This window comes from Oncorhynchus mykiss, chromosome 11, assembly GCF_057628025.1.
Source record: "Oncorhynchus mykiss isolate SJ-2025 chromosome 11, ASM5762802v1, whole genome shotgun sequence".
NCBI lineage: Eukaryota > Metazoa > Chordata > Actinopteri > Salmoniformes > Salmonidae > Oncorhynchus > Oncorhynchus mykiss.
The window spans coordinates 58,451,038-58,595,216 of record NC_143032.1 but is presented as its reverse complement, the minus strand read 5'-3'; the positions used below and the strand labels follow the sequence as shown (position 1 = coordinate 58,595,216).

The 144,179-nt window shown below is 43.6% G+C and overlaps 3 protein-coding genes across 33 annotated transcripts; all 3 read left to right on the top strand.

Annotated features, from left to right (window-relative positions):
* Positions 1-35,889: 35,889 nt before the first annotated feature.
* LOC110536022 (AP2-associated protein kinase 1) lies at positions 35,890-87,541 on the top strand. Of its 31 annotated transcripts, none has more exons than XM_021621509.3 (20): positions 35,890-38,685; positions 57,332-57,450; positions 59,136-59,244; positions 59,372-59,514; positions 60,283-60,404; positions 60,572-60,653; positions 60,800-60,932; positions 62,603-62,706; positions 63,273-63,352; positions 63,449-63,603; positions 64,001-64,170; positions 65,348-65,541; positions 65,833-66,020; positions 66,137-66,232; positions 66,666-66,761; positions 74,629-74,733; positions 74,934-74,999; positions 77,361-77,537; positions 78,046-78,156; positions 84,656-87,541. In XM_021621509.3, the coding sequence occupies exons 1-20, from the start codon at positions 38,523-38,525 to the stop codon at positions 85,483-85,485; spliced, it is 3,243 nt and encodes a 1,080-aa protein (XP_021477184.3). In that variant the 5' UTR covers positions 35,890-38,522; the 3' UTR covers positions 85,486-87,541. The 31 variants fall into 31 exon arrangements, 29 of the variants coding, with proteins under 29 accessions (XP_021477184.3, XP_021477183.3, XP_036791757.2 ...); XM_021621508.3 differs by having other exon boundaries at positions 74,931-74,999; XM_036935862.2 differs by lacking the exon at positions 84,656-87,541 and adding an exon at positions 78,919-81,011 and having other exon boundaries at positions 74,931-74,999.
* A 2,486-nt stretch (positions 87,542-90,027) lies between these two features.
* Positions 90,028-97,345, top strand: nfu1 (NFU1 iron-sulfur cluster scaffold homolog (S. cerevisiae)). Its single transcript, NM_001160685.1, is given in 8 exon segments — positions 90,028-90,092; positions 90,698-90,795; positions 90,907-91,042; positions 91,184-91,250; positions 91,349-91,466; positions 96,182-96,245; positions 96,369-96,543; positions 96,647-97,345. Coding segments are annotated over 8 exon segments (753 nt in total). The 5' UTR covers positions 90,028-90,033; the 3' UTR covers positions 96,683-97,345.
* Positions 97,346-103,377: 6,032 nt separating this feature from the next.
* Positions 103,378-125,563, top strand: LOC110536024 (glutamine--fructose-6-phosphate aminotransferase [isomerizing] 1). The gene is made up of 19 exons (XM_021621522.3): positions 103,378-103,554; positions 107,244-107,351; positions 107,688-107,795; positions 108,001-108,126; positions 108,725-108,783; positions 108,906-109,040; positions 109,140-109,201; positions 109,316-109,395; positions 109,486-109,600; positions 109,797-109,960; positions 111,142-111,237; positions 111,388-111,485; positions 111,702-111,822; positions 112,167-112,324; positions 116,970-117,084; positions 121,750-121,877; positions 122,406-122,573; positions 122,892-123,053; positions 123,172-125,563. Exons 1-19 carry the CDS (start codon positions 103,548-103,550, stop codon positions 123,214-123,216), a joined length of 2,055 nt encoding a protein of 684 aa, XP_021477197.1. The 5' UTR covers positions 103,378-103,547; the 3' UTR covers positions 123,217-125,563.
* Positions 125,564-144,179: the final 18,616 nt, after the last annotated feature.

Here is a 144,179-nt window from a genome sequence, read left to right as displayed (position 1 = left end):
CTGTTATTTACACACACACACACACACACAAAACACACACATGCATATTGACACCACACACACACTCACACATAAGATGGTGTCGGAGACAAAGGCAGACATTTTACGTGCCCCCAACCGATTGTGTTTTTCTTTTCATTTATTTGCGTTGTTTGTAACTTATTTTTTTACTTGTTTTGTACATAATGTTGCCGCTACCGTCTCTTATGACCGAAAATACCTTCTGGATATCAGGACTGCGATTACTTACCACGGACTGGCAAAATCCTTTGTTTCCTTTAACGAGTCTGATGAGGCCGACGCAAACGATATACCGCTTTCTCGGGAATAGGCCCAGATCCCTGTGATTTGTGTGAAGAGGAATTTGTAGGCTATCGAATAAACCCCCACTTCCTTCCAATCTGCTAGCAAAGGTGCAATCTTTGGACAATAAAATAGATGACTAACGCGGAAGATTAAACTACCAACGGGACATTCAAAACTGTAATATCTTATGATTCACGGAGACGTGGCTGAATGACGACACTATCAACATACAGCTGGCTGGTTATATGCTTGCAGGATAGAACAGAGGACTCTGGTAAGACAAGGGGTGGCATACTATGCATTTTTGTAAATAACAGCTGGTGCACGATATCGAAGGAAGGCTCGAGCTATTGCTCGCCTGAAGTAGAGTACCTCATGATAAACTGTAGACCACACTACCCACTGAGAGTTTTCATTTGTATTTTTCTGTTACGGGGTCGGATTCTTCTGTTACGGTGAGTGAATGAGGACCCAAAAGCGAACTAACTTAAACAGAGCTTCTTTAATAACCAAACTGTGGTAGGCTCAGATAGACCGGCAGATTCCGACAGGACAGGACAAGGTTACAGCAAACATGACGATAGTCTGGCTCAGGCATGAAACACAACAAACAAGAATCCGACAAGGACAGGAACAAAAACAGAGAGAGATATAGGGACCTAATCAGAGGGAAAAAGGGAACAGGTGGGAAACGGGGTGAATGGGTAGTTAGGAGGAGACAAGGAACAGCTGGGGGAAAGCGGGGGAGCGGGGGTAACCTAATAACGACCAGCAGAGGGAGACAGGGTGAAGGGAAAGGACAGAGACAAGACACAACATGACAGTACATGACAGTACCCCCCCACTCACCGAGCGCCTCCTGGCGCACTCGAGGAGGAAACCTGGCGGCAACGGAGGAAATCCTCGATCAGCGCACGGTCCAGCACGTCCCGAGAGGGAACCCAACTCCTCTCCTCAGGACCGTACCCCTCCCAATCTACGAGGTACTGGTGACCACGGCCCCGAGGACGCATGTCCAAAATTCTACGGACCCTGTAGATGGGTGCGCCCTCGACAAGGATGGGGGGGGGGGGGGAAGACGAGCGGGGGCGCGAAGGACGGGCTTGATGCAGGAGACATGGAAGACCGGGTGGACGCGACGAAGGTATCGCGGAAGAAGAAGTCGAACTGCGACAGGATTAATGACCCGAGAAATACGGAACGGACCAATGAACCGCGGGGTCAACTTGCGAGAAGCCGTCTTAAGGGGAAGGTTCTGAGTGGAGAGCCAAACTCTCTGACCGCGACAATATCTAGGACTCTTAGTTCTACGCTTATTAGCAGCCCTCACAGTCTGCGTCCTATAACGGCAAAGTGCAGACCTGACCCTCTTCCAGGTGCGCTCGCAACGTTGGACAAAAGCCTGAGTGGAGGGGACGCTGGACTCGGCGAACTGAGATGAGAACAGCGGAGGCTGGTACCCGAGGCTACTCTGAAAAGGAGATAGCCCGGTCGCAGACGAAGGAAGCGAGTTGTGGGCGTATTCTGCCCAGGGGAGCTGTTCTGACCAAGACGCAGGGTTACGAAAAGAAAGACTGCGTAAGATGCGACCAATAGTCTGATTGGCCCGTTCTGCTTGACCGTTAGACTGGGGGTGAAAGCCGGAAGAGAGACTGACGGAAGCCCGAATCAAACGGCAAAACTCCCTCCAAAATTGAGACGTGAATTGCGGACCTCTGTCCGAAACGACGTCCGACGGAAGGCCATGAATTCTGAAAACATTCTCGATGATGATTTGTGCCGTCTCCTTAGCAGAAGGAAGCTTAGCAAGGGGAATGAAATGAGCCGCCTTAGAGAACCTATCGACAACCGTAAGAATAACAGTCTTCCCCGCTGACGAAGGCAGTCCGGTGACAAAATCTAAGGCGATGTGAGACCACGGTCGAGAGGGAATAGGAAGCGGCCTGAGACGGCCGGCAGGAGGAGAGTTACCGGACTTAGTCTGCGCGCAGACCGAACAAGCAGCCACGAAACGACGCGTGTCATGCTCCCGGGTGGGCCACCAAAAACGCTGGCGAATGGAAGCAAGCGTACCCCGAACGCCAGGGTGGCCGGCTAACTTGGCAGAGTGAGCCCACTGAAGAACGGCCAGACGAGTAGGAACGGGAACGAAAAGAAGGTTCCTAGGACAAGCGCGCGGCGACGGAGTGTGAGTGAGCGCTTGTTTTACCTGCCTCTCAATTCCCCAGACAGTCAACCCGACAACACGCCCCTCAGGGAGAATCCCCTCGGGGTCAGTGGAGGCTACTGAAGAACTGAAGAGACGAGATAAAGCATCAGGCTTGGTGTTCTTAGAGCCCGGACGATAAGAAATCACGAACTCGAAACGAGCGAAAAACAGCGCCCAACGCGCCTGACGCGCATTAAGTCGTTTGGCAGAACGGATGTACTCAAGGTTCCTATGGTCAGTCCAAACGACAAAAGGAACGGTCGCCCCCTCCAACCACTGTCGCCATTCGCCTAGGGCTAACCGGATGGCGAGCAGTTCGCGGTTACCCACATCATAGTTACGTTCCGACGGCGACAGGCGATGAGAAAAATACGCGCATGGGTGGACCTTGTCGTCAGAGAGGGAGCGCTGAGAAAGAATGGCTCCCACGCCCACCTCTGACGCGTCAACCTCGACAACGAACTGTCTAGAGACGTCAGGTGTAACAAGGATAGGAGCGGATGTAAAACGATTCTTGAGGAGATCAAAAGCTCCCTGGGCGGAAACGGACCACTTAAAGCACGTCTTGACAGAAGTAAGGGCTGTGAGAGGAGCTGCCACCTGACCGAAATTACGGATGAAACGACGATAGAAGTTCGCGAAGCCGAGAAAGCGCTGCAGCTCGACGCGTGACTTAGGGACGGGCCAATCAATGACAGCTTGGACCTTAGCGGGATCCATCTTAATGCCTTCAGCGGAAATAACAGAACCGAGAAATGTGACGGAGGAGGCATGAAAAGTGCACTTCTCAGCCTTCACAAAAAGACAATTCTCTAAAAGGCGCTGGAGGACACGTCGAACGTGCTGAACATGAATCTGGAGTGACGGTGAAAAAATCAGGATATCGTCAAGGTAAACGAAAACAAAGATGTTCAGCATGTCTCTCAGGACATCATTGACTAATGCCTGAAAGACAGCTGGAGCGTTAGCGAGGCCGAAAGGAAGAACCCGGTATTCAAAGTGCCCTAACGGAGTGTTAAACGCCGTCTTCCACTCGTCCCCCTCCCTGATGCGCACGAGATGGTAAGCGTTACGAAGGTCCAACTTAGTGAAAAACCTGGCTCCCTGCAGGATCTCGAAGGCTGAAGACATAAGAGGAAGCGGATAACGATTCTTCACTGTTATGTCATTCAGCCCTCGATAATCTATGCAGGGGCGCAGAGACCCGTCCTTCTTCTTGACAAAAAAAAACCCCGCTCCGGCGGGAGAGGAGGAGGGGACTATGGTACCGGCGTCAAGAGCTACAGACAAATAATCTTCGAGAGCCTTACGTTCGGGAGCCGACAGAGAGTATAGTCTACCCCGGGGGGGGGGTGGTTCCCGGAAGGAGATCAATACTACAATCATACGACCGGTGTGGAGGAAGAGAGGTGGCCCTGGACCGACTGAACACCGTGCGCAGATCGTGATATTCCTCCGGCACCCCTGTCAAATCACCAGGCTCCTCCTGTGAAGAAGAGACAGAGGAAACAGGAGGGATAGCAGACATTAAACATTTCACATGACAAGAGACGTTCCAGGAGAGGATAGAATTACTAGACCAATTAATGGAAGGATTATGACAAACTAGCCAGGGATGGCCCAAAACAACAGGTGTAAAAGGTGAACGAAAAATTTAAAAAGAAATGGTTTCACTATGATTACCAGAAACAGTGAGGGTTAAAGGTAGCGTCTCACGCTGAATCCTGGGGAGAGGACTACCATCCAGGGCGAACAAGGCCGTGGGCTCCTTTAACTGTCTGAGAGGAATGTCATGTTCCCGAGCCCAGGTCTCGTCCATAAAACAGCCCTCCGCCCCAGAGTCTATTAAGGCACTGCAGGAAGCTGACGAACCGGTCCAGCGTAGATGGACCGACAAGGTAGTGCAGGATCTTGAAGGAGAGACAGGAGTAGTAGCGCTCACCAGTAGCCCTCCGCTTACTGACGAGCTCTGGCCTTTTACTGGACATGAAGTGACAAAATGACCAGCGGAACCGCAATAGAGACAGAGGCGGTTGGTGATTCTCCGTTCCCTCTCCTTAGTCGAGATGCGGATACCTCCCAGCTGCATGGGCTCAGCACCCGAGCCGGCAGAGGAAGATGGTAGTGATGCGGAGAGGGGGGCGACGGAGAGCGCGAGCTCCTTTCCACGAGCTCGGTGACGAAGATCAACCCGTCGCTCAATGCGAATAGCGAGTTCAATCAAGGAATCCACGCTGGAAGGAACCTCCCGGGAGAGAATCTCATCCTTTACCTCTGCGCGGAAACCCTCCAGAAGACGAGCGAGCAAGGCCGGCTCGTTCCAGCCACTGGAGACAGCAAGAGTGCGAAACTCAATAGAGTAGTCTGTTATGGATCGATTGCCTTGACATAGGGAAGACAGGGCCCTGGAAGCCTCCTCCCCAAAAACAGATCGATCAAAAACCCGTATCATCTCCTCCTTAAAGTCCTGATACTGGTTAGTACACTCAGCCCTTGCCTCCCAGATTGCCGTGCCCCACTCACGAGCCCGTCCAATAAGGAGAGATATGACGTAGGCGACACGAGCAGTGCTCCTGGAGTAAGTGTTGGGCTGGAGAGAAAACACAATATCACACTGGGTGAGGAACGAGCGGCATTCAGTGGGCTCCCCAGAGTAACACGGCGGGTTATTGATTCTGGGCTCCGGAGATTCGAAAGCCCTGGAAGTGGCCGGTGGATCGAGGCGGAGATGGTGAACCTGTTCTGTGAGGTTGGAGACTTGGGTGGCCAGGGTCTCAACGGCATGTCGAGCAGCAGACACTTCCTGCTCGTGTCTGCCTAGCATCGCTCCCTGGATCCCGACGGCTGAGTGGAGAGGATCCGAAGTCGCTGGGTCCATTCTTGGTCGGATTCTTCTGTTACGGGGTCGGATTCTTCTGTTACGGTGAGTGAATGAGGACCCAAAAGCGAACTAACTTAAACAGAGCTTCTTTAATAACCAAACTGTGGTAGGCTCAGATAGACCGGCAGATTCCGACAGGACAGGACAAGGTTACAGCAAACATGACGATAGTCTGGCTCAGGCATGAAACACAACAAACAAGAATCCGACAAGGACAGGAACAAAAACAGAGAGAGATATAGGGACCTAATCAGAGGGAAAAAGGGAACAGGTGGGAAACGGGGTGAATGGGTAGTTAGGAGGAGACAAGGAACAGCTGGGGGAAAGCGGGGGAGAAAAGGTAACCTAATAACGACCAGCAGAGGGAGACAGGGTGAAGGGAAAGGACAGAGACAAGACACAACATGACAGTACATGACATTTTCATAGATGTTTACATACCACCACCGTCAAGAGGCTGGCACAAAGACAACATTGAATGAGCTGTATTCCGCCATAAGCAAATAAGAAAATGTTTAGCCAGAGGCGGCGCTCCATGTAGCCGGGGACTTTAATGCAGGGAAATTTCTATCAGCATGTTAAATGTGTAACCAGAGGCTTTACTCCACACACAGAGACGCTTACAAAGCTCTCCTTCACCCTCTATTTGGCAAATCTGACCATAATTATATCCTCCTGATTCCTGCTTACAAGAAAAATTAAAGCAGGAAGCACCAGTGATTAGATCAATAAAAAAGTGGTCAGATGAAGCAGATGCTAAGCTACAGGACTGTTTTGCTAGCAAAGACTGGAATATGTCCCGGGATTCCTCCGATGGCATTGACGAGTACACCACATCAGTCATTGGCTTCATCAATAAGTGCATCGATGATGTTGTCCACACAGGGCCAGTACGTATATACCCCAACAAGAAGCCATGGATTACAGGCAACATCCGCACTGAGCTAAAGGCTAGAGCTGCCGCTTTCAAGGAGCGGGACTCTAACCCGGAAGCTTATAAGAAATCCCGATATGCCCTCCGACGAACCATCAAACAGGCAATCGTCAATACAGGACTAAGATCAAATCGTACTACACTGGCTCTGACGCTCGGCAGATGTGGCAGGGCTTGCAAACTCTTACAAACTACAAAGGGAAGCACAGCCGAGAGCTGCCCAGTGACGCAAGCCTACCAGATGAGTTAAACTACTTCTATGCTCACTTCGAGGCAAATAACACTGAAACATGCATTAGAGAACTGGCTGTTCTGGAAGACTGTAATCACGTTCTCCGCGGCCGATGTGAGGAAGACCTTTAAACAGGTCAACATTCACAAGGCTGCAGGGCCAGACGGATTACCAGGACGTATACTGTGAGCATGTGCTGACTAACTGATCAAGTGTCTTCACTGAAATGTTCAACCTCTCCCTGTCTGAGTCTGTAATATCAACATGTTATAAGCAGACCACCATAGTCCCAGTGCCCAAGAACACTAAGGTAACTTGCCTAAACGACTATCGACCCGTAGCACCCACGTCTGTAGCCATGAAGTGCTTCGAAAGGCTGGTCATGGCTCACATCAACACCCTTATTCCATAATCCCTAGACCCACTCCAATTTGCATACCGCCCCAACAGATCCACAGATGATGCAATCTCTATTGCACTCCACACTACCCTTTCCCACCTGGACAAAAAGAACACCTATGTGAGAATGCTATTCATTGAATACAGCTCAGTGTTAAACACCATCGTGCCCTCGAAGTTCATCAATAAGCTAAGGACCCTGGGACTAAACACCTCCCTCTGCAACTGGATCCTGGACTTCCTGACGGGTCACCCCCAGGTGGTAAGGGTAGGTAACAACATATCCGCCACACTGATCCTCAACACAGGAGCCCCTCAGGGGTGCGTGCTCAGTCCCCTCCCGTGCTCCCTGTTCACTCATGACTGCACAGCCTGGCACGGCCTGGCACGACTCCAAAACCATCATTCAGTTTGCAGATGACACAACAGTGGTAGGCCTAATCACTGACAACAACGAGACAGCCTATAGGGAGGAGGTCAGAGACCTGACCGTGTGGTGCATTGACAACAACCTCTCCCTCAATGTGATCAAGACAAAGGATATTATTGTGGACAACAGGAAAAATAGGACCAAGCATGTCAAAGACTCCAGCCACCCTAGTCATAGACTGTTCTCTCTGCTACCGAACGGCAAGCGGTACCAGAGCGCCAAGTCTAGGTCCAAGAGGCTTCTAAACAGCTTCTAGCCCCAACCCATAAGACTCCTGAACATCTAATCAAATGGCTACCCAGACTATTTGCCTTGCCCAGCCCCCGTTTTACACCGCTTCTACTCTCTGTTGTTATCATCTATGCATAGTCACTTTAATAACTCTACCTACATGTACTTATTTCCCCAATTACACTACCGTTCAAATGTTTGGGATCACTTAGAAATGTCCTTATTTTTGAAAGAAAAGAAAAATAACATCAAATCGATCAGAAATACAGAGTAAACATTGTTAATGTTGTAAATGACTATTGTAGCTGGAAACGGCAGATGTTTTTGTGAAATATCTACATAGGCGTAATGAGGCCCATTATCAGCAACCATAACTTCTGTGTTCCAATGGAATGTTGTGTTACCTAATCCAAGTTTATCACTTTAAAAGGCTAATTGATTATTAGAAAACCCTTTTGCAAGTATGTTAGCACAGCTGAAAACTGTTGTTCTGATTAAATAAGAAATAAAACTGTCCTTCTTTAGACTAGTTGAGTATCTGGAGCATCAGCATTTGTGGGTTCGATTACAGGCTCAAAATGGCCAGAAACAAATAACTTTCTTCTGAAACTTATCAGTCTATTCTTGTTCTGAGAAATGAAGGCTATTCCATGTGAGAAATTGGCAAGAAACTGAAGATCTCGTACAACGATGCTGTGTACTACTCCCTTCACAAAACAGTGTAAACTGTCTCTAACCAGAATAGAAAGAGGAGTGGGAGGCCCCTGTGCACAACTGAGCAAGAGGACAAGTACATTAGAGTGTCTAGTTTGAGAAACAGAACCCTCACAAGTCCTCAACTGGCAGCTTCATTAAATAGTCACAATTGAAGAGTCGACTCCGGGATGCTGGCCTTCTAGGCAGAGTTCCTCTGTCCAGTGTCTGTGCTCTTTGCCCATCTTAGTCTTTTCTTTTTATTGGCCAGTCTGAGATATAGCTTTTTCTTTGCAAGCGTTGTACGAGATCTTTAAAAATCTTCCATTTCCAGCTACAATAATCATTTACACCATTAACAATGTCTACACTGTATTTCTGATCAATTTTATGTTTATTTTAATGGACAAAAAAAATGTGCTTTTCTTTCAAAAACAAGGACATTTCTAAGTGTCCCCAAACTTTTGAACGGTAGTGTTCCTCAACTACCTCGTACTCCTGCACATTGAAACTGTACTAGTACGTGGTACTGAGTCAAAGTCGCTCACACAGGACCAATAAAGGCCCAGTGTGTAACGGCTGTTGGTGGAAGAAGGTGAGGACCAAGGTGCAGCGTGGTACGTGTTCATCATTATTTAATAGAACAGAACACTGAATGACAAAACAACAACGAGAACAACCAAAACAGTTCTCTCTGGTGCAGACACAAAAACAGAAAGCAACTACCCACAAATCATAGTGGGAACACAGGCTACCTAAGTATGGTTCTCAATCAGAGACAACGATTGACAGCTGCCTCTGATTGGGAACCATACCAGGCCAAAAGCAGAAATACAAAACATAGAACAAAAACATTGAATGCCCACCCCAACTCACGCCCTGACCAAATTAAAACAGAGACATAAAAAAGGAACTAAGGTCAGGACGTGACACAGTGCACTACTTTTGTGAAAGAAAATTCTGATTTATCAGGGAGTGCTGCAGCACCCTCAACACCCCTTTTCCCGCGGCTATGAGTACGGGGTCAGACTCGGACCTCCCTTTGCCTCCAGAATAGCCATAATTTTCCGGCCATGGATTCTACAAGTCGGAAACTATCCACAGGGATGTTGGTCCATGCCGACGAGATGGCATCGCGCAGTTGCTGCAGATTGGATGCCGGTACGCTACCGCCCCTAGTCTGTACCGTTGACAACAGTCAAGACTCATGTTTCTTCTGCCAAATCCTGACTCTGCCATCAGCATGACACAACAGGAACTATGATTGGTCGGACCAGGTAATTTTTTTCCACTCCTCAGATGGAAGCCGCTTCTTCTTATTTTTAGCTCATAGGAGTGGAATCCGGTGTGGTCGTCTGCTGCAGTAGCCCATCAATGACAAGGACCGATGAGTTGTGTGTTTCGAGATGCCGTTCTGCACACCACTGTTGTACTGCGTCGTTATTTGTATGTTTGTGGCCCTCCTGTTAGCATGAACGATTCTTGCCATCCTCTTTCGACCTCTCGCGTCAACGAGCTGTTTTCACCCACAGAACTGCCACTGACCGACACCTAGACACTGTCATGCGTGAAAAGCCCAGGAAGGGCCTGTTTCTGAGATGGTGGATTTGGCATGCCAGGGACCAATGATCATCCCACGCTCAAAGTCGCTTAGGTAACTCATTTGAACCATTCTAACGTTCAATCGAACAGTAAGTGAATGCCTCGATGCCTGTCTGCCTGCTTTATATATAAAACCACAGCCATGTGACCATTTTCGTGAACGTGGTGGTGTACCTAATAAGTGCCTTGTAATTGTTATTGTTTAACTAAGCATTTCACTGTAAATTACACGCATGTTGTATTTGGCGCATGTGACAAATACAATTTGGTTTTATTTGATCAGATAATCTTTTAATGAACTATGGCCAGTTTAAGGCACAGAGGCTTATGTTTGACTACATTATGACTCTCTGTCTCCCAATGAGATTAGAGACTGGAGGATGGAGTGAGGCAGAGAGAGATGTTCCACTGGAGTCTCCTTGGTGTCTTGACCACTGCAGGGCTGTTAAAGGGAGCCGGAGGCTATAGTCTTGGGCCCACTGCCCAATCTCAAACCTCATTAATCCTTTCCCAGCCTGACGCTGCCTGGACCCATGATGTATTGGGAGGGTCATTTGAAATAGTCACCACTTCACCCACTCATCCGAGCGGGATTGTGATTAATACGACCCAAGAACCAAGGAAAAACACTGGGAAATTGATTCTGTGCGGTTAAGTTTGGAGAACCTTATTGACATATTAAGGCGCAACTCACAACCTCATCCACCCACAATGTGTTCATAGTTAGATTCAGTGTTACAATTACTTTCCCACCTGTAGGAATTTCAGAAAGCACATGTATCAGATTATCAGACGCAATGCTTGTATTCCATATCTCTTCTGAATAATCCCCATCTCCCCTGAAAAGGGAGAAGGGATCATTGGCAAACATCTTCACCTAAACTTGGAGCCTCAGGTTAGCTATAGCTGACAAAACCATATATCACTCCTATGAATAAGTGTCACATAGGAGCCAGTAGCGTGGAAATAGATAATAGCTTCTCCAGCGCTAACCACAATGACATAAGTAATTGTCATTATGAGGACACAATCATTTGTTTCCTTTCTCTTTAGTAACCAATCCGTCAGTAGTCCCCTGAACCCTGCAGAAAAGTAACTTCCTTTCTGAAACGTCTGTGAAATGTCTGATTAATGTAACTATCTACGCCGACTCTGCCGAGTCAGACTTTGACACCATGACAAGGCACTATTATCTCCCCAGGTGTGAGTCTACAGAAGCAGCTATGGACTATTCTCCTAAAAAGCACATGGCCTGAGATTAAATTGAAGATTAAATTTGTACTAGTTGAGACTAGTTGAGATTAAATTTGTACTAGTCAGGGCACAGAGCTCTATCACAGACTTTTCAAGACATGCCTCCCACTTCCTTACAATTTGATCAGCTTTTTATGTGGAAGGAAACAAACAAGACAGTCTGGGTGAAATAATCCATCTCCAATGCAGCATGAAGATTACCCTTTCCTGACTGGGGCGCGTGCACACCAGGTTTAGCCTATGAATGAGGTCAACCAGTAGGCTTTCAGAGGCTGGCTCTGCAGAGTGGGACTCGCTGCCAGTGAGTGAATCTAAGGCTCATTACTCATCTCTGGGCAGCTCAGAGGAATCCTCTGGTCTAGAGGTCAGATCCAGGGTCAGTAGACCAGACTCCTATCTGAAGGACACAACTGGTAGGTGACTGACTGTTCCTAAAATACTATGATTGCAAGACAATAATTATAATGTAATATATCAGAAATCAGCTCCCCTGGTCCAGGTATGCCTAACAGGATTGGTACTGGGATTGATGGTCAACGTCTTGCCTTGCTCTTGAAGTACACTGCAAATACTGACACAGAGTGCACACATGCTGAAGAGGGAAGTATTCAGAATGTCATAAACACTCACAGCCTGACGTTGGTATTGCACTCGTCCTCAGTTTAAGGAAAACAAAGAAAAATTATGAAAAAGACAGAAGAAATGCATAAAAAATAAGCAACAGAAGACATTTCCTTGTCAAATTGTATTTCAGTCAGAACAAGCAATATGTATGAGAGAGAGAAGAAATGGCAATCACACCACATCACTGTTAATGCAGGACAAATAAAAATAGAATATTCAAATCTGAATGAGTGTTATGCACAATATTAAGTGTAAAGAATGGTGGTAAAAAGGTTTTTAATTAGTAGGCTATTAATGCACATAACGTGAACGTGAAGAAGCATTTCTATTATAGCCTTCAATGAGTTTCATTGTTTATAAGGTGCGTGGGACTGACATTATGGGACAGATGGGAAGAACAGGCAAACATGTTGTCAATTAAATTTATTTTTACCTTTACAGGAAAACAGGTAAGTAAATACAGGAAGATTTTAGCACTTCGTCCTTTTTGGGGTCACACTGGTTGAGATTGATAGATACTGTCATTTTTTTTCTTGACTACATTTGTTTACTCCATGTGTAACTCTGTGTTGTTGTTTGCGTCGCAGTGCTTTGCTTTATCTTGGCCAGGTCGCGGTTGTAAATGAGAACTTGACTGGCCTACCTGGTTAAATAAAGGTGAAAGAAAAAAGAAAAGCCTCAAACTTGAAATGTGTGGTGCACAATGTGAAGTGGAAAGTTATAGCAATTCTATGTAATGACTAATGATCTAGGGAAAGAAGGGAAAGTCTCTGAAGTGGAATCGGAGTGAGAAAGCATATCCTCCAACAGCTTGTTATTTCAAGTTGGAGCTCTGTTTTGTCTGCCAGTATCTTTTGTGTTATTTTTGTGAGCACAATGATTAATATTCTAACGTGCCAGGATTGTAGTAGCATCTGCGTCATGAGTTCACAATCCTCGGCTCATTTTACAGTAGTTGGCCATTTGTCTCGTGTTTGTCAACATATGGTCCTCAGATAGGCACACAGTGTGTTCCTGCATGCAGCAAGCCTCCCCTGTGATCCCCTTCCCTGTCTGCATGTACACCTCCAAAGTGCCTCGTGCAGTTGAACGTCTCCCATGACGCTCTTGGCCTCGTCTCTTGTAATGAAAGAATTTCTGTCTGTGACCTCTAGAGGTGGGGTCTCTCATGAAAGACCTGCTGCCCACACTGTTAACAGCCTGTTAGAGCATTAAGTTACTTTCTGTGCATCTACATTGTATTATAGCTGGGGATTACAGGTGTGTTTAATTATTTAATTCTCGGGAAGGATGTTTATGTTACCCACAAGAGGCTCGTTAACAGAATATGTTGCCCCTCCGAGCATTGCTTAGACACCCATAGGATTAGGATACAATCACATTATAACTGTTGATAAAACTACACAGATGAGTATCAACAATGCTGGTTTCCACTGTGTTTTATTATGGTTGATTGCTTGGGACAAGCTGCTATCCAGCCCTGAGGGAGCCACTACTCAGATCCATCCGGGGTCTTCCCCTCCCCACTCAATACTGTGGTATTAGGGTCCACTGAGGTCGGTGTATATTTGGTAAATGCAGTGTGACATGCCAAAGGATGGGATGAAAGTAGCAGGGATATCTGTATCAGTCACACATGGGAACAGGGAGCTTTATTCTGGTCTATGAGATTTCTAAGTAGAGTGGGAACTTTCCGCTTAAAATGAATTCCATTTGATCACTAAGATCCCATGGTTCTACTAGGCCTACCTCCTGACTACTTCTGTGCCTTGTGACCTTGACATGACCTTATGGTGTCATTTTCATTGTATTCAGATTTCCTGTTCTCAGACGTCTACACAAGTTTCAAGTAGTACACTAAAAAGGATACTGTATTATGATTAGGGCTGTTGTGGTGACTGTATGACCTCTAATCACTCTTACATCAATGCAAATGTGTTCAAAATTGAAGCAAACACTTCATGAGAGCCCATGAGCTCATGTTGTGTAACATTTCAATAGCCTATGCAATTGCGCAAGAAAACAGAGTGATGGCCTCTACTAACAATAGGATCAGCTTTCTATAGACTAGGCCTACTATATTTATTTCTCAACTTTCCAAATATTAAGCACATTGCTTATATTTACAAGAGGAGTATAGCATACCTGGTTGGAATTAACATAAACCACAATGAAAAATGTCCTCCATTCGCTATTTAAGTGCATAGATAACATGTTTTTTCCGCCGACCCTGTTTCAGTACAGGTGCATGATAATGGTCCATTCTAAATTTCACAAATATATTATTTAGTATATGTAAAGACAAGATTAAATCAAGAATAGTCTGATGGGTGACAATATTAGCCTATCACTTGTGAATGATATACAGTTGAAGTTGGAAATGTACATACACCTTAGCCAAATACATTTAAACTCAGTTTTTCACAATTCATTACCTTTAATCCTAGTAAAAATGTCCTGTCTTAGGTCAGTTAGGATCACCACTTTATTTTAAGAATGTGAAATGTCAGAATAATAGTGAGAGAGAATTATTTATTTCAGCTTTGATTTCTTTCATCACGTTCCCAGTGGGTCAGAAGTTTACATACACTCAATTAGTATTTGGTAGCATTGCCTTTAAATTGTTTAACTTGGGTCAAACGTTTCGGGAAGCTTTCCACAAGCTTCTCACACTAAGTTGGGTGAATTTTGGCCCACTCCTCCTGACCGAGCTGGTGTAACTGAGTCAGGTTTGTAGGATCCTTGCTCGCACACACATTTTCAGTTCTGCCCACAAATTTTCTATATGATTGAGGTCAGGGCTTTGTGATGGCCACTCCAATACCTTGACTTTGTTGTCCTTAAGCCATTTTGCCACAACTTTGGAAGTATGCTTGGGGTCATTGTCCATTTGGAAGACCTATTTGCAACCAAGCTTTAACTTCCTGTCTGATGTCTTAAGATTTTGCTTCAATATATCCACATAATTTTCCATCATCATGATGCCATCTATTTTGTGAAGTTCACCAGCCCTCCTGCAGCAAAGCACCCCCACAACATGATGCTGCCACCCCCGTGCTTCACGGTTGGGATGGTGTTCTTCGGGCTTGTGAGCGCCCCCCTTTTTCCTTCCAATATCTTCAATCTACACTTCGGAATTGGATAAGGACGCACACAGTTGCGTCCCGGATGTCTGTCTTCATGTAGCCTGTGAGAAAGGCTCGATCACGTGATGGAGCATGCAGTACTCAGGGGGAAGCACACAACCGCCACTGGCTGCAAGAGGCATGGATTCTTTTAGGGTGCGTTATGGCCACACTAAGGGGATGCCGCTGTGAAATTCAAGGCATTATCAATTGCTGGTGTAGTGTGTACAGCCTGCCCAAGAACCTTACCTTTCAAGCAACTTTTTTCAAAGTATAATTTGAGTCGCATCATGCAGCCTTACAATTATTAAAAATCAAAACATATAGCCCAACGTTTGTAAAACAACTAAAGTTACATGAATTACTCTAAATTAATCATTTAGGGAGATAAATGTCTTTGTTAACATGTGTGGAAGCCAGGAGATGCTACATGTGTTTATGTAAATTAATGGTCAATTAATCATGAGACCGACAGTTATTTGCTTGACATACACAGGCTGACGAAATGTTGTGACAGCCACAGCCCTAATTTATAATTATTAATTTGGGGAATCATAAAATGGAAAACAAAGTGTCATTATGAATATATATGGATGCATTGTCAGAGGAAACAATTGACTCCCATGAGCAAAGCTAATCCACCATTAATGACCACTGAGTAGTGACATGGAGGACTCTTGTTAGTTTTCTTGCATCACAGCATACCATCTGTTTTCACTTGATTTAATACAAATAGATGTTACTCTGTCCTTTAGAACATAAACATATGGCAAAATGTCCAATGAGGAGCACATTCTAGATGTCACCCCCACACTTTTCCTGAAGCAGGGGGCACAACCTTAAGTTAATCACATTACAGTTTAATTATTGTGGAAGGACCACAAGAGGGCAGGCTGGGCTCACGGATAGTAGCCTAACAAGGCATGGGAGACAAGGTAACCAGAGGCAATTAAGCACAGCTGACGGTACTAATGACATATTCTCCTTCCCCTATAAGAGAGAGTATGGAACCAGCAGAGAAGGGGGAAAAACTATCTCTGGAAGATGGCCACCGAGACAGAGGAGCTATCCATGAAGAACCACTAAGATGGTGACATTCCCGTGACTTTTGTTGTAGTTTAAAGATAATCGTATGGTGTTCCTGTTTGATCTGGAGAAGAAGATGTATGTTTTTTTCATTGGGAGATTTTCATTGATTATGTTGGAGTGTTTGTATTGACCAAATGCCCTCAATAGAGAACTGTGTTCAATCAAGAAAACCTACTCCTGACTCGTTTATTCCACCTTTCCGCTTTAGAGAGACGCCCAATTACTCGGTCCGCTCACATTGGTGGAGGATGCGGGCATTAGGTGGACGAGTGAAACAAGGATAAGTGAGTAAATCAAGATTATTCTAGTGGACCCGGAGGAACCATTCAAGAACGATGGATAACGCCCTGCTACAACAATTGATCACGGCACAGCAGACAACCATAGAACTCCTGCAACAACAGCTGAGCCGGCGAGAAGAACCTAGAGTTAAGCCAAGAGCGGCTGCTCACGCCATCTTACCTTGTCTCTCCAAGGAGGATGATATTGAGGCCTTCCTCATGACCTTCGAAAGGACGGCCACCTTGGAAGAGTGGCCGCCCACAGAATGGACGAGCGCATTAGCCCCTCTTTTGACCGGGGTGGCTCAGGAAGCCTATTTTGACCTGGGTTCCCGTGAAGCTGCGGACTATGGGCGACTAAAAACCGAGATCCTGTCCCGGTACCAGCTGACTGCCAGAGATAGGGCCATGAAGTTCCATCAATGGACCTATACAGCTGACCAACCCGTCCGTGCACAGATCTTCGCATTAATACGACTGATGAAACAGTGGCTAGAACCTGGAAAGGGAGTAGGACATGTGATAGAGACCCTCGTAGTGGACAAGATATTGAGGGAATTACCCAGTGACTTAAAAAGGGTCGTGGGGCAAGCCAACCCGTTGTCAGCCGACGACATAGCCCAGGCGGTGGAAACATATCGGTCTACAGGGGAGTTGTTAAAAAGTGACAAGGAGGAACTGAAGGATTCTTCCAATCCCATACCACGATTCACCCCGGCGTGTCCGCCACCGAAACGTCCAAACCCCCTCCAGAGGTGGGAGAAGTCAGCCCCCACACAGCAGGGTCGGTGTTATAAATGTCAGTCTCCCGACCATTATGCCCCACAATGTCCTAGCAAGGACGAGCCCATGGTCACGGAGTCATCACTGCCCACCCCCACACATCCCGGTTTGAGGGGGCAGGATTAGCACTGTTGGTTAGCAGAAATAACCCCAGCCCCAGAGATTCTGGTTCGAGTCGAAGGACAAGATATGGTAGCCATTCTCGACTCGGGAAGTATGGTTTTTCCAGGAAACCACCGATGAAAACACCTGCGACGGGTTATACACAACGCAGGAAGGAAAGAGCAACCAGGCGCTAAGGGATATATTTGGAGCTCTATCCGAGGAGGGAACCTGGAAGGGATTCTCCTCGGTCACCCCTGATGGGGATGGGGAAAAACCTCCACATCCCTCTACCGAGGTCGACCTGCCCCAGGAATTAAAGGGACAGTTCGGCACCTCGCAGCATAGAGACCCAGACCTAAGGGAGGCCATGAGGAAGGTGAAGGTGATCGACGGGAGGAACGTCGACGGATCAGGTGAGCCCCCTCTTCCTTACTATGCAATCAGGCGGGGTCTCTTATACTGGGTCGTACGACAAAGGGGGAAAACCAGGAATTACTAATGGTGCCTAGACCATACAGGGATACAGTTCTACAGTTAGCCCATTACCACGTCCTAGGAGGACACCTGGCACGAGACAAGACTATTGACAGAATCATGCAGAGATTCTATTGGCCCCGGGTCACCCAGGATGTGGCCAGGTATTGTAGGACGTGTGATCAATGTCAACGTACAGCTCCACGGCCACACCTACGTAACCCTTTGATTCCTCTCCCCATCATAGAGACTCCCTTTGAACGCATAGCTATGGACCTCGTAGGACCCCTCCCAAAATCCACCAGAGGACACGAGTACATCCTAGTGGTCATAGATTATGCTACAAAGTTCCCAGAGGCCATACCCCTGCGTAACATGTCGTCAAAGGGAATTGCCAAGGAGTTATTCATGATGTTCTCTCGGGTGGGCCTCCCCTAGGCGATCTTAACCGATCAGGGAACCCCGTTCATGTCCTGGTTGATGAAGGACTTGTGTCGGTTATATCAGGTTCAACGTACAAGTATATTCCACCTTCAAACAGACGGGTTGTGTGAACGCTTGAACAAAATGATTAAAAGCATGTTGAGAAGAGTGGTGGCCCGAGACGGGAAAAACTGGGACATGCTTCTCCCACACTTAATGTTTGCCCTGAGAGAAGTACCCCAGGCATCCACTGGATTCTCTCCGTTTGAATTGCTCTATGGCAGACCCTGTCGAGGGATCCTCGACTTAGCTAAGGAGACCTGGGAGACCCAACCATGCCCCTTTCGATCTACAATAGAACATATTACCGTGATGAGAGACCGCCTGTCAGCAGTGTGGCCCATAGTCAAGGAGCATATGGAGAAGGCACAAAGGACCCAAGGCCGGGCCTATGATAAGTACGTGATCCCCTGTGAGTTCCCCGTGGGAGAGAAAGTGATGGTGCTCGTGCCCACGGCCGAACACCGCTTGCTGGCGCAGTGGAGGGGTCCCTACGAGGTAATAAAAAGGGTCTCACCGGTCAATTACCTCATCAAGCAACCTGACAGGAGGAAGAAGGTCCAACTCTATCACATAAACCTGTTGAAGAAGTACCATGGAAGAGAGGAGGAGGTGGCTTTGATGGCCCTGGAGGGCAAAGGAAAAGAGGAGGCTCTACCACAGGTGTGCCGTGGCCAAACTCTCCTGCCGGAGCAGTCAAGACAGCTAGACAAGCTGATTATGATCTTCGGTCGAATATTCTCTCCATTCCCAGGACAAACAGATGTCCTGTTCCACCATATCCACACTGAATCTTGTAAGGTTCCGTCCTTACAGTATTCCTGAGGCTCGCCAAGTCATCGCTAAGAACGAGGTAAGGGAGATGTTGAGGATGGGTGTGATCGAGCCATCGACGAGTGAGTGGTCCAGTCCCATAGTCCTGGTCCCCAAATCCTATGGTAGTATGAGACTCTGCAACGACTTTAGGGGTGTGAATGCCATCTCTACATTCGATGCGTATCCCATGCCCCGCGTGGATGAACTCTTGGAGCGCTTAGGAAAGGTCAAGTTCATCACCACCTTGGATTTGATGAAGGGATATTGGCAAGTGCCGGTGGCTCCGGAGGATCACCTAAAGACTGCCTTCGCCACACCAGAGGGGCTTTTCCAGTATGTGAGGATGCCCTTCGGACTGCATGGTGCCGCTGCAACTGCCATTCTACGGCCCCATCAAGATTATGCAGCATCGTACATAGACGATGTGGTCATCCACAGCGAGGACTTGGATAGTCACCTCCTGTGATTACGGGCGGTGCTCGTGAGTTTGGAAGCCACAGGGTTGACAGCCAATCCAAATAAATGCTGCCTGGGCCTGTCCGAAGCGGAATATCTGGGGTACATCGTTGGGAATGGGAAAATGCTCCCACAGGCAGAGAAGACCAGGGCAATTCGGGACTGGCCTCGACCCCGGACCAAGCGGGACGTTCGGGCCTTCTTAGGGATAACGGGATATTTTCGCCGTTTTATCCCGGGATATGCAACCATTGCCAACCTCCTCACAAACCTCATCAAGAAAAACTTGCCAAACCAAGTGGAGTGGAAAGACGAGACAGAAGAGGCCTTTCAATTGCTAAAAGATGGCCTGTGTTCTGATCCCGTTCTACAGGCTCCGGACTTCTCACAAGAGTTCATTGTGCAGGTCGACACCTCGGATACAGGGCTCGGGGCCGTACTAGCTCAGGGTAAAGGTAAAGCAGAGAAGCCGATGCTCTTCATAAGTAGGAAGCTCAGCGATCGGGAACAGAGATATGCTACCGTATAGAAAGAGGCCTTAGCCATTAAGTGGGCCCTCGATTATCTCCGGTACTACCTACTGGGGCGGAGGTTTTCATTAGTTACTGACCATGCGCCCCTCATGTGGATGGCTGGTAAGAGAAACAATAACAACAGAATAGCCAGATGGTTTTTGTCTTTACAACCGTTCTCTTTCCATGTCATCCACAGGGCCGGATCGAGGAACGGGAATGCAGACGCGCTGTCCCGACGCGACCAAGACGGTGTGTCTGGCGCCCGACCCTCCGGTTCGGCCCTGAGGGGGAAGGTATGTTGAAGGACCACCAGAGGGCAGGCTGGGCTCACGGATAGTAGCCCAACAAGGCATGGGAGACAAGGTAACCAGAGGCAATTAAGCACAGCTGACGGTACTAATGACATATTCTCCTTCCCCTATAAGAGAGAGTATGGAACCAGCAGAGAAGGGGGAAAAACTATCTCTGGAAGATGGCCACCGAGACAGAGGAGCTATCCATGAAGAACCACTAAGACGGTGACAATCCCGTGACTTTTGTTGTAGTTTAAAGACAATCGTATGGTGTTCCTGTTTGATCTGGAGAAGAAGATGTATGTTTTTTTCCTTGGAAGATTTTCATTGATTATGTTGTAGTTTTTGTGTTGACCAAATTCCCTCAATAGAGAACTGTGTTCAATCAAGAAAACCTACACCTGACTCGTTTATTCCACCTTTCCACTTTAGAGAGACGCCCAATTACTTGGTCCGCTCACATTTTACTCCTCAAAACATCAATGATATAGTTTAGTTCTGAGAATTTTATATCTTTAATACGTTTTATCCGTTTTTACATTATTTCACTACTTTGTCAATTCAAGCTTGTGTGGTTAGCTATAATGGAGGAATTCAAGATTGTGATAAACATTCCCACAGAGTCCATTGATCTCTCTGTATTGTTTTCACTACAAGAACCTTAGCAACTCAGAAACCTGCATGGCTCTACCTGTCTACCCCCTTTTCTGTGCTATCAAGCCCTTTATAGGACCTTGCAGTCAGGTGCTTGTGAAGTTAAATTCTATCTTAAACCACCTCTCAAATCCTTGCCTTCAATTATGTAGGGTTTTCACCAAACATAGACATTTTCTAAAGAGACTGCTCTCGAAGATCTGACCCTCACGATGCTGGCTCAGAATAAAAAGCCTCCATTATCTGTGATTGCAACCTAACAAGGACTAAAAGGGCTTTGTTTTGTGAGCCAGGGCTGATATTGATCTGCAGCTAGGTAGGCAGCTGTGATTGTGGAGTGGAGCTGGACTGACCTGAGCAAATCAGGAATCAAGGTAAGACCCAAGTGCAGACTGTGTGAAGTAACGATGTTTATTGTAACAGGGGCAGGCAAACTACAGGTCAAGGCATGCAGAGGTCGATATTCCAGAGTAGAGGCCAAGGTACAGGACGGCAGGCAGGTTCAGGGTCAGGTCAGGCAGAGGTCGGTAATCCAGAGGTGGAGCAAAGGTAGCAGGCAGGCTCAGGTACAGGGTCAGGACAGGCAAAGGTCAAAAACCAGGAGGATGAGAAAAAGAGACAAAAGAAACATGAGCAGAGACAAATGCTGGTTGACTTGAACAAACAAGACAAACTGGCACAGACAGACAGACAGAAAACACAGGTGTAAATACCGAAAGGATAAGTGGGGAAGATGGGCAACACCTGGAGGGGGTGGAGACAAGCACAAGGACAAGTGAAACAGATCAGGGCTTGACAGAGCAAAGCAAAGAGTGCTCAGTATACGGCCAGGGGTAGCCTTAGTTATAATCACTAACAGGACCTGTGGCTGCAGATGGAGAACTAGGGCACCTGCTCTTTCTGTGCATGGCCAATGATAATCGAAGACAGATGGTCTTGGCATTAGCTGATTTAAAAGCTCCTCACTCACTGTCTTGAAGAAGGATGTATGTTGGTGTCTATTTCCAACCTGATTGAAGGCTGTATGCTGGTGTCTATATCCAAAGTGGCTGAAGTCTGTATGCTGGTGTCTATATCCAAAGTGTCTGAAGTCTGTATGCTGGTGTCTATATCCAAAGTGGCTGAAGTCTATGCTGGTGTCTATATCCAAAGTGTCTGAAGTCTGTATGCTGGTGTCTATATCCAAAGTGGCTGAAGTCTATGCTGGTGTCTATATCCAAAGTGTCTGAAGTCTGTATGCTGGTGTCTATATCCAAAGTGGCTGAAGTCTATGCTGGTGTCTATATACAAACTGTCTGAAGGCTGTATGCTGGTGTCTATATCCAAACTGTCTGAAGTCTGTATGCTGGTGTCTATATCCAAAGTGTCTGAAGGCTATATGCTGGTGTCTATATCCAAAGTGTCTGAATGCTGTATGCTGGTGTCTATATCCAAACTGTCTGAAGGCTGTATGCTGGTGTCTATATCCAACGTGTCTGAAGGCTGTATGCTGGTGTCTATATCCAAAGTGTCTGAAGGCTGTATGCTGGTGTCTATATCCAAAGTGTCGGAATGCTCAGGTGGAGACATGAGGATATAGTATGAGCTAAATAGTCCTGCGGAGAAGAGGGCCTTATTTGACACACACTTGCCTCTCCTTCTCTGGGCAGTCTGTTAGGAGTGCCACACCCTGTGCTATAGGAAAGAGGCACATTCCACAGGAAGTTTACTCTTCCCCTCTTCCCTCTCTCTTCCTGTCCACTCTCTGATTTGTGCTGATTGTTGTGAACTGGGTGGGCTGATAAGAGAATGAGTTGGGGAGACCCCTGGCCTGCATACATACAGTAATGGTGTGGACCAACTTAATATTGTTCTGAAGAAAGCCTCAATGACTCAATGCGCCAAGATAATCAGTGTCTGTATTATAAAGCAAATGAGAGGTTATTGCATCAGTGGTGATAATGAAATTGAATAAAGTTTTATCAGCGATATCCAATCAATTCTATCAGAAAGGAGCAACTAAATCAAAATCGATGTGATAGCAGCACCTGCCAGGCTGCTATAAGTGCTTACAATAGATATAATCGTTGTTCCTGTTACCTGTGCTGGCTTTGTCACGGAGTCCATCAACACCTTCACCTTCCTAGTTAATGCAGCTGCCACTGCTATCAGCAGCAGCAGTCCACCAGCTGAGGCTGCATTGTGTGGGGCTAACAGCTTGCCTCCAGCTTTTATTGGACCTCTGTGACAGAGAGCACGTCCCTGAGCTAGATCAATAAACATGCTCTGACATATTTCATTCACATACAAAATTCTTGGTGTACAAAACAGTATTAGTGTACAAAACATGTACAAAACATGCTCTTTCCATGACATAGACTGACCAGGTGAATACGGGTGAAAGCTATGATCCTTTATTCACTTGTTAAATCCACTTCAATCAGTGTAGATGAAGGGGAGGAGACAGGTTAAAGAATATATTTTTAAGCCTCGAGACAATTGAGACACCACCCAAAGGATATTTAGCCAACTTGACACAACTGTGCAAAGCATTGGTGTCAACATGAGCCAGCATCCCTGTGGAACGCTTTCGACACTTTGTCCATGCCCGGATGAATTAAGGCTGTACACAACTCAAAGCTTATAAATGTTTGTGCAAGCGCAGAGCTGTACGTTTATTTTTGGATGCCAAGTATTCCCTTATGCAGCTTGCTGTTTTTTTGTATTAGGCCAGAAAACGGAAGACATAGGCCTACTCGGCTGCAAAGGAAAACAGCTGGAATAATGTGTCAATTCCCTAATGTGCTCATTTGTCATTTCTGTGGGATTAGCACTCAGATGGTTAGACAGAGGAATGACCTTGTGTTGGCTAGTGAGGATTCTTTATAGTAGGCAGAACAGAACACTTAAACATCATGGTCTTTCTTGGATAGTAGCCTATGCAGCAGAGAAATCTACATTAGATTTTCTGCCTTGTTGATTTCTCTGTTTGCTTTTTTTGAGGTGTGTGTTCACAGTTTTGGAAGAGAAGAGACTGAAATTTGTTGAAGACAGCTGTAATAGCATGAGGTTTTTCGAAGCGCACTTGTAAGAGGAATATTGTATGATCTTATCAACTGGGGGAATGTAATCGCACCATTAAAGCTTGTCAAATGTTCTTCTTTAACCTCAAACACAATGTAACCATTCACCATACCATTTAAAAGGCACCTTTATTACAAAGTATCTGTCACAATGTCAGGAACCAGCTGCGATTAGCCATGCCGTTTACCCTCTTCCCTAGATTTCAGAATTTCGAGATTCTAGAGGAATGTCAGATTTTTGGCTGTGTCTGTGGAAGTCATTAGCTTCTGACAAATGGCTTCAGTAATTATAGCTTGAACCTCTTGTAGGAGAAGCCCAACAAGTCAAGTGGGGCTGCTCAAGTACGTGCTGATTGACCCTGTCTTAGAGTGGGATGAGATCCAGATGTGGCAGAGTGACTGCTATTGGAGGGAAGGACACTCCATCCTCTTGATTTGGTACACCATGTCTACTCCTTCTCCCAAAAGTCGAACCATCATGTAAAATAGAGCGGCACCAACTAGTGATGGACTCTGAAAGTAAGGTGTCAGTTAAGGTACGATCGCTGCGGTTAGAGGCACAAAGATGAATCGCACAGAGACTCGAGTTTAACAATTTATGGTGGATAAATTAATAGGATTTCATCTTCAACGCATTCATACACACCAGTGATGGTTCAGAGTTTATAATCCAGTTATTGGAAAGAAGGTCCAGTTCTTTGTTGGTAATCCCTTCTCTGGAAAGTGAGAATGACTTCTGACGTCAGCCTGGGTGAGATCACCTCTTATGTACTGGGCCTGGCCTAACCTTGTAATTGGCCAAGGTTTGGCATGGTTAGGGGTGATTATTGGCTTGTCAAAGGTCCCATGAGAGGTCAGAGTTGTGACCTGTAACCGGATACTTGGCACACTCTGAGGAGGAGGATGAGGTGCTCTCCCACTACAGCAGATTTGCCTTAAACAAGATCTAGCTGAGAGGGGATAGGGTTTTCCTCAAACCAGCTGCACTAAAATAATGCCTGGGGAAGCTAAAGCAAACCTCAAGATGAGAGCTGGAAGTCTGGGGCTGCTTAACGATGGTGGGAGATTTGCTTTTCAAAAACGAAACCCCTTTTTATCAGGGATAGGAAGGGCTGCTGCAGGCTGTTTGATTTCTATTTAAAGCTCACTTACATTGTCTGTGCAACACGATTGTCTATAATTGACAAGCTACAACTTGTTGCCGTGTTTAAGTCTTTGATTGTTCAAGTATTGAGTACAAAAACCTGTTCTACAGGGGCAAATTGATATCAGTGCTCTGTGAATGACAACAAACAGAAAAACCTTAGGAACACCTACTCTTTCCATGGCATACACTGACCAGGTGATTCCAGGTGAAAGCTAAAGTCCCTTTATTGATGTCACTTGTTAAATCCACTTCAATCAGTGTAGATGAGGCAGAGGAGACCGGTTAAAGAATGATTTTTAAGCCTTGAGACAATTGAGACATGGATTGTGTATGTGTGCCATTCTGAGGGTGAATGGACAAGACAAAATATTTAAGTGCCTTTGAACAGGGTATGGTAGTGGGTGCCAGGCGCACCGGTTTGAGTGTGACAACAACTGCAACGCTGCTTGGTATTTCATGCTCAACAGTTCCCTGTGTGTATCAAAATGGTCCACCACCCAAAGGACATCCAGCAAACTTGACACAACTGTGGGAAGCACAGGAGTCAACATGGGCCAGCATCCCTGTGGAATGCTTTCGACACCTTGTAGAGTCCATTCCCTGACGAATTGAGGCTGTTCTGAGGGCAAAGGGGGGTGCAACTCAATGTTAGGGAGGTGTTCCTAATGTTTTGTACACTCAGTGTACAGTATATGTCAGCAGCATCTTCATTCTTTGTGGCACGGACAGGGCTGTGGAGCCCTGTGAATCTCTGAGGAATTATACTTTAAATTACCTTGCATCCTGCCTTTCTCAACGTGTAAACACTATTGCACTGAAGCATTTCTTTTGTTGTATACTTATATAACTACAGCTGTAGTAGAAAGCATTATGATTTCCTGACAGGGAATAGGTCCCTAAATTATACTGAACAAAAATATAAACGTAACATTTAAAGTGTTGATCCCATGTTCATGAGCTGAAATAAAAGATCCCAGAACTGTTCCATGTGCACAAAAAGCTTATTTCTCTCAAATTTTGGGCACAAATTGGTTTACATCACTGTTAGTGAGCATTTGTCCTTTGCCTAGATAATCCAGCAACCTGACAGATGTGGCATATCTAGAAGCTGATTAAACAGCATGTGTACCTTGTGCTGGGGACAATAAAAGGCCACTCTAAAATGTTCCATCTTGGTCACATAACACAATGCCTCAGATGTCTCAGGTTTTGAGGAAGCTTGCAATTGGCATGCTGACTGCAGGTATGAACACCAGAGCTGTTGTCAGATAATTTAATGTTAATCCAAACTGCAACGGTGCTGATGTCAACGTTGTGAACAGAGATCCCCATGGTGGTGGTGGAGTTATGGTATGGGCAGGCATAAGCTACGGACAACGAACACAATTGTATTTTATCAATGACAATTTGAATGCACAGAGATACCGTGGCAAGATCCTGAGGCCCATTGTCGTGCCATTCATCTGCCGCCGTCACCTCATGTTTCAGCATGACAATGCAATACAATTCCTGTCCCAGTTCTTCCATGGTCTGCATACTCACCAGATATATTACCCATTGAGCATGTTTGGGATGCTCTGGATCGACTTGTACGACATCGTGTTCCAGTTCCCGTCAATATCCAGAAACTTTGAACAGCCATTGAAGAGGAGTGGAACAACATTCCACAGGCTACAATCAACAGCCTGATAAACTCTATGTGAAGGAGATGTGTTGCGCATAAGGCAAATGGTGGTCACACCAGATACTGACTGTTTTTCTGATCCACGCCCCTACCTTTTTTTCAGGTATCTGTGACCAACAGATGCATATATGTATTCCCAGTCATGTGAAATCCATTGATTAGGGCCTAAAATTTTTATTTTTATTGACTGATTTCCTTATAAGAACTGTAACTCTGTAAAATCTTTGAAATTGTTGCATGTTGCGTTTATATTTTTGTTCAGTGTTTAATAACCTTTCTCCATGTTATAGCCTACCTGATTAATAAGAATCCCTTTATCAAACATTGATAATAATGCACACAGTAGTTCCATCCAAAGTGAAAAAGATCTTCTTGATAAACTGTAACTTCCAGAGCAGGAACCAGCTTTAACAGCATCAAGCTACTAAATCCTTGGTGGTTTATGGATATTGTTTTATAAGGAAGCCTTTGGCTCTCAGAAACTTGGACATTGTCGGATATCTTTTAATTAATTGAATCATGAGGCTTTTTCGGGGAATTAGGATATTGAAGTGAACTTGAGGTGAATCACTTATTAATAAAGCTTCAAATAATGAATTTGGTTTCAGTTTAGTTCTTTGGGAGTTACAAGATAAGTGTTTACACTGAAATGGCAATACCAGTTCACTATATTTTCCCTACCTTCCTGTTTCCCAGGCTAGTAGTGGAGTGCCATGGGTTTTACTGTACCACAAATCCATTGGGCCTCAGTCTGCTGTTTCACGAGGAGGAAATGAAATGTCAGTGCAGTGTCAAGACCTGCCACAGTCTCACAGAGGGACTATAGCTCTCCCGTGTGCTCATGTTGGGATTAACAGCTATTAGAATTCATGCTGTGAGAGCAGTGAGCAGAGGGACTATAGCTCTCCCGTGTGCTCATGTTGGGATTAACAGCTCATTCATGCTGTGAGAGCAGTGAGCAGAGGGACTATAGCTCTCCCGTGTGCTCATGTTGGGATTAACAGCTCATTCATGCTGTGAGAGCAGTGAGCAGAGGGTAAGTAAAGAAAATGACTTTGTTTCCCTTCCTATGACTTTGTTTTTGTCTTCACATTGAATGATCATTTTGTTACCATTACACGATAGGCTATATTAATAAAGTATGTGGACCATTTACTTTCAACATCATCATATATCAAAGGGCTTGATGTTAATTCAACACACAATCACATACAGTACACTATACACAAACACAGAGAACAGAACTCTATCACTTTTTCATATTTCACCAAAACACCACCAACCATCATCATCAACTGTTTAATGCAGCATTAATTACATTTTGTTTATCCACACATTCTTAAGCATTAGTCATGGCAGAGTAAATGTACTATATATACACACCGACTATATATACATCTAGGTGAGGAGAAAATAATGAGAACATTATTTTTACCAAAGAATGTCTGTTACCTGTAAGGTCATTTCTATGGTATAAGTAATTATTTAAACCATTTCCTCTGAATCAAGATATGTGTTCTGGTCATGTTTGCATTCCTAGAAGTGACCACATGTACAGTTGAAGTTGGAAGTTCACATACACCTTACTCAAATACATTTAAACTCAGTTTTTTTACCATTCCTGACATTTAATCCTAGTAAAGATTCCCTGTCTTAGGTCAGTTAGGATCACCACTTTATTTTAAGAATGTGAAATGTCAGAATAATAGTAGAGAGGATTTCACGACTTCCACCGAAGTCGGTTCCTCTCCTTGTTCGGGCAGCGTTCGGCGGTCGACGTCACTGGTCTTCTAGCCATCGCCGATCCACCTTTCATTTTGTCTTGTTTTCCCACACACCTGGTTTACATTCACTCATTACTTGTCATGTATTTAACCCTCTGTTCCCCCCCATGTCTGTGTGTGAAATTGTTTGTTGTAAAGTGTTTGTGCACTCTGACTGGTTCGCGACGGGTTATTTTGTACCCATATTTTGTTGTTCTGGGTGCCGTTGGTTTTGCTTATTAAACTGCTCCGGTTATGGCCCAGTTCTGCTCTCCTGCGCCTGACTTCTCTGCAGCCAGTCACGCACGTCTTACAGAGGAAGATTTATTTCAGCTTTTATTTTGTTCACATTCCCAGTGGGTCAGAAGTTTACGTACACTCAAATAGTATTTGGTAGCGTTGCTTTTAAATTGTTTAGCTTGGGTCAAACGTTTTGGGTAGCCTTCAACAAGCTTCCCACAATAATTTGGGTGAATTGTGACCCATTCCTCCTGACAGAGCTGGTGTAACTGAGTCAGGTTTGTAGTCCTCTTTGCTCGCACACGCTTTTTCAGTTCTGCCCACAAATGTCTATAGGATTGAGGTCAGGGCTTTCTGACGGCCACTCCAGTACCTTGACTTTGTTGTCCGTAAGCCATTTTGCCATAACTTTGGAAGTATGGTTGGGGTCACTGTCCATTTGGAAGACCCATTTGCAACCAAGCTTTAACTTCCTGACTGATGTCTTGAGATGTTGCTTCAATACATTCACATCATTTTCCTGCCTCATGATGCCATCTATTTTGTGAAGTGCACCAGTCCCTCCTGCAGCAAAGCACCCCCACAACATGATGCTGCCACCCCCGTGCTTCACGGTTGGGATGGTGTTCTTCGGCTAGCAAGCCTCCCCCTTTTGCAAGCCTCCCCCTTTTTCCTCCAAACATAACGATGGTCATTATGGCCAAACAGTTTTATTTTTGTTTCATCAGACCAGAGGACATTTCTCCAAAAAGTACGGTCTTTGTCCCCATGTGCAGTTGCAAACTGTAGTCTGGCTTTTTTATGGCGGTTTTGGAGCAGTGGCTTCTTCCTTGCTGATTGACCTTTCAGGTTATGTCGATATAGGACTCGTTTTACTGTGGATATAGATACTTTTGTACCTGTTTCCTCCAGCATCTTCACAAGGTCCTATGCTGTTGTTCTGGGATTGATTTGCACTTTTCACACCAAAGTATGTTCATCTCTAGGAGACAGCACGCGTCTCCTTCCTGAGAAGTATGACAGCTGCGTGGTCCCATGGTGTTTATACTTGCGTACTATTGGCTGATTTCTTTTGATTTTCCCATGATGTCAAGCAAAAAGTAGTATGTAGTTCCAGTAGTTTAACTATTGAAAACAGTAACAAGATTTGAATTTAGTTTAACTACCACCAGCTACTGCAAAATCTACATAAATTACCAGTTGAACTACATGTAGTTCACCACTCCCCAACACTAGAAGTAGTTCAGATGAAGTATCAGGAGTCCGCCATGAAAAAGCAGAGCATGCCACGCACCACTGGGATTGCACCAGAACTTCCTAAAAAAAAAAAGAATTATAGTTATTGAACAAATTATGCAAATAGTAGTGTACTGTGTTTATGATATGGGACTCCATAAAAACACGGCACTTCGATACAGCTATGACCGGAAGTTACTTTTCGAAGCAGGTAAGGAGAGCAATTTTACTAACCCTAACCCTTTTCTTAACCATAACCGAATTCTCCTAACCTGCTATGTTAATTCTCCTAACCTGCTACGTTAATTCTCCTAACCTGCTACGTTAATTATCCTAACCTGCTGCGTAAGTTGTCCTAAAGTGCTATGAAAAAGTAACTTCCGGTTGTAGCTGTATCCAAGTGGAGTGTTTTTAGGGAATCCCTTCATGATATGTTAGCTAGAGAAAAATGGCATTCATCATTTGTTTTCTAATGTAACAGTGACCCCATGTGGACGATTGTAATCATTATAGGACTGATAGGACATTTTGGGGGTGTTTATTATCTCTATCTCATATTCATTTCGTAGGTTTTAAATTATTTGAGCACATTGAATTAATCATAGGCAATGAGCTACAGCGATCTTTTTCAGTGCCTCCCACGTTTAGCTTGCGTAATAGAACTTCCTTAAAGGTTCACTGCTGTTGTTTAGGGTCGGGGTTATACCTTGTCAGAACTACATTTCCCAGGTCTCATTTAGGTCAATTTGACTCACTCATATCAACCTGGACTCAGGGATAGACGTAACATAGTAAATGTAAATCTGAGATGTGCAATTAGTATGATATGTCATGCTTTGTATGGTATGTATTAATTTGTGGATGTCCATCATCCATTTCGTATGATATGTTACGAATTACAGTACAAATAAAATAAAATTAAATGTTATAGGTCACATACACATATTTAGCAGATGTTATTGCAGGTGTAGCGAAATGCTTGTGTTCCTAGCTCCAACTGTTTTATTTATTTATTTTATTTTTATTTCACCTTTATTTAACCAGGTAGGCAAGTTGAGAACAAGTTCTCATTTACAATTGCGGCCTGGCCACGATAAAGCAAAGCAGTTCGACACATACAACGACACAGAGTTACACATGGAGTAAAACAAACATACAGTCAATAATACAGTATAAACAAGTCTATATACGATGTGAGCAAATGAGGTGAGATAAGGGAGGTAAAGGCAAAAAAAAAAAGCCCATAGTGGCGAAGTAAATACAATATAGCAAGTAAAATACTGGAATGGTAGATTTGCAGTGGAAGAATGTGTAAAGTAGAAATAAAAATAATGGGGTGCAAAGGAGCAAAAATAAATAAATAAAATAAAATAAATACAGTAGGGAAAGAGGTAGTTGTTTGGGCTAAATTATAGATGGGCTATGTACAGGTGTAGTAATCTGTGAGCTGCTCTGACAGCTGGTGCTTAAAGCTAGTGAGGGATATAAGTGTTTCCAGTTTCAGAGATTTTTGTAGTTTGTTCCAGTCATTGGCAGCAGAGAACTGGAAGGAGAGGCGGCCAAAGAAAGAATTGGTTTTGTGGGTGACCAGAGACATACCTGCTTGAGCGCGTGCTACAGGTGCGTGATGCTATGGTGACCAGCGAGCTGAGATAAGTGGGGACTTTACCTAGCAGGGTCTTGTAGATGACATGGAGCTTTTGGGTTTGGCGATGAGTATGAAGCGAGGGCCAGCCAACGAGAGAGTACAGGTCGCAATGGTGGGTAGTATATGAGGCTTTGGTGACAAAACGGATGGCACTGTGATAGACGGCATCCAATTGGTAGAGTAGGGTATTGGAGGCTATTTTGTAAATGACATCGCCGAAGTCGAGGATTGGTAGGATGGTCAGTTTGACAAGGGTATGTTTGGCAGCATGAGTGAAGGATGCTTTGTTCCGAAATAGGAAGCCAATTCTAGATTTAACTTTGGATTGGAGATGTTTGATGTGGGTCTGTAAGGAGAGTTTACAGTCTAACCAGACACCTAGGTATTTGTAGTTGTCCACGTATTCTAAGTCTGAGCCGTCCAGAGTAGTGATGTTGGACAGGCGGGCAGGTGCAGGCAGCTATCGGTTGAAGAGCATGCATTTAGTTTTACTTGTATTTAAGAGCAATTGGAGGCCACGGAAGGAGAGTTGTATGGTATTGAAGCTTGCCTGGAAGGTTGTTAACACAGTGTCCAAAGAAGGGCCAGAAGTATACAGAATGTGTCGTCTGCGTAGAGGTGGGTCAGAGACTCACCAGCAGCAAGAGCGACATCATTGATGTGTACAGAGAAGAGAGTCGGTCCAAGAATTGAACCCTGTGGCACCCTCATAGAGACTGCCAGAGGTCCGGACAACAACGACCCTCCGATTTGACACACTGAACTCTATCAGAGAAGTAGTTGGTGAACCAGAGGCAATCATTTGAGAAACCAAGGCTGTCGAGTCTGCCGATGAGGATGTGGTGATTGACAGAGTCGAAAGCCTTGGCCAGATCAATGAATATGGCTGCACAGTAATGTTTCTTATCGATGGCGGTTAAGATATCGTTTAGGACCTTGAGCGTGGCTGAGTTGCACCCATGACCAGCTCTGAAACCAGATTGCATAGCAGAGAGGGTATGGTGAGATTCGAAATGGTCGGTAATCTGTTTGTTGACTTGGCTTTCAAAGACCTAGGTTAGCCTGACCTAGGTTAGGCTTTCAAAGACCTATATCTAGGTTAGATATAGGTCTGTAGCAGTTTGGGTCAAGAGTGTCCCCCCCCCCTTTGAAGAGGAGGATGACCGCAGCTGCTTTCCAATCTTTGGGAATCTCAGACGACACGAACAAGAGATTGAATAGGCTAGTAATAGGGGTGGCAACAATTTTGGCAGATAATTTTAGAAAGAAAGGGTCCAGATTGTCTAGATTGTCCAACTGTGCAGTAATAGCTAACAATTCACAACAATACACACATCTAAAAGTAAAATAATGGAATTAAGAAATATATAAATATTAGGATGAGCAATGTTGGAGTGGCATGGACTAAAATACAGTAGAATAGAATATAGTAAATACATATGAAATGAGTAAAGCAGTATGTAAACATTATTAAAGTGACTCGTGTTCCATTATTAAAGTGACCAGTGATTCTATGTATATAGGCCTGCTCTAATGTGCAGGATTGAGTAACCGGGTGGTAGCTGGCTAATTGGTATGATATGTTAAGAATTCCATTTCCTTGCAGCTAAACGTTACTGGTATCGCCACCCAATACCCTGGTATTGCCTTAGGTAACCTTTGGTCTTATGTAACCATACCAAACATAACATATCATACCAATGTTAGTGTCCCGGATGTACTTTAATATGTTACGTCTAGTGTATGAGACCAGTCTGCCCAGATTACTGTAGCTACGCTATTTATTAGCATTTTCCAAATGTAGCACACATAGTACATGGTACTACTGCAGTGGAGAACCACGCTAGAGAGCTTTTCTCAGATTGCTGCCAATATTCTTTCCGGTTGCCTTTTTCCATGGATGTTGCACGACTCACGATCTACCTGTTATGGGGAAGCAGCAACATTAGCGTCCCTGCAGTAACAAGACTTCCGGTTTTCCAATGTTGCCTTCAAAATAAAAGTCTGCAGTAAAAACGCCATGTGTATGATGCAAAATCAATATTTATACTATACTTTGTATAGTCATGGTGCATAATGCTAAAATTATGTTACAAAATCATAACTACATGAGGGACAAATCCAAACTCAAGGGAATTACTACTTACTATAAGATAAATAATACTATAAGGTGGAGCACATTGAGAAATGGCTATGTTTTTCATATGTCATTGTATGTTATGTACAGTGCCTTGCAAAAGTATTCGGCCCCCTTGAACTTTGCGACCTTTTGCCACATTTCAGGCTTCAAACATAAAGATATAAAACTGTATTTTTTTGTGAAGAATCAACAACAAGTGGGACACAATCATGAAGTGGAACGACATTTATTGGATATTTCAAACTTTTTTAACAAATCAAAAACTGAAAAATTGGGCGTGCAAAATTATTCAGCCCCTTTACTTTCAGTGCAGCAAACTCTCTCCAGAAGTTCAGTGAGGATCTCTGAATGATCCAATGTTGACCTAAATGACTAATGATGATAAATACAATCCACCTGTGTGTAATCAAGTCTCCGTATAAATGCACCTGCACTGTGATAGTCTCAGAGGTCTGTTAAAAGCGCAGAGAGCATCATGAAGAACAAGGGTAGCACCCTCTAGTTGCTGAAAACATAATGTCTTATCCTAGAATTACCCTCCAGTGGCTTAAAAATTAACAAGGGGTCTGAATACTTTCCGAATGCACTGTATATACAGGGTCCGTGCCAGTACCAAATGTACAATGTGCAGGGATCCTTGAGTGGTTAATGTAGATATGTACATGTGGGCAGGGATAAGGAGAAACTGTCTGGTAGCAGGATAAATATTATTATTATTATTATTATTATTATTATTATTAATCAATATAGCTAGCAGCAGCATAAGTGGTGAGTCTGTGTGTGTATGTGTGTTGGTGTCAGTGCGTGTGTGAGTTTGTATGTGTGTGCGTGCATGCGTGTGTGAGTGTATGGGTAGAGACCCATGATTGGCATATAGTCAGTGCAGATAGACCGTGGGTGATGGTGGGCTGCCATTGCCTAGCTGTTCAAAAGTCGCAGTGCCTGGAGTCTTTGGCTGTTCAAAAGTCTTTGTGCTTGGGGATAGAAGCTGTCTCGGAGCCTGTTGGTCCGGGACGCAAATCTCCGGTACTGCCTGCCGGACGGTAGCAGAGAGAGCAGTCCATGGCTGGGGTGACTGGAGTCTTTGGACAGTTTTCCGGCCTTCCTCAGACACCGCCTGGTATTGTATGTATGTCCTGGATGTCCTTATGTGCAAGGTTAGGGTTCAGGATATCAACTCCTGAAATACACCAAACAATCTGAGAACCATTGTACATGTGCAAGTTACACCACTTAATCAGATCAGTGCAGATTTTTCTTCTTTTGACAATGTACTTGGAAGCATTCTTTCATGGCGATCACCATTAAAGGAATCTTTCAAGGTATTCACCATTATACTCAATCAATCTGATATACACGTGCTTGCAATAATCTTTTTTCTGATGATTCATACAAAATACCACATCTCATGTTGTTGTGAATGAATGAATTGATGTTATCTCCAAATAGGACTGCTTTAGTAAACAAACACACATAGGGACCACAACGATGAGAAAATTAATATTTCAGAACTATGTCCGCAACCTTTCCATGTAATGCCAAATACTGTAGTGCCAGATAGTTATGTAGTGAGTGAAGAATGCCCTCCAGTTCCTTCTCATACTGGTTTAAGGAGTCCATTATTTTAACACTCAATGTTATCCTATTGCGAGCACATACAGTGCCTTGCAAAATTATTTGTTTTACCTATTTTGTTGCATTATAACCTGTAATTTAAATGGATTTTTATTTGTGTTTCATGTAATGGACATACACAAAATAGTCCAAATTGGTGAAGTCAATTTTTAGAAATTACTTGTTTTAAAAAATTTAATTTTAAAAACTGAAAAGTGGTGCGTGCATATGTATTCATCCCCTTTGCTAGGAAGCCCCTAAATAAGATCTGGTGCAACCAATTACCTTCAGAAGTCACATAATTAGTTAAATAAAGTCCACCTGTGTGCAATCTAAGTGTCACATGATCTCAGTATACACCTGTTCTGAAAGGCCCCAGAGTCTGCAACACCACTAAGCGGCACCACCAAGCAAGCGGCACGATGAAGACCAAGGAGCTCTCCAAATAGGTCAGGGACAAAGTTGTGGAGAAGTACAGATCAGGGTTGGGTTATAAAAAAAGATTGTAACTTTGAACATCCCACGGAGCACCATTAAATCCATTATTAAAAAATGGAAAGAATATGGCACCACAACAAACTTGCCAAGAGAGGGCTGCCCACCAAAACTCACGGACCAGGCAAGGAGGGCATTAATCAGAGAGGCAACAAAGAGACCAAAGATAACCCTGAAGGAGCTGCAAAGCTGCACAGCGGAGATTGGAGTATCTGTCCATATGACCACTTTAAGCCGTACACTCCACAGAGCTGGGCTTTACGGAAGAGAGGCCAGAAAAAAAGCCATTGCTTAAAGAAAAAAATAAGCAAACACGTTTGGTGTTTGCCAAAAGGCATGTGAGAGACTCCCCAAACATTTGGAAGAAGGTCCTCTGATCAGATGAGACTAAAATTGAAGACTAAAAACGCTATGTCTGGCACAAACCCAACACCTCTCATCACCCCGAGAACACCATCCCCACAGTGAAACATGGTGGGGGAAGCATCATGCTGTGGGGATGTTTTTCATCGACAGGGACTGAGAAACTGGTCAGAATTGAAGGAATGATGGATGGAGCTAAATACAGGGAAATTCTTGAGGGAAACCTGTTTCAGTCTTCCAGAGATTTGAGACTGGGATGGAGGTTCACCTTCCAGAAGGACAGTGACCCTAAGCATACTGCTAAAGCAACACTAGAGTGGTTTAAGGGGAAACATCTATATGTCTTAGAATGGCTGCTGGAGGCTGTTTGCCCATGTGAGAGACGCAGACTCAGCCTCATCCTTTACGTTTTTACTGAAGACTCATCTCTTCAGTAGGTCATATGATTGAGTGTAGTCTGGCCCAGGAGTGTGAAGGTTAACAAAAGAAGTGGGGCACATCAACACAAAGTGATCGTCCAAATGAGACTTTACAAGATCAATGTACACATCAATTATCTTATCACTGAACCAATTTCCATTGCTTATTGCATCAAAATCCTCAGCTTGTTAAGACATTTTCCTCTGAGTTGGCTTAGGAATGAATGTCTTTATGTTGAGAGGAATCACATTCCTTGCATTTGACAGTGCATAAGTGAATGACTTCTTTCAGACCAAAGAGGCAAAACTTTTGATTGATTGCTATTGTGTTGGTTACCAAGGTAGATTTAAGAAAATCTTTGGAAGGGTATGCATAATTGGGGTGATATAAACCTATGGCAACATGATTTTAGGATACTGCCTAAAAAAGTGTATTTGTGTGGCCAAGCGATTGACCTAATGCATTTTATGGCACTTGGCTGGCAATTGCCTGATTTTAAATATGTAAAGGAGCGCAGACGGCTCATCACCACTATGATTATCTAGGTTGTTTGCAGCAGGTTTTCCCAAAGGTCCAGCAAAAAAATATGTGAAACACAACCAAAACAAATAGCAAGTGCATCCAACAAGTTTGTAGAGTTGCAAGCTTGACGTAGTCATTGCGTTCTAGGAATATGGGACCACACAATAAACGTTTGACTACTTTAATACACATAAAAGTTCATTTCTCCCGATACTTTTGGTCCCCTAGAATTTGGTCCCCTAGAATGCTGTAATTTCTAAACGGTTCACACAATATGAGGAAAATACCCTCAAAATAAAGCTGCAGTCCGTACTTTAACTTTAATTATGGTCATTGTATCACTTCAAATCCAAAGTGCTGGAGTACAGAGCCAAAACAACAAAAATGTGTCACTGTCCCAATACTTTTGGAGCTCACTGTACATTCTACAGACCCTACTGGCTATTCTCTACAATACTTTTATTTGGCACCTATCTATTTCATATACAGGGATTTGCATTAGGGGCATTTATTTGACCTTGGGACAAGTTTAAAACCCAAATGTAATGAAAATGTCATTATGTCACTTAAATACGAACAAATATGAATCATTGTTCATGTTTAGACAATTATTGTTCATATAACATGAATAAATACAGGCTAATGACACTTTTCTACTATTACGTGGGGGACTTTTATTTAGAAAACTTACCGAAATTCCGTGACCCGGAAGTACTTTTTTAGTGTCGCTGACGAGACGCTGATTGCACCAAGTTGTTGTACTACGGGAGCAAATCGGGCAATGAATTACTAGCTAGTAGCTAGAACACCAAAGTAGCTAGATAGGCAGCTAATTATCGAATATAAACCAGGGAGGAGATTCAGGAGTTAACACCAAGAAAGAGCTCTCGATAAACTAGTGAAATAAATGCCTTTACGCTGAAAAATGGGTGGAGATGTGTGTAAATAGAAGCTAGTAACTTAGCAGGCTGTCAACCCAATTTTCAAAGCCAGATAGGTTTTTTTTGTTTGTTGTTGATATCATTAGCTAATTGGTTGGCAAACATTAACTAGAAATTTATAAATCGATTAACCGTGTCATCTCGTGTGTTGATAGCTAGTTAACTATTTAACTAGCTTGCTATTATGACAGTCGAAACATTGGTAACTAGTTGCGCTTGGAAATCGAACGAGCAGGCTCTTCAAGAGGATAGCTTTAGTTAGCCTAAGGTGGCTACGGTCATTCAATTATCCAAAGCTGATAGTAAACAACATCTACGCGTTATTGTGAATAGGTATTGATTGCAAACCACTCGACACTTGGCAAACATCACCGGGAAATGAAGAAGTTCTTCGATTCACGCCGGGAACTTGTGAGTTCCGGGCCTGGTTCTGGAGCGGGTGGAGGAGGCACTGGGTCCGGCAGCAGCGGTGGCAGTTTCATTGGACGGGTATTCACCATTGGACGGTATCAAGTGACCGTTGATGAAACTGTTGCTGAAGGTGAGGGAACGTTAGAGTAATTGATCTGCTTTTTCATTAATTACATCCCAGGCAAGCTAATTTATCACTAAATTGCCATATCTATCGCTAGTGACAATAATGCTCTTGCTTTGGGTTGGAAACAAGCTTACCCTGACATGACCTCCATCCTATGGTCAGGCATACTGTTAAATTCTGATAACTGAATTCTTGATAACCCCAAGAATGTATCTACGTCAATTTATTTCACAATTTGCAAACAAAAACAGCTAGGCTAGCAAGATACCATAGAATTGAGGCCATTTCAGGGTAAGCTTGTTTCCAACCCAATGCATTGGGGCATGGTCTACAACTGTATCAGCTGTGAGCTCCTCAGACAGCTGTACTGTCACTGCTGGTGTCAGGATTCATTTGGAATGTATCTACCAGACTGATAAGAATGATGGAAATCTAAAAACTGGTCAGCCTGCATCCTGAAAGAGATCCTGAAAGGGATCTAGGGTGTGGGCGCGGGTGTGAGGAACATGGAATTGGAATCTCACCTCATCATGAATTGCGAACATTATAGGCTAACTTTTCTAACCCCCTTTGCTCAAGGCTAGGAGGAACAACGTTTTCATTTTAAGGCTGATCAGACATATCACATTCAAAGTCTCAGCTCTCGATGACAAATGGAGAGGGAACCAAACATATGAGTTTCTGATGGGGGGGGGGGGCAGGGTAGCCTAGTGGTTAGAGCGTTGGACTAGTAACCGAAAGGTTGCAAGTTCAAACCCCCGAGCTGACAAGGTACAAATCTGTCGTTCTGCCCCTGAACAGGCAGTTAACCCACTGTTCCTAGGCCATCATTGAAAATAAGAATGTGTTCTTAACTGACTTGCCTAGTTAAATAAAGGTAAAATAAAAAATAAAATAAAATGAGGGTATAAATGTAATTTGCTACATGGGGGAAGTCAACAGGGAGTGGTGAGGCCTATCACTTAATGTTAGCACCTGCTCCACACCATACATTATCTTTCAGATTAGATTGGGAGTGTTCTGGTGGTTAGCCTCTTGTTTCTGGTCACTGACTGATATGGGTGTGTGCATTTGTCAGTGTTGGTTGGGACATTGAGGGGGATTCGATTAGTGCCCCGGGTGAACCAGGTCAGCGTTGATTGCATTCGTTTTGGAATCGGGCTGCGTGAGCCAGGTGCCCCGTTTTGGCTGACAGCGAAGTCGTCTCGAAACAAAAATGGCACAGGTTAAGCGTGTGGAATAATGACTAGGATTCTGTGTTTTCACATGCAAATGTGATTGCTTTTGATAAAAATGCCTTGTTTGCCTTCCCAATAAAACATAGTGTACTTCCCTATATTTGAAGGTGTCATAAGTATTTGGACAAATTCACTTAGTGTATCACATTTATTTCAAAGTTAAGTATTTGGTCCCATATTCCTAGCACGTGATGACTACATCAAGCTTGTGACTCTACAAACTTGTTGGATGCATTTGCAGTTTGTTCAGGTTATTCTGGATTATGTTGTCCCTAATAGAAATTAATGATAAATAATGTATTGTCAAAAAAAGCTAGCCATTTGCGTGCGGATATGGGGACACTTCAGGCTGAGGAGTAAGTTTCAGGCTGAGGACTACCTTCGACCCCTAAAACATGGTCAACAGCGACCCCAGCATTGAGCTCAGCACAACTGTAGATCTGAGTCACTAGGCACCACTGTAAAGGACATCACGCTGCTTGCTTAGAGAGTACTACTTCCTCTTTGCTTCAAATTCCCAAGACGTGTCTCCGAACGATGGGTGACCAAGCCTTCTGCTCCCTTGCCCCCTCGCCTATGGAGAGCCGTTCCATCACTCATAACTTTTAAAACGGTCCTTAAAACCCACTTCTACATGCTCTATTTCATAGTCCTAGTCTAAAATGTATTTAGCACCTAGCCCACTATTGCTATTATACCTGACGGGGCAGCAGGTAGCCTAGAGTGTTGGGCCAGTAACCGGAAGGTTGTTGGATCGAATCCCTGAGCTGACAAGGTGAAAATCTGTTCTGCCCCTGAGCAAGGCAGGTACCCAGCCCACATTGCCCCAGGCACCGTCGACATGGATGTCGACTAAAGCAGCCCCTCGCACCTCTGATTCAGAGGGGTTAAATGCGGAAGACACATTTCAGTTGAATACTTTCAGTTGGACAGCTGACTAGGTATCCCCTTTCCCCTAAATGTATGTTGTTTTTATTATATCTAATTTGTTTTTCCTCGGTAGAGCTTTGTAAGGAAAACCACCATACAAATTACATTTATTAATTATTATTATTTATATTGGGCACAACATAATCCAACACAAAACAAATCTGTAAATGCATCCAACAAGTTTGTAGTCACAAGATTGATGTAGTCATTGCGTGCATGGAATATGGGACCAATACACCAAATACTAAACTTTTGACGAACATTAAGGGAATAAGTCCAAATACTTATTACACCTTCAAATTGGGGGACTAGATGCATAAAGTGCATTCATTTCTAAATGGTCAAACAGACGTGGGAAAATACCCTAAAATAAAAGGTGACATTCTGTACTGTCACCTCCATATACAAAATGTATCTTAAATATAAAATGCTGGAGTATAGAGACAAATTCTAAGTTTTAGCTTCACTGTCCAAAAAAATATGTAGGGGAGTGTATTTTATGAAAAAAAGGTGTCTGTTTCTGAACGATGCATCATGCTGCTTTATTGACACATGACCCAGAGACGCAGATTACTGTTCAATTTGCGAAGGCCACTCCTCCCTCACCGCCTTTGCTCATTCAAGTCACGGGCCATATCCCAGTGCACCGCGGTTCACCTTACCTTTTTGAGCTTTGTATGTTCTTTTTAATCACAGGATGTTGATGAGCATCTTGCATTGTCTTTGTCATTCCTACAAAACACACAGATCCTGCCTCCTCAAAAGCCAGCTACTAGTGACTGTATAAGTATCTCTGACATCCCTGTTCTCATTGTTTTTACTGGGTCTTTTTTAATACATTTGGTACCTTTGTGAAATTGATGAGTGTACTTACTGTAATATTCCAAATATAGGACTAGCCTAGATCAGAATATTAATTGGCTCTGTTGCACTGTCAAGATGCATGCTAGCATTAGCTCTTTTGTAAAAAGACTCCAAGTCTTGCCTAATTTGATGGAATGTCCCTATTGTTTGTCAAGATTACAGCCTCAAGCCTTCTTTGGGTATGACGCTACAAGCTTGGCACACCTGTATTTGGGGAGTTTTTCCCATTCTTCTCTGCAAATCCTCTCAAGCTCTGTCAGGTTGGACGGGTAGTGTTGCTGCACAGCTATTTTCAGGTCTCTCCAGAGATGTTCGATCGGGCTCAAGTCCGGACTCTAGCTGGGCCCCTCAAGGACATTCAGAGACTTGTCCAGAATCCACGCCTGCATTGTCTTGGCTGTGTGCTTAGAGTGGTTGTCTTGTTGGAAGGTGAACCTTCGCCCCAGTCTGAGGTCCTGAGTGCTCAGGAGCAGGTTTTCATCAAGGATCTCTCTGTACTTTGCTACATTCGTCTTTCCTTCGATCCTGACTAGTCTCCCAGTCCCTGCTGCTGAAAAACATCACAGCAGCATGATGATGATGCTGCCACCACCATGCTTCCCCATCGGGATGGTATAGGCCAGGTGATGAGTTGTGCCTGGTTTCCTCCAGATGTGGCGCTTTGCATTCAGGCCAAATAGGGGTTTCATCAGACCAGAGAATCTTGTTTCTCATGGTCTGAGTCCTTTTAGGTGCCATTTGGAAAACTCCAAGCTCAAATCAAAGTTTATTTGTCACGAGAAGCCTCAGTCCTACCACTGTTGTGTCGTCTGCAAATGTAATGATGGTGTTGGAGTCGTGCCTGGCCATGCAGTCATGGGTGAACAGGGAGTACAGGAGGGGACTGAGCACGCACCCCTGTGGGGCTCCAGTGTTGAGGATCAGCGTGGCAGATGTGTTGCTACCTACCCTCATCACCTAGGGGGCGGCCCGCCAGGAAGTCCAGGATCCAGTTGCAGAGGGAGGTGTTTAGTCCCAGGATCCTTAACTTAGTGATGAAGCTGGCTGTCATGTGCCTTTTACTGAGGAGTGGCTTCCGCCTGGCCACTCTACCATTAAGGACTGATTGGTGGAGTGCTGCCGAGATGGTTGTCCTTCTGGAAGATTCTCCCATTTCCACAGAGGAACTCTAGAGCTCTGTCAGTGACCATCGGGTTCTTGATCACCTCCCTGACCAAGGTCCTTCTCCCCTGATTGCTCAGTTTGGCTGGGCGGCCAGCACTAGGAAGAGTCTTGGTGGTTCCAAACTTCTTCCATTTAGGAATGGAGTCCACTGTGTTCTTGGGGACCTTCAATGCTGCAGACATTTTTTTGGTGCCCTTCCCCAGATCTGTGCCTCGACACAATCTTGTCTCGGAGCTCTACGGACAGTTCCTTCGACCTCATGGCTTGGTTTTTGCTTTGAAATGCACTGTTAACTGTGGGACCTTTTATATAGACAGGTGTGTGCCTTTCCAAATCATGTCCAATCAATTGAATTTACCACAGGTGGACTCCAATCACGTTGTAGAAATATTTCAAGGATGATCAATGGAAATGGAATTTTGAGTCTCATAGCAAAGGCTCTCAATACTTATGTAAATAATGTTGATAATAACGTAAATAATTATGTAACGTAACGTTCTGTTTGTTATTTTTAATATATTTGCTAACATTTCAAAAAACCTATTTTCGCTTTGACCTTATGGGGTATTGTGTGTAGATTGATGAGGGGAAAAAAAACAGTTTAATACATTTTTAGAATAAGGCTGCAATGTGAAAAAGTGAAATGGTCTGACTACTTTCTGAATGTGCTGTATACATGACATTACATTCACCACTAGCCTGTATCTTATTGATTGATGCTATTGGCTCGGTGTGCTGCTGTCTACGTTGCAGGGTTGAGTAATTAACTGAAATGTTGGTATTTTCTAGTTTTTTTTTTTTAAACAACTAATTGACCGAGGTCGGTTCAGTTATTTGAATTCCAATTTTTCTTTCTTTCTGTGAGCTCAAATCAAACACACACAATAGCACAATTGGTTAGGAGACTGTAAAACAGCAGCCATTCTCTCCGGTGCCATTCTTAACAAAGCTCAATGCGCACACTACAATGCTTTTACTCCTGCTATGTAAAAGAGACAAAGGGATATGGCATCGAGAGGGATAGAGAGCAGTTGCTTCATGGGGGGTATCTCTACCTGAAAATAATGATCTACATGATTGAAAGTTGATATTCAGCAGTCATAAAAGTATGCTTTCTTTACTTTGAAGAACTAATAGTGATTCTGTCCGACAGCATTGGCAGCTCTATAGAGATGAGTTGACTTGGAATTAAATAATAAAGTAATCAAATGAAACTACTTTAATACAATATTTCAGTTATGTACATTAATGTGAATAAATGATGGTTAACAGGTGATAAGCAGTAATGGGCCGTCACTAGGCCTACCATCATGAGACTGTTATGAATTGTTTTTATCCTGTTACAGCATAATAATCTAACCGAACCGACCTCAAAAAGCACTAAGAGCTCAGCACTACTACATTGTTTACTCTTCTAGACTTACATCATTAGGCTACTTTGCTCTCCACACCATAGCCCCAGAGCTATGCTCTAGACCAGAGTTATCCAACTCTTAGACCTGGAGCCTGCTGGTTTTCTGTTCTACCTGATAATTAATTGCACTCGCCGTGTCTCAGGTCTAAATCGGTCCCGGATTTTTAGAGGGGAACAATTTAAATGCACTGGAACTGGCTTCGAGGTCCAGAGTTGAGTTTTAGGGCTCTAGACAGTATTAGCCCATTGATGGGACATCTACACCCTCACTGTGTTGTCTAGTCTGCTGAGCCAGATGTTTGTCCCGCACGCTGGTGCTCTGCTTTAGGGACAATGCTATGATGATCCATAAACCATGGTCAAAGTGAATGTGCCATTTTGTCAGCTGAGATGGCCTGCTGCTGAATAATGGATGGACAGAGTATGATTTATTCATCACTGGTATAGATGGGCACCATCTGTCGGTCCGCACCACGCCTGGTTAAATGCCTGGATCATAGAATTAGGAATTAGAGTACTTAAAGTATGATAAATAAAAACATACTATTAAATAATCTCTCTGGCCTGGATATCCTCACATTCAGTCCTCCGCAGGCTTAGGACTACTCATCTATGAAAGTGAGTGTGCTGTTCAGAGGGGACAGTGACACATGGGGGTTGTTGGATGGTACAGTCAATTCACAGTGAAACAGCTCAGTATATCATTAAATTGATAACTTTCTGTATATTCTCAAACCATGCATGAACAGGCTGCTTTCTGTATGCTGATGTGGTTTACCGGTCTGGGTCCAGTGGTGGAACTAGCTGAGCTGACTTCCTCAAACCGCTCCTGCTCTCCATTAGAGATGGTGCATTTTGAGAAATTACAGTTGGAATGTTTTTTTGAGGGATCATATTTTCTGGCTGTAGATTTGCTCAACCAGGTTGTTTGTTCAGATGGTTTTGAGGTATTGCTTGGTCACATTTGCAGGAATGTTCACTCAGCAAACCAGAAAGCTGCAACTAGGCATGTTAACTGTTAATTAGACTGGTCATGCTTATCGGTCTATAGTGTAATTTGTGGAATTTAAATTGGGATGTGTGTGTTTCTGTTAGTTTTCATGCATTCTATTCATCACACATGCACAGCATACAGAGTGTAGTTTGAGGAGCAGAATAACCTACCACCTGTCAGACAGCTCAAGAGTAGCTCCTCAAAAGCCTGTAGGCTACTGGAGTGAAATCTGCTTTTGTAATCCCAGTCATTGTGGAACAAACACCAATTCTAAATGCAATCGCCTGCCACGATTTAAAAGAAGCTATTTTTATACCTCAATCTCAACTCTTAATTAAAGTGTGCCTCCCATTCGGGTGTATAGGCTATAGCCTGCCTACCGTTGACTCTATCTGCGAGTCACCCACCACTTTGCAATGTGAGCCTCAAGCAGTATAATTGTTTGAAACCTGAATGCTTTACTTTACTTCAAATAATGAAGCATGCCTTGCTTCAAAGTAGCCTTGTGAAAATCTGTCCGTAGAGACAATTATTTTATAAGGACTTCTTTATGCCATTAATCAGCATTTAGCTCCTGTTCTATTGGTTTTCATATCAACTTTCTTTCGTTGTCCAAAAGCCAAAGGCACAATCCTAGTCATATTAGCAACCCATCATAGTTGTTGCTATTAAATTCCCCCTCTTTCTAAATTTCTAACAGAGATTTTAATATTTGTCACAACTGCTCACATTAGGTGCACTGTTTAGAATGGTGTTTTCCATTAATTGCATTTTGGCAAATGTTTAAAATGTTTTATTAGCAGCTTTTTTACAGGATTTGCATGTTCAATAATAAGCTATAGCCTTTTGAACTTTAAGACGATAGGCTTGCGATTGGTGCACATTTCCATTAAGTTCTCACTAAAAAATGTCCGGTCCTTGTATTGGATGCGTAGTATCAGAGAGGAAGAGGCAAAGCGAGAGGTTTCACTCTCTTCAAAATCTGTCCAAAAAAGCCCAAATGTGTTTCTTTGGGCCTAAGCTTCCTTTTCCTGCACTATATTCAAATGTCAGTATGTGTTCTACAAACAGTGGAATAGGAAAAGTATAATAACACAACTGATGGCAGTAGCTAACTAGCCAGAAAATCTCTGTAGCTAGCAAGCAACGCTAAAGGGATTGCAAACGGCTTAGCATAACTTTAGAAAAAACAATTTTGTAAGAATTTGTGGGAGTGCTGATGACATCGCACACTGTATGCACTTTCGGTAGCCTGATTAGTGTCCAGGCTGAGGATAAATCTGCACACATTGCATCCCTGACCACCTCCTGAAGTGGTAAGCCAGATCTGTACACAATCTGACCACAAACTTTTGTTTGCATTGAAAAGACATGTCTAGACAATCTTCGTATTCTGATCGCAGAAGTCGCATGTACACTACCGGTCAAAAGTTTTCTAACACCTACTCATTAAAGGGTTTTTCTGTATTTTTACTATTTTCTACATTGTAGAATAATAGTGAATACATCAAAACTGTGAAGTAACACATGGATTCATGTAGTAACCAAAAAAGTGTTAAACAAATAAACATTTTCTTTTATATATTTAAGTTTTGTCATTGATGGTGCAGCAGCCGGCAGGCTTCCTCCATGAGGAGAGAGTGATGGAGTGCTGCATCAGATGACCTGGCCTCCACAATCACCCAACCTCAACCCAATTGAGTTGGTTTGGGATGAGTTGAACTGCAGAGTGAAGGAAAAGCAGCCAACAAGTGCTCAGCATATGTGGGAACTCCTTTCAAGACTGTTGGAATAGCATTCCAGGTGAAGCTGGTTGAGTGAATGCCAAGAGTGCACAAAGCTTTCATCAAGGCAAAGGGTGGCTATTTGAAGAATATCAACTATATTTTAACATTTTATTTTGGTTACTACATGATTCCATATGGATTGTTTCATAGATTTGATGTCTTCACTATTATTCTACAATGTAGAAAATAGTACAAATTAAGAACTACTCTTGAATGACTAGGTGTTCTAAAGCTTTTGACCAGTAATGTAAGTGTCAAGTGTAGACACAACCATATATGACTGGCATTGTCATGGAGGAAGCCTGCCTGCTGCTGCACCATCACACACACAATGCAGCCACTGGGGCATGCTAGGAAAATGCAAGGCTTGAATTTTAATCTGACTGCCTTTCATTTTTCTATTTACCGATGAGTATCAGCTGGTGCAAGCTGGTTTAATATTAATGCCTACTGGAGACAAGACTTTGCCAGTAGAATTGTCTGCTCAATGCAGGATGCAGGGTAACGCATACTCCTCAGTGAGCGTGTTTGTAAACAATGTAGTAGTTTATTTTATTTTATAGTAGGCTACATGCTGTTACACAAGCTCCATTTCAGTGATGACGACCCTTTGTTTACTGAACTGTATTCAAAAATTGTTCATTTGTGTATGTTTGGTTGAGTGGACAACAACGTATTATACTGACTCATCAGTGTTGGGGGGTATTTTGTAGCTCTTGTTGTTGACCTGTCCAGTCCAGTAAATCAGTGTGCTGGTGCATGTAATTTTAGAAGGTTGCTAATCCCTCTAAATTCACGCAGGCGCCCGAGATTAGACGGCGCGAACTAGCAGGTGCTTGGCACGGCAAACCCAACATCAGCTGTGGCAGGAACGCACACACACTCTCTCTCTCTGTAGTGTGTACATGTTTGTGTGCTTGCCCTCGCAGTATATTCTGATGTTCAATTTGATTCAGGCACAAAATAAGCTTTGCTGGATACACTATTTTGCATACATTTGCATAAATGTGTTTGAACTTGTTCATGTGAGACAGCATATTTAAAAAAAACTTCTCAATGCAGTCAATCATAAATAAGCATCATGGGGTTTCTTTCAGCCCATTTTCCTCATTATTTAATACTTAATTAATCACCATAGGACTAAGTATTATGGTGCGGGTATGATGAATAGAAAATACGTAAGGGAGTTGATTTTAGCCTGACCCATGGGTCATACATTTACCAATATCATGTGTATGTATGTAGAATACCATTCTGCTGAGTGTACGTAATATTCCCTCGAAGCCTCATTGGACAGCAGCAGCACCTACCGAACTGAAGGCTGTGGTGGAAAGCATCAGATGATCAAACAGACTGATCACGTGGAGGGAGCTGTCCTTGGCTTAGTGATGAGACGCGAGCTGGATGACTCAGCCCAGGGCATGGCTCAGCGCAAGCAACAACACATGGCATTCTGGCCTGGGAGAGCATGGGGCTGGCTACCCACAGGCCTCTCTGAGCAGCTGCAGCAGCCTCCTCTAGTAGGACTGACTGTGTGTCTGTCCGAGTGAGTAATAAAGATGGAGGCCTGTGTCTGAATGCCCATACTTGCGTCCTAAATAGTACGCTGTTTGAGTATGTGAAAATAGGAAGTGTTATCGTATGTGTTTTTAAAAAATCTATTATGGTTTAAATGCCAGGATGTTCTCATTTCGGCTTTTCATCTAGTAGAATTCGCTGCACACTTTTCAGGAATTTAAAATGTATTTGTTTTGATAGCTAGATCTCTTTGAGTAAACAACTTGCAAGACAGTAAATAGTGAAGCTTCTGCGGTGGTCTTCAAATGGAAGTCACTTTTTTTCTCATTAAAATGATCACAACTATTTTCATTGTAACGATACTACTTTGGAAACAGATCTGCTGCCTGCCATGCCTTTAGTAAAGCTAGCTACATGCTTTAGCAGGACTCAAAGTTGCGTTAACGAGCATCAGCCATAGAGGCAGCATTTTCACTTTTTGATGAATAGCATGCCCAAATTGAACTGCCTGCTACACATCCCCAGAATATAAGAAATTCATATTATTAGTAGGTTTGGATAGAAAACACTCTGAAGTTTCTAAAACTGTTTGAATCATGTCTGTGAGTATAACAGAACGTATGTAGCAGGCAAAACCCTGAGGACAAACCATTCAGATTTTCTTTTTTGAGGTCACTGTCTTTTCAACTAATATTCATTGGGAAACCAGATTTCTAAGGGACTTGCTTGCAGTTCCTACCGCTTCCACTGGATGTCACCAGTCTTTAGAAATTGGTTGGGGTTTTTCCTTTGTGTAATAAAGATTACGGCCATCTTGAATGAGAGTCACTTGAAGTGGACTGAATGAGAGAGGCGCGTGACCAGAAAAGTAGCGTCAGTTTGTTTTCTTTTTGTATTGAACACGGATCATCCCGTCTTCAATTTTATTGATTATTTACGTTTAAAAATACCTAAAGTTGTATGACAAAAGTAGTTTGAAATGTTTTGGCAAAGTTTACAGGTAACTTTTGAGATATTTTGTAGTGACGTTGGTCAAGTTGGAACCAGTGTTTTTCTGGATCAAACGTGCCAAATAAATGGACATTTTGGATATATATCGACGGAATTAATCAAACAAAAGGACCATTTGTGATGTTTATGGAACATATTGGAGTGCCAACAAAATAAGCTTGTCAAAGGTAAGGCATGAATTATAGTTTATTTCTGCGTTTTGTCGCGCCTGCATGGTTGAAATATGCTACTCTCATTGTTTACTGTTGTGCTATCCTCAGATAATAGCATCGTTTGCTTTAGCCGAAAAGCCTTTTTGAAATCTGACATGTCGGCTGGATTCACAACGAGTGTAGCTTTAATTTGGTATCTTACATGTGTGATTTAATGAAAGTTAGATTTTTATAGTAATTTATTTTAATTTGGCGCTCTGCATTTTCCCTGGCTTTTGGCCAGGTGGGACACAAGCATCCCGCCTATCCCAGAGAGGTTAAAATGATCACAACTATTTTAATTGTAACGTTACTTCTTTGAAAACAGATCTTCTGCCTGCCATGCCTTTAGTAAAGCTAGCTACATGCTTTAGCAGGACTCAAAGTTGTGTTAACGAGCATCAGCCATAGACTCCCAGTCATTGTGTGATCTGCTAGCATGCTAGTAGATACCCATATAATTAGTCATTGTGCTAATGTTAGTTTAACGTCCTTCATACTAGACACAGAGACACAAAAATGGTATCCATAAGTTCATCTGACTCTGAGGAAGTAGATAAAGGGCCTCATTGCCAACATCCAGAAGTATCCTTTACATTAATTCATTTTCTACTGTTTTTGGTGAAGTCCTTTTGTAAAACCCAAAGTGGATTTCAGTTTTCTCATCAAAAAGTGTTTATTTGTAATAAATAAATAAAAATTGATACCAGTACATCTACTGTTGGTGTTTTACTTTCAACATTTCAACATAAAAAAATTAGCTCGCACGTCTGAGGTATCTTGTTGCAGGTGCATGGTTAAGCAATAAAGCCAGAGGGGGGTGTGGTATATGACCAATATACCACGGCTAAGGGACAACGCAATGCGGAGTGCCATATACCACAAACCCCCAAAGTGCCTTATTGCTATTATAAACTGGTTACCAACTTAATTGGAGCAGTAAAAATACATGTTTTGTCATACCCGTGGTATACGGTCTGATATACCACAGCTGTCAGCCAATCAGCATTCAGAGATCGAACCACACAGTTTATAAGTGGAAACAAAAAAGAAACCCGCACACTGCTCTTGCTAGTATCACTTTTGTATTGAATCTTACATGTTGGCCTCTTGGCCTTCGTCAGAGCTTTTTGCTCTACTAAACTAAATAAGCCATCTTTTGATATAATAATTGATTACATGTCAATAGCACTTTTCATAATTTCAAAAGCAAACAAGCAATACATCATGAGTAGCAGAGCTATAGTTGACTAGTTCAACCGATAGAGGCCAAGTCTGAGTGCATGCATCCTCCAACGATGGAGAGGGACAGTTCCTGGCTTGATCAGAGGAAGGTTATTAGGGAGATGGTTGATGAAGATTGAGTCTGGTAATGATCTTGTAGAGGGCTACTGGACTTCTCCTTCACAATGTATGGCACCCACTTGGGTGGTGCCTCATTAGCTCTGGGCGCCAGTAAGCTCACCACACACAGTTCATAGTAGTAGCCAGTCATCCTCATTTATGAGCCCCCTGCTTCAGCATTGCATTCCTCCACTGCATCTCCCATTCCTCTCAAGCTTCAGGTGACTCTTCAGTTCATACATGCCTATGGTACACTCAAGATTACTCAAAATACTTCATTCCAAATGCTAGGTACTTGGCTAATGTTAGCCCAAAACAACATGAAATGTCACTGGGTGGGGCTACAAACGATCCTTTCCACTTCATATGAAGCAATAACTGCTAAATAGTATGTGTACTACACACTGCTGTTTAATTTAGTAGCAGGCAAGCCAGATTGTGTACATGGCCAGAGACTTTCTGCAGGGTTGAAATGCTTTTGCTGTGCTAGCAGTAGAAATAAACAAGGAAGCAGTTGTCCAATAAAATGCTCTCAAAGGCTTGATTTGGACCTTGCTTGTTTTACAGACTGCAGGTGCTCTGCATTCACATACATTCACATTCACAACAGGCTTGTCTGTACTCATGAATTTTGTAGATTATTCTTTAAAAAAGAGCCTTCATGCTCTGGGCAGAATACAAACTGGGAGATGGCTATCTCCCAGTTTGTATTCTGCCCAGAGCATGAAGGCCCCTTTTTTAAAGAATAATCTACAAAATTCTTGAGTACAGACAAGCCTGTTGTATGGTGCAGGGTGAGGAGCCACTGTGAAGTGTTTATGGTGCTTGTGTGTGGGATGCAGAAGATGGGACTCAACGGATGAGATGTCTGCCGTTTTGCGGGCTCCTAACCAATTGTGCTATTTTGTGTGGGTTTTTTCTGCATTATTTGTAACTTATTTTGTACATGTTTCTGCCACTGTCTCTTATGACTGAAATTAGCTTCTGTATATCAGAACAGCGATTCCTCACCTCGAACTGCACAAAGATGTTTTTTCTTTTAACGAGTCGGACGCGAATGAATTAATCCCGACACCCGACCAGGCCCAAATCCCCGTCATTCGGCTAAAGAGAAGACTCGGATGCAGGACTGGGTGCCTTGTGAGAATTTGTCGGCAAGTGGGTAACCCGCCTCTACCATCCGTCCTATTGGCCAATGTGCAATCATTGGAGAATAAACTGGGTTAGCTCCGTTCAAGACTATCCTACCAATGGGACATTTAACTGTAACGTCTTATGTATCACGAATCGTAGCTGAACGACGACATGGATAATATACAGTTGGCTGGTTTTTCCGTGCATTGGCAAGACAGAACAGCTGCCTCTGGTAAGACAAGGGGTTGCAGTCTGTCTATTTGCCAATAACAGCTGGTGTGCAAAATCAATATTAAGGAAGTCTCAAGGTTTTGCTCACCTGAAGTAAAGTATTTAATGATAAGCTGTGGACCACATTATCTACCAAGAGAGCTCTCATCTATATTATTCGTAGCTGTCTATTTACCACCACAAACCAATGCTGGCCCTAAGACCACGCTCAACGAGCTGTATAAAGCCATAAGCAAACAAGAAAATGCTCATCCAGAGGTGGTGTTCCGAGTGGCTGGGGACTTTAATGCAGGGACACTTGAATCCGTTTTACCTAATTTCTAACAACAAGATGGAAAAAAAACTCTACACTACCTTTACTCCACACACAGAGATGCATACAAAGCTCTCCCTCGCCCTCCATTTGGCAAATCTGACCATAATGCTTTCCTTTTGATTCCTGCTTACAAGCAAACACTAAAGCAGGAAGTACCAGTGACTCGCTCAATACGGAAGTGATCAGATGGTGCAGATGTTAAGCTACAGGACTGTTTTGCTACCACAGACTGGAATATGTTCCAGGACTCATCCGATGGCATTGAGGAGTATACCACATCAGTCACTGGCTTCATCAATAACTGCATTTATGACGTTGTCCACACAGTGACCGTACGCACAGTTGAAGTCGGAAGTTTACATACACCTTAGCCAAATACATTTACACTCCAATTTGCATACTGCCACAACAGATCCACAGATGACACAATATCAATCCTACTCCACACTGCCCTTTCCTACCTGGACAAAAGGAACACCTATGGGAGAATGCTGTTCATTGACTTTAGCTCAGCGTTCAACACCATCGTGCCCACAAAGCTCATCATTTAGCTAAGGACCCTGGGACTAAACACCTCCCTCTGCAATTGGATCCTGGACTTCCTGACTGGCCACCCCCAGGTAGTAAGGGTAGGACAAAACACATCTGCCACGCTCATCCATAACACGGGTGCCCCTTGTGTGTGTGTCTGCTTAGTCCCCTCCTGTACTCCCTGTTCCATGACTGCTTGGCCAAGCACGACTCCAATACCATTAAGTGTGCCGACACTACAACTGTGGTATGCCTGATCACCGACAACGATGAGACAGCCTATAGGGAGGAGGTCAAAGTGTGGAAGTGTGGTGCCAGGACAACAACTTCTCCCTCAACGTGATCAAGACAAAGGAGGTGATTGTGGACTACAGGAAAAGGAGGGCCGAGCACGCCCACATTCTCATCAACAGGGTTGTAGTGGAGCTTCAAGTTCCTTGGTGTCCACATCACCAACAATGGTCCATGGTCCATACACACCAAGACAGTCGTGAATAGGGCACGCCAATGACTATTCCCACTCAGGAGACTGAGAAGATTTGGCATGGGTCCTCCAGACCCTCAAAGTTATACAGCTGCACCATCGAGAGCATGGTAACTGCTACAGAGGGTAGTGTGTATGGCCCAGTACATCACTGGGGCCAAGCTTCCTGCCACCCAGGACCTCTATACCTGGCTGTGTCAGAGGAAGGCCCAAAAAATTGCCAAAGCCTCCAGCCACCCTAGTGTTAGTGTTTTCTCTGCTACCGCACGGCGCGCGGTACCAGAGCGCCAAGTCTTGGTCCAAAAGGCTCCTAAACAAAAGCTACTCCCAAGCCATAAAGCCGCTGAACAGCTAATCAAATGGCTACCCAGACTATTCGCATTGACCCCCCCCCCCCCCCCCCGACTGCTGCTACTCGCTGTTTATTATTCACTTTACCTGGACCTACATGTAGATCACCGACCATTTTGAATCCCACCGTACCTTCTCCACTATGCAATCTGGTTTCTGAGCTTGTCATGGGTGTACCTCAGTCACACTCAAGGTCCTATACAATATCTTAACCGCCATTGATAAAAGATAGTATTGTGCAACCGTCCTCATCGACTTGGCCAATGCTTTCGACTTGGCTTCTCAAATGACTGTTCACCAGCTACTTCTCAGACAGAGTTCAGTGTGTCAAATCGGAGGGCCTGTTGTCCGGACCTCTGGCAGTCTCTATGTGGGTGCCACAGGGTTCAATTCTCGGGACGACTCTTTTCTCTGTATATATCAATGATGTCGCTCTTGCTGCTGGTGATTCTCTGATCCACCTCTACGCAGACGACACCATAATGTATACATCTGGCCCTTCTTTGGACACTGTGCTAACAAACCTCCAAACAAGCTTCAATGCCATACGACATTCCTTCTGTGGCCTCCAGCTACTTCAAAATGCTAGTAAAACTAAGTGCATGCTCTTCAACTGATTGCTGCCCGCATCCTCCCGCCCGACTAGCATCACTACTCTGGATGGTTCTGACTTAGAATATGTGGACATCTACAAATACCTAGGTGTCTGGTTAGACACAAACTCTCTTTCCAGACTCCCATTAACCATCTCCAATCCAAAATTAAATCTGGAATCGGCATCCTATTTCTTCAACAAAGCTGCCTTAACTCGTGCTGCTAAACATACCCTCGTAAAACTGACTATCCTACCGATCCTTGACCCGGCAAATAGCCTCCAACACTCTACTCAGCAAAATTGGATGTAGTCTACCAGAGTGCCATCCATTTGTCACCAAAGCCCCATATACTCTCCACCACTGCGACCTGTATGCTCTCGTTGGCTGGCCCTCACTACATATTCGTTGCCAAACCCACTGGCTCCAGGTCATCTATAAGTCTTTGCTAGGTAAAGCCCCGCCTTATCTCTGGTCACCATAGCAGCACCCACCCCTAGAACGCGCTCCAGCAAGTATATTTCACTGGTCATCCCCAAAGCCAACACTTCCTTTGGCCACCTTTCCTTCCAGTTCTCTGCTGCCAATGACTGGAACGAACTGCAAAATTCTCTGAAGCTGGAGACATTTACCTCCCTTACTAGCTTAAAGCACCAGCTGTCAGAGCAGCTCACAGATCACTGCACCTGTACATAGCTCATCTGTAAATAGCCCATCCAATCTACCTCATCCCCATACTGTATTTATTTATCTTGCTCCTTTGCACCCCAGTATCTGTACTTGCACATTCATCTTCTGCACATCCTACCATTCCAGTGTTTAATTGCTTTATTGTAATTACTTCGCCACCATGGCCTATTTATTGCCTTACCTCTCTTATCCTACCTCATTTGCATATGCTGTATATAGATGTTTCTATTGTATTATTGTATGTTTGTTTATTCCATGTGTAACTCTGTGTTGTATGTGTCGGACTGCTTTGCTTTATCTTGGCCAGGTCGCAGTTGAAAATGAGAACTTGTTCTTAACTGGCCTACCTGGTTAAATAAAGGTGAAATTGATTTAAAATGAACGTACATATTACCCCAACTAACCTGTACCCCTGCACATTGACCCGGTGGTACCCCTTGTATACAGCCTCGTTATTTTGTTACTCTTTTATTTTGTACATATTGTTTCTTAACCAGCAATGCAGTTTTAAGAAAAATAAGAGTCACGGTATATTCGGCATAAATCAAATTTGATTTGAGAACTACTAATAGAATGTGAATTTCTCATTCCGATTAGTGAAACTTGATCCTGGCCCATATCTGCTTCTGCTTTGATCAGAACCCTCCAGCTCAGCCAGTGGAGGCTGTGTGCCAGCCAGATGCAGGCCAGCCCGGGAGGTGCAGAGCCTAGTGCAGCAGCCCAGCAGAGCATTCAACCAACCCCTTCTACTGGCCTGTAATCAGACACAAATACTACCCACATCTTACAGCGCTGTGCTGCAATAACACTGTAGAGCCACCAGTCCTTCAAAACACTATCTGCATCACCAACATAATACACAACTGTTTTTTTCTCTTTGAACAATGTGAGATAATTCTAGCTAAAATACATGCTCAGTGTGTTTGGTTCCAGACAGTGCTTCTGCTGAACCCTGCCCTTTGGTGTTATTCTTTATGTAGGCAGAGCCAGCCCTCTCACTGTGTGAATGGTGTGTACATGAAAGAAACCAGTGTTGTATCACTCATGGATCACAGCAAGCCAGCACTGCCTCCTGGGTCACCAGAAACAAATAGTGTGCACAGCCAGCCACACAATCACTCATGGTTTTTTGTGTCTCCATATGTCTGAATTAGCAGGCAAGAGGGAGAGAAATGGAGAGGCCCAGACAAAAGGGCTGTTTTGGAGCCGTGCCGGCTACCCAATGTGTCAGCACAATGTGCCTCTAATAGTCGGATGATGGACTCACACTCCACCTTCTCCAGTCACAGTGCGGCTGCTACACTACCTGCAGTTTTCCTCTGATTCTCATCTCTACTGCTGACTCACCAATGCTATGTTGAGCCTTCTTTTACCACAGCTTCATCCACCCCTCTGACTTAACACAGATTTCACAGCATTTCTTCCCAGCTAGCTCTGCCACTGTTGATCTGGGGTCATACAGGGTGTGTTTATATGACAGAGAGGACAAACGTTGCCAGGGTTGTGTGGTGTGCTGCTATCAGGATGAGGTAATGGACAGACTGAAGGAGGCCTGCTCTGTTCTGCACACAGTCAGCCACTCCACAGTATCAGCAGCTTTGACTCATCCAGACTGACTGACCATGACTCAGGGCTAATTCAGTCACTGTTACTGATATTTGTCGAAGCAAAGCACGTCATTTAGCCGTTTGGCTTGAGGGGAAACCAGTGTCACGAAACACATTTTTGTCGCTCCATATTAAGCTGGTCTCTTGTTGTGTTTATTGTATTCTCTTGCTGTCAGGTTAGCTGACAAGGCCGCTGGCCTCAGTGGGGACCTGAGCCACTCAGTCACAGGTCAATGCTGAAATCTTTCTCTCTCTAGGAGGCTTTGCCATTGTGTTCCTGGTGCGGACCCACCAGGGGGTCCGCTGTGCCCTGAAGAGAATGTACGTCAACAACGAGCACGACTTGCATATCTGCAAGCTAGAGATCCAGATCATGGTGAGAACCGGTTCTGGGCTGGAGTTCTGCTCAGTCTGTCACCCAGTCTACCTTATAATGCACAGGCTTTCTCAGACAAATGGACTTCACAAAGGGGGCAAATCACTGTGCCACTGCTGTAGTGAAGCTGATGTAGAACCACATAGATAAAATGACACAAATTTAAAGAATAGGATTGTGTTTCTATTCTGGAAAAGGTGATATGGGAATGAGTTGCTGACTATGGAAGGGTTGACAAGACTAACTTAAACATATGTATGTATGTATGTATGTATGTATGTATGTATGTATGTATGTATGTATGTATGTATGTGTGTGTGTGTGTGTGTGTGTGTGTGGGGGGGAGCGGAAGGGTGGGTAGTAACTGAGTCATACATTCTTCACTTCATTAGAGCCTGCTGCTGAATATGTTGATTTGGACGTCATGCAGATAAACTCCCCCAACCCCTTGGGCCTCAGTTCCCTAACTGGAGGCCATGCTGTAAGATAACCAGCCCCTGCAGCTACACCCTGGGGGGGCGTAATTGGTACAGGATGGCTGTCGTTATTGGGTCGTTCCACGAAATTGGGTGCCTTTTGCCTCCCTTTGATCTTTTAAGTACACATTATGCACCAATATTTATTTTTTAAAAAGCCTGTCATATTAAATGAAGTGCACTATAATATAGACCACATGAAGAATTCAATACATCAGATTTTTTTTTTAATGAATAATGGCTTGCTAAAGTGCCAAAATTCAGCATTTTGACATGTCCCTCCATCAACACTGTCACTTCTAGGAAGATTTCAACTCACTTAATCCCAAAATGTCTCCATGTTTCACCATTGTAAAGGCCTATTTATTTTTGCTGCTTTGACAGTCATTTCTGTAGGTTATTATTGCTATTAATGTGATTGGTGATACATTTACGTATGTCCCTCATTTTAAGGCCAACCCTGTTATGCAAACAATTTATTCCTTTAAAATAATGGACCATTATTTGACTCACAGCAGGTGACATTGTTTGCGGCCTTTTCCACCATGAACAGCATGGTGGAAAAGGAAGTAAGTCTTGTGTATAATTCCTAATTTTATGAACACCATGTGGTCCCATTCTCTTCACCACATGAGGAGTAATGGCCGATCTTAAACCTAAACTGTGTTATTGTCAACCCTGTTAGAGGCCCAACGGTAACTTTATCCATTTGATATTATATGGGAGTTTATTTGTACAAGGGATACTTGATCAATGAGAACATTTGTGATTCATCTCAAACATGCTTTTAAATAATAGTTGTGGTTACATAAGTGTCCGTAACCGTTTTGACAGTGTGGTACAACTGCAGATAAAATGCTCTTAGTTTATAGGATTTTAATACCCGAGACTGGACAATCTGTTTTTCCGTAAACTCAACATATCCTCCATGCAACTGAAATGTTGAAAGAAGATATATTTTAAAGTGAATTTCCTAAACATTTGCATGTCCAAAAGGCACCCATTTTGTGGAACAACCCTATTACTTCCAGCCTTTTGGCAGATCCTCATAGTCAGCAAGCAGAAGCAGAATACACTTGGGCAATCCAAAAAACAAACAAAGATCACCATTGTTATGGCAGCCTGTTTGGAACTTGAAAGCAAACCAGAGACCTATGAGGTTCTTTATATTCTTTGTAATATTAACCAATTGTGTGTGTGCATGTGCAGAGGGACCTTGTGGGCCACAGGAACATTGTGGGGTTCCTGGACTCCAGTATAACTGCAGTGGGATCAGGAGATGTCTGGGAGGTCCTCATCCTCATGGACTTCTGTCGTGGTAATTCTGCCCCTCTTTCCTTATCAATCACTTTCGTAGTTTCATTCGTGTACAAACATCATACCATTACAGGAGCGTATCTACTTAGTTTCCAAACCCATTGTAAGCCCTCCCTGGTTTGTTACAGGCGGTCAGGTGGTGAACCTGATGAACCAGCGTTTGCAAACAGGCTTCACTGAGGCAGAAGTGCTGCAGATCTTCTGTGACACCTGCGAGGCTGTGGCCCGCCTCCACCAGTGCAAGACGCCAATCATCCATCGAGATCTCAAGGCACGAGCACTTGTCTTCACACACACACACACACACCCTCAGAGTCGACACCCTACTCACACTTGTCCTCTATCTGTTTGTCTTTAATACATGTCCAAGCTGCAAATGTGTGTTGCAGCATGAGAAGTGAACCATGAAGTGTATAAATATGTTACACACCATTCAAAGAGCAACTCAGGAGTCACCTGTCTCAGGAGTCCCCTGTCTCAGGAGTCACCTGTCTCAGGAGTCACCTGTCTCAGGAGTCACCTGTCTCAGGAGTCCCCTGTCTCAGGAGTCCCCTGTCTCAGGAGTCCCCTGTCTCAGGAGTCACCTGTCTCAGGAGTCACCTGTCTCAGGAGTCACCTGTCTCAGGAGTCACCTGTCTCAGGAGTCACCTGTCTCAGGAGTCACCTGTCTCAGGAGTCCCCTGTCTCAGGAGTCCCCTGTCTCAGGAGTCCCCTGTCTCAGGAGTCCCCTGTCTCAGGAGTCACCTGTCTCAGGAGTCACCTGTCTCAGGAGTCCCCTGTCTCAGGAGTCCCCTGTCTCAGGAGTCCCCTGTCTCAGGAGTCACCTGTCTCAGGAGTCCCCTGTCTCAGGAGTCCCCTGTCTCAGGAGTCCCCTGTCTCAGGAGTCACCTGTCTCAGGAGTCACCTGTCTCAGGAGTCACCTGTCTCAGGAGTCACCTGTCTCAGGAGTCACCTGTCTCAGGAGTCCCCTGTCTCAGGAGTCCCCTGTCTCAGGAGTCACCTGTCTCAGGAGTCATCTGTGTGTCGATCTCCTCTGCAGGTGGAGAATATCCTGCTCCATGACCGGGGACACTACGTGCTGTGTGACTTTGGTAGCGCCACCAACCGCTTCCAGGACCCTCAGACAGAGGGCGTTCCACTGGTGGAGGAGGAAATCAAGAAGTGAGTGATTCTGAAGAGCTTCACCTCAGCTAGAACACTGAACTCATGGGTGTGGTTTGATAGTTTTAGTCTAGTGAACCAACAAGTACAACAGGTTGGGATGTTGTGGATTTACTGTGCCCTTTCAAGTCCTTTCGTAAATGAGTGTGTTCCCTTCCCGTCTTAAGGTACACTACTCTGTCATACAGAGCCCCAGAGATGATCAACCTTTACAATGGCATGGTCATCACTACAAAGGCAGACATCTGGGTGAGTTGGCATACTGCTGAATCGATATTGGAGATTATGACTGGTTTCTCTCCACCAGAGTTATGTACAGTGTAACTGACTTGCTGGGTTGCAAGATTTTTGAGGTAAAACAAGGTGTGCTGATGTCCACTGTGCTGTCTCTACAGGCTATGGGCTGCCTACTGTATAAACTGTGCTACTTCACCCTGCCATTTGGGGAGAGCCAGGTGGCCATCTGTGACGGCAGCTTCACTATACCAGACAACTCCCGCTATTCCCCGGACATGCACTGCCTCATCAGTGAGTAGCCATCCTCCCTGTCAACTCCTACTGACTGGTCCATGCATTTGTATGTAAGAGAGTTGTCTTTCTGGCTCTGTCTTTCTCTCTGTGCCCCTTCTCGATTACACAGTGCAAGTCCTTTAGAGAAATATGCAGTGCATTCAGAAAGTATTCAGACCCCCTGACTTTTTTCATGTTTTGTCGTTATAGTTTTTCTCCCCTCGTCAATCTACACACTAGCCCATAATGACGAAGCAAAAACACATTTTGAGACATCTTTGCTAATTTATTCAAAATAAAATAACCTGAAATGTCACATTTACATAAGTATTCAGACCTTTACTCAGTACTTTGTTGAATCACCTTTGGCAGCGATTACAGCCTCAAGACTTCTTGGGTATGACGCTACAAGCCCGGCACACCTGTATTTGGGAGTTTCTCTCATTATTCTCAGCAGATTCTCTGAAGCTTTGTCAGGTTGGATGGGGAGCGTCGCTGCACAGCTATTTTCAGGTCTCTCAATAGATGTTAGATTGGGTTCAAGTCCGGGCTCTGGCTGGGCCACTCAAGGACATTCAGAGACTTGTCCCAAAGCCACTCCTGCGTTGTCTTGACTGTGTGCTTAGGGTCGTTGTCCTGTTGGAGGTGAATCTTCGCCCCAGTCTGAGGTCCTGAGGTCCTCTGTACTTTGCTCCTTTCATCTTTCCCTCGATTCTGACTAGTCTCCCAGTCAGTATGTTGCCACCACCATACTTCACCGTAGGGATGGTGCCAGGTTTCTTCCAGATGTGACGCTTTGCATTCAGGCCAAAGTGTTCATTCTTTGTTTCATCAGACCAGAGAATCTTGTTTCTCATGGTCTGAGAGTCCTTTAGGTGCCTTTTGGCAAACTTTAAGCGGGATGTAATGTGCCTTGTACTGAGTGGCTGCTTCTGTCTGGCCACTCTACCATAAAGGCTTGATTGGTGGAGTGCTGCAGCGATGGTTGTCCTTCTGGAAGGTTCTCCCATCTCCAAGGAGGAGCTCTGTCAGAGTGACCATTGGGTTCTTGGTCACCTTCCTGACCAAGGCCCTTCTCCTCCGATTGCTGAGATTGGCCGGGCGGCCAGCTCTATGAAGAGTCTTGGTGGTTCCAAACATCTTCAATTTAAGGATGATGGAGGCCACTGTGTTCTTGGGGAGCTTCAATGCTGCAGAAATGTTTTGGTACCCTTCCCCAGATCTGTGCCTCGATACAATCCTGTCTCGGAACTCATGGCTTGGTTTTTGCTTTGACATGCACTGACAACTGTGGGACCTTTATTTTGACAGGTGTGTGCCTTTCCAAATCATGTCGAACCAATTGAAGTTACTACATGTGGACTCCAATCACGTTGTAGAAACATCTTAAGGATGATCAATGGAAACAAGATGCACCTAAGCTCAATTTCGCGTCACTTGGCAAAGGGTCTGAAAACTAATGTAAATAAACTATTTCTGTTTTTATATTTAATAAATGTGCACATTTCTCTAAAAATCTGTTTTTGCTTTGTCATTATTGGTTATTGTGAGTAGATTTGGGGGTGTTATTTAATCAATTAATCAAGGCTGTAACGTAATCAAATGTGTAAAAGTCAAAGGGTCTGAATATTTTTCGAATGCACTGTGTCAGTATCATAATTACAACCACGTTTTCTTCCATTCATCAGGATACATGCTAGAGCCTGACCCAGAGCTGAGACCAGATATCTACCAAGTGTCCCACTTCTCCTTCAGGCTGGCCGGGATAGAATGCCCCATCCGGAACGTACATGTAAGTCACCTCACCCTCAGTAACGACAACAGGACTAGAACATCTCCCCGGAGACGAAGGTTACAACCAAATAATTCAAAGAGCGAAAATGGAGAGGAACTTTTAACTTTATTTGAATTGTTACCTTGCCCTCCAAAATGCCAGATGTAATGTTATTTCATTTCAAATGTAATAAGCTTCCACATTTTACTAAAGTTTTATTCATGTCTAATCTTTTTGGAAAGCAACATAAGTCTAGGGAAAATAAGTCTAGGATGGGGGAACAAGGAGCTTTGTGGTTGTTGCCAGTTGGCTGCCCTCCATCTCCCAGGCCCCTTTGCTTTGCATTGAAGGAGCAATGTCAGCACTCAAATCATCTGACACAGCACATTTCAGACGTCATTCCCAGTGGACATTCAAGGCCGATTCATGGAATCTTTAACTGATCATGACATTGCTGCAGTCATGTCATGCAGAAGTTATAATGATAAAGGAAAACCATTACACTAGAAATCGGAGTGAAGCTGATTGATTAAAATTGAGTAGCATATATAAGCATACTACTGAAACTCTTTTCACTTTCACAGAACTCTCCTATTCCTACAAAACTCCCTGAACCAATCAGAGCCAGTGACGCTGTGGCCAAAAAGAGTCAATCCAAAGCCAGGTAAGTGAGGGGCTTGAGAAACGGGGCTTTTTTATAGTTACAGATGTAAAGCTCCGGCAAAGGATAATCTGGCCTGCCCTTCCTCTCCCCTCCCAGGCTCTCAGATCCTGTCCCCACAATGGAGACGTCCATCACGCCCCGTTCACGCCCCAAAGCTGGAGGGGCCCAGTCCATAGGCATCCTGCCCATCCAGCCGGCCCTCACCCCACGCAAGAGACCCAACATGGCTGCAGGAGGGCCCCAGCCCATAGGTACGCATTAACTACCCTCTGTACCTGCTTTGTTTCTCAGTCACAGCTTGAACCACAACGACCTGATGATGTGGTGAGCAGAGAGGTGAGGCCTGCTAGCAGAGGAAGTCTCTTATCCTGTAACAAAACACTCACCAAGATAGACATCCTGTATTGAGCTTGATGTATTGAACTGTTCCAAGTGTTTGGCTGACATAACATGGCCTTGTAATCCCAGTGGTTCAATTTGTCCGTCCGGACAAGGCTTTAATAGTCTATTAATGTGAGCCCCTGTAGTCTCTCTGAGCCCTTCTGTCTATCTGCTTGTATAGAGACAGATAGTAGCTGCAAGCTTGTCTGCTTTAGTCAATTGTTATGTCACCCTTACAAGACGAGCATCGTTTCCCCTGTACTACAGGTGTTTTAGGCACCGCCCAGCCTGCAGTTGCTGTCCAATTAGTCCAGCAGGCCACACCCCCACTGGCTCAGGCCCCTTCGCAGCCCATTGCCACGCCCCAGCATCAGCAGGGTCTCTTCATGAAGCAGCAGGCTGCAGCCTTCTTCAGCCCACAGCAGCAGACCAACCAGGTGGGCATATTACTTTGTGTTTGGGCTTCTTAACATATCAGAGTATCTTTTTACCATTTGCCAATAATATTAAGTCATTTGTTTTTTATGAATCCGTTTATTGCCTTCTAACTTATGATATTTCTATGGAGTGCACATTTAGCAGGACCTCTAAATGACCTTGTGGTTTTGAATGAAATTGAATCCAACTGAATAACTTTATTGACTTTCCAGGAACTCCCATCTAATCTGTTCATTAAAATACACTGACATGTCATGTTTAACAAAAATCCAACTGCAAAAATGACAACTTTCATGAAAAACACAGAACAGAATACTATGCCTCCCATGCCGATCTTCCAGGGCTCTGTGGCTGTGCAGCCCAAAGCTAATCCTGTGGCTGCAGTTGCTCCCCTGCAAAAGCAGCCAGCTGGCCCTGCGGCAGACCTCCCCCCTCCCCCCAATCAGCAGCACCCCCTCAGCAGCCACAGGACATGCACTTGACTGACTCTGAGCCCACAGTAACCCCCCTCCCCTCTGGCAGTCTGCTGCCTTGTGGGACAGGGAAGGCTAACAGGCCCCTCCCTTCTGGCAGCCTGCTGCCTTGTGGGACAGGGAGGGATAACAGGCCCCTCCCCTCTGGCAGCCTGCTGGTCTGTAGGACAGGGAGGGCTAACATGCCCCTCCCCTCTGGCAGCCTGCTGCCTTGTGGGACAGGGAGGGCTAACAGGCCCCTCTCCTCTGGCAGCCTGCTGGTCTGTAGGACAGGCCCTGACTCTCTGTCTGGGGCCTTAGAATCTAGCTAATCACCTAACACTGAAGACAGCCATTTAATGCTTTGCATAGTGATCTTTGCATAGTGATCAAATAGGATTCAGAAGCTGTCTAGCTGCTTTTCCTTTCACTGTAGTTATAATGTTTAAAGTTGTCATGAAACGTCTGTCACTGGAACCTGTCAACACTCAGTTCTGTCTCCTTTAGAATGTGTTGTTCTAAATCCAATATGAATCAATAACATCCTGAATACCATCCTTTGGTATTTTTCCACTAATTAACCATGTCTTTTCACTAACCAATAGAATAGCTAATCAACTTGAATCAGCCTGTAATTTTCTTCCTTCTCTCACTGATATTGATATTTGGTGTGATATTTTTCTTATCTCCATATTAAACCCTTTCTCTCGCTCTCTTCTCCCAGCATCTGGCTCCTGGACGTGGGCTCCACAAGGTTGGCACCCTGACACCCCCCTCCTCCCCAAAGATGCCCCCCCGAGGCAGTCACAGACGCATCCTGAGTGACGTCACCCACAGTGCTGTGTTTGGGGTCCCAATCAGCAAGTCAACCCAGCTACTGCAGGCGGCTGCAGCCGAGGCCAGCCTCAACAAGTCCAAGTGAGCTGAATTAACCCATCTCAATGAACTGAGGAATCAACTGTCCATTCATTAGAGAGAGAGAACAAACAAACACACAGGCATTCATTCAGAGAACCCTTTAAACACTCCCTTTTTATAGTTCAACACAGGAATAAACAGTCCTTTCAATCTACAAATAACTCAATAGTCTTTTTAATCACCCATATTTGTATGCATGTTTTATATTTGGCACATACTTGTTTGTACTTGAGATACATGAGATGGATGGTTTCCACTGCAACCTTTTGTGTTTTCCTGTGTGTGTTGTAGGTCAGCAAGCACCACCCCCTCTGGCTCCCCCTGCTCCTCCCAGCAGAGTGTGTACCAGCCAGGGGAGGGCGGTGCCCAGACAGCCCCCTCTGTACCCACTGGCAGCTGGAACCCTTTTGGTGATGACAACTTCTCCAAGCTCTCTGCAGAGGAGCTGCTCAACAAGGACTTTGCCAAGCTGGCCGAGAGTAAGACCACAAAGTCCAGTCTGTGTATAGACATCTACAAGCACAATGGATAGATGGTAGATGGGTAAATTATCAGAGGTGATGTTGTTTTCTAATTGTGTTTGTCTTTATGATAGCTACAACAGGGGAGAGGGCCAGCCTCTCCACAGAGAACCTCATCTCAGGGCTGCAGCCTGTCTCTGCTGCTGGGGCCACATGCAAGGCTTTCTCAGGTAAGACCCCACGTGTTCACCTTCCTCTCTCTCCCTGTGTCATACAGACGTCATTATCCCTCTCCCTCATCTCTACATATTTCCATGTGTAGTCCTTGTGATTTTATCTGCCGGCTTCTTCTCTGTAAATCTTTATTTTGAAGGCAGATGTTTCTCCAGCTCTGTAGAATTCTTTCATAGAGATATATCGGTCTGAGCTGTTAAGTGAACCTTTCCAACCTTACTATGAGACAATTTTCTGAGCCCAACCCAAACCCAATTACTGTTGTGTAATTTGTTCTCCTCAGCGCTGTTGTCCTCTTACATCTTGTTGACTTTCTATTAGATCAGTAACTGTCACAACCTGACCATCCCGTCTTCTCCAACATCTTTCCTCTCCCTATTCTCCTGCTTTCTCTCCTCCTTTCTCTCGTTCTCCCTGTGTAATGTTAAGCTGAGAGAACTGCGGACATCCTGGGTTTGGATGCAGGCTCAGCGATGTTGAGTGTCCCGGACCCCTTTAACGCCCTCTCTCTCTCTGACACCACAGGTAACGCCCTTTCCCAGCATGCAACATTGTTGTGGAATGGGTTAGAAGGTTTCACTTCTCAGTCCTGCCAGGATCCATACTTTACCATTAATCCTCCATCCAGTGTGTTTCAATTCCTGCACATAGATGTTCCGGAGACACTCATGTTGGTGGATTGTATGTGTCCTATATCTAATGTTTTTAAAGCCATTGTTTATAACATGAGTCTGGGGTGACATGGCTTTGCTCATTAGTCCTATTGTCCCTGTCCTGTTAGTGTCATTGATTCCCTTTCTGTTCCTATGAATAGAGACCTTAGCTGGATCGCCTCACACTTGTGGACCCGTGCCTCTGACTACTGTTGCCTGGTTACCTGAAGGACACATTCTCCTTTGTTAATCGGATTGCTGTTCCTCTGGAGGTGCCTGCTTTAGAATGCCTCTCACTGAGAACATTGGGAAAGTTCAGCATCACATCTGAGCTCTTATTTCAGTTGGTAGTTGATTGCTTTTCAAAATGGCTCTGGGGCAATACTCTGTCCTCAGTTTTTCTTAGCCCGGGCTAGGCTGTATTCCCTGTATGGCCCACATAATCGCTCCAATGACAGTCAGTGGATGCCAGTGTTGTCAGTTAGTGGGGACTGAGCTGAGGGGTTAAAAGGCTGCCTGCGGCTGTTACATAATCTGGGTGTGGTTAATCTTTCCTGTCCTCTCCCCACACACACAGTCTTCTACACAGGGCACAAACAGAGTGAGAGCACTGAGGATTTACTGGCACACAGCACTGGTAGAGCCCACAACAGGAACTGCACCCCTGCTGTTGGAAAAGCACTGCACAGTGTCTACAGGAGTTCATATAGCCACAGGCCAGATGTAAAGCCCTTTCAGAAGGGATGGCCATACTGTCTAGTCTAGTTATTCAATTCTCATATGAAATGTGAGAAGCGATTGGAAAGAGAACCCGTTTCCTCACAGGTCAGTGCATGCTGCTGTTATATGGTGCCGCAAGAGCAGTACACCAGAGCCATACAGCTACACCAAACAAAAATATATAAACACAACATGACACAATTTCAAAGATTTTACTGAGTTACAATTCAAATAATTAATTAGGCCCTAATCTATGGATTTCACATGACTGGGAATACAGATATGCATCTGTTGGTCACAGATAGGGCTGTTGCGGTGAGCGTATTACCGTCACACCGGCGGTCACGAGGCAGTCAAATTCCACATGACCATTTAGTCACGGAAATTAGGCTTCTACAAGCTCTGATGTTGCTGATGGTCATTAGTAGCCTACTAAACATGCTAACTGCCTGGTACTCAGCACTCTAGTGTCCCTCTAATCACTCTGACATCAATGAAAATGTATTTGAAAATCTAATCAAACTTTTCATGAGAGCCCATGAGCTAATTTTGCGCAACATTTCTATAGGCTAAGAAATTGCGGGAGATGTTGATGGCCTCTAATAATAAAACATGGATCCCATCAGCTTTCTATAGGCTAGGCCTACTGTATTTATTTCTCAACTTTCCTAATATTAGGCACATTGCTTATATTTACAACAGGAGTAATGCCTACCTGGCTGTAATTAAAATAAATCACGATGAAAAGCATCCTCCATTCGATATTTAAGTGCACAGATGACGTACAGTTGAAGTTGGAAGTTTACATACATCTTAGCCAACTACATTTAAACTCAGTTTTTCACAATTCCTGACATTTAATCTTAGTAAAAATTATATGTTTTAGGTCAGTTAGATCACCACTTTATTTTAAGAATGTGAAATGTCAGAATAATAATAGATTTATTTCAGCTTTTATTTCTTTCATCACATTCCCAGTGGGTCAGACGTTTACATACACTCAATTACAAATACAATTAGTATTTCGTAGCATTGCCTTTTAAATTGTTTAACTTGGGTCAAACCTTTTGTGGAGCCTTCCACAAGCTTCCCACAATAAGTTGGATTAATTTTGGCCCATTCCTCCTGACAGAGCTGGTGTAACTGAGTCAGGTTTGTAGGCCTCCTTGCTCGCACATGTTTTTTTCAGTTCTGCCCACAAATTTTCTGTAGGTTTGAGGTCAGGGCTTTGCGATGGCCACTCCAATACCTTGACTTTGTTGTCCTTAAGCCATTTTGCCACAACTTTGGAAGTATGCTTGGGGTCATTGTCCATTTGGAAGACCCATTTGCAACCAAGCTTTAACTTCCCTGACTGATGTCTTGAGATGTTGCTTCAATATATCCACACAATTTTCCTGCGGTCTTTCAGGTTATGTCGATATAGGACTCGTTTTACTGTGGATATAGATACTTTTGTACCTGTTTCCTCCAGCATCTTCACAAGGTCCTTTGCTGTTGTTCTGGGATTTTTTTGCACCACAGTAGTTAATCTCTAGGAGACAGAATGTGTCTCCTTCCTGAGCGGTATGACGCCTGCGTGGTCCCATGGTGTTTATACTTGCGTACTGTTGTTTGTTCAGATGAACGTGGTACCTTCAGGCATTTGTAAATTGCTCCCAAGGATGAACCAGACCTTTTGGAGGTCGACAATATTTTTTCAGATCTTGGCTGATTTCTTTTAATTTTCCCAAGATGTCAAGCAAAGATTGGTTTACTTTCGGCGCCGACAGAGATGGCCGCCTCTTAAATTGTTACCCCAGAAAATATTAGGTGTTATTACATACAGTCGGGAGGAACTATTGGATATAAGAGCAATGTCAACTCACCAACATTACAACCAGGAATACGACTTTCTCGAAGTGGATCCTCTGTTTGGTCCACCATCCAGGACAATGGATCGGATCCCAGCCGGCGACCCAAAACAACGGCGCCGCAGAAGGGGGCAGACAGAGCGGTCTTCTGGTCAGGCTCCGTAGACGGGCACATCGCGCACCGCTCCCGAGCATACTACTCGCCAGTGTCCAGTCTCTTGACAACAAGGTAGACGAAATCCGAGCAAGGTTTGCCTTCCAGAGACAGCAGAGATTGTAACGTTCTTTGTTTCACGGAAACATGGCTCACTCGGGATACGTCATCAGAGTCGGTACAGCCACCTGGCTTCCTCACACATCGCGCCGACAGAAACAAACATCTCTCTGGTAAGAAGAAGGGCGGGAGTGTATGCCTTATGATTAACGAGGCTTGGTGTGATTATAACAACATACAGGAACTCCAGTCCTTTTGTTCACCTGACCTAGAATTCCTTACAATCAAATGCCGACCGCATTATCTACCAAGAGAATTCTCTTCGATCATAATCACAGTTGTGTATATCTCGCCCCAATCAGACATAGACGGCCCTGAAATAACTTAATTTGACTCTATGTAAACTGGAAACCACACATCCTGAGGCTGCATTTATTATAGCTGGGGATTTTAACAAGGCTAATCTGAAAACAAGGCTCCCTAAATGTTATCAGCATATCGAATGCACGACCCAGGCTGGCAAAACCCTGGATCATTGTTATTCTAACTTCCACGACGCCTATAAAGCCCTCCCCCGCCCTTCTTTCAGAAAATCTGACCACTACTCAATTTTGTTGCTCCCAGCCTATTGACAGAAACTAAAACAGGAAGCGCTCATGCTCAGGTCTGTTCAACGCTGGTCCGAACACTCGGATTCCACGCTTCAAGATTGCTTCGATCACGTGGACTGGGATATGTTCTGCATAGCGTCAGATAATAACATTGATGAATACGCTGATTTGGTGAGCGAGTGTATTAGTAATTTTTTACTAATTTTCATCATAGGTACACTTCAACTATCACAGACAAAATAAAATAAAATTCCAGAAAATCACATTGTAGGGTTTTTAATGAATCTATTTGCAAATTATGTTGGAAAATAAGTATTTGGTCACCTACAAACAAGCAAAATTTCTGGTTCTCACAGACCTGTAACTTCTTCTTTAAGAGGCTCCTCTGTCCTCCACTCGTTACCTGTATTAATGGCACCTGTTTGAACTTGTTATCAGTATAAAAGACACCTGTCCACAACCTCAAACAGTCACACTCCAAACTCCACTATGGCCAAGACCAAAGAGCTGTCAAAGGACACCAGAAACAAAATTGTAGACCTGCACCAGGCTGGTCTGGAACATGCTGCTGTACACGTCGATCCAGAGCATCCCAAACACGCTCAATGGTTGACATGTCTAGTGAGAATGCAGACCATGGAAGAACTGGGACTTTTTCAGCTTCCAGGATTTGTGTACAGATCCATGCGACATGGGGCCATGCGTTATCATGCTTAAACATGAGGTGATGGTGGTGGATAAATGGAATGATATCTCTGTGTATTCAAATTGCCATCGATAAAATGCAATTGTGTTCGTTGTACATAGCTTATGCCTGCCCATACCATAACCCCGCCAACATCTGCCCGGTACAGTTGAAACCGGGATTAATCCGTGAAGAGCACACTTCTCCAGTGTGACAGTGGCCATTTGAAGGTGAGCATTTGCCCACTGAAGTTGGTTATGACACCGATCTGCAGTCAGGTCAAAACCCTGGTGAGGAAGATAAGCATGCTGATTAGCTTCCCTGAGACCCGTTTCTGACAGTTTGTGCAGAAATTCTTCAGTTGTGCAAACCCACAGTTGTAATTAACTAGTGATTATGTGAAGATTTATTGTTTTTTTTTATAAGATATGTTTAATGGTAGCTAGCAACTTATCTTGGCTCCTTGCAGCCACAAGGTCATTTTGATGCTGCACTCGCGTAACAGATGGTCAGCCTGTGGCTGGTTTCAGTCGGTCCCGCAGGGGAAGATGCTGGATGTGGAGATCCTGGGCTGGTGTAATTATACGTGGTCTGTGGTTTTGAGGACGGTTGGAGGTATTGCTAATTTCCCTAAAACAACATTGGCGGTATGGTAGAGAAATGAACATGCAACAGCTCTGGTGGACATTCCTGCAGTCAGTTGTGGCATTGTGCTGTGTGACCTTTTATTGTCCCCAGCAGAAGGTGCACCTGTGTAATGATCATGATGTTTAATCAGCTTCTTGATATGCCACACCTGTCAGGTGGATGGATTATCTTGGCAATGGAAAAATACTCACTAACAGGGATGTAAACAAATTTGTGCACAACATTGGAGCGAAATTAGCTTTTTGTGCATATGAAACATTTGTGATCTTTAATTTCAGCTCATGAAACATGGGACCAACACTTTACATGTTGCATTTATTATTTTGTTCAGCATAAATAAAGCTCTGGAGTTCAGACTTTGTGTCATAGCAGTTTATCATTGACCTGTGACCTATGACCTCTATCCCTTAGTAAAGGGGGCAAATGGGCAGCTATGCTGTGTCATATTCTGAGCCCCCTACCCCAGGTCCTCTGCCCCCTGTCTCTCCATAGCAGCCAGTGACCTGTAAGTATGTATGGAGTTTAGGTTTTGACCCAGAAGATACTTACTCACATGCATGCACCTGGTTTGCACTGTTTGGATGCACTAACCTGCTGGAGAGGCACATCCTGAAGGCAGTCCTCCTGATTTGTCTGTGGCACGGAGCTGGGACACCCAGCAAAGTTACTTATTAACAAGGATGCTGTCAGTCAGGTGTCTTAACAGTGCTGACTGATCCAACACTTGTTCAGTGATGAAAGTGGAGAAGAGACGTGTAAAGACGGTCAGTGATGTAGGCCTAGTCTGTGGAATGGTGCTATGGTAGCTAACCTTTTTTGTTGAGTGAGGCTGAAATTTTGCTCTTTAGTCCGTCAACTAATGAGTCAATAAAGATGAAATAATGACTAGCTGCTGTGTGTTTGTATTCGTCTCCACGTCGTTGGTTGGTGGGATGGAATGATGTGTTGGTGATTTAAGGCTAGCAGTCCTTTTGAAGGCATGCTGTTTTTCTCCAATACTTGTTTGACATGAATGGTATTTCCCGCCTGAAATTAACATGTCCTCTACTCAAGCATGGTCTGTGCACTCTGTCATCACCCTAGGGGTGATTGAGTTTTTCCTAACCTTCGAATGTGCCTGCTGAAGGAGTAAAGGAAAAGACCGGTGTCTTCATATCATTCCTCATGGCAAAATACCCAGCCAATAGAATGACTTTGCAAACGTTACCAACTAATTCTCACCTTGATAGTATAACGATCATGTTCTCATTTGTACTTAGATGAGCCTAGTGTACGTACAGTGCATTCGGAAAGTTTTCAGACCCCTTCACTTTTTCCACATTTTGTTATGTTACAGCCTTATTCTAAAATGGATTAAATAAAACATTTGCCTCATCAATCTTCACACAATACCCCATAATGACACAGTGAAAACAGGTTTTTAGAAAATTGCATCCATTTGCATCCTGTTTCCATTGATCGTCCTTGAGATGTTTCTACAACATGATTGGAGTCCACCTGTGGTAAATTCAATTGATTGGACATGATTTGGAAAGGCACACACCTGTGTATATAAGCACAGTTGACAGGACAGAGCAAAAACCAAGCCATGAGGTTGAAGGAATTATCCATAGAGCTCTGAGACAAGATTATGTAGAGGCACAGATCTGGGGAAGGGCACCAAAACATTTCTGCAGCATTGAAAGACCCCAAGAACACAGTGGCCTCCATCAATCTTAAATGGAAGAAATTTGGAGCCACCAAGACTCTTCCTAGATCTGTCCCTCTGGCCAAACTGAGCCATCGGAGGAGAAGGGCCTTGATCAGGGAGGTGACCAAGAACCCGATGGTTACACTGAGAGCTCCAGAGTTCCTCTGTGGAGATGGGAGAACCTTCCAGAAGAACAACCATTTCTGCACCAACCAGGTCTTTATGGTAAATTGGCCATATGGAAGCCACTCCTCAGTAAAAGGGACGTGACAGCCTACTTTTTAAAAAATTATGTATTTAACCTTTAACTAGGCAAGTCAGTTAAAAACAAATTCTTATTGTCAATGACTGCCTTCCCCAGCCAAACCCAGACGATGCTGGGCCAATTGTCCACCTCCCTATGGGACTCCCAATCATGGTGAGTTTTGATACAGCCTGGAATCAAACCAGGGTCTGTAGTGGCACCTCTAGCACTGAGATGCAGTGCCTTAGACCACTGCGCCACATGGGAGCCCACTTGGAGTTTGCCTACTTTGAGCCATGGTTTTGGCAGCATCATACTGTGGGGATGTTTTCAGGTGGCAGGGACTGGGAGACTAGTCAGGATTGAGGGAAAGATGAATGGACCAAAGTACAGAGATCCTTGATGAAAACATGCTCAGGACCTCAGACTGTGGCGAAGGTTCACCTTCCAACGGGACAATGATCTTATCCACACAGCCAAGACAACGCAGGAGTGGCTTTGGGAAAAGTCCTTGAGTGGCCCGGTCTTGAACCCGATCGAACATCTCTTTAGAGACCTGAAAATAGCTGTGCAGCGATGCTCCCCATCCAACCTGACAGAGCTTGGGAGGATCTGCAGAGAAGAATGGGAGAAGCTCCACAAATACAGGTGTGCCAAGCTTGTAGCGTCATACCCAAGAAGACTCGAGGCTGTAATCAAAGCCAAAAGTGCTTCAACAAAGTACTGACTAAAGGGTCTGAACACTTATGTAAATGTTATATTTCAGTTTATTTTTTTAAATAAATGTTCAAAAATGCCAAACAGTTTTTGCTTTTTCATTATGGGATATTGTGTGTAGATTTATGAGGGGAAAAAAATATTCAATCAATTTAGAATAAGGCTAACGTAACAATGTGGAATAAGTCAAGGGGTCTGAATACTTTCCGAATGCACTGCATCGTCCCTTGTCCTCAGTCCTACATCATCGTCTCCCTTTTTCTTTCCCTGCTCATCTTTTTCTAATGCACATTCTCTTCTCTCTTTCAATGCCTTCCTCCCTGTCCTCTCCTCTCGTCCCCCATGTCCCTCTCACAGAGAAGCTGATTGAGGGACTGAAGTCCCCTGAGACATCTCTGCTGTTCCCTGACCTTTTACCCCTGGCTGACCCCTTCAGCAGCTCTGCAGAGGGCAACAGCAATGGTAACAGGCTCTTCTGCCTGTCTGCATGCCTTCCTCTCCCCTTCCTGTATCCTCTCCACACATGAGAGATGTTTCAGGTTGTTTATGAACTGAAGTCCGTCTCATCTACCTTTATTCTCTGGAGCTGGGAGCTCTTTGGTTTCCTCTCTCTTCTCATTCATTTCCTTATCTGACCGTGTCTCCTCCTCTTTCATCAGCAGTGAAGGCTGAGATGTGTGTGGACTCTCTCATCCCGGGCCTGGATACAGTCTCAGCCAGCCTGCCAGGTTAGTGCCCTGTACTGTACCTTACTGTTCTTACCACACATTTGTGTCAGCCTTAAATAATATAGGCAATGTTATTACATTATCACTGGGCTTGCATTAATTAATATGACGTGTGGTGCCACAAGGTAATGAGTTATTGGGATAACACTAAGATTGCATGTTTTTTTTTCTGGTACCAACATTATACAGGGATATGATTCTTAGTTCAGGAGCTCTGTTGCTGTTTCCTTTGTGTTAACTATTGCTTGGTGTTGAAAGGACCAGGTAATTTATCAGTAACCTGCGCAAACATACCCTGCCAAGGATAGCTGACAGGTTTCCCTGCACCAAATTAATATTCCCTGTCGCCATTTCTTCAATACTGTCTGGAACGGTTGCGACAGTGAGTGTCTAGGTTTATTGCAATGATCCGTTGCCATGATGTACTCTTGAGGGCGAACAGGAAAACATTTGCAGTGCACTTTTAATTAGAATTGCTGATTCCGCTCCAGATAAACTTGAGCACAGTGTGAATATTTGTGTCATGACTGACATTCCCCAGTGAATGTAGGCTGGATCTGGGGGCAAGGCCGCTACTGCTGAGCGATAGAGCGTGTGAGTTTGACCTCTCAACATCACGCAGTAGGCAGTTTTTCCCTCCTCTCCCACCTTTTGGTAGTAGTGTCAATCTGCTCCTCTAGAGGGCACCAATGGTCCTGTCATTGGTCCAACTCCTACATACAGCAAAGTACCACTACTAGTCTGGGGTTTGATCAGGGGATATCTACTTTGAGGATGGACATACAGTACCAGTCAAAGGTTTGGAAGCACCTACTCATTCCAGGGTCTGTCTTGATTTTATGTTTGTACTATTTTCTACATTGTAGAATAATAGTGAAGGAATCAAATCTATGAAATAACACATGGAATCATGTAGTAACCAAAAAAGTGTTAAACGTATCAAAATATATTTGAGATTCTTCAAAGTAGCCACCCTTTACCGTGATAACAGCTTTGCACACTCTTGGCATTCTCTCAACCAACTTCATGAGGTAGTCACCTGGAATGCATTTCAATTAACAGGTGTGCCTTGTAAAAAGTTAATATGTGGACTATCATTCCTTCTTAATGTGTTTGAGCCAATCAGTTGTGTTGTGACAAGGTAGGGGTAATATACAGAAGATATTTGGTAAAATGTCAAATCCATATTATGGCAAGAACAGCTCAAATATGCAAAGAGAAATGACAGTCCATTATTTCAAGACATGGTCAGTCAATCTGGAAAATGTCAAGAACTTTTAAAGTTAATTCAAGTGCAGTCGCAAAAACCATCAAGCACTATGAATAAACTGGCGCTCATGAGGACCGCCACAGGAATGGAAGACAAGAGTTACCTCTACTGCAGAGGATAAGTTCATTAGAGTTTTAACAGAACCTCCGATAGCACCCAAATAAATGCTTCAGAGTTTAAGTAACAGACACATCTCAACATCAACTGTTCAGAGGAAACTGCGTGAATCAGGCCTTCATGGTCAAATTCCTGAAAAGAAACCACTACTAAAGGACACCAGTAATAAGAAGAGACTTGCTTGGACCAAGAGACACGAGCAATGGACATTAGATTGGTGGAAATCTGTCCTTTGGTTTGGTGAGTCCAAATTTGAGATTCTTGGTTCCGACCGCCGTGTCTTTGTGAAACGCAGAGTAGATGAATGGATGATCTCTGCATGAGCGGTTCCCACCGTGAAGCATGATGGTGTGGGGGTGCTTTTCTGGTGGCACTGTCAGTGATTTTATTTAGAATTCAAGGCACACTTAACCAGCATGGCTACCACAGAATTCTGCAGCGATACGCCATCCCATCTGGTTTGCGCATAGTCCCACTATCATCTGTTTTTCAACAGGACAATGACCCAACACACCTCCAGGCTGTGTAAGGGCTATTTGACCAAGAAGGAGAGTGATGGAGTGCTGCATCAGGTGACCTGGCCTACACAATCACCCAACCTCAACCCAATTGAGATGGTTTGGGATGAGTTGGACCGCAGAGTGAAGGAAAAGCAGCCAACAAGTGCTCAGCATATGTGGGAACTCCTTCAAGATGGTTGGAAAAGCATTCGAGGTGAAGCTGGTTAAGAGTGTGCAAAGCTGTCAAGGCAATTTCGTAGTTTTGATGTCTTCACTATTATTCTACAATGTAGACAATAGTGCAAATAAAGAAAACCCTTGAATGAGTAGGCGTGCCCAAACTTTTGACTGGTACTGTATTTCTGAGAGTATGAAGCTCATTTTGGTCTAAACTATTTTCTGTGCTTAGGCTAATGGGCTTTCATTTTCGTTCCTTCTTCCTCCCATCTTAACCCCTGGCCTCCGCTCCCTCAGACTCTCTGGCTGGAGAGGACTCTCTGCTGGGCTGCTCTCTGCTATCTCACACCTCCACCCCTGGGGATCAAACTATCTGTGCACCACCCTCCTCCTGCTCCTCTGCCACTCCTGGCTCTGCTTCTTGTCTGGACAAGCTAGCTCCAGTCTCATTTGGCACTGCCCAGACATCTGCTGGTAAGACCTCTCTCCAGCTGTCATATATCGTATACCTGTGGTGAAACTCCTCACAGCAAGTCTGACCTCTGATCACAGTACCACAGACCTGCAATATCGCTCAGCTGTAACACCCAGTCAGACTACTAATATATACATGTTCAAAGCCAAGCAACCTTTGAATGGATGATGTTAAACTACCCAGTTAACTCTCATATTACTCATATCAACATGAACTATATCATTTCAACTGGGGAATGAGATATTGAGACAGACATGTTGGCAGCCTGTATCAAAGGGCCCTTTCTTTGTAGCGCTATACAGCTGCCACAACATTGTGGGACCTTCTGCAGACCCTTGACTCATTTACAAAAGCCACATCAGATGCATGGCTCAGTACTAATGCTGTGACTGCTCTGGCTGCGTCTGTCTCTGTACTCCCTGCACTCTCCCCTCCTCCCTCGCTCTCTTCTGGGCTGCGCTAACCTCCCCCCCCATCACCCCTTCACCTCCTCTCCTCCACCTGCAGAATCTGCTTACCTCATGTTGGGCTTCCAGCCGCCCGAGGCTGGGGAGAAGGGCACTGAGGACGAGTTTGACCCCATCCCTGTGCTCATCTCCAAACACTCCAACAACCAAGGTATGTAAGGCAGGCCAGCAGTGTGTAGATAGGGTTGGATCTATGTGTCTCATTGATCCACACAGAGGATCAAAGTACTGTTCTGTATGAGCTGCCTTCCTCAACCCACATAACTGCCAGGGGACCACGAATGAGCACAGCCATTACTGAGAAACCCTAGCTAACACCTTAGTTCATCACTTACACCTGCTGAGAGCAACCATGGCTGGATGTGCTGTAACATTAACTAGCCCTCCCCATCCTAGCATGATTTCACATCAGTGTGTTTCTCATTTGACTTTTCACTGGTTGAACTTTGCCAGTAAGAATTGGCAGTTCCGATCAACGGCAGGCACCATTATGCAGTTGTTTTATACAGTCTGTCAGAACAGAAGCACCAAAGGCAGAGCATTAAGCCATCTTTTAAGAGTAGTGTCTTCTAGAGGTTAGGACGACATACAAGATGTCCTCCTCCCAGCACTCTTTCCCTGAAATGCTGCGGCTGCATATAGATAATCTTGGCTTACTTTCTCTCTTTTCTTCTCTTTCTACCCGTCTTCCTCATTCACTCCTTTATGCTCCTGTCATCCCACCCTCTCTCCTGTCCTATTTTATTTCACCAACTCTCAATTCTTTGCTAAACTGTCCTTTCTCCTATTCTCTCTCAAATACTCTCTAAATATGACTCTCTCCCGCTGGTTCCCCTTTCTCCCACTTCTCTCTTCCTTGCTCCGTCCATGTCCTCCTCTCTCTCTGTCCCTCTCTCTTTCTGGCACGTTTCAGGTGGTCACTCGCGCAGCAACAGTGGCACTTCAGAGTCCAGCATCCCCAACTTGGCCCGCTCCCTTCTGCTGGTGGATCAGCTCATCGACCTCTAGGGGGTGGGAGAGAGAGGTCGAAGGGGCAGCTTGCAGTCGTAACATGATGGGGAGAGGGGGCAGCAGAGGCACTTATGTAGCACCTTGCAAGGTGAAATGGAGGAGTTTTAGTGTGGACTAGAGAATACTTTCTCTGGTGTGCCTCCGTGCCCCCGCCTCCATCTCTTGCTTTCTTGATACGCTGGTTTCAAACCATTCATCCTGGCCGTTGGCATTCCCATGTTGGTAGCAACATGGCATTAACTCCCCGTCCTGACAGACTGTCTGCTTCTGTCTTGGCTGCACTGTGGTCTTTATCACGCTGTCATCCACCTGTCAACATTCCTCTTTGTCCTGCCTTGCGGTTTCAACCCCACGCTATTCACATACTGCCTGGCTTGCCCATAACCCCATTGGCTTTGCTGTTTTACAATGTTTGATCAGGGTTTATGCAAACGTATGTGTCCCAGGTCTGACCATGTAACACAGCAGTATAGTACTTCTATCTCTCCTAGCTATCTGTATGCACTCTTCCTGTAGCAGCTATGACCATGTCTAGTCATTAGAGCAAAGCAGGCCTTTAGGAAAGCAGACGCTGACTGAACTATCACGAGCTGCTTGCATGGGCCATACAGATGAGACCAATGAGCTGTCAGTCCTTAGGCTCCTGCTGTGTTTTTAACTTTTCTCAAACTGCTGTGGTTCACCGGTGCCCCCTGGGAATGTTTGGCTGTCTGTTGCAAATGGTCGAAGATGTCTGTCATTCTGAGGTCAAAAGCGCTCCTGCAACATGCCCTGTTATGGTGGACATCTACAGGCTGTGTCTAGCTACCCCAAAACTGCCTCTGATTGTCTGGTCTTCTACAACAACCATCTCCTTGACTGCACAACCATGTTTATCTTGGCTGTGCTTTATGTAAGAGATTTAAAATAAAAAATAAAAAAATGTATCTGAACACGGGATTATTGTTCCCGTGTTGTGCATTTCCTGTAGTTTAAGGTCATATTGAGCTGGTGCATTTAGCCTCTTACTATACCTCTAAGTATAATAATTATCTGGAAAGGTTGACTCATTCGTGGTATTATTCTAAATGTGTGTAATTCATTTGAATGCCCTCGTCTTCTTGGTCATACTGTACATTAAGACGGGTGCTCAAGACATTTCTCTCTTGGGCAGAATGCATGCTAACCAGTTATTGATCATGTGTATTCCAATAAGAGTTTTATCGTGGCTATTCTGTTTGATTTGGGTTTCTGTCCTCGGCCCATTGGCAAGGCTAACAGATCTACTTTTCCCAGAATGTGAGAGAGAAATGAGTCCCATATTGAGCATGGATACAGCTGAACAGTGCAATGGTTGTGTATCTCATTGGTTGTTTAGTGAGGGTCAGCTGATCTTTACCAGTGAGCCAGCAGAGTGAGAAGTAGGGTCAGCTGATCTTTACCAGTGAGCCAGCAGAGTGAGAAGTAGGGTCAGCTGATCTTTACCAGTGAGCCAGGAGAGTGAGAAGTAGGGTCAGCTGATCTTTACCAGTGAGCCAGGAGAGTGAGAAGTAGGGTCAGCTGATCTTTACCAGTGAGCCAGCAGAGTGAGAAGTAGGGTCAGCTGATCTTTACCAGTGAGCCAGGAGAGTGAGAAGTAGGGTCAGCTGATCTTTACCAGTGAGCCAGGAGAGTGAGAAGTAGGGTCAGCTGATCTTTACCAGTGAGCCAGCAGAGTGAGAAGTAGGGTCAGCTGATCTTTACCAGTGAGCCAGGAGAGTGAGAAGTAGGGTCAGCTGATCTTTACCAGTGAGCCAGCAGAGTGAGAAGTAGGGTCAGCTGATCTTTACCAGTGAGCCAGCAGAGTGAGAAGTAGGGTCAGCTGATCTTTACCAGTGAGCCAGCAGAGTGAGAAGTAGGGTCAGCTGATCTTTACCAGTGAGCCAGGAGAGTGAGAAGTAGGGTCAGCTGATCTTTACCAGTGAGCCAGCAGAGTGAGAAGTAGGGTCAGCTGATCTTTACCAGTGAGCCAGCAGAGTGAGAAGTAGGGTCAGCTGATCTTTACCAGTGAGCCAGCAGAGTGAGAAGTAGGGTCAGCTGATCTTTACCAGTGAGCCAGGAGAGTGAGAAGTAGGTGCAGCTGAGCTTGGGTTTTGTCTGCTTGTGTTGTGCTGGTGTTGTCCTACAGCCAATCACAGTTTCTCTTTTTGTTCCATGTGTCTCTGTTGCACATTTCATCCTCATCATTAATCTCCCTTCTTTCTAATCTACTCATCCATACTACACAAACACACACATACACCTTGATGTTGCTTGTGTATTGTGTAATGATCTGGACAAATATCCATAACCAACTCGTATGTATATAGAACCACTATTTCCTCGTTCTCCCATTGTAAAGAAGTAGTTAAAGTATACTGAACAATAATAGAAACGCAACATGCAACAATTTCAACGATTTACAGTTCATATAAGGAAATCGGTAAATTTTAATAAATCCATTCGGCCCTACTCTATGGACTTCACATGACTGGGTAGGGGTGCACCCACTGGGGAGCCAGGCCAAGCCAATCAGAATGAGTTTTCCCCCACAAAAGGGCTTTATTCCAGACAGAAATACTCTGCAGGTATAGAGCTTCTTGATATGCCTCACCTGTCAGGTGGATGAATTGTCTTGGCAAAGGAAAAAGGTTTACGAACAGGGATGTAAACAAATTTGTGTACAAAAGTTTAAAGTAAAATGCTTTTTGTGCACATTGAAAATTCTGGGATATTTTATTTCAGCTCACGAAATATGGGACCAACACTTTACATGTTGCGTTTTATATTTTTTATCAGTATACATTTTAAAGTGCTTCATATTTAAAGACCTATCATAATATGAATAAATGTGACAGTGCTATAGAATGAATGAATGTATGAAGTGAGTATCAATATGAAATATATACAATTCATAAGTACATATTATAGGTAAATGAAAAAAGTTTATTTCTGTGTATTCTTTATGGGGCTGTATTTAAGAGTGCAAAGATATTGTGTCCCTCCTATTTGTCCAAAGTATTTTTGTCTATCCTTGGTCTTGTGGGAGACTATTTCAGCATAGGGAAGCCACTAGCCCCATGGTTTTAGCGATCTTAATTTGGTGGTGTTCTGAGAACAGCTCTGTGCTTGTGACTTGCCTTATTGGGGTATTATCTTAAACCTTCATCCTTGGTTTTCCCATAGTTTGATTTTCTTCCTCTGAGCTGTAGTTTATTTAACAACAGAGTCCCCTCCCTCTGAAAACAGGGCTTATGACGGACGGGTCTTCCTGATATCTCTGTCCTTTCCTCCTCCTTTACTGTTAACCCCTAAATGCATCAAACAAGCTAAGCTATATCGCCTACCTACTTACACGTTACAATGCAGTCTCATTTGTTGGAAACAGAACCAAAATGTGTCTTACTCTTGACACATCATCATCCTCCCAGCCAGCATAATCAGGTGATATAATTTACTACATTGTACCCACACTTGATTTACCTGAGGAATATTCAAATTAGATGATACAATGTTTCAGAAACTAAACTGAAATGCAACCCATCTAAGAACTCAACTCCACAAAATGCATTTATTCAATTTCAAAAAGTATTGTTTCCATACTTGGAAAATAGACAAAGCAAAAATATACATTTCCATTTGAGGTGTTACTGCTAGTATCGCATACTTTAAGTTGAAGTTAATTTCTTCGTTTTTTTTTTTTACTTTGAAGTAAAAATGTGTTTTACCCCTCTCCAAACCATATATTGTTCAGTAAGTAGAAAATGGGCTGTGGCTTTTGAAGAGTGTCTGGAGAATCAGTAAAACTACTCTTATTTTGTTTTTCTCCGATCTACTTGTTGTACAGTCTTTTGCGGGTTTAGGTGTGGCTAACCTATGCAATTCTACAGTAGTGCTCATACTATCCTTAGACACCACAGTGCTGTATTCAGTAGAGGTCTAGCCTTGCCAGTGGAATTTGACTTGTGTTGCTGTGAAACTGATGTCCCTAGTGTGTTTGCTGGGGCAAATATATGAACACTGTTGAACTGTGCAAACAGCAGTTGTCCATATGTGAAAGCACAGAGCTATTATCTAGCGTATACCTTATATTTTTATGAAATGAGAAAAATATTCAAAAAGAAAGGGACATGAAATAAACATCTGAATGTAACTCTAGTCTCCTTGGTGTATTTTTCAATTCATCAGTAGGAAATGAAGTTCAATATATGGTGGTGTTATGAGATAATTGAAAGAGCAAGTATAGGTGGATAACACATCAGTCTTTTGCTTAGTCACACCCACATAATTCACTTCCCTAAAAATGTCAAGGCTCACACTTCAGACAGAAAACACAATCTGCTGTCAGTTTGCCAGTTTATGATTGCATTAATAGCTTTCGGGCGCCTTTTTTCCCTCCTTTCGCCCTATCATAAACACAGTATCTCAGTACAGTATGGAAATGCTCACTCATCCTATCATGCCTTGGTGCTAGACTGAGCACCTAACACACACTGCACTCTTACATGGGGTTTGAGTACTCTCACACACCTAACTTCTTGCCTTTCAATCCACTGGAAGGTTGAGTATCTTAGAGCTACAGTTCCACCTCTTCTCTTACTCACACCCAACTCTTTGCCCTCTGGCTGACTCTGAACTGTGCCCTAAATGGCTGCCACTAACCCTCTCCCCCTGGAGCTGCCGGCTAACTCCTGCTACCTGCACTACCAAGGTAAGACTGCCCCTGTTTCTGTCGCTCTCTGTCTGTCTGCTCCTGTCAATCTCACTCTCTGCTGGGACTCCAGTGAGTCCTCTCACTCTACCTTGTTTCCACGGGTCCATTTGCTCCTTATCAAGTCCCTATATCTTTATATAACTTACCAATAAAGAACCTAAATCTTCCAGTATTACTCTTTGTAGTGGTGCGTGGAATTGTTTTGGTGAGGGGTTGTGTGTCTGCTTAGAGGATGTTGGCGATCTCCTGAAAAACAAGTGGAAACAATGTATTTTTTTTGTTGTAGTGATAGCGCTGAATAGTCAGTCGTCTGTCGCGTTGTGTTCATTGTGTTGTACAGTGTAGATCATGTTGTGTTTTTGGAGTCGTGCTGTGCTGGCTTGCTGCTGTTGGACCATTGTGCTGTTGTTGCTGTTTCCATGGTGTTTACTTGTTTGTAGTAGAACTGTTGTACGTGTCATCTTTGGGAGTGGCCTATTGATGCTCTGTTAGACCAAAGGACCACAGACTGTGTAGTTCAAAGCTGAGAGAGGGTTTTCAATGTAAACTAAGTTGGAGTCTTAACCACCACAAGTCATCTTGTCTCAGTGTACACATCTTAAAGGGCAACTCCACCACTAACATCATTGTCATTATCTCCAGCACTATACTATTGTCTACATATGTGGAGATGGCACATTTTATATACTTGTTTAAAAGTTCTACCTGATTTGTGGTGACGTGGGAAGTCAGAAAATACTCTCCTGGCGAGAAAATGACAGGTTTTTCTACTTTTAATCCTGCCCTGTGATGTCACAGATCATAGAAACGTGCCGTTTCCCCATAATGTAGACACTGGTATGGTGCTGGAGACAATGGATGAGGTTGAAAAGTGGCAAAATTGTCCTTTTTAAGTCTCATCCTTTACTTTGTCTTCTCCCCTCTGCAGAGCTGAAAGGAGAGAGTAAAAGCCACGCTGTGCTAGACAAGGGGAGGTCAGAGATTGAGCTGCCTGAAGAAGGCCACAGAGCAGACCAGGGCTGTGTCCACTCCAGCGATGAGGAATTTGAGGAGGAAGACAAGAGAAAGGAGGAGCAATGCAGGAGGGCCAGTGAGAGTGATGAGGTGGGCCATGACTGCAGTGGTTCCAGACCTTTGCTGCTGGATTCAGATGAAGAGGAGGAGCACCGGTCTGAATTACACCTCCCACCCTCCCAGCCACGCCTATCACACCCACAACTCTCCACTCCCTCCCACCAACCTACCCCAGGCCCACATGTCCCATGCCAGAATAATTCCCAACAGATGCCCCGGAAAGCCAGGGGGGGTGAGGTTGTCCCTGATGTCTTCTCCAAAGCCCCCTTCAAGGTTGGACAGGAAGAGGCAGGCGATGTGTTCGCAAATGCCCCGTTCCCACGTCCCCTTGTTGTGACTCAACAGCATCCAGATGTCTTCCTGCAGGCCCCCTTTGTGAAGCCCAAGACCCTCCACCCTCACCCAGCTGTGCTTTACCCTGTGGCCTCTGAAACAGCCCTCTTGAGCCAGGTGGCCCCGCAGCCTTTCCGCCCACAGGCCCTGGCCAAGTACTCCCGACACTTTCAAGGCCCATTGCCTCAGCAGCCTGTGACAGCTCAGAGGGTGTTGTCCAGCGTGAGCAGGCAGACTGCTGTGAGCTCAGTACCCGTGGGACCCGTACACTCCTGGACTTCAGAGGTGAGTGCAGTAGACCCCTTTGTCTCTGCGCCCTTTCACCTCAAGGCCCCGCAAGAGAAGCCCTGAAAGCTCCCATCCTTCCCTACAAAGCAGGGGAGCCAGCATTGGAGGCCACACCTGTGCACACTACACTAAAGCATACACACTGCATGCTGTCACCAGCACCGGGGCTGGGCTGCAGGGTGGCATAGAACTCTTAAGATCTTATCCTTTACAAACTCAAAAAGGTCTTGAAATTGCGCACGGTCATCATTGCACTTTTTTGCTGCATTAGAATAGAGGTTCCAGTCAGTCTCAGTTATCCCTGTGCTGGTAGCTGTCATATCCTTTGGTATGCACAGAGGATATGGCAGTTGTTGATTTTTTTCTGCCTACCTCAGTTTGTCCTCAGCTTTTCCATTTGAGTGAAAACATTGCTCAATTTAGAGAGCTTCTTGATGGGGGCCAGTGTTGGAGGTTTAGAATCAGACAGGACACACACACACACACACACATCCCCTGTTCTAGGGTTAACCGCTTAATGAAATTTGACCCTCTGCTCCTTTATTCAGTTCATTATCCATTGCTCTGTAAGGTCCAATAAGTATTCCCATGACAGCCCTGATCTCTGTGTGATGATGTCACTACTCATCCAGGGGTTATCCTCTCACAGGGGCCCAAGAAAGGCCTCCTGTATTGGTTCCTCTACATGTCTTATATACTTCTGTTTGTTTTGGAAGTTATCTGATGACCATTTTAGCCTATTTAGTGGTGTATACTTTATACGAGGTAGGTTAATGTACATCTGGCGGTGCTGTCATATTTTTATCATTTATAATATTAATCCGATGCTGGATTATGTTGCACATGTCAAACTATAATGCATTATGAGTTGACATTTTAGCCTTTGTTTTGATCCAATCCTTCTTTTCACTTGTGTTTATGGTCACCTGACTCAGTGCTGCTAAAGTCAGCCTAAGGCATCTGTCACCTACTGTACATGGCATATAGTACAGAGCATACCTTACTGAGGCCAACGGTCAGTTTCACCTTAAACCTGTCATCACTTGTGGGTGCCTCTGCTGTATGTAATTTGGTGTTAGTTGACTTTAATTTTGAACGGAGGTTGTTAACGTTGTAGCAGAGATGCCTTATAGAAGTCCTCAAATCTCACGACCAGCACTGTCGGCAAAGTCCCAGTCAGCACCTCCACTACACTCCGTCAGCATCTATTGTTAATGCTATGTAACTCTATGCACTCACATTCCAAACCTGCTCATTCAATCATTTTCTTAAATAGCAAGCCTACATTCTACCTGCACTCGATTCAATAAGATTTGGAAACCTTTACAATCAGCAACCAATTCAACCTTTACAAATCAGCACCCCCTGTCAGAACATATCAGAATAACTAAAACCTTTGAAGCACCTCAAGCAAAACACACAACTTTCACCTGTGGCAAGTCAGACACACACTTCCCTACACATGCTCAAAAGACACAATTCCAAGTAAAGGGTCAACACATGGTTTCTTCATAAACCCATAAGCTTTCGCACTTCTACACCAGATTTTACATTCCTTTTTTTATAGCCATATGAAATGCTGATATAGTATTCTGCTGACTATTGTAGAGTCTTGAAGAACTTTTCAATGTTTGCGATCCATTACATGACTTAGTGATGGTGTGGACCAATAGACTTTCTCAGCTACTTGATCCAAAGTAAGAATCCCCGTCTTAAAAGGAGAAATTATTCTGATTTGCTTTTTGTCATTCGTGATTACTCTTTGTATAACATGTTAATTCATCTGCCGTGCAAATGAAGACTGAACACCATCAGCAGCAATGATAATGTACTCTACAATTACATGTGTTGAGGTGACACAGCTTTCTGAAGTTGTTGAAATTGTTTTTTTTGTGTAGGTCCTTTCCTGGAAAACTTAAAAGCAGCATTTTTGTTTGATTTGTCTGACTGTAATATGTTGTGTAGTAAAGTGTGGTGGCTGATTCAACAGCAAGCCTCACCTGCTGAACCCTAAAGGCACCCATATCAAAATACTTGAGTCATGCAGAGCTTGCCTTTCAACACCATATCTTGTATGTCCTTGCGTAAAGATGAAGATAAATAAATGTATGCAAAACAAGTCAATCTCAGTTGTAATTTGTTGCATTTGTGTATCATGAGACGCACCCATATGCAATGTATGTTATAAGATGAACATTCTCTACCTTGTGGTTATAGGTATGTATTACACTGAACTAAAATAAATGCAACATGTAAAGTGTTGGTCCCATGTTTGATGAGCTGACATTAAAGATCCCAGAAATCTTCCTTAAACACACTTACTTTGCTCAAATTGTGGGGAAAAAAATAATCCTTTGCCAAGATAATCCATCCACCTGACAGGTGTGGCGTATCAAGAAGCTGATTAAACAGCATGATCATTACACAGTTGCACCTTGAGCTGGGGACAATAAAAGGCCATTAAAATGTGCAGTTTTGTCACAACACAATGCCACAGATGTTTCAAGTATGCTAACTGCAGGAATGTCCACCAGAGCTGTTGCTAGAGAATTTAATGTTAATGTATCTACCATAAGCCGCCCACAACGTTGTTTTAGAAAATTTGGCAGTACATCCAACCAACCTCACAATCGCAGACCATATGTAACGACACCAGCCCAAGATCTCCACATCTAGATTCTACACCTGCAGGATCATCTCAGATCAGCCACCCGGACAGTTTATGAAACTGTGGGTTTGCACAACAGAAGAATTTGTGCTGAAATTGTCTCAGGGAAGCTCGTCATCCGCACCAGGGTCTTGACCTGACTGCAGTTTGGCGTCGTAACCAACTTCAGTGGGAAAATGCTCACCTTCGATGGCCACTGGCACTCTGGAGAAGTGTGCTCTTCACGGAGGAATCCCGGTTTCAACTGTACCAGGCAGATGACGTCGCGGCCGCGAGCAGTTTGCTGAAGTCAACGTTGTATATAGAGTGTCCCGTGGTGGTGGGGTAATGCTTTTGGCAGGCATAAGCTTCGGACAACGATCACAATTGCATTTTACTGATGGAAATTTGAATGCACAGAGATACCGTGACGAGATCCTGAGGCCCATTGTTGTGCCATTCATCTGCCATCACCTCATGTTTCAGCATGATAATGCACGGCCCCCTGTCTCAAGGATTTGTACACAATTCCTGGAAGCTGAAAGTGTCCCAGTTCTTCCATGCCCTGCATACTCAGAAATGTCACCCATTGAGCATGTTTTGGATACTCTGGATCAACGTGTACGACAGCATGTTCCAGTTCCGGACAATATCCAGCAACTTCGCACAGCCATTGAAGAGGAGTGGGACAACATTCCACATGCTATGTTCAACAGCCTGATCAACTACGCGAAGGAGCTGTCGCGCTGCATGAGGCAAATGGTGGTCACACCAGATACTGACTGGTTTTCTGATCCAAGTCCCTAACTTTTTTTTTTTATGTATCTGTAACCAACAGATTTATGTCTGTATTCTCAGTCATGTGAAATCCATAGATTAAGGCTTAATTTATTTATTTCAATTGACTGATTCCCTTGTGAACTATCATTACAATCTTAGAAGTTGTTGCATGTTGCAAGTTGTTGCATAAATCTGTTTTGTGTCACCAAAAGCACTCACAAACTTCTACAGATGCACAATCGAGGGCTGTATCACCGCCTGGTACAGCAACTGCTCCGCCCACAACCGTAAGGCTCTCCAGAGGGTAGTGAGGTCTGCACAACGCATCACCGGGGGCAAACTACCTGCCCTCCAGGACACCTACACCACCCGATGTCACAGGAAGGCCATAAAGATCATCAAGGACAACAACCACCCGAGCCACTGCCTGTTCACCCCGCTATCATCCAGAAGGCGAGGTCAGTACAGGTGCATCAAAGCTGGGACCGAGAGACTGAAAAACAGCTTCTATCTCAAGGCCATCAGACTGTTAAACAGCCACCACTAACATTGAGTGGCTGCTGCCAACACACTGACTCAACTCCAGCCACTTTAATAATGGGAATTGATGTAAAATATATCACTAGCCACTTTAAACAATGCTACTTAATATAATGCTTACATACCCTACATTATTCATCTCATATGTCTACGTATATACTGTACTCTATATCATCTACTCCATCTTTATGTAATACATGTATCACTAGCCACTTTAAACTATGCCACTTTGTTTACATACTCATCTCATATGTATATACTGTACTCGATACCATCTACTGCATCTTGCCTATGCCGTTCTGTACCATCACTCATTCGCATATCTTTATGTACATATTATTTATCCCTTTACACTTGTGTGTATAAGGTAGTAGTTTTGGAATTGTTAGTTAGATTACTCGTTGATTATTACTGCATTGTCGTAACTAGAAGCACAAGCATTTCGCTACACTCGCATTAACATCTGCTAACCATGTGTATGTGACAAATAAAATTTGATTTGATTTGATGTTGCATTTCTATTTTTGTTCAGTGTATACAGGAACTATGTTTTGGTTCCTACACAAAATGTGGTTCCAGGGAAATAATACAAGGACGGTTTCTTCTTTGGAGTTTACAGGAAATTGCGTATAAGCATCACAAACATGGCGACTTACAGGCAGGTCGGGAGGTTGTTGGGTATTTCTGCAAGAATTTCAAGTCCGTAAGTTGTGCGCTGTTGAACACTGACTGAGGATGTCTTTAAAGCTGTAGTAATGCATGTTTTCACATTTTCCTCTCACTACGTGTTCGTCAACTAATTAGTTAGCGGCTAACCTTTAGCTAGCTCTGTTTCATAAGATAAGGTCTGACGCAGTTTAGGAGTAGCGAGGTAACGTGATTATTGTAGCTCAATTTCCAGTAAAAAGTTATTATAGTTGCAATATGATTGAACTGGTTTAATAAAACATTTAATTTGTAGCTAGCAAACTAGCTAGTTGCTCAGCTTGCCTCATTAGTGAAAAATACATAACCCACAGAGCTCAGCAAGCACAATAATATCCCTACTTGCATAATTAATACGGGTGCGTTTGATCACAGGAATATTTTCATACTGGATTTTTTTTAAATAAATTGCTGCCCAGGTCTCCAACTAATTTAAATTGTTAATTGTCAGCATGCTGTGTTCCAATAGTGTTGCATCATGTGACATCATATTGTCAAATCTAGCGTGATGTGACTGGTTCTGTTTTTATTTGGTCTGGTTGATCGCGGTGATCAATTTACCCTATTCTTATTCTAAATTGATCAAAATGTTTTTTTCTTTAGGCTTGCTGTGCGTGCATATCAGTTTGCTGGACTGCATTGGACTCCACACATTGGTGTTACCAGGAGATGGTCACTGCCACCATTTTCAGTTGTATCTGGTAGGAATGAAAACCCTGTACAGTGTATAGAAATGTCTTCGGGAGCTATCTAAAATGTGTTTTAGCACCACAATTGCTCAAATGACTTTGACACTATGCCCCTCTTTCCAGCAAGGACCATGTTTATTCAGACCCAGGACACTCCCAACCCAAACAGCTTGAAATTTCTGCCTGGTCGCATGGTCCTTGAACAAGGAACGATGGATTTTACTGCACCCCGTGAAGCCTATTGCTCCCCCCTCGCAAGGTTAATGACTTAGGCTACTGAAACCATGCCTACCAATATTGAAAATAACATTTAAACAATTAAAAGAACAAGCAGTCTGAGACATCTTGTTACAGCCCTAACCTATCTTGGGCAACATTGTAATACATATTATTTCTTCAGGCAGCTATTTAGAATCGATGGTGTCAAGGGTGTCTTTTTGGGTCCTGACTTCATAACCATAACCAAGGTAATATTACCAGTCATTTACATGTATATTTTAAAATGTCATGTCTGAATCATGGGTAGAAATGATAAGAATTGCTCTGTTTCTGGCTTCTTATTCAGACAGATGTAGATCTGGAATGGAAGTTAATCAAACCTGATGTGTTTGCTGCCATTATGGACTTCTTCACATCTGGACTCCCTGTTGTCAATGAGGAGGACACCCCTCGTGCAGATACAGGTATGGAACAGACAAACACTTTATATAGATGCACACCCACAAAAATGACTGTACTGAGTTATATTGTATGCAACAAAAAAAGGGGTGAAATTATACTTTTGTTTGTTAAAAAAATGTATTCTTGACAAGGTAGGGGTCAATTATTGACACCTCTGTTTTCAATACCTTGTGGTGTATAATCTGGAGTCCAGAAGCAAAACTTGCAGTTGAACAAAATAAATCTGGTGTTATTCCATTTTGTTTTACAAATATAAACTTTAGGAGAAGTGGAACAAAAATCTAGAACAACATTATTTCTCCCTTGCAGGTCTGCTACTGCCATGCCAAAAACAAGTTCCTTAGCCCCACACAAGTGTGTTAAATCTGCTCATTTAAAGCTCTGGTGGGGGCCTGGGTGCGGCCCAGTTACAGAGAGTGGCGCTCTCCACTGCCGTGGGGCTGAACTTTGTGACAGCTGTTTCTCCTGCGCTTTGTTGCGGTTGCTCTCTGTGATCCTGAAAATAGTTTCTTCAGAATAGGCACATTCTCGGGCTCACGGGTTAATGTGACATTCTTCATATAGTTACATAAAACTCTGGCCCGATGAACTTGGCCTTCTCAGTATTCATCCATTAGTTTAGTTAATATAAATACAACAATTGAATGGGTTTCTTTCGGAGAGTGTTCAATGACATTCTTACGCTCAGTGAACATATCTTATCTCTTCCTCTGAACATCTCTTTTACATGTCCCGTCTTCCACATATGACATGAGATTTTGTATTTGTGCAACAACTCCAACCTTGAATGTGACCTCGTTGGTTAACTTCTCCACACTTGTTCCTCATGTGCCTCTGTCTGCAGGATTGTCTTTCCCACTGCAGTGTCTCCATTTTTCTGGAAGTGTCAGACTTTTAGGATTTCATCCACTCTGTTAGCAATGAATGGTTTCCATTGTTTGACTGTGGTCTTGATCTAATGGAGTGTTATCATTGAGTCTGTCCAGTAGTGAACTTGTACATCACTCATCTTCAAGTTGCTCTTTATATGGTTTCCTAATCTTGCTCCAATTTGATGGTTTCCTAGTCTTGCTCCTATTGCTGCTTCTGGAAGTTCTAGTCTGGGTGTAGTTTTCAATGGAGAACTATTGTCTTGGCTGTGATTAGACCTGTAGTGCATTCTCCTTCTGCATTTGCTGTGTGTATGTACCTAGTGGATAAATCTTGTGGAAGCTCTTCATCCCATGATAGGCCCTGTTTCCACATTTCTTGGAATGGACACTTGATCCTAATGCTGACTGTGGATACAATCTGATTGAATATTCATGCAGCTGATTGAAGTAGTCCTCGTTTTGTGATCTTGTCTTTCAGGAATTCAATCAAATCTGTCCTTTCAAACAGTCATCAGTGTCTGATCTCTATGTTAATCCTAGTAAGCAACTTTTTATGGAGTTTGACTTTTCACTTCAACATGTTCTGTTACATTCTCTTTTGTCCATTCATTTTGCAGCTCATTTAAATTTTTCTATTTACATAGGTTCATGCTTGCGCTGTCCATGATCTCTTTAGCCTTCGTGGTTAGATCAGAGGCTGTTCCTTTGTCCTCTGTGCCACAAATAAGGTTGTCAACATACAAGTATTCCCTCAGTGCAGTTACCACTCCTGGATAGACCCCTGTCATACTTGTTCAGATGGTGTTTGATTGTGGCTGCTAAAAGGAATGGACATGCGTATGCTCCAAACTGAACTCTCGTCTTTCTCAGTGTACATCATGATTTCTTCATTTGTCATTGGGAAGTCACTTTTCCATAAGAACCTCAAAATACTTCTGTCCATTTCGTTTAGAGAGATTTGCAAAAATGCTTTTGTGATGTCTGCCATTAGCTCTATTCTGTGCTGCCTGAACTTAATCAGAATACTCAACAGATTTGGTCCTGTTAGTAAGCAGTCATTTAACAAACTACTAATATATACATATTTTTTACCTTTATTTAACTAGGAAAGTCAGTTAAGAACAAATTCTTATTTTCAATGACGGCCTTGGAACAGTGGGTTAACTGCCTTGTTCAGGGGCAGAACGACAGATTTTTACCTTGAATCCCCGAGCTGACAATCTTGCAACCGTTCGGTTACTAGTCCAATGCTCTAACCACTAGGCTACCTGCTGCCCCACTATATCTCTCATGCGAGGATGCATCAACCACTACTCTGAGCTTGATAGTTGTCCTCTCCTTGATCACTGTGATCCGGTAAGTAGTATACAGGTTTATCTGAATGATCACTAAGCACCTGCTCAACAATACCTTGGCTAAGATTGATACAGTGCCTTCAGAAAATATTCAAGGGGCCTTCAGTCGCCCCTTGACTTTTTACACATTTCGCTGTGTTGCAGCCTGAATTCAAAATAGATTCAATAAATAAAAAAATCTCACCAATCTACACACAATATCCCATAATGACAGTGAAAACATGTTTTATAGAAATTTAATGAAATACAGAAATCCAATTGACAACTATTCACACACTTGATTCAATACGTTACAATCACCTTTGGCAACGATTTACAGCTGTGATTATTTTGGGGTGAATTAAGAGCTTTGCACACCTGGATTGTACAATATTTGCACATTCTTTTTTTTTTATTCAAGTGCTGTCAGGTTGGTTGTCAGTCATTGATTGCCAGAAATGTTTAAGTGTTGCCATAGAATTTCAAGATTTTAAGTAAACTATAACTACGCAACTCAGGAACATTCAATATCGTCTTGGTAAGGTAACCCCATTTAGTCGATAGGCTATTGGTCGACAGGTTTATTTAGTCGAGCAGTAGCAAAAACACCCGTCTGATTCGCGCCTGTCTGAGTGGACTAATCCATAGTGGAGGCCGTGGGGATGGCACAGACCATCGCTCTAAGACATGCTACTGAAATTGTATATGGTTATTACATAAGAACAATGGTGCAACACTAATAAAACAATGTTTAACAAATGTGCGTTCTCCTGTGTTGGATAGTGGTCACTGTCTGTGGTTCTGAAACGCATCAGTGCGCTGTTGAACTGGCACCTTTTCTTAGACCATGTTGCTATGCGTTAACCAGCATATTGGTGTTGAGCAGCGGCGTTAGGAGACGAGAAAACAGCCCTTGCTTTAATTGTCTAAGAAAAGTGAGGAGAGCGGATACCCCAACTTAATTAGGTGTATAATCAATAGCGTAACTGTTAAATGTGCCTGGTTTTATAAATGACAGTACCAGTCAAAAAGTAGTGAATACTGCAAAACCCATTGCAGTATTCACAACTTTGTTCAAGCTATCCATGGGAGTTTTATTTTCAGCGGTCCAGTCAATCTCATTCAATGTTTGTTCCTTTGCAATGAATTGTTCCATACATTCCTCCAAGATACTCACATCAGGGTTTTCCTCTCCCAGTACCTGATCAATTCTGTTCAACAGCTTTGTTGCCGTCCTTGTTGTTCCTGTCTCTGTTTCAATCGTGCAAGTTCCTCATTGTTTCTCCTGATCAATTCCACGTTTCCAATATAATCCTCAGTATCAATTTTTCTTGTAATTTTCTTTGAGAAATCCTTCCCCGATGGGTTTTGGCATCAACTTGTGGTGTATAATCAGGAGTCCCGAAGTATCACTTGCAGTTTAAAATAAATCAGGTTTTATGCCCTAGTGTTTTTCAAATCTTAACTTTAGGGGAAGTGGACCAATAATCAAAATGAAAATGCCATTATTTTGCCCTTGCAGGTCTGCTCCTGCCAGGCCAAACACAAGTTAGGCATGGCACCTGTAGCCCAGCACAAGTGTATTGAAATTGCCCATTAAAAGCTTTGGTGGAGGGCTCGGCGCAGTTCAGAGTGGCGCTGAACTCTGAGCGGTTTCTCCTGCGCTTGCAGTCACACTCCGTGTTCCTGAAAATGTATTATTAGGATTAGGCACCTTTTGGCTTGGGGGTTAACATGACATTCTTCATAAAGTTATAACATACCTCACCAACGAGAATAACCGCACTGAACCTTTTCTTTTTTTTAGATGTAGGAATGGGAGAACTCATAGGGAGTGATTTTAGACCATTCCTCCACACTGAATCCTTCCAGATTCTTGATATCCTGTGCATAAGAACTGCCCTCTTCGATGCAAACCACATGTTTTAAAGTCCGGAGATTGCCATTGTAAGATGTTGATTTTTTTGGGGGGGGAGGGGCCAATTAACAATTTCTTTGTGGATTTTGATGTTTGCTTGGTCTTCCTGGAAGATCCAAGTTTCCACCTCCTGGCAAAGGTGGTCGCTGGGTAAAGTTCACGATGCCGTTGACCTTAACAAGGGATCCAGGACCAGTGGACGCAAAATAGCCCCATAACATAAGATCCACCACCATATTTTGCAGCTGCTCCTGCATTATTATTTTGATGCCTAACCACCTAACCACTGGTATGCGTGGCCAAAGAGCTCTATTTTCATGTCATCTGACCAAAGCACTAGTTCCAATCCAAGTGCAGTTTAGCAAACTCCAGGTATTTACATTTGTTGGATGACATGAAAATAGAGCTCTTTGGTGGGTTTGACGTCGAAATGAGTGGCATATCAATCTACCATTTTCAACCCGTATACAAATTACGGGCTGTGAATGGAAAGGGCTACCTATTATATTAAAGATGGTTGCATTTATTTCCTGTGTTAAATGTTAAGTAATGTAAGCATATTTTTGCATGAACTGTTCCTTTTGTCTTTACAGCACCATCAGATGATGATGATGAGGTGATTGCTATGATCAAAGAGCTTCTGGACACCCGAATCAGGTATCATTACTGTAGTTATACATAGCCTTTAGCTGATATCTCCCTCCCTGTTATCAGAAGTGTCTCTCTGCTCAATGCAGTATCTGTATGTATTAAATTCTTAACTCATGTGGCTTCCCCCAGGCCAACAGTGCAGGAGGATGGTGGAGATGTCCTGTATTGTGGCTTTGAGGATGGCATAGTAAAGCTGAAGCTGCAGGGCTCCTGCACCAGTTGCCCCAGCTCCATGGTCACTCTGAAGAGTGGCATCCAGAATATGTTGCAGTTCTATGTCCCTGAAGTGGAAGGGGTGGAGCAGGTTTGTACCCTGTTCAAAAGAACGAGCAGAATTTTAGGTGGTTGCCTGTAGGTCTAGTTCTCGATTTCACAAGACGAACCTAACGTGTCATGTACTTTCCCAGGTGAAGGATGAGCAAGAGGAGGTTGCCCAAGGCTGAGTCCAATGGAAACTACTCAGACCCTATAGACATTCCTCTTACCCTCTCCCCTCCTGCAGCCACTCCTGACTCCAGTATAGCTGATTAATCCGCATCGTAGAGGCTTGTCTAAAGCACAGCAGTGACGAAGGAAGAACTTCGCTGTTATTTTGAGAGATTTGTCATTGGACTTCATAAGTTCTCAGAGATTGTCAGCTGTCAACCTTTCTGGCTATGGGACTCGGTGTGTAAGAGAGGACCCCGCCTTGTCTGAAGTAGTGTCCTTGTCCTGCTGGGATTTTTTTGGAAGGATTCCAGGCTAATGGAGTCCACAAACTTTTGTCTGACAATGTATTTATTGCAGTATCTCATATTATCACACCATATAACTCAGTAAGTATTGGTTATTAAAAAAACAACTCCATCTATATACAACACAAATGTGCAGACTGTATAATGTAAATAAAATAAAGTACATTGAATTAAGTGTATGAAATTATTTTATAGAATTCCCTGAATATTGGCTACCAAATCCTTTGTCAATCTGACGGGAAAAAGTGCACATGTTGCAATGATGGATACTCCTTTTGCCATTATGGTCTGGAGGAAAGCTTGAGTTTGCATTGCTTTCTAAGTCTGTTACTATTATCGTACATTTAAATAAGTGATTAAAGACATTTATACATTTCTGTGTCATTTTTTTTTTTTTTTTTTTTATCGTCCAGAAACCCTCATCTCTGTGCAGTCAACTATCTGCTAAGTAACTTTTTGGGCGATCCAACCAAATTCACATAAAAATGTGATTATAGATGGTCATTCTCTGAGTATGTTTACATGCACATGAATAATTTCATATTAAACTGATTATGGCAGTAGACAGATTATGGAAATAGTCATGTAAACACCTTACTCTGCTTATCTTAATCGGCATAAGGTCAGAAACAAAGCATATGCCTATTAAAACACTTGGTTTTCGGAGTACTTTAAAGAATTATCAGTGGCGTGTATCCATGGATGCCAAGGGAAGCTAAGCTTCCCCAAAGAATTGACCAAGAAAAATATATATTTTCTGTCTTTTGTCTCTGTTTCTCATGAATTTCATTCAATTCACAAAAGGCTGACTATCTCACCAGAGAAAGCATCCGAGCGAGCGAAACGGCGCCCCTCTTTCTCGGTATGTGTAGCTCATCTATCTGATGCTGTCTGGTCAAAAAGAGAATGACATTGTTGCTGCCGTAGCATTGAATGCAAGGGAAGCCAGCGAGCATTTGGCCTCAATTAAAAATATAAAATAGGTAATTAGTGTTGAGCTAAACTGAGTGCGCTCCGCTGTGAATGGTCCTGTCTCATCAAAAAAGAAAAATCTTGAATTGTTGCATCTTGTCATCCTCCTGTGGGTAGCTAGCTAGCTAAAATAGTCCCTTTCATAAGTTAGCCATGGATGGAGATAGGGATTTAGACTTTTTTCTTCATTTTCCATACTGGCCAATGATTATAACGGCGATTCCGATCCTACTGCCCTACTGTACTTTGCTCCATCTTTCCCTCGATCCTGACTAGTTTCCCAGTCCCTGCCACTGAAAAACATCACAGCATGATGCTGCCACCACCGTGCTTCACTGTAGGGATGGTGCCAGGTTTCCTCCAGATGTGACGCTTGGCATTCAGGCCAAAGATTTCAACTTTGGTTTCATCAGAACAGAGAATCACAAGTAAGCCCATACCTCCCAAGCTGAGTTCTGGATAAGCTCTGTGATCATCACCAAAGCTAAGAGTTTTCATTAGTGTAGTTCTTAATTTTAGGAGAGAAATCCATATGTTGTCTAAGTGTTTTTTTTATGTATTCCTAAATATTTAACAGTCCTTTACAGGAATATTTTATATTTCTTTATCAGTCATATAAACATAATATTTCACATTTAGAAATATTCAGTTTTAATCCAGACGCAATAGTGAATGCAGTGATAGCATTAAGGGCATGCGCGACCTGGTCTTTGTCTTTTTTAAAAAGAGTAGTATCGTGAGCCAGTTGGGATATTTTCATATTTCTGTTAAAAAAATGTAAAAACCATGCAGATTTGCATTATTCAGAATATCTAAAGGTCGAAGTTCCACTACCAAAATGACAAAATTGGGCATCCCTGTCGGACACTTCTATTAATACTGAATCTTTTGGATGTATTAAGGTTAAGCATCACAGAACTATTTATATCTGTTAAACATGCGAATGACTTTGATAAAATGTTCACCGAAACCAAACAATTTGAGACCAAAAGAGAAATGAATGTTCAATTGAGTCAAAGGCTTTACAGAAGTCTAAAAATAAAAATAACAGCATCTGAGTCAATTGCATCTGAATAATCAAAAAGGTCCAAGGCTAAACAAATGTTGAAACTTATGTGACGGCCCTTCATAAAGCCTGTTTGAGTCGCTTTTAAAATGGTATCTATTCTTCTTTAATATTTTGGCATAAACCAGAGCAATCAATTTGTAATCAGTATTGAATAAAGTAATTGGTCTCCACTTGTCGATAAGAGAAAGGACTCTATCAGGCTTCGGAATCAGTGAAATAAGGCCCTGTTTCATGGTGGAGACCATTTCACCATTTTCAATGCAATCTTGAAACAAAAAATAGGGTATTCTAGTAACTCCCAAAACTGTCTATAGAATTCAACTGACAGGCCATCAGGGCCAGGTGATTTCCATTTTTTTTATTGAATTCAGAGCCTCTGTCATTTCCTTGATTGACACAGGTGATTCACAAACTGATGGGAAATCCTCCCCAATCACAGGGAAATAATTCTGAACGTGGCAAATGTAGCTTTCACAACAATCTTCCTGAAATTGTGAGTTGTAAAGGTTTTCAGAAAAGGAAATGACAAATGTTGATATTGTAATGGGATCTTTGCATAATACATCATTAAGTTTGAGTGCCATTATATATTTTCTTTTGTATATTCTCTTTTCAAGCGCAAAGAAATAACTGGTGTTTCTTTTCCACTCTTCAATCAATTTTGCTCTTGATCTGACAAAGGCACCATTTGCCAGATTTGTGTAAAACTGTTCTAATTCTAGTTGTAAAGATTTAAATACAGACTTCTTGAGATAGATTATCTTGGTCATCAGATGTTTTTCTCTAAGGTTCTTCAGGTGCTTCAGCTCTTTGGATGGTTTAATGGCTACAACTCTGACTTGATATTTGAAGAATTCTCATCTACTTCCATGACCCAAGTTTTTTCTTGCAAAGGAATATCTTTGGCTAACAATTTGATGTTTCCAATGAAAATAGGATTTTAGCAGCAAATTCAATGAAATCAAATGATCAGAAAAGGGAGCCAACTGATGATCTACATCTATAACGAATTGTAACAAAAAGGGGGAAATTAGGAATAAATCAAATCTACATTTTTGTAACTTAGTTTTGTTGGTCCAGGTATAGCCCTTTACATCCGGATTGAAATAACGTCAGGCATCGTCAACAGAAAGTTCCTTGCATAACGATGTTATATTTCTTTTTTGGGAACTTTGACTCATTCTAGGAGAAAAAATAATCAGCCTCTGAGTATTTGTTGCATAAATCCTGTAATTTTCTGGTAAACTGGGCAAAAAGGGTCTAATTTGGAGCATGCGAGTTATGTCCATACACATTATAGATGAAAATAGTGTGATGGAAAATGTTATGTTTGTGCTTTTCTATCTGCAATTTGGCAGTACGCCAGAACCTTGTTTTGAGAACGAAAGATCTCAGTTTCAAGGTCTCAGCTTAGAGATAAGCAGCCTTGTGAGGTATTGGTCTGTCACATGAATGAAACGTTAATGATGAATGATAAATAAACTAAATTATGCTGTATAGCTCAGCATTGACATAATTGGTTGAAGTAGGTGGGGGCGGGAGGCCCTGTATAAACAAGCTCACTTCCTTGACAACTACATTCACAACAGCTCTGCGAAACCAAGAAGTATGAATGCCCTGGCTTCTGCAGAGGCCAAATGCAGATGTCAGACTGATCATGCAGCTCCTTTCATTGTTACAAAATTTGGGAGGCGGTAAGGAGCTCGATTTGGCCTCCATATGGAGCCTTCTATCACATTTTCGGATCAATCATAAATTCACTTTTATGCCTATATATCACGGTGGCAAGGCATATGAACAAACAGGTTATAGATCAAACAATGCAAATATCACAACACAGGTTCTAATATTGATTATTTTTTCCTGGCTTGGCTTCCCCGGTGATTTTACCCACGCACCACTCTTGCGAAATTGGGAATTGTTAGGACATGTAAACAGTCTAATCCGCATTCCAGCGGTGTATTTGATCTGCGCATGTGCTAGCACTGGTATTAGAGTAAGGAAAAGCATGTATGCAATATTAGAAATAGTCTTCACAAACAAACTGTATACAGTCGTATGAAAAGGTTTGGGCGCCCCTGACAATTTCCATTTATAAATAATTGGGTGTTTGGCTCAGCAATTTCATTTTGATCTATCAAATAACTGGTGGACACAGTAATATTTCAGTAGTGAAATTAGGTTTATTGGATTAACAGAAAATGTGCAATATGCATCAAAACAAAATTAGACAGGTGCATCAATTTGGGCACCCCAATAGAAAAATCACATCAATATTTAGTAGAGCCTCCTTTTGCTAAAATAACAGCCTCTAGACACTTCCCATAGCCTCTGAGTGTCTGGATTCTGGATGGAGGTATTTTGGACCCTTCCTCCTTACAAAACATCTCCAGTTCAGTTAGGTTTGATGGTTGCCTAGCATGGACAGCCCACTTCAAATCATCCCACAGATTCTCAATGACATTCAGGTCTGGGGACTGGGATGGCCATTCCAGAACATTGTACTTGTTCCTCTGCATAAATGCCCGGGTAGATTTTGAGCAGTGTTTTGGGTCGTTGTCTTGTTGAAATATTCAGCCCCGGCGTAACTTCAACTTTGTGACTGATTCTTCAACATTGTTCTCAAGAATCTGCTGATATTGAGTGGAATCCATGCGACCCTCAACTTTAACAAGATTCCAAGTACCGGCACTGGCCACACAGCATGATGGAACCCCCACCAAATTTTACTGTGGGTAGCAAGTGTTTTTCTTGGAACGCTGCGTTCTTTTGCCACCATCAAATCAAATTTATTTATATAGCCCTTCGTACATCAGCTGATATCTCAAAGTGCTGTACAGAAACCCAGCCTAAAATCCCAAACAGCAAGCAATGCAGGTGTAGAAGCACGGTGGCTAGGAAAAACTCCCTAGAAAGGCCAGAACCAAGGAAGAAACCTAGAGAGGAACCAGGCTATGTGGGGTGGCCAGTCCTCTTCTGGCTGTGCCGGGTGGAGATTATAACAGAACATGGCCAAGATGTTCAAATGGATGCACAAGAGGGGATGCATAACGTCCCTTGTTATGACCAAATAACTCAATCTTTGTTTCATTAGTCCACAGCACCTTAGTCCAAAATTAAGCTGGCTTGTCCAAATGTGCGTTTGCATACCTCAAGCGACCTTGTTTGTGGCGTCTGTGCAGAAAGGGCTTCTTCCGCATCACTCTCCCAAACAGCTTCTCCTTGTGCAAAGTGCGCTGAATTGTTGAACGATGCACAGTGACACCATCTGCAGCAAGATGATGTTGTAGGTCTTTGGAGGTGGTCTGTGGGCTGTTTTTGACTGTTCTCACCATCCTTCGCCTTTCCGATATTTTACTTGGCCTGCCACTTCTGGCCTTAACAAGAACTGTGCCTGTGGTCTTCCATTTCCTCACTATGTTCCTCATAGTGGAAACTGACAGCTTAAATCTCTGCAATAGCTTTTTGTAGCCTTCCTCTAAACCATAATGTTGAACAATCTTTGTTTTCAGGTCATTGGAGAGTTGTTTTGAGGCCCCCATGTTGCCACTCTTCAGAGGAGAGTCAAAGAGAACAACAACTTGCAATTGGCTACGTTAAATACCTTTTCTCATGATTGGATGCACTTGTCTATGAAGTTCAAGGCTTAATGAGCTCACCAAACCAATTGTGTGTTCCAATTAATCAGTGCTAAGTAGTTACAGGTATTCAAATCAACAGAATGCCAAGGGTGCCTACATGTTTGCATAGCCTATTTTTCACATCTGATTTAATTTCATACAACTTAATATTGCTACACTAAAAATCTTTGTCTGGACAATACCCCAGTACTCAGCTTTTATTAGAAAATGAATGGCATGCCACTGTGATCATTTTCTGTGACGACAGAGGAAATTATTATACAGCCTCAGAGGGGTGCCCAAACTTTTTCATACGACTGTATGTCTAAACTCAGAATCAAATAGTCCTCGCAAAAATAACATGGTAATTGTTTTTGTGCCCTATTTTACTTTCGGTTTTGTACACCAGTTTCAAACAGGAAAAAAATGGTAATTGAAAAGACAGTTCACGGCGGTTTAGATGGTAAAGTGATTTTCTACACTATACTTGCTTGTTTTGTCACATAAACTGAAATTAAGCCAACTATTACAATGTTTGCAACCAGGAAATAGCGGAGCGAGTCCTGTATAATACATCTTTAAAATTAGGCAGATATAAAGTAATAAACGAATATACTGACAAAGACCTACATAAATGTTATCATAAACTCTGAATAAATATTGGTTGGTTGACACTTTACAGATTTGCTTTCCATCCCCTCTTGTGCATACGGATATCTGCATCCTGCTGCCACGTCAGGGCTGTCTGTGTTGGCAGGTAAGAAGAAAGAGTGACAGCCGTTGCACCAATAGGAGAAGCGTACTGAGGGGAAACTTGGTTCCCATTCAATAGAATTTTAGGTGGGCGATGACTTTCATCGTTAGATGAGGAACTGAGTCACAGTTAGCTGTAGTTGGCAATCGAGGCGTAGACATGTGTGGTGAGTATTTAATAAGAATACATTTAATAATTGTACCTTTGCAACAATTTACAAAGATTATGGAAATTGTAAGTAGTTGTGAGATTAACACAACTGGTTTTGTAGAAGTATGTCTCAGTATTTGTAGCTAGCTAATGTGGACACATCAGCTTCCATCTCAAATCAAGAGAAGGCTACTAACGTTAACCACACTGATCACCTTATGGCTAATGGCTAACCTTATAATTTTTTACCATATATCCAAATTTGACTTTGGCTGTGTTATCTAGTGGAAACCCAGCCAGACGAAACAAGTTAACCGATAAAATGATTTATTTAATGTATTTTAAATGGGCTTGTAAATTGGCAATCGGATCCATAGATAATGTTTTACAGCTCACAATGTTATCAGACAAATTGAGGGCGGCTAAGCGTTTTGATGTTTATTAGCAGTGTGCTATACACCCATATAATCCATTGCTAGCTACTTGATTGACGCTGTGTTACCGCTCCATAATTCCTGTCATTGATGTTACAGCTTGGTATGATGTCGTCACGTTTTAATAGACTCTATACTAGGATTTATTAGCTACCTTTTCACCAGTTTACTACAAACCTGTTTGGTTTTGTCTGATGAGACAGAACGCGCATTGCGCAAGTCGTACTGTTTCTTTCATTCGATTGCTAGAATAAATAGATCAACGCTGAAACTGGTGATAGTCTAAATTCCAGTTCTATAGTGATGATCCCACATTGATTCGAATGAGTTACGAGGTCATTAGGGTGATACAAAATTATAGGTAACTAAACTATGTTTATTTTTGAACCTGTCTGAATGGTGATGGATTAGTTCTCCACTCTTCACCTCTCATATGCTGACTCTACACCTGGTTCCTGAAGCACACAGTTGTGTTTTGTATAGCCAACCAGTATAAATAATTTGATTAATTCACTTTTGGGGGGGGATTGGGGGACACTTGGCACTATTAAATCCGTTAGTAAAGAAGGAACACTGTCTTCTCTGTGTCACTTGTATCTGAGTAAGGACAAAAATGGCCAAAATAGATATTCCTCATACTGATCTGCTGCAGACTAATTCCTAAGGAAGGAATAATGATGACTGACATGCACTGAGATGTTATGAGGGCTCCTTATTTATTCTACTCTATGCTAGGTAACCCTCGTTCTAAACAAAGCTGAGCCTTGTTTGTGTGCTCCCACCTTGCCTTGCCCATTCACCCCCCTGCTACCTTCCTCTGTCACCCTGTGCCCAGCTGCTTTCAATGGATGCTCTGTTGCACTGCTTCCATGGCACTTCTCGGTACATAGTCACTCTTTATTTTATCACAGCCCCTCATCTTATTGGGAATTTATGTCATAGTGTTGTATTAGCCTAAAGAATAGCTACTGTCTCTTTGCGTTCATAATTTAGGCACATTTTATTTGACTGGTTTGTTTAAATTAGAGGTCGACCAATTATGATTTTTCAGCACCGATGCCGATTATTGGAGGACCAAAAAAAGCCGATACCGATTAATCGGCCATTTTTTAAAATGTTTTATTTTTTGTAATAGTGACAATTACAACAATACTGAATGAACACTTATTTTAACTTAATATAATACATCAATAAAATCAATTTAGCCTCAAGTAAATAATGAAACGTTTATTTGGTTTAAATAATGCAAAAACAAAGTGTTGGAGAAGAAAGTAAAAGTGCAATATGTGCTATGTAAGAAAGCTAACGTTTCAGTTCCTTGCTCAGAACATGAGAACATATGAAAGCTGGTGGTTCCTTTTAACATGAGTCTTCAATATTCCCAGGTAAGAAGTTTTAGGTTGTAGTTATAGGAATTTTAGGACTATGTCCCTCTATACAGTTTGTATTTCATTAACCTTTGACTATTGGATGTTCTTATAGGCACTTTAATATTGCCAGTGTAACAGTATAGCTTCCGTCCCTCTCCTCGCTCCTCCCTGGGCTCGAACCAGCAACACAACGACAACAGCCACCATCGAAGCAGCGTTACCCATGCACAGCAAGGGGAACAACTACTAGAAGGCTCAGAGCGAGTGACGTTTGAAACGCTATTAGCGCGCGCTAACTAGCTAGCCATTTCACTTCGGTTACACCAGACTCATCTCGGGAGTTGATAGGCTTGAAGTCATAAACAGCGCAATGCTTGACGCACAACGAAGAGCTGCTGGCAAAACGCACGAAAGTGCTGTTTGAATTAATGTTTACGCGCCTGCTTCTGCCTACCACCGCTCAGTCAGATAATTGTATGCTTGTATGCTCAGTCAGATTATATGCAACTCAGGACACGCTAGATAATATCTAATAATATCATCAGCCATGTGTAGTTAACTAGTGATTATGATTGTTTTTTACAAGATAAGTTTAATGCTAGCTAGCAACTTACCTTGGCTTACTGCATTTGCGTAACAGGCAGTCTCCTTGTGGAGTGCAACGAGAGAGAGGCAGGTTGTTATTGCGCTGGACTAGTTAACTGTAAGGTTGCAAGATTGGATCCCCCGAGCTGACAAGGTGAAAATCTGTCATTCTGCCCCTGAACAAGGCAGTTAACCCACCGTTCCTAGGCCGTCATTGAAAATAAGAATGTGCTCTTAACCGACTTGCCTAGTTAAATAAAGGTATATAAAAAATCGGCGCCCAAAAATACAGATTTCCGATTGTTATGATAACTTGAAATCGGCCCTAATTAATCGGCCATTCCAATTTATCGGCCAACCTCTAGTTTAAACCCTCTGCCATTGTTCTTGTTGTGAGTTAATGTATGTGGGTTATTGATGGCAATGGGGCTGGGCACAGGTAAAAGGGCACAAATGGCCATATGTAGGCAAACCTTTCTTCATCCTGTCATTTTTGGAATAAATGTCTTTGTTTTCAATTGGTATCATATTCCTTTCAGATGAGTTCTAAACTTCACAGAAGCATAACCTAGAGCAGCTCTTGTGTAATAGTAGTGTAGTACCCTGCACCTGGTCCTTCTGTCAACATATTGCCCCAATACTAGAATGCCTTGTTCCACTTCCCACTCAGTCTCCTACATCTCAAGGTGACTCCCCATGTAAAACCTGTCTGGTAGCCTAACATCCAGGGCAGGCTGTGCCCTCAGCAACTGATGGGTGTGTGAACTACTGTGTAGTTCCACACAAAACTGTTTCCAATTAGGCCCAACTACCAGTCCTGAAACACCATCCCAATCCACAATAGGTTATTAAACAAGTAGGACTGGTTTCTGTTCTTGTTTGTTGACTTACTGTCAATGTATACATAGTTTCAGGTCACTGTTAAACTGCAATTCCTACAAGATGACTGACTCCATAGCTGCTTTACTTGCGTTACTATTTGAAAGTTTTCACCTGTGGAAATTCTTGGTGTAGTTGTTGTTTTTAAGGTTGCTGTGAATTTTACTGAGACAGTCATTGAACAGCCTGCATATTACAATCAGCTAGGCTAGCTAGTCAATGGAACTGTCAGCGTCTCCTACACAATACTCCTATTTGAAAAGAAAGCATGCATATTGTTTTTATTTTTATTGACTTAATCACAGAAAAACCAAAAGCAAACCAGTATTAGGCTTTGTTCACTTAATCTGTTAAAACAGTTGTGAAATTCCTTTGCTGTATATTTTGTTCGTGTTCCCTAGTTGAAATCTGTTTCTCTGTTCCTTCCTTCCCGTCAGGAATTTTTGCCTATCTGAACTACCATGTGCCACGGACTCGCCGGGAGATCCTGGAGATCCTCCTCAAAGGCCTGCTCCGTCTGGAGTACCGTGGCTACGACTCTGCCGGTGAGCTGATAGAGGCGGCTTGTGTCAACACACTGGCTGCGTCTGTCTCCATGTTTATCTGCTGCCTTTCCCTGTCACTGTAGGCCTGTCGGCAGGCATCAGTTATTCTGCTGCTTATCTACAGGAGTCCATGTTTTTGTCTTTCTCTCCTAATGATAAAAAAAGATTGTCCGTTGGCTTCACTGTCCCTAGTCTTGAGCAGGACTATCTAATCACAGTTACCTTTCTGCTCTGTCTGCTGTCAGACTGTAGCATGTGTAAAATAACTTCCAAAATCACACAACAGAGGCATATTTGAGTACTCTGTAGAAATACAATTCTCTCTCTCCTTGCCAGGTGTTGGAATTGATGGCGGGAACGGCAAGGAATGGGAGGCCAATGCCCGGTCTATTCAGCTGATCAAGCAGAGTGGAAAAGTGAAGGCTCTTGACGATGAGATCACCAGTAAGACTATATTTTATGTGTCTTTGACGGCTTATGTCTGTGTTCAGCATTTGTAAGAATGTTTACTGATTAGATAAGTGGATTTGACTGAAATGAATAGAAGGCATACAGTACAATGAAAATGGCTCAAACCTACTTCATGTAGGGTGCATTTGAATTGATTTATGAAGCTTGCCTTTCAACAGTGTTTGTGTTTGTCCCACAGAGCAGCAGGACATGGACATGGATGTGGAGTTTGATGTCCACCTTGGCATCGCCCACACTCGCTGGGCTACCCATGGTGCCCCCAGCCCTGTCAACAGCCACCCACAAAGGTCTGACAAGAGCAACGGTCAGTACTACAGACATCCCCTAAACTTGTAGTAAAATGGAGGCCTCTCTTCGGTGTAGACTACACGTTCTGCTAGATATTGACTGACTATATAGAGTAAATAGGGATTTATTTTTTATTTATTTTGAAATTGAATTTTACCCCATTTTTCTCCCCAATTTCGGTCTTGTCTCATCGCTGCAACTCCCCAATGGGCTCGGGAGGCGACAGTCGAGTCATGCGTCCTCTGAAACATGACCCACCAAACCGCGCTTCTTAACCACCCGCTTAACCTGGAAGCCAGCCGCACCAATGTGTCGGAGGAAACTCTGCTCAACTGACGACGAGGTCCGCCTGCGGGTGCCCGGCTCGCCATAAGAAGTCTTTAGAGCGCGATAGGCCAAGTAAGCCCTCCCCTAACCCTGACGGGCCAATTGTGCACCGCCCTATGGGACTCGTGATCACGGACGGTTGTGATACAGCCTGGGACCGAACCCAGGTCTGTAGTGACTCCTATAGCACTCCGATGCAGTGCCTTAGACCGCTGCACCACTCAGGAGGCCCAAATAGGGATGTTTTTATTAAAAAAAGTGTATGTGTGTATCGTTTATTTCTTTAGAGTTCATTGTCATTCATAATGGAATTATCACAAACTACAAAGACCTGCGGAAATTCCTGGTAAGCAGAGCAACATTTCAACATATTAAATGTTTTGCCTAAAGCAGTCTGTTTCTTTCATTAATCAAGACTACCAGCAAGAGTTATCAGACTTCCATGACTGACATTCTACCATTCCACAGGAGAGCAAGGGTTATGAGTTTGAGTCCGAGACAGACACAGAGACCATTGCCAAGCTGGTGAAGTACATGTATGACAACCGTGAGAGTGAAGACCTCAGCTTTGCTACTCTGGTGGAGAGAGTGACCCAGCAGCTGGTAAGAGCCTGTTTCTCTACAGAGATTCTCCTAAAATTGTCCAGAGATCAGGTCTCGTGACCCGTCTCGTGATTAACACTGTTCTATCTTATCTCTTAGGAGGGAGCTTTTGTCCTAGTCTTCAAGAGTGTCCATTACCCTGGGGAGGCAGTAGGCACTCGGTACACTGCTACTACACTTCTAGTTACTCCTTGAATTGTAGAGGAATACTATCCAGTCATGATGCATCTTTCATTTTCTGTAATGATTGTAATTGTTTGTTTCTATGTAAATAGGAGGGGAGGTCCTCTGCTTATAGGGGTGAAAAGTGACCACAAGCTGTCCACAGATCACATTCCTATCCTGTATCGATCATGTACGTTATTAAAGTAACTGTTCTCAATGTCAGAATGGAAGAAGGTAAGCAGCTGTTGTGTGTCTAACGTCCTGTATTGTATGTCCCCAGCCGGTAAAGACAAGAAGGGCTGCCCCACCCTGCCCAGGATGGAGCAGGACACCTGCCACACACTCTTCGCTGAGGACAAGAAGTCTGTGGAGTACTACTTTGCCTCTGATGCCAGGTCAGACTCCTCACTCTTTTACTTTATAGTAGTGATATCCCACTCATACATTGTTAGGTTTATTTTAGAATACCCTCCGAATCAGTCTAGACAATTGTTTGGTCAAGGTCTCCTCCTAGGAAAGTGGGAATAAACAACTTCATAACATTTGCATAACAACTAATAGGTGTTGACTGTTGCTCTGTTGTCATGGCAGTGCGGTGATTGAGCACACCAACCGGGTGATCTTCCTGGAGGATGATGACGTGGCAGCGGTGACGAATGGACGACTCACCATCCACCGCATCAAGCGTACAGCCGGAGACCACCCTGCCCGCGCCATCCAGACCCTGCAGATGGAGCTGCAGCAGATCATGAAGGGTGAGGGGAAGGTGGAGGGTAGAGGCTGGGGGCACAGCACTGTCATGGGTCACCCTCTGTAAAGACGATGGCGTTACTGAGGAATTGATGAGAGCCCTAGAATGCTTGTAATTGATTATTATCATTGTCAGTATAGTCACAAATAGGACAGTATACAAGGGTGATATTTACTTTGGCCTCTACTGCACTCTACAGTAATAATGTAGAAACAATGCTTGTTATTGCAACACATAGCACTCACACAATTTCCCCTGCCTCTTTCAAGTATCTAAGGCCATATGTGTACAGGTACACCACCATATTCTGTTTCAGTATCCTGCCCTGTAATTTTAGTCCAGGAGCCTGTTTTTACTGTGCAGCTGTAAATAGCAGCAGGTTTCAGATCTGTTGTACTTTTGAGGCACACACACACACACACACACACACACACACACACACACAGCTGGGTGTTTATGGGGCTTCCTGGCTGACTCTGGTCCCCAGGGAAGAGGCCTGCATCAAAGGTAAGGGCTCAGACACCCTGGCTCCATCGCAGAGATCACACCAAGCACTTCTATATTGAACTCACTGCTTGGAAACATCAGTTTCCTGTGGAGTAGACTGTGACTAAAGCTTTCATGATCTGAATTCTCAGAGTTCTGCTGTAAAGAGATGATTTTCCTCCTGAAAATCAGATTTCTCCCACTTCTCCATGTCTCCAGCAGAGGATGCTGATACACTACCTGTCAGTTTCAGGAGACATTCCTTTGAGGTCCTGTCATTTAAGCCCCTGCCTCTCTCCTCCTAAGCCTCCATTCCAGGAGCTCTGCTGAAATAACCTAATTTGCATGACCTAAATTACGGTCAGCGCAAAAGCAGACTGCAAAACATTCTCGTATTTCATTGTCACAAAGGGTGGTGCAAGGAAACTGCCATTTCCCTGTTGCCTCTTGTTTATTTTATTTAGTGAAGACATGACTGATGATGTAAGTCTACATTTAAAGACACAAGATCATTGTTATTTATCTCCTGTGTTATTTAACTCCCAACAGCTATAAAAGGCTGAATTAGATCAGCAAAACAACATGGTTTCCAGACTGGCTTACTTTAGTAGTCATTATGTGGCAACAGTAACCTTTACAAAATCTTTTTTTGTGGTTCAGTCTTTAACAACATCAATGTTTTTTTGGAACACTTTTCAGGTAACTACAGCTCCTTTATGCAGAAGGAGATCTTTGAACAGCCAGAGTCTGTGGTTAACACCATGAGAGGAAGGGTCAACTTTGATGACAACACAGGTGAGATGACAGTTCCAGTGTAATACACAATGTCTGTCATTATACCCATCAAGGTTGTATCCTCATGATCAACTTCTATCTGAATACATACCAAGGAAAGGGATATTTGATTACTGTATTTTGATTGGCTGTTTCTGTTTGTGTCTGTAGTAATCCTGGGTGGACTGAAGGATCATATTAAAGAGATCCAAAGGTGTCGACGGCTCATCCTAATCGCCTGTGGCACCAGTTACCATGCTGGGGTGGCGGTGAGTACCAGATTCCCTCTTATAAGGCAGCAATATTAGGTCACTGGCATAAAATCGCTTTGACTAGAGCCTAAGGCTTCAAGATAGGAAAAACAACTATACAAACAGAGACGTAAAAGTACGTTATTGCTCTGAGTTGTACATGGAAACCTGTTTTTCTGTGTGGATGTCTTGTGTGGTCCAGTACTGATGAACAGTGCTAATCTTTCCCTCTAGACTCGCCAGGTACTGGAGGAGCTGACTGAGCTGCCTGTTATGGTGGAGCTGGCCAGCGACTTCCTGGATAGAAACACGCCAGTGTTCCGTGACGATGTCTGCTTCTTCATCAGCCAATCAGGTGGGAGGATCGGTGTAATCTGGAAGTGTCTCTTTCTCCAGGGACCTGAACATTGTCACGGTGTCTGTCTTTGTCTGTACACAATACGGCTTGTCTCGTACAAGCGATGTCTCATTCAAGTAAGTGCTCAGCCCTAAGCCAATGCACCCAAAGCAATTCCTTCATCTCTTTACTGCTTGTAACTTCATGTGTTGATACTGAACGTATAGGCTTGACGATATCCAGTATTCTTGTCTATAGAACCTGATATTGTAAGCAAGATATACATATAGTGCAGGTAGTGGTAACCTCCTTATAGTATTTAGCCTTTAGAGTGCTGATTGCATTGCTATCATTGGGTGCAGGTGAGACAGCAGACAGCCTGATGGCCCTGCACTACTGTAAGGAGAGAGGAGCCCTGACGGTGGGCGTCACCAACACAGTGGGAAGCTCCATCTCCAGAGAGACCGACTGTGGGGTGCACATCAACGCTGGGCCAGAGATAGGAGTGGCCAGCACCAAGGTGAGGGGACACAGTCACTGCTGCTCATAGCATAGCATTTCTCCAGACTGATGCCTTTCCCGCTGTTCACATACTGTTCTGTAGACACTCTGGCTGTTGAAACAGGAAACCTTCCCTTCACCATCCTCAGCTCTGGTCAAATAAATGTCACTTCTGTGGTGGGAAATGCAGGCAGGTTTTTTAAAATTGTACCTTTATTTAACTAGGCAAGTCAGTTAAGAACAAATTCTTAATTTTAATGACGGCCTAGCACAACAGATTTTTACCTTATCGAACCCCTTAGTTGACCTTGCAACCTTTCGGTTACTAGTCCAACACTCTAACCACTAGGCTACCTGCTGCCCCAGGTTGAAGTGTCTGGGGAAACTCTCCATTCAGGGTAGACTGTTAGTATTCTCTCAGGGTGGGGAAAATCCTCTATCCAGCTCCATTGTGTTTCAGGTGGTCAGACTGCACAAAGTTTTTTGGAGATGAGTGGAGCTCACTACTGAGTTCCAAACGGCCTCTGGAAGCAACGTCAGCACAGTAACTGTTCGTCGGGAGCTTCATGAAATGGGTTTCCATGGCCGAGCAGCCACACACACGCCTAAGATCAGCATGTGCAATGCCAAGCGTCAGCTGGAGTGGAGTAAAGCTTGCCACCATTGGACTCTGAAGCAGTGGAAACGCATTCTCTGGAATGACAAATTACATTTCACCATATGGCAGTCTGACGGACGAATCAAGTTTGGCGGATGCCAGGAGAATGCTACCTCCCCCAATGCATAGTGCCAACTGTAAAGTTTGGTTGGGGAGGAATAATGGTCTTGTGCTGTTTTTCATGGTTCGGGCTAGGCCCCTTAGTTCCAGTGAAGGGAAATCTTAATGCTACAGCATACAATGACATTCTAGACAATTCTGTGCTTCCAACTTTGTGGCAACAGTTTGGGTAAGGCCCTTTCCTGTTTCAGCATGACAATGGCCCCTTGTGTAAAGCTGCATATAGAAATTATTTGTTAAGGTCGGAGTGGAAGAACTTGACAGGCCTGCACAGAGCCCTGACCGCAACCCCATCGAATACATTTGGAGTTAATTGGAACACCAACTGTGCGCCAGGCCTAATTGCCCAACATCAGTGCCCGACCTCACTAATGCTCTTGTGGCTGAATGGAAGCAAGTCCCCCTACCAATGTTCCAACATCTAGTGGAAGCATTCCTAGAAGAGTGGAGGCTGTTATCGCAGCAAAGGAGGGACCAACTACATATTAATGCCCATGATTTTGGAATGTAATGTTCGACAAGCAGGTGTCCACATACATTTGGTCATGTAGTGTACTTATTTTTGCAATAACAGGACGTTTATGCCAATATACTGCACTGTTGGTTTTCTGTGTAGTTAATGCAAACCCTGAAGCACTTGGGGACTAATGTCAATACATAGTGCATGTACAGTTGAAGTCTGAAGTTTACATACACTTAGGTTGGAGTCATTAAAACTTGTTTTTCAACCACTCCACACATTTCTTGTTAACAAACTATAGTTTTGGCAAGTGGTTTAGGACAACTACATTGTACATGACACAAGTCATTTTTCCAACAATTGTTTACAGACAGATTATTTAACTTATAATTCACTGTATCACAATTCCAGTGGGTCAGAAGTTCACATACACTAAGTTGACTGTGCCTTTAAACAGCTTGGAAAATTCCAGAAAATTATGTCATGGCTTTAGATAGGCTAATCGACATAATTTGAATCAATTGGAGGTGTACCTGTGGATGTATTTAAAGGCCTACCTTCAGACTCAGTGAATCTTTGCTTGACATCATGGGAAAATCAAAAGAAATCAGCCAAGACCTCAGAAAAACATTTGTAGACCTCCACAAGGTCTGGTTCATCCTTGGGAGCAGTTTCCAAATGCCTGAAGGTACCACGTTCATCTGTACAAACAACAGTACACAAGTATAAACACCATGGCCGTCATACCGCTCAGGAAGGAGACGCGTTCTTTCTCCTAGAGATGAACGTACTTTGATGTGAAAAGTGCAAATCAAACCCAGAACAACAGCAAAGGACCTTGTGAAGATGCTGGAGGAATCCTGTACAAAAGTATCTATATCCACAGTAAAATGAGTCCTATATCGACATAACCTGATAGGCCGCTCAGCAAAGAAGAAGCCACTGCTCCAAAACCGCCATAAAAATGCCAGACTACAGTTAGCAACTGCACATGAGGACAAAGATCGTACTTTTTGGAGAAATGTCCTCTGGTCTGATGAAACAAAAATAGAACTGTTTGGCCATAATGACCATCGTTATGTTTGGAGGAAAAGGGGGAGGCTTGATAATGTGTGGGCAGAACTGAAAAAGTGTTTGTGAGCAAGGAGGCCTACAAACCTGACTCAGTTACACCAGCTCTGTCAGGAGGAATGGGCCAAAATTCACCCAACTTATTGTGGGAAGCTTGTGGACGGCTACCCAAAACATTTGACTCAAGATAAACAATTTAAAGGCAATACACTCAATTAGTATTTGGTAGCATGTCAACTTCTGACCCACTGGGAATGTGATGAAAGAAATAAAAGCTGAAATACATAATTATCTCTACTATTATTCTGACATTTCACATTCTTAAAATAAAGTGGTGGTCCTAACTGACCTAATACAGGGAGTTTTTACTAGGATTAAATGTCAGGAATTGTGAAACTTGAGTTTAAATGTATTTGGCTACGGTGTATGTAATCTTCCGACTTCAACTGTAGTTAACCCCTCTTTCTCTTGAAATGAGAACTTCCCCTGAGAACTTTCTGGATCCTTTCGGAAGAGGTTATTTGAAACCGCTATATGCCACTGCCCTACACAAAATGCATAGTGCCTGATATTCTCATCTTTACACTGTAAAATGTAGGAATCCATGGTTCCCCTCCTCTACTCTGAGCAGTGATCCTACAGTTTGCCGGAGTGGGGATGTAGATGACTGGAGTGAGTTCCATTCAGCAGTGGAGTCCCAGTCCCAGCTGCAGAGAAAAAGAGAGGCGGGTCCCTCCCTTCTCAGGCTTGGCTCAGGGACCCTCCAGTAGTTCCAAGTCTCCAGTACAGAGCCTTCAGAGCACGTCTCAAAGACTCCATCCTTTACTGCTTGGCTGGCCCAGGCCCACACACCCAACCCAGAACAGTATAGCTCATCACGTCAGAGGAAATGAAGTATTTCACCCACTGCTCAATACACGCTCCCGCTGTCTCTGTCTGTGGTAACTTTTCATAATAATAATATTATTATTCAGATGAACTTTCTGGGGGACATTCAACTGGATGCTTCTGGTGACGTCTTGGTTTTATGATTCGTCCCAGAATCGAGGCTTTCCTCAGAACTAGGCCTGCTGAACAACGTCCGGGTAAATGAAGGGGGTGGTTTTGCTCCGCTCCACACCTCTTGTATATATTTCACCGCTCACTTCACCGCCTTAGCCAAACATTGGTGATTGTGGGAGTGAATGTAAGAAAATGAGCCTACTGTGGTCTTTGTGGAGCATTTTTGTACACTTTGGAGCATGCTTGTACACTTTAAAAAATATATTTTATGTAACTGCTTGTCATGCTGTATTGCCTGACATGAGAAGGAATGCTGCAGCAGATTGAGGCCTCTGGGACATGGTTGCGTCAGTGTGTGACAGGCTAGCATGTGGCGTGAGCTGCTTTTCTCTGTCCACATTCTGGACTGAGTGATGGGGGCTTTAACATGGAAGAGGACTGTGGCTGTGGCTTTAATATGTGGATTAAATGCACTGCCACAAATCTGAGTGGATGGCGAGGATTGTCAGAGTTGTGAGGCCCTGTGGTTGCACTGCTGTCAATGAAAATAGCTGTGTGAATGTTTTACAACCATGCCCTTGGGCCTTGGCTTTAGATGCTGGCACTCCTGTGTCCAGTGGTCCCGTCAAATGACTTGGCTCCTCTTGAAGAACATTGATTTAAATCTCCCAAACGGGTTCAGCGAGTCTTCTAATATCATCCTCCCTCCCTCCCTCCAAGAGTGGGAAGGATGATGACTGCAGGCTTGGGCTGAGATGTGGGGGTTTGTGAGTGGTAGTGCCATTTTTCAGAAGCATAAACATGAAGCGCATCATGGTTTTACTCTCTTCAGTTCTAGTTAAGGCCAGCTGTTTACGTGCTGTTTGTTTTTCTGGTGTCTTATTGTCAGGGGATGTGTTCATCGGTAGCGTTGCCAGATTGTGTGCTCATAATGCTAGCTAGCTCTCCACTGTCCTGTCCTGCAGTAAAGGGCATATCGGTGTCCAGCCCAGCTCTCCATCCACATTTCATCAGGTCCACATTATTGTGGAGCTGGAGACCAGCGCTGGCAACCAGAGCAGGCGGATAAGACGCTACAGCTCCAATAACTGTACTGCAAAGCAAACAACGGGGGGATTTGGCAACCCAGGCGTGTTGCTGAGCTCAGTGTTCTGTCAACTCTGGCCCAGGATAGAGAGCGACGACTGTAAGGATGCCTTCTGTTTAAATCCAGCAGCCCTAGATAGGTGAGAATCACATTTCTGAGAGGGAACAGCAGCTGGGCGACACCTGGGACCTCAAGCTTTCTGTACTGTCTGATTTCTCCCGGAGCATTAAATGCATTATGTCTGTGTGTATTCTGTTGTTTTGCAGGCCTACACCAGTCAGTTTGTGGCTCTGATCATGTTTGCGCTGTTGATGTGTGATGACAGGATCTCTATGCAGCCACGGCGACGTGAGATTATCCAGGGACTGAGAGTTCTGCCAGGTAGGCCAGACCACATGCACATCTTCCAAGACATTGCATTGTACTGTTCATGACCATAAACGCTAATGTCGGTGTGATGCTCACAGGGATGTGCAGATTCTTTGACACACTTGTTGTACTGACCTACTGTAATATAGACAGCAGTAGGTAATGGTCGGGGTTAATGGTCGGAGTCGGGTACAGTGGTTCCTCCTTTTAAAAGTTGTCATACTGCAGCACACCTTGCGGGCTGCTGCAGCATTCTATTTAATTGTCAGTCATTTTTACCATTAATGCACGTTACCCTCTGGTGGGGTCAAACCAGCACTATCTTTGAGAAACATTTGATAGTCTTCAATATTGGCATTACTAGAGAATTTAAAACCTTTTTTTGTAAGAACATACTATATGGGATTGATTTTAAGAAATGTTGCTTAATTAATTTGATTAACATTATGGTGTTTCTATTCCAAGAAAAACTAAACCCTTAGGGTTTCTGTTAGGATGTAACGGAAAATATGGCGCCATACAACGTGATGGTCGGGAGTAGGCTACAGTTCTAAGAACATAAGAGGATTGGCATATTCAAAATTAATATCTAAGGGTCATCACATTTCCACACCCTAATTGTAGTGTAACCAATACCCAAACGGCGATTCAGTGAAAATAAAAATCTCATTGATTTATCAAGACCAGTCCCCATGCTTGTCTCAGAGCAGCGAGAAACGATGCTGAAATGGTTATTGCTTCATAAATAAAAGCCGTTCTTGAACATGGGGTGAGATATTCGCACAAATTTATAAAGAAAATGTGTTATTTAGAATTATTCCTGGAGAAACCAAAAGCCGCCTCATGTATCTCCAGGTGGCGGCACGAATATCGGACCAGCATCTGTAGCAACGCGGTTTGCACTTCGATGCAGTGTCTTAGACTGCTGCGCCACCCGGGAGGCCCCATCCACAAAGTTTTTAATGCTGATCAATTGCCTTGCACAAAGTATCAAAATACAGAGAGGTGTTGGTAAAGGTTATTGATTGTCCTGCTAATAGCTCATAATGGAGTAATATAATACTGTATATGGTGTCCAGGTCAGGATAACCAAAACATTTCTTTATTAAATACTATCAGAATGAATGTTGGTACTTATTTATTTTGATCCAAAGCCATGAATGAGTGAGTCACTGAGCTTTATGTAGGTGCCAAGGCTATATGATTGTGCCATCAACTTAATTATGAATAACTTTTATATTTTGTATATATTTTTTAGATTATATTTATTTAAAAAATCAATTTTAAAAAGTGAGCGATTTGTAATCTGAATAAAGGGAAAAATAAGATTTGTGAAGGCCAAAACATTTATTTCTGTTTTTAGAGGGAGAGAAACACTGGGCCAATTGTGCGCTGCCCTATGGGACTCCCAATCCTGGTCGGATGTGATAAATGTTTGTTTTTTTATCAATTAGGATATTTGAGTTTAACCACAATATTTTACGTATTATTTGTTCTGTCTTTTCTGGTGGATTAAACTGAAATTGCAACCAATCACGGCCGGTTGTGATACAGCTAACTAAGAAATTCATTTGACGATAGAATTCTCCCCCCACCCTCATACTAGGCAAGTCTATTGTCCTGCTAATAGCCAAAATGGCGCTGTACAACATGACTGTGTGTTTGGAAGAGTATTTTCCAGTAAGCAACTATTTGTTTACCTTCATTAGCCTACTTTGTTCCAATATTTCTGTCATTCGGTGATATTTATTCCCATAGTAATTTGTTATGGATCCGTAAGGAAATAGACATCTCTGTTTTGAAAGAGTATTTTTACCATTTTATTAACGAAAGCATAAAGATGCTGATAAAGCATATACTGTACAGTACTTATTCATCTGACATTTTGCGGTTGCATAAGGTCGCCCACACGCACTTTAAACATTTGGATAATAAAACATTTTCATTATTTTGAAGATGGAAGCCATCTGCATTTGTTTATTAGGCTACTGTGCAGTCTGACAGGTAAACATGGTAAAGTGCCTAATTCTTTACATAAGGGAGAGCAGACCATGTCCAGACTTTCTCGGTGACCTCAAGTACTCATTAACTCTGTCTTTAATGCTTTTTCGCATTGCAATAGTCATAGACAGAAACTTCTGAGACACTGTATTAATGATGAACACCTGGAGATTCACTGGTAAGCCACATTTGCCTCAGGATCCATCCCAGTTGGTATTCTGTGTCTACACATCCTTGGAATATCAGAACAGCGTAACGGTCCGGACGGCCCTTGCTGTGCTCTGATCCATGTGCACCTTCATCAGATGAGCAGAATGGTACTGCCCTGAGCCCCCATCGTTTACAGTGGCCTATGATAGAAACGGTAGATTAATTAAATGTGATTCAAAACACACAAATGCTGTGTACACAAGAATCTAGCAAAACTAAGCGCTTTCTTGGCAACCATGCGTTTTTTTGGTGCGGCCTGTTGTCCAGCCCTTTGTCCACTGATCTCCACGGATGGTTGTCGACATGGTTGTAAGCTCTGCAAAAACACATTCACGGTTTTAGCTCACAATTATTTTTTATTTAACCTTTATTTATTGATTTTATTACGCTGTGTGTATATATATATATATACGCATGGTTGCCAAGAAAGCGGTTAGTTTTGATAGATTCTTGTGTACACAGCATTTGTGTTTTGAATCACATTGTTTACTACTGTAAATAAAAACACAGCATCTTGTTTACATTCTTTATTGTAATATTTAATAATCTGCCCTCTGAATTCACTTCTAAGGGGCTTTTTTTCATGCAATTTATTAGTTACATTGTTTTAGTTTGAATGTGCAGACAGGCACTAAGAACAGCTAAAACGTTTCCCTAGTCAGTGCTCTTATTAATGCAATGCCCCTTAAAGTGTTGCTCTGTGCTACCCAGTGGTTCGGGGGTCCACCCTCCCTTCACCATGGGCTAGGTCTGTCTTCTGTGCTCTGCTCTGCGGCCCGTGCCTCCTGCCCTCGTGCCTTGAACCTCGTCCGCCTACCGTTATCTCAGGGTAAAGCTGGAGAACTGCAAGGCAATCCAATTGTGCGCCACTGGAGCAATGACCAATATTTATTGTCCTGCAAGAAATGTTGTTTGCAGAATTCTCAGCCTGCTGCGCTTGTGAAAAACAGGGTTGATAATGTATGTAAGAATATCTAAGGGACTTTTATATCATTCTAAATTCATTAATAATAATAGATTTGTTTGTTTTTTTTAAATAATGAGATTTTGGAGATTTTGTTTTCAAATGTAAAGTGAGCGAGGAGACAGGCCATTCTTGAACATGGTGAGACATTTTTTTAAATTTGTAAATAAAACCAGCTTGTTTCTGTTTTTAGAAGGAGAGAAATCAAAATCCTACCATCACGTCATGGGTCTCCCAGGTGCAGCCGGCATGAGTATTGAACCAGCATCTATAGCAATGCAGTTTGCACTCTGATGCAGTCTTAGACCGCTGCTCCACTCAGCCGCTGTACAACGTGACCGGTTGGGAGTAGGCTACAGTACTATAAGAGCAAAATGATCCTAACATTTCCACACCCTAATTGTAGTCTAAGTTTCTCTTAGAATAAAAACCTTAGTCTAACAACAGTTTTATTAAGTAATACAGATGAGTAGTAACAAAATATATATATATTTTCCAGGTGTGTGCTGCAGGACAGAGGAATAGCAATTATTACACTATTGTTCTAAATTCAATCAGCACCTTCATCATTCAGTTCATTTGAAATTAAATTTTGAAGTCGTGCACGATTATCAGTTTCGGTGTGGCTTATGTTGCCCATTCATTGTCAGTTAGAGACACAGTAGTGCTTTGGGACCCAAAAGTATAATCAGTGCTCTAACTCCCCCCTGCTCTGGTCTGGAGCAATGAAGTAGTGATGCAGGATACTGTAATAAACCACAAATTACCTCTAGGTCCCGCAGCATAATCGCAAAGCTTTTAGTTGAGAACCACTGTAATGGTCGGAGTCAGGCAGCCAGAGAGAAATTGGGAAAGGACATTCATGTTCGTAGGCCTCCTGGGTCTGTCTTCGTTATCTGGCAGCCACGTCGCTCCAACTTTACTGTTTTTGTATGAGCAATATTCTTTGATATCAGAGAGCTAATGCAAGGGCTGGGCTGTAGAGGCTTCCTCAGGGAGAGGGAGAGTACAGGGGAGAGGGGGGAGGTTTTAGCAGCTGGGTCAGTCCTGGCTGTTTGCCCTGGCACACTCCTCTGGACCCAAAGCCTATGATGGGATCGTGTTTCCCTTATGGTAAGCTAATTTGGTTCGGAATGCCACACTGCTCTTTCCCTCTCCCCTGACCCAAGCCCTCATTGACCCCAGCCTCCAGGACCTGTTAACAGTGGCTTGCTGGACTGTGCCTTAGTTTACAGTCCTAACACCCATCCTGTCTCATCCAGGGGGTTGGTGTGATGATAATCTATTTTCTGACGTGTTTGAAGACATTCAACAGATCATTACGTTTTTGTTTCTCCCAGATGTATTGGAATATTATCAGCTAATATGATCTACCTCCTTTTTGTCTGTTTGTATTTGTCTATGTGTCTGTGTGTATGCCTTCTCTTGTCCCTTCTCTCACTGTGTGTGTGTGTGTGTGTGTGTGTGTATATGCATGCTCCTGTCCACTCTCTGTGTGTCAGACCTGATCAAGGAAGTGCTGAGTCTGGATGATGAGATCCAGAGACTGGCCGCAGAGCTGTACCAGCAGAAGAGTGTTCTCATCATGGGCCGAGGCTACCACTACGCCACCTGCTTGGAGGGAGCACTGGTCAGCACACCTATCTCCCATTCATAAAGCTATCATAATGTGTCTTCAGACATGAATTCTACTGGAAACTCCATTCTCAACTCCTAAATGAGATTATCATCACTTTCTAATAGCCCACAATAAGCCTCTGCACAGCTGTGTAGAAAATATTCTGCCCCAGCCTCACGTAAGCCCTAGTGGAGCCTAGCCTGCAGCAATGTCTGCTAAAGTGTTTTGGATCACAGCAACTAATTAGACTGCTCTAGAAATGTCTCTCTTGCATAATTGCAACAACACTCCACATTATTTATGGATTCTTAAAGTACTATGTATTGGCAATCCTCCAGTATCTCAAAAAGAGGCACACCAATGTGAAGGGAAATTGTTTGCTCAGTGTGCTGTACTCCTCAGTCCTCATTGTGTTCCCAGGCCAGTCTACTGATCCCTTTAGAATTTAAGATACCTTGGTTGAGTGTCTTTGGTGTATATGGGAGTCGCAGTGGGTGGCTTCCTATCTGACTGAGGTGTTTGTGCCTCTCTCCTCTCCAGAAAATCAAGGAGATCACGTACATGCACTCCGAGGGCATCCTGGCTGGGGAGCTGAAGCACGGCCCTCTGGCCCTGGTCGACAAACTCATGCCCGTCATCATGATCATCATGCGAGACCACACCTACACCAAGTGTCAGAACGCACTGCAGCAGGTGGTGGCCCGCTCGGTAAGAATTGCCAACACGTGCAATATCTCGAAACACGATTTAGCTTTCCACCCCCCAACTGTTTGAAGGTTGGAACCACAGTAAACCATTGCCAATTGTGTTATCTGGTTGTTAAAATGGTAGATTTTACCACCTGTTGTAGTGACCACTTACCTTCCAGTGTAAAATAAATATACACATACTTTACACATTAGATATGTTATAACAGTAATATCAAAAGGACCTCACTATTCCATTCACCACAATAGTGGGAGGAGTTATTTCACCATGACATCACCACTCTCACTAATCTACCACTAATCTTTGTTTGGTTTACAGGGCCGACCCATCGTGATCTGTGACAAAGATGACTATGAGACTGCCAAGAGCTCGAGCCGCACCATCAAAGTGCCGCACTGTGTGGACTGTCTGCAGGGCGTTCTGAGTGTCATCCCCCTGCAGCTGCTCTCCTTCCACCTGGCTGTGCTCAGGGGCTTTGACGTGAGTCCTGCACGGTCACTGAGTTGGGTTCTTGCTGGAGACCTTCATAACGGGTAGTTTATTTCTTAAGGTTACAACTTGGCAAATTTAGAAATGTCTAACTCTTCTCCCAATACAGGTGGATTTCCCAAGGAACCTGGCCAAATCTGTGACGGTAGAGTGAAACATGCCATTTGAAGCCCCAAAAACTCATTTCACCATACATACATACATACATACATACATACATACATACATACATACATACATACACACACACACACACACACACACACACACACACACACACACACTACGCAGGAACAGCTGTCACATGGATACCAAGAGGAGCAGAGAGAGCACACTTTCCTGTTTTATATGTCTTGTCATATTTTTATGCAATTGTTACTCTTGTACTCTAAGCATTCTGTATCTCTGTCACTTCTCTCGAAACACATTTGAAGGCATTGTATTGTTTTTTTGTCAAGTGTGGTAAGGTAAGGGTTGGCAGTAATGTTGGCATTTAGGAGCTCACATCGGTTACTGGAGTGCATGCAGTTAATGATCCAACTAAAGGAAAGATGGAAAAAATATCTATTTTGGATGATGCCCAACAGTGCTCATAACTGAAATGTGCACATCTTTTCAATGTTGACTACTTGCAGCTGTTTTTTCAGTTAATTCAGCTGTTTGTTGGCTGAAGTCAAGAGTCTATAGGAAAGTCTTACTGAAGTTTCTGGTTCTTTTGGTGTTTCATTGGTACAATGGTTTTGTCTATTGAGATCAGTTTTCTTTGGCAGCTAGAACATCTATAACCGTCATTTGAAATGTTTCTGTTACTTTTGTGTATGTTGAGTGAAGTCTTAAATCATTCCGAGTCATATTGTAGTCCTGACTCTAAATCTGAAGTGCTTCCAGGAAGAAAGTCTGTTAAGTCATGCTTTAGCCTACTGACCTGTGCCAGAGTTTGAGAACTCCCCCGTTGTTTTCCTCGGAATGCCATAATGACAAATGATTTTTGACTTGTAACTTGTAAAAGTTTTTGAATGTTTTATAGTACAATACGAAACTTGTAACATGCTTGCTTGTGTATACTATTGTGTAACTTTTTTAGTCATTGGCTAGATTACAAAAGCAACTTGCAGTGATGCACTCCTTGTGGTTTGGCAGACCTCCTATAGGAGAGTTAACAAACTCTCGCCTAAACCATGTTGAGCATCTGAATGATTGACTGTCCTGGCATAATAATCATGCTTTTAAAATTCTAACAGCTACTGTGTCTGAGTGACATGATTTGAATCATTTACCCAATCATTTGAAAGATGGCACCGTACAATGTTAGACATCTACAATGAAGACTAGTGAAATAATGAAATTATCACTTATCTCTCTAAGCCTATGTTACTGTCATTGTGACTTGGTGGAAGTGTAGCAATATTCAAAACTCTTCAATTTCACTGGTCTTGTTGACCTATTTTCTGCCTTGTTGCTGAGGCGGCTCAATTTGGGTCTCTGGTCTACAATATGACTCTAAATAGAAGAAAAAGTACCAAGTGAAATTAAGTTGCTGCTCAGAGTGCTATTTGCACCAACATTTTGCCTACCCCATGCCCTGCCACCATACCAATTTTAATTGCAATATTGGGACCATTTATTTGTATTTTTTTCCTTTCTATTAATTTGTACGTTTCTCATTTTGTTTACTTGGTAGAACGCTTCTTTTTGATCTGAATGTGACTGACATTCGAGGTGTCCCCTGTACCCAAAAAAGGTCACTATTTTACAATCGCTTATGCAGTCAAAAACCAAAAAACCTTTTTCTATGTTAAATTTGCTTTGAGTAACCAAAGGTATGGTTTTAGAGATTATGTTCGTAGGGGTTTGTGTGTACTGTAAGTGGTCTGTCCAGAAGAGGCCTACAGGGCAATACAGCAAGCTTGTTAAAATATGTAGCTGCTATTGTAGATGGAACTCATGTCAGCTGTGTGCTCTCCCAAATGTCTAATAAATTAGTCTTTTTATAAACCAAGGTTGAAGCAAAGCATGTAAAATCACAGAGAAGAAAAAATACTTTCTAAATAATGGGCCATTCTAGTTATCTTTTTTTTTCACTTTTCAGTTTAAGATCTTTGTCTTGCTGTTGCAATCAAGCCTTAAAATTTGAGTTTTTAGGCAAATCACCTGAAAAGTGGTCTCTATTCAGCCTTTGCATCTGTTTCTTCTTAATTGTATTGCATTTACTGAGCCAGTGTACTGTATGCGCCCACGTTGACTAAGGACCCTAGCAAAGACCCCGTTTTAAACTGGACATGGTACTATTAGAAGTGATTTAGTAACCCATGTAAAATTGCAGGTGTTTGACAGGTTTTTAGACTTGAAGTATGGACAAGGGAACCGCTTTAGGGTCTTTCTATAAATAACAGGGCCAACGTGTGACATTGGGATCAACATTTCTAAATGGTTTGAAATAAAAAGGCTTTTCATGCAGTTCCACATGTGTACTTAAAGGAATAAAAGTGAATATATGCAAATTGACTCCACTCCTATACAACATGGAACTAGGACTATACATCTATTAAGCAAGGTTCATACAGATATTGGCATGTCGAATTCAGGACTTTCAGGGACTTTTTCAAGCACTTAATTGTAATTTTCAAAGACCTTTATGTTATACAAATGTATAATTTATATAGTGCCTTCAGAAAGTATTCAAACCCCTTGACTTTTTCCACATTTTGTGTTTCAGCCTGAATTACGAAATGGATTAAATAGATTTATTTCTCACCCAACTATACATACACACACACACACACACACACACACTACTCCATAATGACAAATTGAAAATGAAATACAGAAATCTAATTTCCATAAGTATTCACACCACGTCATTATGTTGTAGAAGCACCTTTGGCAGCGATTACAGCTGTGAGTTTTCCATACCCAGATTGCAAATTTTCCAATTCTTTAAGCGCTGTGAAATGTTTTTGATCATTGCTAGACAACCATTTTCAGCACTTGTCAGATTTTCAAGTAGATTTAAGTCAAACTGTAACTTGGCCACTCGGGAACATTCACTCTCTTCTTGGTAAGCAACTCCAGTGTAGATTTGGCCTTGTGTTTTTAGGTTATTTTCCTGCTGAAAGGTGAATTAATCTCCCAGTGTCTGGTGAAAAGCAGACAACCAGGTTTTCCTCTAGGATTTGACCGGTAGTACTTAGCTCCATTCCACTTCTTTTTTTTATCCTTAAAAACTCCCCAGTCCTTAACAAATACCCATAACCTGATGCAGCCACCACTATGCTTGAAAATAATGAGTGGTACTCTGTATTCAGGACAAAAAGTGAATTGCTTTGCTAAATATGTTGCAGTATTACTCTAGTGCCTTGTTGCAAACAGGATGCATGTTTTAGAATATTATGTGTAGGCGTTCTTCTTTTCAGTCTATCAATTGGGCTAGTTTTGTGGAATAACTACAATGTTGATCCATCCTCCTTTTTCTACCATCAGTCATAACTGATAAAAAGTCAAGTGTTTTATCATTGCAATGCCTCACGTTGAAAAGACTGAGCGGTGTCCTTCTTCTCTGGCAACTGAGGTAGGAAACACTCCTTTATCTTTGTAGTGACTGGGTCTATTGATACACCATCCAAAGTGTTATTAATAACTCAAAGGGATATTCAGTGTCTGCTTTTATTTTATTTGTTTACCCATCTACCAACAGGTGCCCTTCTTTGTGAGGCATTGGAAAACCTCCCAGGTCTTTGTGGTTGAATCAGTGTTTGAAATTCACTGCTCGACTGGGGGACCATAATTGTATGTGTGTGTGGTACAGAGATTAGGTAGTCATTAAAAAATTGTTAAACACTTATAGTCCATGCAACTTATGACTTGTTAAGCAAATGTTTACTCCTAAACTGATTTTAAGCTTGCCATAACAAAGGAGTTGAGTACTTATTGACTCAAGCCATTTCAGCTTTAGATTTGTAAACATTTCTAAAAACAATTCCACTTTGACATTATTGTATTGTGTGTGTAGGCCAGTAACCAAAAAAATAAATATACATTGAATCCATTTAAAGTTCAGGCTGTAACACAACAAAATGTGGAAAAAGTCAAGTGTGAATCATTTCTGAAAGCACTGTAATTGTACATATAGAATCCCCCCCCCCACACACACACACTTTTTTCTAAATGTGGCAATACATTGATATTCAAATTATTAATATTACAATTCTAAAATGTGAGAATAATGAGGACATTGCCTGACTAAATAGACTGGATGTATGCATGGTGATTTTGTAGTTCAATCCCCTGATGTCTTAATGTAATAACATGAAACAATTTTCAGATAATTATCACTGACTTATTAACAGCTGTAACAAGTTGTCCACTGTAGGAAATCCTCAGTGGTATCCTACTTAAGCGTTTCCCAAACTCGGTCCTGGGCACCCCCTGAGTACACATTTTGTTTTTTTGCCCTAGCACTATACAGCTGATTCAAATAGTCAAAGCTTGATGAGTTGGTTATTTAAATCTGCTGTGTAGTGCTAGGACAAAAAACTAAAACGTGCACCCGGTGGGGCCTCAGGACCTAGTTTTGGAACCCTGCCTAAGTTTATAGAAAGACCCATTTACATTCAGGTCCTGCAACATATGTTGGAGACTATTGTGTTATTGTGGGAGTGGGGTGCTTTATGATCTGATTTACTAGAACTGATGTTATATTAAAGTATTTCTCTTTCAGTGTCTGTTTTTAGAGTCTTTAATATTGACAGTGGGATTAGGTACTCCCAGAAGTATGCCCCTGGAGTAACAACTTCAAATCCAATTTATTTCTAAAGCCCTTTTTACGTCAGCTGATATCTCAAAGTGCTGTACAGAAACCCAGCCTAAAACCCGAAACAGCAAGCAATGCATGTGTAGAAGCACGGTGACAAGGGAAAACTCTAGGAACCTAGGAAGAAACCGAGAGAGGAACCAGGCTATGGCTAGGTGGACAGTCCTCTTCTGGCTGTGCTGGGTGGAGATGATAACAGAACATGGCCAAGATGTTCAAATGTTCATAGATGACCAGCATGGTCAAATAATAATAATAATCACAGGCAGAACAGTTGAAACTGGAGCAGCGGCACGGCCAGGTGGACTGAGGACAGCAAGGAGTCATCATGCCAGGTAGTCCCGAGGCATGGTCTTGGGCTCAGGTCCTCTGAGAGAGAGAAAGAAAGAGAGGAAGAGAGAATTAGAGAGAGCATACTTAAATTCACACAGGACACCGAATAAGACAGGAGAAGTACTGCAGATATAACAAACTGACCCTAGCTCCCCGACACATAAACTAATGCAGCATAAATACTGGAGGCTGAGACAGGAGGGGTCAGGAGACACTGTGGTCCCATCTGAGGACACCCCCGGACAGGGCCAAACAGGAAGGATATAACCCCACCCACTTTGCCAAAGCACAGCCCCCACACCACTAGAGGGATATCTTCAACCACCAACTTACTATCCTGAGACAAGGCTGAGTATAGCCCACAAAGATCTCCGCCACGGCACAACCCAGGGGGGGGGGGGGGACGCCAACCCAGACAGGATGATCACATCAGTGACTCAACCCACTCAGGTGACGCACCCCTCCCAGGGACGGTATGAGAGAGCCCCAGTGACTCAGCCCCTGTAATAGGGTTAGAGGCAGAGAATCCCAGTGGAAAGAGGGGAACCTCTATGAGGGGTGGCCAGTCCTCTTCTGGCTGTGCTGGGTGGAGATGATAACAGAACATGGCCAAGATGTTCAAATGTTCATAGATGACCAGCAGGGTCAAATAATAATCAGTGGTTGTCGAGGGTGGAACTGGTCAGCACCTCAGGAGTAAATGTCAGTTGGCTTTTCATAGCCAATCATTCAGAGTATCTCTACCGCTCCTGCTGTCTCTAGAGAGTTGAAAACAGCAGGTCTGGGACAGGTAGCACGTCCGGTGAACAAGTCAGGGTTCCATAGCCGCAGGCAGAACAGTTGAAACTGGAGCAGCAGCACGGCCAGGTGGACTGGGGACAGCAAGGAGTCATCGGAGCAGGTAGTCCTGAGGCATGGTCCTAGGGCTGGTTCTTCTTCGAGAGAAAGAAAGACAGAGAATTAGAGAGCGCATACTTAAATTCACACTGGACACCGGATTAGACAGGAGAAATACTCCAGATATAACAGACTGACCCTAGCCCCCTGACACAGACTACTGCAGCATAAATACTGGAGGCTGAGACCGGAGGGGTCGGGAGATACTGTGGCCCCATCTGACGATACCCCTGGACAGGGCCAAACAGGCAGGATATAACCCCACCCACTTTGCCAAAGCACAGCCCCCACACCACTAGAGGGATATCTTCAACCACCAAGGCCAAGTAGGCCAAGTATAGCCCACAAAATATCTCTGCCACGGCACAACCCAAGGGGGAGCGCCAACCCAGACAGGAAGATCACATCAGTGACTCAACCCACTCAAGTGACGCACCCCTCCTAGGGACGGCATGAACGAGCACCAGTAAGCCAGTGACTCAGCCCCTGTAATAGGGCTAGAGGCAGAGAATCCCAATGGAAAGAGGGGAACCGGCCAGGCAGAGACAGCAAGGGCGGTTCGTTGCTCCAGAGCCTTTCCGTTCACGTTCACACTCCTGGGCCAGACTACACTCAATCATAGGACCTACTGAAGAGATGAGTCTTCAATAAAGACTAAAAGGTTGAGACCGAGTCTGCGTCTCTCACATGGGTAGGCAGACCATTCCATAAAAATGGAGCTCTATAGGAGAAAACCCTGCCTCCAGCTGTTTGCTTAAAAATTCTAGGGACAGTTAGGAGGCCTGCGTCTTGTGACCGTAGCGTACGTGTAGGTATGTACGGCAGGACCAAATCGGAAAGATGGGTAGGAGCAAGCCCATTTAATGCTTTGTAGGTTAGGAGTACAACCTTGAAACCGGCCCTTGCCTTAACAGGAAGCCAGTGTAGAGAGGCTAGCACTGGAGTAATATGATCACATTTTTGGGTTCTAGTCAAGATTCTAGCAGCCGTGTTTAGCACTAACTGAAGTTTATTTAGTGCTTTATCCGGGCAGCCTGAAAGTAGAGCATTGCAGTAGTCTAACCTAGAGGTGACAAAAGCATGGATGAATTTTTCTGCATAATTTTTGGACAGAAAGTTTCTGATTTTTGCAATGTTACGTAGATGGAAAAAACCAGTCTTAGAAACAGCCTTGATATGATCGTCAAAAGAGAGATCAGGGTCCAGAGTAACGCCGACGTCCTTCACAGTTTTATTTGAGACGACTGTACAACCATCAAGATTAATTGTCAGATTCAACAGAATATCTCTTTTGTTTCTTGGGACCTAGAACAAGCATCTCTGTTTTGTCCGAGTTTAAAAGTAGAACATTTGCAGCCATCCACTTCCTTATGTCTGAAACACAGGCTTCCAGCGAGGGCAATTTTGGGGCTTCACCATGTTTCATTGAAATGTACAGCTGTGTGTCATCCGCATAGCATTGAAAGTTAATATTATGTTTCCGAATGACATCACCAAGAGGTGTGTCCTAAAACGGAACCTTGAGGAACACTGAAATTTACAGTTGAGTTGTCAGAGGACAAACCATCCACAGAGACAAACTGATATCTTTCCGACAGATAAGATCTAAACCAGGCCAGAACTTGTCCGTGTAGACCAATTTGGGTTTCCAATCTCTCCAAAAGAATGTGGTGATCGATGGTATCAAAAGCAGCACTAAGGTCTAGGAGCACGAGGACAGATGCAGAGCCTCGGTCTGATGCCATTAAGTTAATTTACCACCTTCACAAGTGCAGTCTCAGTGCTATGATGGGGTCTAAAACCAGACTGAAGCGTTTCGTATGCATTGTTGGTCTTCAGGAAAGCAGTGACTTGCTACGCAACAGCTTTTTTTTTTTTATTGAGAGGAATGGGAGATTCGATATAGGCCCATAGTTTTTTATATTTTCTGGGTTAAGGTTAGGCTTTTTCAAGAGGGGCTTTATTACTGCCACTTTTAGTGAGTTTGGTACACATCCGGTGGATAGAGAGACGTTTATTATGTTCAACATAGGAGGGCCAAGCACAGGAAGCAGCTCATTCAGTAGTTTAGTTGGAATAGGATCCAGTATGGTTTAGAGGCCATGATTATTTTCATCATTGTGTCAAGAGACATAGTACTAAAACACTTGAGTGTCTCTCTTGATCCTAGGTCCTGGCAGAGTTGTGCAGACCCAGGACAACTGAGCTTTGGAGGAATACGCAGATTTAAACAGGAGTCTGTAATTTGCTTTCTAATGATCATGATCTTTTCCTCAAAGAAGTTCATGAATTTATCACTGCTGAAGTGAAAGCCATCCTCTCTAAGGGAATGCTGCTTTTTAGTTAGCTTTGCGACAGTATCAAAAATACATTTTGGATAGTTCTTATTTTCCTCAATTAAGTTGGAAAAATAGGATGATCGAGCAGCAGTGAGGGGTCTTCGATGCTGCACGGTACTGTCTTTCCAAGCTAGTCGGAAGACTTCCAGTTTGGTGTGGCGCCATTTCCGTTCCAATTTTCGGGAAGCTTGCTTCTGAGCTCGGGTATTTTCTGTATACCAGGGAGCTAGTTTCTTATGACAAATGTTTTTAGTTTTTAGGGGTGCAACTGCATCTAGGTTATTGCGCAAGGTTAAATTGAGTTCCTCAGTTAGGTGGTTAACTGATTTTTGCACTCTGACGTCCTTGGGTAGGTGGAGGGAGTCTGGAAGGGCCTCTAGGAATCTTTGGGTTATCCAAGAATTTATAGCACGACTTTTGATGATCCTTTGTTGGGGTCTGTGCAGATTATTTGTTGCGATTGCAAACGTAATACAATGGTGGTCCAATAGTCCAGGATTATGTGGAAAAACATTAAGATCCACAACATTTATTCCATGGGACAAAACTAGGTCCAGAGTATGACCGTGGCAGTGAGTAGGTCCGGAATCATGTTGGACAAAACCCACTGAGTCGATGATTACTCCGAAAGCCTATTGGAGTTGGTCTGTGGACTTTTCCATGTGAATAATTAAGGTCACCAAAAATTTGAATATTATCTGGCATGACCACAAGGTCCGATAGGAATTCAGGGAACTCAGTGAGGAACCCTGTATATGACCCAGGAGGCCTGTAAACAGTAGCTATAAAAAGTGGAAAAAAACTTCCATCACATCCATAAGATGTTTAGCCATTATGATGGCAGATACTATTTAAAAACAAGCTGGAACTTGCCAAGGTTTCAAATATGCGGTTAGACAATGATTCAACAATTTTAAGTGTTTTTTAATAAAACAACTCTTGAAGTGAAGCTATAGTCCTGGGATGCATGGTTCCTTTCAAATAAACTGAAGTAAAAAGTTTAAACATTTATTAAGAAAAGAAACATGGCTTAAGTTGCTTTAATGGAGGTCAAGTCATATTCAAATAATGTTAATTCCAAGACAAAGGGGCCAGGTTAAGATGCATAGAGCCACCTCGGACACAGAAACAGGAGTGATTCCTTAGAAGCAACCGCTGAGATGAGCACTTCCTTGAAGCAATGACTCAGGTCTCAAATGATGGCAAGTGCCTCTGCACATTATCCTGATAGTCCTGATGGTAAAGAACATTGGTCTCATATACCCCTGTAGAATCAACATGGTGGAGAGAGCTGGTGCAATGCATCCTCTGAAAGACAAAATGACCGAGCAAACGGACAGGGAGCACTGACCAAGCGCTGAACAAACATGCAATTGATTGGGTTGTCTTCAAGCCTTTCTCAGTTAGGCCAGTTTTACAATATGGAGTCAATATGGAACCAATAGCCTTTGAGGTGTAGCAGCGGTCATTGGTACTTGAACACATGTTCACCGTCCTGGTGGACAATGACAGCTAACAGCATCATCCTTAAAGGCTGTGTTAAACTTCAGAATGGCTGAAATAAAAAAGTGCACAACAGTTGGTAAAAACAAGGGTGGCCTCCAGAACTTTTCCATTGCATTGGCTTAAAGCTGCAATGGCCTCTCGTGCAGGAGTTGTGCAATCACGAACGGAAACCATAGCCTTATACACAGAGCCAAAGAGTCTCGATCCTCTAACCACTGAACATTGTTGAAAATATAGATTTTAGTGCTTTGATAAGAGCTGTCACTGTTAAAAACAGCAGGCTATGTAAACGTAATTTTTGTACTGCAGATGAGGGAATTCGTTGTTTGTATGCAACATTTTAGTGGCATTGCATCATTTCCCTCACGCACTCCATTCAGTTCTCTGGATTGATCAATTCTCAGTATGAACTCTTCTTTGTTGGGGTTTATTGGCGGTTGGCATTCAACGTTATGGTCCATTACCACCACCTACTGTACTGGAGTGTGGGCCGGAGACCAACTAAATCCTACAGGCCAGCCCCGTTTCTCTTTTAAAAAAGTTACAATGTTTGAGACTGTATCTAATGACATTCAACTCAATATACTCTTTAAACTAATTTTGTGTATCCCCTTCTCCATCATACTATATTTCAGCCTCTCTCTCCCTCTTACTGCCCACACTATCAATACATGCTCCACTCTCTCTGTTTCCTGACAATAATCAAACGTTCCTATTGGATGCTTTCCTATCACATTTAAATTAAACCGGCTGTGTCCCACCCTTAATCTTGTAAAAATAGCCTCCTCACTTCTGTCTCTTCCTGCCATCCTCGCTGACTTTCCTCTGTACCTGGAGGACCATCCATCTATATAATAGACGGTGTCAGAGGAAAGCCCATACAATTGTCAGAGACTCCAGTCACCCAAGTTATAGACTGTTTTCTCTGCTACCGCACAGCAAGTGGTGCCGAAGCGCCAAGTCTGGGACCAAAAGGCTCCTCAACAGCTTCTACCCCCAAGCCATTAGACTGCTGAACAATTCATAAAAATCACCACCGGACAATTTACATTGACACCACCCCCTTGTACACTGCTGCTACTCACTGTTTGTATGTTACCTATGCATAGTCACTTCACCCCCACCTACATGTACAGATTACCTCAACTATCCTATTCTTATTGTGTTACTTTTTATTATTACTTTTTATTTTAGGCTGCTTGGTAAATATGTTCTTCTTCTTGAACTGCACTGTTGGTTAAGTGCTTGTAAGTAAGCATTTCACGGTAAAGTCTGCACTTGTTGTTTTTTATTTATTTATTTATTTCACCTTTATTTAACCAGGTAGGCAAGTTGAGAACAAGTTCTCATTTACAATTGCGACCTGGCCAAGATAAAGCAAAGCAGTTTGACACATACAACGACACAGAGTTACACATGGAGTAAAACAAACATACAGTCAATAATACAGTATAAACAAGTCTATATACGATGTGAGCAAATGAGGTGAGATAAGGGAGGTAAAGGCAAAAAGGCCATGGTGGCAAAGTAAATACAATATAGCAAGTAAAACACTGGAATGGTAGATTTGCAATGGGAGAATGTGCAAAGTAGAAATAAAAATAATGGGGTGCAAAGGAGCAAAATAAATAAATAAATAAAATACAGTAGGGAAAGAGGTAGTTGTTTGGGCTAAATTATAGGTGGGCTGTGTACAGGTGCAGTAATCTGTGAGCTGCTCTGACAGTTGGTGCTTAAAGCTAGTGAGGGAGATAAGTGTTTCCAGTTTCAGAGATTTTTGTAGTTCGTTCCAGTCATTGGCAGCAGAGAACTGGAAGGAGAGGCGGCCAAAGAAAGAATTGGTTTTGGGGGTGACTAGAGAGATATACCTGCTGGAGCGTGTGCTACAGGTGGGAGATGCAATGGTGACCAGCGAGCTGAGATAAGGGGGGACTTTACCTAGCAGGGTCTTGTAGATGACATGGAGCCAGTGGGTTTGGCGACGAGTATGAAGCGAGGGCCAGCCAACGAGAGCGTACAGGTCGCAATGGTGGGTAGTATATGGGGCTTTGGTGACAAAACGGATTGCACTGTGATAGACTGCATCCAATTTGTTGAGTAGGGTATTGGAGGCTATTTTGTAAATGACATCGCCAAAGTCGAGGATTGGTAGGATGGTCAGTTTTACAAGGGTATGTTTGGCAGCATGAGTGAAGGATGCTTTGTTGCAAAATAGGAAGCCAATTCTAGATTTAACTTTGGATTGGAGATGTTTGATAGACAGACACCTAAGTATTTGTAGTTGTCCACGTATTCTAAGTCAGAGCCGTCCAGAGTAGTAATGTTGGACAGGCGGGTAGGTACAGGTAGCGATCGGTTGAAGAGCATGCATTTAGTTTTACTTGTATTTAAGAGCAATTGGAGGCCACGGAAGGAGAGTTGTATGGCATTGAAGCTTGCCTGGAGGGTTGTTAACACAGTGTCCAAAGAAGGGCCAGAAGTATACAGAATGGTGTCGTCTGCGTAGAGGTGGATCAGAGACTCACCAGCAGCAAGAGCGACCTCATTGATGTATACAGATAAGAGAGTCGGTCCAAGAATTGAACCCTGTGGCACCCCCATAGAGACTGCCAGAGGTCCGGACAGAAGACCCTCCGATTTGACACACTGAACTCTATCAGAGAAGTAGTTGGTGAACCAGGCGAGGCAATCATTTGAGAAACCAAGGCTGTCGAGTCTGCCGATGAGGATGTGGTGATTGACAGAGTCGAAAGCCTTGGCCAGATCATTGAATACGGCTGCACAGTAATGTTTCTTATCGATGGCGGTTAAGATATCATTTAGGACCTTGAGCGTGGCTGAGGTGCACCCATGACCAGCTCTGAAACCAGATTGCATAGCAGAGAAGGTATGGTGAGATTCGAAATGGTCGGTAATCTGTTTGTTGACTTGGCTTTCGAAGACCTTAGAAAGGCATGGTAGGATAGATATAGGTCTGTAGCAGTTTGGGTCAAGAGTGTCACCCCCTTTGAAGAGGGGGATGACCGCAGCTGCTTTCCAATCTTTGGGAATCTCAGACGACACGAAAGAGAGGTTGAACAGGCTAGTAATAGGGGTGGCAACAATTTTGGCAGATAATTTTAGAAAGAAAGGGTCCAGATTGTCTAGCCCGGCTGATTTGTAGGGGTCCAGATTTTGCAGCTCATTCAGAACATCAGCTGAGCAGATTTGGGAGAAGGAGAAATGGGGAAGGCTTGGGCGAGTTGTTGTGGGGGGTGCAGTGCTGTTGACCGGGGTAGGAGTAGCCAGGTGGAAAGCATGGCCAGCCGTAGAAAAATGCTTATTGAAATTCTCAATTATGGTGGATTTATCAGTGGTGACAGTGTTTCCTATCTTCAGTGCAGTGGGCAGCTGGGAGGAGGTGTTCTTATTCTCCATGGACTTTACAGTGTCCCAGAACTTTTTTGAGTTAGTGTTGCAGGAAGCAAATTTCTGCTTGAAAAAGCTAGCCTTGGCTTTTCTAACTGCCTGTGTATAATGGTTTCTAGCTTCCCTGAACAGTTGCATATCACGGGGGCTGTTCGATGCTAATGCAGAACGCCATAGGATGTTTTTGTGTTGGTTAAGGGCAGTCAGGTCTGGGGAGAACCAAGGGCTATATCTGTTCCTGGTTCTAAATTTCTTGAATGGGGCATGTTTATTTAAGATGGTTAGGAAGGCATGTGGCAAATAAAGTTTGATTTGATTTGAAATGCCTGCCCTTAGTATCTCTATTCCACTGCTCCTGCCATCTTTGCACGACCACTGTCCATATCAGGCTTTTTGTCTCTGCCTTGCTCATTGACACTACAACATCAATATCCACACTACTAAGTGCTTGTTTAGCCAGAACATCAACTGCCTCGTTCCCCTCCACCCCCACATGAGCTGGGACCAGTGGAGGCTGGTAGGAGGAGCTATAGGAGGACGGCCTCATTAATGTCTGGAATGGAATTGATAGAACGGAATCAAACGTGGTTTCCATATTCTTTATGTGTTCGATACCTTTCCTTTGATTCCATTCCAGCCATTATAATGAGCCTGTCCTCCTATACAGTGCCTTGCGAAAGTATTCGGCCCCCTTGACCTTTTGCCACATTTCAGGCTTCAAACATAAAGATATAAAACTGTATTTTTTTGTGAAGAATCAACAACAAGTGGGACACAATCATGAAGTGGAACGACATTTATTGGATATTTCAAACTTTTTTAACAAATCAAAAACTGAAAAATTGGGCGTGCAAAATTATTCAGCCCCCTTAAGTTAATACTTTGTAGCGCCACCTTTTGCTGCGATTACAGCTGTAAGTCGCTTGGGGTATGTCTCTATCAGTTTTGCACATCGAGAGACTGAAATTTTTTCCCATTCCTCCTTGCAAAACAGCTCGAGCTCAGTGAGGTTGGATGGAGAGCATTTGTGAACAGCAGTTTTCAGTTCTTTCCACAGATTCTCGATTGGATTCAGGTCTGGACTTTGACTTGGCCATTCTAACACCTGGATACAGTGCCTTGCGAAAGTATTCGGCCCCCTTGAACTTTGGGCCCTTTTGCCACATTTCAGGCTTCAAACATAAAGATATAAAACTGCCTTTTTTTGTGAAGAATCAACAACAAGTGAGACACAATCATGAAGTGGAACGACATTTATTGGATATTTCAAACTTTTTTAACAAATCAAAAACTGAAAAATTGGGCGTGCAAAATGATTCAGCCCCTTTACTTTCAGTGCAGCAAACTCTCTCCAGAAGTTCAGTGAGTATCTCTGAATGATCCAATGTTGACCTAAATGACTAATGATGATAAATACAATCCACCTGTGTGTAATCAAGTCTCCGTATAAATGCACCTGCACTGTGATAGTCTCAGAGGTCCGTTAAAAGCTCAGAGAGCATCATGAAGAACAAGGAACACACCAGGCAGGTCCGAGATACTGTTGTGAAGAAGTTTAAAGCCGGATTTGGATACAAAAAGATTTCCCAAGCTTTAAACATCCCAAGGAGCACTGTGCAAGCGATAATATTGAAATGGAAGGAGTATCAGACCACTGCAAATCTACCAAGACCTGGCCGTCCCTCTAAACTTTCAGCTCATACAAGGAGAAGACTGATCAGAGATGCAGCCAAGAGGCCCATGATCACTCTGGATGAACTGCAGAGATCTACAGCTGAGGTGGGAGACTCTGTCCATAGGACAACAATCAGTGGTATATTGCACAAATCTGGCCTTTATGGAAGAGTGGCAAGAAGAAAGCCATTTCTTAAAGATATCCATAAAAAGTGTTGTTTAAAGTTTGCCACAAGCCACCTGGGAGACACACCAAACATGTGGAAGAAGGTGCTCTGGTCAGATGAAACCAAAATTGAACTTTTTGGCAACAATGCAAAACGTTATGTTTGGCGTAAAAGCAACACAGCTGAACACACCATCCCCACTGTCAAACATGGTGGTGGCAGCATCATGGTTTGGGCCTGCTTTTCTTCAGCAGGGACAGGGAAGATGGTTAAAATTGATGGGAAGATGGATGGAGCCAAATACAGGACCATTCTGGAAGAAAACCTGATGGAGTCTGCAAAAGACCTGAGACTGGGACGGAGATTTGTCTTCCAACAAGACAATGATCCAAAACATAAAGCAAAATCTACAATGGAATGGTTCGGCATGGCAACATCCATGGCAACATCCATGGTCCTCAATGAGGAACGTCCAGCCCCCCACTTCTTCCCCGTCAGACAGCGAATCACATTTAGCACCTTACACTTTCCCACCGCTCTCTCAATGTGTTCTGCCTATGTCATCCTAGTGTCAAAGTACACCCCAAGGAACCTGAAGGCCCCCAACCTCTCCAAGTTTTTTCCATATAACCTCAAGCGTACTTCATCTCCCACCTTCCTCCTGGTAAAGAACACTGTCTGAGTTTTCTCTACAGAGAACCTGAATCCCCACATTAATGCCCATTGCTCTACCTCATCAATCGCTTCCTGTACCTTCCTGACTATATATGGCACATTTCTTCCCCACTTCCATAAGGCCCCATCATCTGCAAATAACAACCTCCCAATATCAGGCCGTACCTGAGAGTAAACATCATTGATCATGATTTTGAACAACAGGACTAATCACACTCCCCTGCGGTGTACTGTTATCCACCAGGTAGCTTCCTGAGACTTCCCCACCCTCACCTGGATAGACCTTCCAAACAGGAAATCCTTTATCCAGTTGTACATTCTTCCTTCTAACCTTTTTCATCTCTGCCATGGTAAATGGTGTATTCAACGCATTATTTACATCCTGCCTCCTATCCAGCACTCCAGGGTGCTCCTCTCTCGTTCTTTCTCTCCCCCTCCATGACAAATTTTCCGAGCTATGCACTTGGACAAACGCTTTGGCCATCATCATCTCTGCCTTCTCATCTGTTACTGCCATGTCCTCCCCACTCGTCAACACTGGATAATCCCACTCCCTTCTGACCCCACCCATCCTCTTAATCATCCTCTACAGGTGTCGCCCTTCCAATGGTGTCAGAGAACCGAAGCCAACATGACCTTTTTGCCTGATGGATTGTTCCCCCACAAGGTCCTGGGCCTGCTTATACTGAATCAGATGTTGTAAATTATATGTTATTTTCAGTACTCTAAATGCACTGTTACTAGTTCTCAACATTTCCCCGCACTCCTCCGTCCACCATGGGACTGCTTTCCTCCTCCTCCTCCCTGATCTCTTAGGTATAGCCTCAGTAGCTGCCCCCACTAATGCTGTTCTCACCCAGTTATTCATACTATCCACATCCCCTCTCATTTCCACTCAAGCCATCACCTGCTCACTCAGCTCCTGAAACTGATCCCACTTTGCCATTCCAAACACCCACCTGCCTACTCCATCCACTGACACCTCCTCCTCCCTCTGGCCTACTGTGCATACTATGGGTTAATTAGCACTCCCCACTGTCGACTCCTCCCATATTTCCTACTCACAGATTTATGCCATCGCATTAGATACCAGAGTGAGGTCCAAGGCAGACTCTTTCCCTGTGGCTACATCAATCCTGGTCCCTCGGATGTCATTCAGACACACCAGATATTTAATTTCTATCAGATTTTCCATCCAGCCGTTTCCCACCCCAAAGCGTGTTTTGGGCATTAAAATCCCCACACCACATTACCTTACTTCTATCCTGGCCCTCCACCCTCTCCAGCACTTCCAGGTCTAATATCTGACAAGGATTATAGTCGTTTGCAGGTCGCAGTTGGAAATGAGAACTTGTTATCAACTAGCTTACCTGATTAAATAAAGGTGAAATAAAAAATAAAAAATATGTATAAAAAGTTGGTTTGAGCCATGTTTCCTGCACACAAATCACATCAGGCTTAGCTGGCATATCCACAATGAACTGCTTGATCTTCTGCTCATTGGGAAACAGGCTTTGGGCATCCCATTGTAGTATTACCACCATAGCTAAGATCTCCAATTTTCTCTGTGTATTCCATATCGCTGCCCACCTGCCCCGTAATCCCCAGTCTACATATTCCTACCCATCTGGCTGCAAACGTTCTACATTTAAACTCTGACAAAACAGAGATGCTTGTTCTAGGTCCCAAGAAACAAAGAGATCTTCTGTTGAATCTGACAATTAATCTTAATGGTTGTACAGTCGTCTCAAATAAAACTGTGAAGGACCTCGACGTTACTCTGGACCCTGATCTCTCTTTTGACGAACATATCAAGACTGTTTCAAGGACAGCTTTTTTCCATCTACGTAACATTGCAAAAATCAGAAACTTTCTGTCCAAAAATTATGCAGAAAAATTAATCCATGCTTTTGTTACTTCTAGGTTAGACTACTACAATGCTCTACTTTCCGGCTACCCGGATAAAGCACTAAATAAACTTCCGTTAGTGCTAAACACGGCTGCTAGAATCTTGACTAGAACCAAAAAATCGTATCATACTACTCAAGTGCTAGCCTCCCTAAACTGGCTTCCTGTTAAGGCTAGGGCTGATTTCAAGGTTTTACTGCTAACCTACAAAACATTACATGGGCTTGCTCCTACCTATCTCTCTGATTTGGTCCTGCCGTACATACCTACACGTACGCTGCGGTCACAAGATGCAGGCCTCCTAACTGTCCCTAGAATTTCTAAGCAAACAGCTGGAGGCAGGGCTTTCTCCTATAGAGCTCCATTTTTATGGAATGGTCTGCCTACCCATGTGAGAGACGCAAACACGCACTGACCAATTTACAGTAGCTATTACAGTGAAAAAAATGCCATGCTATTGTTTGAGGATGTGTCATGTATTGTCATGTTGTGTCTTGTTTCTGTCCTTTCCCTTCACCCTGTCTCCCTCTGCTGGTCGTTATTAGGTTACCTTTTCTCCCCCTCTTTCCCCCCAGCTGTTCCTTGTCTCCTCCTAACTACCTCGTCACCCCTTTTCCCACCTGTTCCCTTTTTCCCTCTGATTAGTCCTCTATATCTCTCTCTGTTTTTGTTTCTGTCTTTGTCGGATTCTTGTTTGTGTTAGTCATGCCTGAACCAGACTATCGTCATGTTTGCTGCAACCTTGTCCTGTCCTGTCGGAATCTGCCGGTCCATCTGAGCCTACCTTTGTTTGGTTATTAAAGAAGCTCTGTTTACATTAATTCGCTTTTGGGTCCTCATTCACGCACCGTAACAGAAGAATCCGACCAAGAATGGACCCAGCGACTTCGGATCCTCTCCACTCAGCCGTCGAGATCCAGGGAGCGATGCTAGGCAGACACGAGCAGGAATTGTCTGCTGCTCGACATGCCGTTGAGACCCTGGCCACCCAAGTCTCCAACCTCACAGAACAGGTTCACCATCTCCGCCTCGATCCACCGGCCACTTCCAGGGCTTTCGAATCTCCGGAGCCCAGAATCAATAACCCGCCGTGTTACTCTGGGGAGCCCACTGAATGCCGCTCGTTCCTCACCCAGTGTGATATTGTGTTTTCTCTCCAGCCCAACACTTACTCCAGGAGCACTGCTCGTGTCGCCTACGTCATATCTCTCCTTACTGGACGGGCTCGTGAGTGGGGCACGGCAATCTGGGAGGCAAGGGCTGAGTGTACTAACCAGTATCAGGACTTTAAGGAGGAGATGATACGGGTTTTTGATCGATCTGTTTTTGGGTAGGAGGCTTCCAGGGCCCTGTCTTCCCTATGTCAAGGTAATCGATCCATAACAGACTACTCTATTGAGTTTCGCACTCTTGCTGCCTCCAGTGGCTGGAACGAGCCGGCTTTGCTCGCTCGTTTTCTGGAGGGTCTCCGCGCAGAGGTTAAGGATGAGATTCTCTCCCGGGAGGTTCCTTCCAGCGTGGATTCCTTGATTGAACTCGCTATTCGCATTGAGCGACGGGTTGATCTTCGTCACCGAGCTCGTGGAAAGGAGCTCGCGTTCTCCGTTGCCCCCCTCTCCGCATCACTACCATCTTCCTCTGCCGGCTCGGGTGCTGAGCCTATGCAGCTGGGAGGTATCCGCATCTCGACTAAGGAGAGGGAACGGAGAATCACCAACCGCCTCTGTCTCTATTGCGGTTCTGCTGGTCATTTTGTCACTTCATGTCCAGTAAAAGCCAGAGCTCATCAGTAAGCGGAGGGCTACTGGTGAGCGCTACTACTCCTGTCTCTCCTTCAAGATCCTGCCCTACCTTGTCGGTCCATCTACGCTGGACCGGTTCGTCAGCTTCCTGCAGTGCCTTAATAGACTCTGGGGCGGAGGGCTGTTTTATGGACGAGACCTGGGCTCGGGAACATGACATTCCTCTCAGACAGTTAAGGGAGTCCACGGCCTTGTTCGCCCTGGATGGTAGTCCTCTCCCCAGGATTCAGCGTGAGACGCTACCTTTAACCCTCACTGTTTCTGGTAATCATAGCGAAACCATTTCTTTTTTAATTTTTCGTTCACCTTTTACACCTGTTGTTTTGGGCCATCCCTGGCTAGTTTGTCATAATCCTTCTATTAATTGGTCTAGTAATTCTATCCTCTCCTGGAACGTCTCTTGTCATGTGAAATGTTTAATGTCTGCTATCCCTCCTGTTTCCTCTGTCTCTTCTTCACAGGAGGAGCCTGGTGATTTGACAGGGGTGCCGGAGGAATATCACGATCTGCGCACGGTGTTCAGTCGGTCCAGGGCCACCTCTCTTCCTCCACACCGGTCGTATGATTGTAGTATTGATCTCCTTCCGGGAACCACTCCCCCCCGGGGTAGACTATACTCTCTGTCGGCTCCCGAACGTAAGGCTCTCGAAGATTATTTGTCTGTAGCTCTTGACGCCGGTACCATAGTCCCCTCCTCCTCTCCCGCCGGAGCGGGGTTTTTTTTTTGTTAAGAAGAAGGACGGGTCCCTGCGCCCCTGCATAGATTATCGAGGGCTGAATGACATAACAGTGAAGAATCGTTATCCGCTTCCTCTTATGTCTTCAGCCTTCGAGATCCTGCAGGGAGCCAGGTTTTTCACTAAGTTGGACCTTCGTAACGCTTACCATCTCGTGCGCATCAGGGAGGGGGACGAGTGGAAGACGGCGTTTAACACTCCGTTAGGGCACTTTGAATACCGGGTTCTTCCTTTCGGCCTCGCTAACGCTCCAGCTGTCTTTCAGGCATTAGTCAATGATGTCCTGAGAGACATGCTGAACATCTTTGTTTTCGTTTACCTTGACGATATCCTGATTTTTTCACCGTCACTCCAGATTCATGTTCAGCACGTTCGACGTGTCCTCCAGCGCCTTTTAGAGAATTGTCTTTTTGTGAAGGCTGAGAAGTGCTCTTTTCATGCCTCCTCCGTCACATTTCTCGGTTCTGTTATTTCCGCTGAAGGCATTAAGATGGATCCCGCTAAGGTCCAAGCTGTCATTGATTGGCCCGTCCCTAAGTCACGCGTCGAGCAGCAGCGCTTTCTCGGCTTCGCGAACTTCTATCGTCGTTTCATCCGTAATTTCGGTCAGGTGGCAGCTCCTCTCACAGCCCTTACTTCTGTCAAGACGTGCTTTAAGTGGTCCGTTTCCGCCCAGGGAGCTTTTGATCTCCTCAAGAATAGTTTTACATCCGCACCTATCCTTGTTACACCTGACGTCACTAGACAGTTCGTTGTCGAGGTTGACGCGTCAGAGGTGGGCGTGGGAGCCATTCTTTCTCAGCGCTCCCTCTCTGACGACAAGGTCCACCCTTGCACGTATTTTTCTCATCGCCTGTCGCC

Excerpts from the sequence above, each read along its gene's own strand:
- LOC110536022 (XM_021621508.3), top strand. The coding sequence starts at position 38,523 with ATGAAGAAGTTCTTCGATTCACGCCGGGAACTTGTGAGTTCCGGGCCT. Across the intron at positions 74,734-74,930 it reads TGCAGAGGGCAACAGCAATG|CAGTGAAGGCTGAGATGTGT; the intron begins GTAACAGGCTCT and ends CTCTTTCATCAG. Across the intron at positions 77,538-78,045 it reads CACTGCCCAGACATCTGCTG|AATCTGCTTACCTCATGTTG; the intron begins GTAAGACCTCTC and ends CTCCACCTGCAG.
- LOC110536024 (XM_021621522.3), top strand. Across the intron at positions 108,127-108,724 it reads AAGGTCTGACAAGAGCAACG|AGTTCATTGTCATTCATAAT; the intron begins GTCAGTACTACA and ends TTATTTCTTTAG. Across the intron at positions 108,784-108,905 it reads AAGACCTGCGGAAATTCCTG|GAGAGCAAGGGTTATGAGTT; the intron begins GTAAGCAGAGCA and ends ACCATTCCACAG.